The sequence below is a fragment of the Pinus tabuliformis genome, chromosome 8 (genome assembly GCF_031772625.1).
Source record: "Pinus tabuliformis cultivar Carrire ecotype Pingquan chromosome 8, CPIR1, whole genome shotgun sequence".
Classification (NCBI taxonomy): Eukaryota; Viridiplantae; Streptophyta; class Pinopsida; order Pinales; family Pinaceae; genus Pinus; species Pinus tabuliformis.
The window spans coordinates 1274889731-1275033909 of NC_142294.1; the positions used below are offsets into that span (position 1 = coordinate 1274889731).

A 144179-nucleotide genomic window follows, 5' to 3' on the forward strand; every position below is an offset into this window, starting at 1 on the left:
TGACAACTTAGGTAAGCTAACAGAAATATTTGGGAAAGAATAAACACATGTAACATCATCATGATGCTCTGTGACGAGTTGCACTTTGTATCATCAAGTGCACTTGCTCATGCAAATAACTAGTTGAGTCAAAACAGTAGTCAAATTATGCAAGACTGAAATAACATGGAAGTGTAACCTAAAACATCTCAACTCAATTTTGCATCTAATAATATGTTGAGCCATAAATAAAACAAAGATGTCTGGATAAGGTATTTGCAAAAAAACCTGAAATACTTGCAAACAGAAAGAAGCATCAAATAGTTGCAGATTGCACTTGCCTTATGTGAGCAGGGAAGAACACAATTTCAATATAAGATAAAGCTGCTGAAAGGTGTTTTATCGTATGCAATGCTATTGCTGGTTACAGAATTGTATCTGCAATCAAATTTCAGATTCACGCTAACTTGAGCCTCCTTTTACCCTGATTGAAGCTGTTTTTCTTCTGATGCACCACCAAGTAAAACAGAACGTCAACAATGCAGCAGAAGATTCAAACTAATATAAAAGTGGTTTCCAACATTAATGCAATTGATATATCTAGCCATTTAGCTAACCAACGTATGCAAAAGGTATCACCCCATAAACCTCGTTTAGACTCCTTTATATTTGTAGATGCAGAATAACGCATTTTATGAAGATATGTACCAATATCATTAACACGATGTAACTCGTATAGGAACTCAGGTGCTAGTTCATATTGATATGACTGTATTGCTTCAACGTCATTGTTCTTTAAGCAAAAAAGAAAGTGGTCTATTAACGCATTTCACAATTCATTTGAAGTATAACGAAAATGTAGAAGCATTTCGAACGAGTCAAATAGACAATCTCCTACAGTATATGAAAATGCATTTAGTCTAAAAAGACCATTTCTTTTTAATACAATATCAATGTTCTCAGGCAAAATGCATTGCAATCTGAATTTGTAATTGTCAACATTTATTATTTCTTTCATTATTTGCAATTGCTTACCAGAGTTGGCTTTTGCAATTGTCTTGTACAGCTTTGCAAAAAATATTAATGAAGTTAGCAAAAACTGAACATGACTGTCATCGATAGGCCACCAAACCCCCCTGAAGCTTCTCAACGCCAAAGTGTTTCCCAAAGAACAATGACCCTTTTTCAACAAAACTACCAATGCAAACATTCGCAGTTTCGTTGAAAAAGGGAGATCGTTCTTTGGGAAAGACTTTGGCGTTGAGAAGCTTCAGGGGGGTTTGGTGGCCTGATTTGACATATATACATTTAAATATAGATATGTAAAAAGAGGAGATATATATAGTAAACATTAATATTTTAAATAGCAAATAGCATATTTGTATAGTTGCCATACATACCTTTTCAAAGCAAGTGGTTGCTTTGCCTTTCCTAATTGAGTTATGTGGTCTATTTCTTCAGTTGTTTGTTTTCCTTTTTCAGGATTTATGCTATGTTATAGAATAGGAACATATATTTAGTTCAATTTCAAAGAGCATATAGAAGTAAACAGTTAACAAGGAACATTAAAACCATAGAACCATACATATGTAAAGATAGAATGGATATATACTAAACATTAACATTCTAAATACAAATTGGCATATTTGTATAGTTGTCATAGACATACCTTGCTGAACATTATTATTCTAAATACAAATCAGCATATTTGTATAGTTGTCATAGACATACCTTTGCAAAACAAGTGGTTGGCTTGCCCTTTCTAACTGCGTTATGGATTCTATTTCTTCAATTGTTTCGTTTCGTCTCTGAAGATTTAGGCTATGTTTTAGAATAGTAACATATATTTAGTGCAAACTAGAAGTAAAAACTGAACAAGAACATTAAAACCATAAAACCATACATATGTAAAAATAAAAATAGAATGCATATATAGTAGACATTAATATTCTAAATACAAATTACCATTTTTGTGTAGTTCTCATAGACATACCTTTGCAAAACAAGTGGTTTGTTTGCGCTTTCTAATTGGCTTATGCATTCTATTTCTTCAATTGTTTCATTTCCTTTTTCAAGTTTTATGCTATGTTATAGAATACGAAGACATATTTAGTACAAGTCAAAAGAACATATGAAAGTAAAACTTGAACAAGAAGACAAGATCCATAGAAAAGGAAAGGCAAAAAGAATATACTGTGTTTGTTTATGTTGCATGTTGTTGTTCTTTTTTCTTGGTTGTTCTGTTCAATTGAAAAGGGTTTTACTAGCAGAATCTGCATGCATAAATAGATGGGGTCATATCTGCAAATTTATGATAGGATAGTTCTGTTGATTAATTGAAAAAGCTGTCTCTGGCATAAGTTGCATTGATCAATATAGAACGCCATATATGTAAATGTAGAATAGAATGCATAGTATGTATGTTGTTATCACTTCGTTTACCACAAAAAGATATTGTAGTATGCTTTAGTAAAATAGATATGGTAAAAGCAATGAGATATTGCAAAAATGTCAAAATTTGGAATTTTGTAAACTGTTTCATGTGTATATCATAGGTCAAGGACAAGAGATATTATATCATGGTCAGACCAATATGCATCCAATACGAAAATTCTATAGTTTATATTGCCTAGATTTGCCCAAACATGGTCATTCAATGATTTGTGCATGCTATTAGTTTTGTCAACTAGGAAATGAAGATTGTAGTTTTGCATGTAGGTTTCTAGCTGCTTTGTTTTTTGATTGCAATGCACCATATCAATATTCAAGTCCCCTAGTATAACTATGATATTGTTTAGATCTAACTGGTATAAGGATTTTGCAATGACGTTGAGGATATTGTTTAGGTTTGCATGTGGCAATGCATATATATTGAGTATTGCAATTTCTAATGTGTCAACTTTTATTTTTGCAAACAATGCTTCTACAAAGCAGTCTTCAAAATGGGTATGTTCAAGGATAATGATATTTTCCTTTATCAATATCATTACTTCATGCTTAATGCAACTTGAGATGCAATTGAAATTTTTGAAGTCTTCATTTAAGTCGAACTAAGGTTTACGGGGCAGAAAGGGTTGGGGGTCTTATTACGCGCTTTGCATGGTTCGAGGCGAATGGCACGTGGCGCACGTGAGGGGCATGTGGTTGCATGCGGTCTGGTGGTCTGATCGGCGGCCAGGTGTTCGTCCTCGAGATGCTGGAATGTTCAGCTTGTGTTTTACTGTCTTCGCAGCATTTGGGTTGGTATTGTTACTTGCTTATTTAGCTCTACAGTCTGTGCGATGTTTGGTTTGCGGTAGAGTTCCTGTGGTAAATGTCTGCGTGAAGCTATGATTCTTAGTTGTATTGTTTAGAGGTTAAGTTCGGCTACTGCATTATAAGTTAATGGCATTTGGATATGGTTATACTATATGGATCTAAACAGAATTCAAGGATCAAGGAACCCAAACAAGGCATTGAGAACCATATACGAGTAGTGCATAAGCATAATTCCATAACGCTTCTCAAGAAGATCCATCATTATGGGACACTGCAGGTATGATCCATATAAATGATGAACATGTAATATATCCAAAGGGCAGGTTTGGCAAACACAACAACAATCTGCCTAAGCAAATTGTCCCAAGACTATTGGCAATTGTCGCATGTGAAAGAAGATGCCCAAAAATTACAGATCTTTGATGATTCACAAATTGTGGTGAATTCGATGAATGGAACAAATTGATTGGATAATTATAAACTTCAACCTATATTTCAAGAGATTCGACTTCGTTAAACAGAGTATTTAACACATTATGTTTGAACATGTTTACAAAGACAGGAACATGGAAACTGATGGACTGTCAAAAGCAAGACTACACTTGGTAGCATGAGCTTGGCTCATTCAACAGAGAGTGGAAGGAGAGCTGATGGAATGTCTTTTAAATGCCAATATCTATGTATAATTTTTTATGCCACTGTTTATGAACATATCTAGGACCTGATTCTTCATGAGACAAAACTGGTTTCAAATCTCTGATGTATGTCAGAATGACCATGACAGGGCTGTCATATTGACATTTTTGAAAACTGGTTATGAAGCAACATATCTTCTCAGCCATACTTTTATCACTTCCTATGCTTAATCATATCTCTATATCTATATTTTTTTATGGGACTGTTTATGGACATATCTAGCAGCTAATTTCTTATGAGATAAAACTCGCTTCAAAGCTCCGATATATGTTAGAATGACTATGATAGGGCTGTCATATTGACATTTTTGGAAACCATTTATGAAACAAGATATGTTCCCAGCAATACTTTTATCACTTCCTATGCTTAAGCATATCTGTGAAATGCAGGAACATATATAATAAATGTAATTTTGTTTTCATAATAAAATAATTTTTTTCTGTCTGAGCAGAATAAGGTATTTGAACATCATATGAGAACCAATCTGGTTATAACTAGCTAACATGACATTTTAATCTAAGGTTTAAATAGACAAAATGTCTTGATTCATCATTATACGGAGCTAGTTGCATGCATTACTCAACTTCTACTTGTTGGGATCATCTCAAATAATATTGTTGTTATGATTATAACAATTGATAATATTAATATTAATATTAATGTAAACACAGAATAAACAATGACAATTTCAGATTTGAATTCCAATATAATTGAATGACAGAAAAGATATAAATGACTGAATACAGCTTAAATATCTATGTTTTTTAAAACAATCACAGAGTAACTCGACTATAAATCTAGAGTAACTGAACCATAAACCTACACAATGCAAAAATTAAAAGCCTAACAAATTTACAAAAAGCAATTAATAGAAAAATTGACAAAAAGCAATTAGTCAAATAACAGCGTACCTGGAACAAAGCCGACTATTCAAATTGCTTCTCGTCTAGACCATATTCATGCACAACAGAGCCTGTACCAAGAACCACAGCTTCACCTAGGCCATCTCGGCCCAAATGACAAGGAAGTCACATGGTGCTCGAAGCTGACATTTACGGGAATTTCCATAAAACCCATGTAGGTAAGAGAAACCCTCAGTATCACAGAAAAGCTTATAATTTTCGCAAACAAAACATTTCATCCAATATATAAGCAACAACAAATGAACAACATCTAGTACCAATATAGCAAACCTTCAATTCAGCAATTCTTAACAAAGCAAATGAACTTAACACTAACTAAATGAACTTAACAAAGTTGTTAACAAAGCAACCTTCCGTTCTAGGAGTAATATCAGAGTCGAATATTCATACATCCATAACAGAATTACAAACTTGAACAAACATTATGGACCAAAGTAAACATATACATAAATTATACGAGCGAAAAACGTTGAATACACGCCTAAGATAGGAAACCGTGCAGTTACAAAACAGACTGCAATCTTCAATATTTTAACATTTCAAACAGTTCAAAATCCCCAATTTATTTAGATCTTCATGTGCAAAAACAGTTCAAACTACAAAAGACTGCGACTCAATCTGTACCAAGAACCATAGCTTCGCCCAGGTCCACTCGGCTCAAATGATAACGAAGTCACATCGTGGCTGAAACCCACATTTACAGAATTTTACATAAAACCTATGCAGCTAACAGAAACCCAGAGTATCACGGCAGCCAGCAACCGCATCGGTCAACCCAAAGTCAGCGATCTATCAATCGCATATAGTCCCCAGTAGGGATCACGGAGTAACTGGACTATAAACCTAGAGTAACTGGACTATAAACCTAGAGTAACTGGACCATAAACCTACACAATGCAAAAATTAAAACACTAACAAATTGACAAAAAGCAAGTAATACAAAAATTGACAAAAAGCAATTAGTAGAATAACACCGTACCTGTAACGAAGCCGAGCGTTCGAATTCCTTCTCGTCTAGACCATATGCATGCACAACGCAGCCTATGCCAGTACCATGAGAAAATGTGCAAATGACGAAATTGGTTAACGAAGTCTGCACACAAAACCCTCAGTATCCAACCAGAATGCCATTAACTTATAATGCTCAAATAACCATGGACTGTTGCATGCAGGTAACAGAAACCCTCAGTATTTAACCAGAATGCCATTAACTTATAATGCAGTAGCCGAACTTAACCTCTAAACAATACAACCAAGAATCACAGCTTCACGCAGACATTTAGCCAAATTTCCATAAAACCCATGCAACTAAGACAAACCCTCAGTATTCAACCAGAATGCCATTAACTTATAATGCTGAAATAACCATGGACTCTTGCATCCAAGTAACAGAAACCCTCAGTATTTAACCAGAATGCCATTAACTTATAATGCAGTAGCTGAACTTACCAAAGCGACAGCACACAGTCGAGCGATAGAAGCTGCACCTGGAACAACACAACCGCAACCAAACGTTTGCGATAGAGTTAACCGAGCAGCCAGGAACCGCATTGTGTTTTCACCGCAGACAATACAACAAATACAAAGGAAAAATCGCAGAGACCGCAGAGCTAAACAACCAAGCAACAATAATAATCCAAATGCCATTAACTTATAATGCAGTAGCCGAATTTAACCTGTAAACAATACAACTAAGAATCACAGCTTCACGCAGACATTTACCGAAATTTCCATAAAACCCATGCAGCTAAGACAAGCCCTCAATATTCAACCAGAATGCCATTAACTTATAATGCTCAAATAACCATGGACTCTTGCATGCAGGTAACAACAATCCTCAGAGCAGGCAGGAACCGCATTGTCTTTTCAGCGCAGACAATACAACAAATAGAAAACAAAAATCGCACAGGCCGCAGAGCTAAAGAACCAAGTAACAATAACAACCCAAAGGCCGCGAACAGGGTAAAAGCCAAATAACCATGAACTCTTGCATGCACGTAACAGAAATCCTCAGTATTTAACCAGAATGCCATATAGTAGCCGAACTTACGAAAGCCACACCCAGCAGGCAGGAACCCCAGCGCAGACGAAAAATCGCACAGACTGCAGAGCTAAACAACCAAGGAACAATACCCGAGCAGGCAGGAACTCCAGCAGACGAAAAATCGCACAGAGTGCAAAGCTAAACAAGCAACTAACAATACCAATCCAAAGGCCGCGAAGACACTAAAACCTAAGCCGAACTTTCCAGCATGTCGAGGAGCAACAGCTGGCCGCCGACGAGACCACCACAGCGCATGCCGACCACAGCTAAGACAAACCCTCAGTATTCAACCAGAATACCATTAACTTATAATGCTCAAATAACCATGGACACTTGCATGCACGTAAGACAAAACCTCAGTATTCAACCAGAAGACAAACCCTCAGTATTCACAATAATAATCCAAATGCCATTAACTTATAATGCAGTAGCCAAACTTAACCTCTAAACAATACAACTAAGAATCATAGCTTCACGCAGACATTTACCGCAGGAACTCTACCGCAAACCAAACATCGCACAGACTGCAGAGCTAAACAAGCAAGTAACAATACCAACCCGAATGTCGCGAAGACAGTAAAACACAAGCCGAACATTCCAGCATCTCGAGGACGGACACCTGGCCGCCGATCAGACCACTAGACCGCATGCAACCACGTGACCCTCGCGCGCCACGTGCCATTCGCCTCGAACCATGCGAAGCGCGTAATAAGACCCCCAACCCTTTCCGCCCTGTAAACCTTAGTTCGACTTATGAAATATGCCAAATATTTGCAAAAATCGCGTCCGTCAACCCATGGACAAACCCTCAGTATTCAACCAGAATGCCATTAACTTATAATGCTCAAATAACCATGGACACTTGCATGCACGTAAGACAAAACCTCAGTATTCACAATAATAATCCAAATGCCATTAACTTATAATGCAGTAGCCGAACTTAACCTCTAAACAATACAACTAAGAATCATAGCTTCACGCAGACATTTACCCAAATTTGCATAAAACCCATGCAGCTAAGACAAACCCTCAGTATTCAACCAGAATTCCATTAACTTATAATGCTCAAATAACCATGGACTCTTGCATGCAGCTAACACAACAGGCAGGAACCGCATTGTGTTTTCACCGTAGACAATAGAACAAATAGAAAGGAAAAATCGCACAGACCGCGCAGCTAAACAACCAAGTAATCATAATAACTCAAAGGTCGCGAACAGGGTAAAACCCAAATAGCAATGGACTCTTGCATGCAGGTAACAGAAACCCTGAGTATTTAACCAGAATGCCATACAGTAGCCGAACTTACCAAAGTCACACCGAGCAGACAGGAACCCCACCGCAGACGAAAAATCACACAGACTGCAGAGCTAAACAAGCAACTAACAATACCCGAGCAGGCAGGAACTTCACCGCAGACGAAAAATCGCACAGACTGCAGAGCTAAACAAGCAAGTAACAATACCAACCCAAAGGCCGCGAAGACATTAAAACCCAAAGGCCGCGAAGACATTAAAACCCAAAGGCCGCGAAGACAGTAAAACCCAAGCCGAACTTTCCAGCATGTCGAGCAGGAACAGCTGGCCGCTGATCAGACCACCATAGCGCATGCCAACCACAGCTAAGACAAACCCTCAGTATTCAACCAGAATGCCATTAACTTATAATGTTCAACTAACCATGGACTCTTGCATGCACGTAAGAGAAACCCTCAGTATCTAACCAGAAGACAAACCCTCAGTATTCAACCAGAATGCCATCGACTCTTGCATGCAGGCCACACAGTAGCCGAACTCACCAAAGCCACACCGAGCAGGCAGGAACTCCACCGCAGACGAAAAATCGCACAGACTGCAAGCAACAATACCCGGGCAGGCAGGAACTCTACCGCAGACCAAACATCGCACAAACTGCAGAGCTACACAAGCAAGTAACAATACCAACCCAAATGTCGCGAAGACAGTAAAACACACCCCGAACGTTCCAGCATCTCGAGAACGGACACCTGGCCGCCGATCACACCACCAGACCGCATGCAACCACGTGCCCCTCACGCGCGCCACGTGCCATTCGCCTCGAACCATGCGAAGCGCGTAATAAGACCCCCAACCCTTTCCGCCCCGTAAACCTTAATTCGACTTAGGAAAAACGCCAAATATTTCCAAATATTGTCGCGGTCAACCCAAAGTCAGCGATCTATCGATCGCTTATAGTCCCCGGTAGGGACTAATAAGAATATGAAGTTTTATTATAAGTGTTGTGGTATGGTATTAAGTATTTAATTTTGTTCTTTATTTTTACGGTTTATTAGTCTGTTTTTGACCAAAAATTTATGTCATCTATTTATAAGTTAAATAAATTTATTTTTTGTTATTATTTAAATTTATTTGTTTGTAAAGTGATTGGTTAAGCCTTTATTATGGGTTGTTTGATAACTTCTATTTTTATTAGTTACTAATTTTTTGTTTTTAATTTTATTTCCTTTTTATTTAACTTTTTTATTTTTATTTTTCCTTTTTTTTTTATTATTTCCATTTTCATGAATTCTAGTTTTTGAAATTTTTTAAAGAAGAAAAAGTAAATTCAAACAAAACAAAACAAAACCTTTTTACCATAATTTTTTTTTAGTTTTATTACTTTTTAATTTGACTTTTGTTTTGTCTTTTTCTATTGTTTTTTTAAGATAACAAATTTTAAAGAGAAAAATTAATATTTTTTTTAAGTTTTATTACTTTTTAATTTGACTTATATATATATATATATATTTTTGTCTTTTTTTTTTTCAATTCCAATTACATTAATCATAATATTTTTTCTTGTTTACACTTATCTTTTATAATTAATAATTATTATGATAATTAATTATTAGTTTTTAGAATTTGTGAGAATTTTTTTCCTAAGAAAATTTAGAAAATTTTATTGATGTATAGTTACTACTTTTTAGGATTCATTTTTTTCCTAACTTTGTTGAATTTGTTTTATTTAAGCATAGTTTTGATCATTTTTCACCCCAAGTATATCAAAAATTCAAGAAATTGATCTTATAACAAGAAATTAAATTCAAGAGTTCAAGAAATTAGTCTTCTTGAATTCAAGAAGGTTTTTTTTTTTTTCATGTGTCTGTGATTAATGTATGATGTTCTCACAGGTTAAATGATTTGAAACTCCGGCTCGGGTATTATCAAGATCTTTCTTTGAAGTTTCATATTTTGTTTCAAGTAGCTAGAGATTGCTCTGCATTTATTGGGAGGTTAGCCTTCAATTTTTCATCTGTTTCAATTGGTTTTTTAAAGTTGTTTTAACTTCTTTCCTAAAACCAAACAAAGAAGATTGCTCTCAGTTACCATGCAGAAAGTTAATGTGTGAATTTTGTTAAAGTGGGTTAATGTATTGCAACTTTATTCCTAGTTTGATTCAAAGTAGCTATGTCAAATTCAACCAATTTAATACTAAATCACAAATCATAGATAAACCTATCATATTTAGAATTTTTTTTAAAAGGGCTAATAATATATTTTATTTATTTTAATATTTAAAAAAAAAATTAATGATTTTTGTTTTTGTTTTCATGAGACTAATGTTTTAGGAACTAAGTATTTTGATTAGAAACTAATTGTTTTGATAACCATCTATAGTTACTAGTGATTTAATGTATATAGTTGTGCTAGTTATAATTTAGTTGTTAAATTTATAGTAAAACAATTGTTATTATGTATTATTCATAAATATATTTTTTTTGTCGGTCAACAAGCTTTCATTACATTATCAAAAAAAGACTGAGTACAAAAGTCATCTCCAGAGGCTCATCTTTCTCATGTAGATTAGACTTGGGGAAGATAAGACCTGGAGGAAGATAGTGAAAACTCGTGCCAACAGTTATTTTCGAGTGGCCTATTAGCCATGACATACATCGCCAAAAAAGAGCAAAACTCCAAACAATAAACATCCTCATTAGGGGGGCGGATTAGGCAGGGAGACATGAGGGGCGACGATAAGGCCAACGTGCTCATGCATGTGGAAATCGATATGCTCCACCCTCACCTCTAAGGTGTGAAGGTGGTCGTTTGTGCATCGGTGTTGTCGCCAAAGACTTTTCACCATGTCCAGGATCTCGTTTTGGATGTGTTGGATGTCGTTGATGTAAGCGACTAATTCGTTATGGTCCTCATAACATTGGTCCCTCAGGGTTTCAATGTTTAGTTGGATATTTTGCAGCTGGCCTGCAATTGAGTCCAAAGTGGCGGGAGTTTCGACTTGGCCCGGTGAACAGGCAGGAGATAGCGTCACTCCCTCTTTCATGTCCTGACTATCTGAATGGTCAGAGGACAAATGACTACCTTCACCCTGTTGTTGATGCCCTTCGTGGCGAGGAGCGACTCTCCCCTGCCTTGAACAACCCCGCTGCCGTGACATAATGACCAGATGAAACCGAGTGGGTATGACTGAGGATGCGAAGCAGTCAGAACCGAGGTGAGAGGTGAGGCGACGCTTTTGCGTAAGGACTCTAACACTCTCCCACTGAACTCCTTCTCTAGTATTACCACTATCGTCGTAGATAATAGAGATCGCAAAGTAGCTAGAGGAGCACGAAAACCTCGACACCACACCGGCCTTGCCACCCCTCCAAGTGTTTGATGGAGCCAATTCGTCGTTCTCCCCCACTCCAAAGTCTGATCGCTAACACAGAGGACAACCATGCAACCAACAGAGATCGTCCCAAGTCGATGAGGCCTAGTAAAGGAAGATAACCTTGGCCTCTGAGATTGACTATGGAAGCTCAACAGACCATACCAGAAAACCCAACGTGGATTGCAAAACTGAAGCCTCCTTCGTGGTACCCGGATCCCACGAGCGCTCCCAGGCCAGACACTCTCCACGTCACAGACTAATACATAACCTACATTCCCCCTTCGCCCAGATCGAGAAGACCTCCGTTCAGACCCACATTTCTCAAGAGTATCCCTCCTCATCACACAACACACCAGAATGAAGTTCTTCACTCGTCATAACATGCATATAACCTTGTCGCGAGTGGGTAGTCAACCAACATGCATAGCCTTAATTATGGTCGTAGCCATGTCAAAAAAATTAAGGGGCGCGTGGAAGCGAGGTGGGATCTGTATGTCACCCTGTTGCTGCACATAGCACCAAATCCTCACCCCCATCGGGGATAATTATTCATAAATATTAATTAACTTGTCTTTACAATTTAATTTAAAAATTAATTTAGTACTAAATCACAAATTAAAGATCATATCCGCTCAATTTCACTCTTCAAAAGAAAGAGACGCCATTTGAGAGATAACAATAAAACTTTTGTTTCATATTCCCATGCCTTTATTGCCATGAGAACAATTGCATTCAACTCTATATCATTCATGTTCAATTCCCATGAACTTTGTAGGATACAATTGGTTGTGCAAAACAAGTTTCTTGGAATCAACATCTCATTGAGTTGAAACTAAGTTTCTCCATATCAATTTGAACCGAACACTCCCAAAAAAATAAAGTTATAAAGCTTCATTACGACCAATGAGGTAGGGCGCTCATCAAAAAGCAACATTTTAACACAACAATTTCACTTTCATTTCTATCTTTTTATGAAGGCTTTAATTGATCATCTAACACCCGATCATACTCCAATTAGCTATGTTTAAACTAAGCGATAGGTACTAGCTACTACGTAGCACTTGTTAATATATGTTTTAAAGTCATAATAATATTATTACTAATAAACCTAGATCTATTTTAATTGGGGAGCTATTAAAAATAACTTAGATTCATTTTAATTTGGGATCTATTAAAAGCCAAGAGGGATCAAATCTCTTTTCAAAAAAGAATGTTCCACCTCAAAGATTTTATTCCTCTTAGGGCTTGATAAAACTGGAGTTAAGATGGATCTAGAATAGTTTAATTAATAATTATAACTAATAATTACAACTTTTTTTTTTTGTAATTAGTCTGAGTCAAAATGTTTAACAAGATAGAACATTACAACTCCTCTTCCACACTTGATTGAAGAGCACCTCTGGATATAATAAAAATTTAATATATCATTTACAAATTAAATTTGTATTAAAAAAATAATAATCATTCTTTCTAAATATCCATATCAAATTTACTATAATGATAATTATATATATATATATTAAAATATTAATTTTAATATTTTTATTTTAAAATATATTATTAAAATAAATATAAATTTATTATTAGCCGATAATGGCTTAGACATTCGGCACCGGAGGACTGAGAAATTCGGTGAAGGGTACACCTGCAACCGAAGTAACGGCATGATAGGACTCACAGGGAGAAGGCTTAACCGGCGGCGGCAAGCCAGCCAAACAAGCGATCATTACAGATCGCGCCACAAAACTCAAGGCATCAGGAGAATAAATACCAGGACACTTGGACGAAAGCCGTATCAAAAGACATCAGTGACATTTATGTTCACGGTGTATAAGGCAGGGTGGATCAAGGCTCAGAGCATGGAGAATCGGAAGGAGGGCAAACAGGATCTGTCCGACTCCATTCGCATCCATAACAACCGCTCAGACGTACGGCACACTTGGCAAATTGATAAATGGCTCATAAGCAACCACACTCATTCTAAGTCGACCGGCATCAGCCTCGCGTGTGTGGACCTCAACCGCATTGATTGCAAGAGTACTCCTAACTACAGCAGGTTCAAGACCGAATTCAGGAGGATCACCATCCAAAAAAGCTATAAAGCAACGGGCACTTTCTTTGTTTTCACCACTGTGTCTTTTTATAGTGAAGAATTAGCTTCAGTGAGCGAGAGGAAATTTGGCTGGAAGAATCATAGAGAGTTCAGGATGGAAGCGAGTGGTTGTCGCTGTGATGCAGCAAATCAGGACCTGCTCGAGGCGAAGCAGGGGTATGAAACCCATGCTGCCGCTAGGAACAAGCGTAAGGTAGCGGAGCTGGAGGCTAAGGTCAAGCAAGCGGAGGACGGGCGCACGGAGGAGGAGATTGCAGCGGAGGTTAATTGGCTGAGGGACCCGGGAACACCTTCGAAAAGGGCCACTCAATTCGTCAGGACAAAGGCCGAAAGCTGGCGCACCAAAATGCTCATAGCCAAAGCCTTGGAAACAGTGGAGAATGAGAAGCAGCACATGGTAACTGAAGTGAACCTCACGGAGGAGCAGATGGCTAAGATCATCAACTATAACAACTCTCTGGAAGGGAGGATCAACACAGTTCATGAAGCTGTTCAAATTGTCAACAGGAAGCTCACCCTCCTCATCCAGATTCTGAGAGACACGGTCAATACTGCTCCCGGTGCTTCGCAGCCTGCCAAGACAGATGTACAGGATAATGAATCCATCGAAGCAATGAAAGCCAGGATGGATACTCATATGCGGCAGATGGGTCTGTATACCATAAGCCAGATGGGAAAATTCATCTAGCTTTGCTCCCGGTGTGGTTCTCTTCGGCTTTATATATGTCTCTGTTTCAGTTTGTCTATGTAAATGTCATGTTATGTACTGTCTTAGTTGTGTCGGATGATAGGAACAAGCTCAGGTCAAGCCACCCTGCGAGGTGCGCTGTTTACAGTCTTGTTTTGGTGAATTTTCTGAGCAGGTGTTTAGAAATGGTTCACTGTGATTCCCTGCTTTCGATCCGCCATAGCGGATTTTTTGTACTATATCTTGTTATATAATATAATCTCCTGACTTACACAAAAAAAATATATATATATATAAAATTATTATTATTTAATTTTAGTTGTTCCTATATGACCTTCCGTTTGATTAAAATATTAAAAAGTATAATAATAAAATTAATTTAATTCTTTATTTACAGCGATTTGTCCATCGTTACTAAAAATAATTGTTTATTGATAAATAATAATTCTTTAGTCAAAACTAGTTGTTATATTATAACGGCTAGAAAACATCGATCTACATGTATTTAATTTGATGGCAAGATTTGGTTCTTCATCTTGTCCTAAAGATGAACCAAACTTGATGGTTTGAAATGTGTCGACAATTTTTTTTCTCTTATGTGATTTTCACCGAAAGATTTCTTAGCATACAAGTTATGGATCACAGAAGCCTTAATTCAGAAAATAAAATTATTTGATATTCTATTTTCTAATTATAAAATAAAAAATAAAAAAGATGTTTTTTTTGTGAGGTAAACTAGACATGAAGATCCCTTTAAAAAAATTAAAAAAGAGTTTACATAGCTTTTCTGTTTTAGGTGAGTGAAAAAAAACATATATGCCAAGGCATAGTCTAACTTATAGATGAAATGACTTTTCTTACTATATTTTTTCTAGTTAATTTTAATCAAAATCCGCCAGAAATTTTTAAAACTTGAGTTAAAGTTATAAGTGATTGGAAGCTTCCACAATTATTCATATTGTTGGAGGTTTCCAGAAGGACCAAAGAGTTGCTTGAGTTTAAGTTGTTTAATTTGTATAATTCCATTGTCCTAGGGGTTTTTCAGGGTGTTGAATTAATTTATGCATTCAAAAATGTATTTTAAACAACAAAAAATTACATTCTTGATTGAAATTGTATCATCGAATTCCGGTGAAAAAAACTATTTTGTCGATAAGTTAGACTACACCTATATGAAAATATGATAATATTGTGGTTAATAAAATTTATGTAACACCCTCCTCCCACATCTACCTGAGTAACCGATAAATCGGGGTAAACATGTGACAAGAAGTTACTATGATATGATTCGACCTCCTAAATCATGTTAAGGAAGTGGAACCGACGAACACACACCATACATACCTTCAACATCAACAATAATACCCCTAGGAACCATCCCAACCTTTCTGCTAACCAGCCCTGGGGTCCCACTAAGATTTTAGACCACTTAACCCCTGGATGCTCCCATGATATGGGCATGATAGCATCCAGAAGGCTTTGGACGCTCTCATGCCATGGCATGCCAGCGTCTAGGGACTATTTTTCTCAGTGTTGTGCCAGTTTCCTCGAGATTTTAACCACTTTTTTAGGCCCAAAGCCCAAGACATTGCCCAGAATTGAATGACACCTTCAAAACAGAAAGATAACAATGATGCAATTGCAAATACTTGAACAAGCCCTTGACTAGACCCCTACTAGCCATGGCAGGCATTTCGTCAAACATATCATGAACATGTAACCTACATGTTTAAGTAACAGATCTAAGCATAGGGGTCTCATACTCCTCTGAGAATCGCTAAGAAGCATTGATTCCTTAACACATTAGCTATCATTTCAGCCATTAGGTCATAGATACATTGTTCATTCATTTACAAGTGAAACCATGACAGGAGCCACACATAGCCATTGTCATAATACATATAACCAACATAATAGGGACAAAAATACCAAGGAAACAATAACCATCTAATCCACATATAAACCATTACAATACTCATAAAATAAAAGGGACAAATAACCTCTTATTAATGATGAAAATGCCAACCAGTTGTGGGACTTCCACGAACCACCCGACCGTAGACATGGCTGAGCCAAAACTCTCTTCAGCCAATCACCTCCATGCCATATTCCAAGCATAAATGTGGGATATCATAAAACACATCAATCCAAAACCATCTAGGGCTTCTAGAGGCCAACCACCTCAACCCATCAAACAGTGATTCCACCTCGCGGTGGACATCACCAAAATCATCATCAGATTGGTCTCTACCCAAGCCTTCCAGGGTTCCAAAGTGTTTGTTCCAACCAAGGCTTCTAGGACTAGTAACTCAACCCACAACTTATTTCAGGCTTCTAGAGCGTTTTTCCACCCAAGGCTTCTAAGATTAGTAACTCAACCCACCTAGGGCTTCTAGAGTGTTTGTCCAACCAAGACTTCCAAGACTAGTAACTCAACCCAAGATGTTACAGGGCTTCTAGAGCGTTTGTACACGAGGAATTCGAGGAACTAGTAACTCAACCCAAGCTAAAGGAAACATGAGAACCAACCAAAAAAACAAAAAAATGAACCCACAACACCATGTTTATCCAGGAAGTGGCAATGCTAGGCAAATCCATTGTCAATCTAGGCAATCCTCCATGCCAGTGACAGACCACAACCAAGAAACCACATGCATGTGCCATGCATGCCAAAACTAGTGAGGAAAACATACATTCAACTTAGTACCTGCAAGCAAAACCCGTTGTAGCTTCTCATCCAGATGTCCTCTTGTGCTTTCCTGCTCTTCCTTTGCCTTCTTGCTCCAAAACTCCATGTATGCCACACTTCTCCAAGAGTGCTCCAAGAAAATCTAAGTGTCCAAGAGTATGAGAGAGAGAGAATAGTGAGAGAGCTCCAAAACTGAACTAACTAAGCTTGCCCACTAATTCTCAGAAGACTTTTTATTAATGAGGCCTCTTTTTTCTTCATTTTCCATTATTTTCCTTCATTTTCCTCCTCACATGCAACCTGTGACCTTTCACCTTCATTTTCTCCTAATTTCCATTATTTTCACAAAGAAATGTGCCAAATAATGCCTCGTTCCTTTCCAAAGCCTTAGCCACTGCCTTTTCCAATTTCCTTAGCCATAATAAATCGAATGAACACCCACTAGGATGTTTTTCCCACCATTTAACTTGGAATGTGTGTCCCATCAACTGTGGTATTATATATTTTTACACGAATTTTTAACCGGGGTTGTTATAGAACCCTCCCCCTTGGGGGAACACCGTCCTCGGTGTTCAATGACACCTATAACCAACAAGACCACTAAAAACAAAACATACTACCCATGGAGCTTTATAACATAGCTCGTTTCAGTATTTACAATGAATATATGCTAAAACATGACAAGCATACCATTTAATGGAGCTTCATAACACAACTCATTATGATATCTACAATAATAACCACATATACACACGTACACATTTGCTTCACCCAACAAATAATGATACTGCCTATGGAGCTTTATAAATCCAACTCGATACAATATTTACAATAATATACACATATACAGATATGCACATTTTCTCAACCAACAAATAAAAGTATATGATGTTTGCATTCACAACAAGGGAATCCAGAGGCTCACACTTCCACCCTCAAAGTAATATCAGGATTCACCTCCTTCCAAGGAAGTCCATAATCCACTGCAAGGTCAAATCTGCATCCAATGTCTAGTGTTATAATCCTGCACCACTTGTCCTCTCAGTGAAAATTTATTGGCTCATTGTTCCAGGGCACACTCCCAATGTACATTTGATTCCATATGGCAATGATAATGACCAAAACAAATCCATCCCCAACCTTCCCTTCTCTGCTACACAGTCCCTCGGGCAATCCGATCACCCCCTTCCGTGCAGTCACACACCTTCCAAGTTTTGTTGGCACCCCCACCCCAGGCAGTCCATCCCTTGGCAAGGCTTCCTCACATTGAAAGATACAAAAACCAAGGCATATCCCTGCCTTAAACCCATCATATCGACCATATCATGCTCATGGAAATCAATGGACATTATTGGGTACCAGTGTCCCATAATGGCCCTGCTCTTGAATGATTTACCATCATATTGATGCATGTTCCAATTCCTTTTTTTGTTGTTGCTAATTCTTGTAGTAAGTTTCAACTACCCAACCAGGCATTTCCATGCTTCTTGTACCAAGCACATAACTTCCATTAGATTTAAAATAAATTGAAATAAATTCACATCATACCTCATTGGTAGCTCGTCAACAAGGTACACTTGCAATCTTGTTTACTTCCTATCACAACAAGTCAAACTAGTTGTTTGATCAAATAATCATGTATAAACATATCACATCAGGTTAGCTCAAAATACAACCATCATAGATCAAAATCATAAATCACATGTAACCATCATAAAGCAGAATCATGGATCACATGTAATCATCATAAACCAAAATCATAAAGCACATCATAATAAAAATGAAATAAAATACTGATACTTATCCTTTAATCAATTCTTAGCTTATACCATTGTCCTTATCCTGTACACACACATGATCGGTTGCCACACCTGACAAACATCTAGTGCCTTCTCCTCAACCATGTACACATACACATAGTGTACATCCCACACATACAATCACACACGACATACAACACCATGCAATACATGCACCTACATCTGACATACAACACATACACCTACATCAAATGTACAACACAACACAATACATACGCCTACATCTGGTGTACACCACCACACAATACATACTCTTACACCCAATGTACAACACAATACATATACGTACACAATGTACAACACAACAAATACACATGTCATGATGCCATGACTACACAATGCACATACATAGTACTGCATGTAAACAACACAACATGTATGACAGGCACATAATATCACATGTACACAGTACCACCTATACACAACACCACCTGCACAACGTGTACACAACACCACATGTACATGATACCACCTGCACAACACTGCATGCTCATCGTGCCACCTGTACAACATGTACACAACTCCAGACGTACACAACACCACATACATGACACCACATGTACACAACACCACCTGCATACAGAACCACCTACATACAGAACCACCTACATACAACACCATATGTACAACATGTACATGGCAACACATGCTCACATCACCACTTGTACAATCATGCACACAACACCATATGTACATAGAACTGCATATACAACATGTACATATAATTGCATATCTAACATGCGCAAAACACCATATGCACACAACACCGCATATCCATCATGCGCACAATACAATATGTACACAGCACTGCATATCCCACATGTACACAACACCATCTATGCCCAACACTGCATATGCAACATTTGCACAACACTATTTGTACCACCCTGTACATAACATTGCATAAACAACATGTACACACACTATATATGCACAACACCGCATGTGCACAACACCACAGATGCAACATGTACAATATATGCACAACAATAGTACCACACATCCACAACCACATTGTCTCTACCAAGCAACCTTGCTTTCAGTGTCTCGCCGCCATCCATGCTTATCCTAGCATCTCACAAAGCACATTGTTTTCATTTTGTTGATCCATCCTACAACGTTACATGTCATAACATGAACATAGGCATAATACAAGCATACAATATCAATTCATATCCAAATTGATACTGGCCTCACATATTTGTCATGACTACTCTTCCACTTGATTCCTTATAAGACCAGGAACCTCATCATGCCATTCACCTACATATACAATCATTCCTCCACAAAAATGATCCCTGACAACCTTGTTGGACAGTGACATAGATACATAGATACATATACATAAACATTAGCATAAAACAATCACGGTCCTGTTAGACAACAACATACACACAAACACACACATATATACATATAAACATTAGCCTTAAACAACCATGATCCATGACGACCCTATCAGACATGACATACATACATACATACATGTATACATATATAAGCATAAACATAATCATGATCATAACGTAATTACCAGATCGCACAAGTTCAAGGTTAAGAAAACTTCCTTTATCTCTGTATAACATGTACAACATTGAGAATAACAATTCCCAACATAGCTAGTGCATCTGACGCCTCAGATCCATTTACTTCACATTTCTTGTTAGCTTTCTCATGACTAGCCTGTCATCATCCATTTACACCAATGGACCCAACCAGTCCAATTGGCTATCATACTCTTGCCTTCAACTTCCCTTATACATGCACCGAGCGTCATTCAGGCCTTACCTTATATGTCAGGTACCACACAGCTCTCCCTGAGCTCCATGAACTTTCCTCCTTTGCCAACCAATTCCCAAGACTCTCAAAACAATAAAAGGCAATACCGAGAAGCAAGCAAGAAGAAAACCATGGAAAACCAACAACAATACGACACCAAAAACAAAGTGGCATGATCATGCACTAGACACAAACAAAACCACAATCAAGCACAACAAATCACAAAGACCAAAATCACAAGACTAGCAACAAACGCCATGACTCAATCCCCATGGTTCCCAGCGCTTCCAAGGGGAACTCAACCTGAGCCTTCTTCAAGATTCCATGGCAACCTCTCTTGCCATGCAACTCCCTGCATCACCCTACCATAAACACATAACTGTCAATGCTTAAATAAACACAACAATACACCAATTACCTTATCTTGTTGTGCCAAGCACACTGCTTTGCAACTAAACACATCCATGCCATCTCTCAAGGGACTCCAATTCCCTTGACAAGTCCACCTGTAACTAGAGACTAACTAATATACCTGTCAAATACATGTTCATGAATATAGCATATATCTCCATAATGTCAGACAAATTCAAGGTTAAGAAAACTTCCTGCATGTAAAGCACTCATTCGTTTGGAATCAGGGTTTCCAAACATAGCGAAATGAATTCTTGCCCAATTCCTTTCTTTTACATTTTTACCTTATTGCAATCGAGGCTTACTATATACTATCACATCTCCCAACTATTAGTTATATAAACACATCATTTGTTACCTTGTCACACTAATACTAAGCATATTTACTGCAACTATTTACACATGTCAACCACATGTTCCAAATATCAAGACAATCATATCTATCAGTTTAAAATCAACCTTTACCAAGACTAACGATAATGTCATAATCCATAATCAACTCATAGTCATTACGCATAATGCTACAACTGTCGCCTACTACACTCAAATACATATCAATTGTCTTAACACATATGTGTTAGTACAATAATATTAAAACAAGTTCATTTGAACACATACTCATATTATGCATGTTATGAAACCAGCTCAAGAAAAGATAGAAAAGAAAGATCAACGCCTTAGAATTCAGCCTCTTCGAGGGGGCAACCTCCTTTACATTACATAAATGAACAATTCTTGGATGATACAAATGACAAAACCTCCTTTCTATATATAGGAGTCTAAGGAGTCACAATATAATCCAGCCGACCTAACAATAATAATATAAAGCCACAAAAATAACAATAGAGGGATTCTATGGGGCACAGAAATAACAATATGGGGGTAATAGGGGCACAACAATATAAATAAGGGGTATAACTACAATAGTAATGGGGTAATCACTAGTATTATAGGGACCCAACATGCCCCTCTCCTTCAAAAAAGTGTTGTCCTCAACGCTTGAGCAGTTCTGGATACTTCTGCATAAAATTCTCATCCTCCCATGTGGAATCTTCAGCGGATAAGTTCTTCCACTTGATAAGATACTCTGAAATTGATCGATTTCGTAGCTGTCGAGTTCTTGTTTCTGTGACTGCTTCCGGTTCCAATATAATTTTTCCTTCCTCGTCAAGTTCTGGCAATATTGTTTGAACTGGGAGCTTGTCGCCTATAACCTTCTTTAAACATGAAACATGGAAAACTGGGTGCAATCGAGAAGCTGCAGGAAGCTCCAATTTGTATGCCATAGTACCAATCTTTTCCAACACCTTGTACGGACCATAATACTTTGGTGATAATTTATTATCCTTCTTAGCTTGCTTTAGGGACATTTGCTTATATGGTTGTAGCCGTAGGAATACCCAATCACCTACATCAAAACTTCTTTCACTGCGATGTTGATCTGCCTGTTGTTTCATTCTATTTTGTGCCAACACGAGGTTATCCTTTAAGAGTTGGAGGACTTGTTGTTGATGTTCGATGTGATGTTCCACTGCCTGAACCTTAGAATTTTCTCTTAAATATGATGTGATTGATGGTGGTTGATACCCATAAAGTGCCATAAATGGGGTCATTTTTGTTGCTGTATGGAAGGAAGTGTTATACCACCATTCAGCCAGAGGCAACCATTTGACCCATTGTGTCTGTTTATCAGATACAAAGCAACGAAGATATCCTTCCAAACATTTGTTTACTATCTCAGTTTGCCCATCAGATTGAGGATGATAAGATGAGCTATGAGCTAACTGAGTACCAAGACAAGAAAATAATTCTGTCCAAAAATTTCCAGTGAAAATGGGATCTCTGTCACTTACAATAATCTTTGGGTTTCCATGTAGCTTTTGAACTGTTTCCATAAATGCAGTAGAAACTGTACTGGCTTTAAATGGATGTGATAATGCACAAAAGTGTGCATACTTGGTAAGTCTGTCAACTACCACCATGATGACACTCTTTCCCTCAGACTTGGGTAAACCTGTGATAAAATCCATTGAAACCTCCTCCCAACGTTGGCTTGGAATGGATAAAGGTTGTAATAGACCCGGTGTCTTAATTGTTTCAACTTTATTTTGTTGGCAAACCAAACATTCCGCCACAAACTTTTGAATATCTGATTTAAGGCCATCCCAAAAAAATTCCTTCTTAACCCTGTGGTAAGTTTTTAAAAATCCTGAGTGCCCTCCTAAGGGAGAAGTGTGCAATTCCATAAGAATCTTTTGTTTTAGCTGGGAATTCTTACAGAGGTATAAGCGATCTTTGTACCATAACGAATCATTTTGCCAGCTAAATGTATCAGAAGTACTGGAATCTTGTTGTAGCTTTCGAATAAGTGCCCACACTTCTTCGTCATTCTTCCATTCCTCCTTTGCTTCGTTTATCCAATCTGGTTGGATAATAGAAATGGCACACAACAATGCTTCCACATCCTCATCCTTTCTTGAGAGTGCATCTGCCACCACATTTTGCTTCCCTTTTTTGTAGATGATTTCAAAGTCATAACCCAACATCTTTGTGACCCACTTTTGTTGCTCTTCAGAGGATAATCTTTGTTCTAAAAAGTATTTAAGGCTATCATGATCCGTTTTTACCTTGAAGTGTCTTCCCATTAGGTAGGGTCGCCATTTCTTAAGTGCATGGAGTATTGCCAACATTTCCTTCTCATAAATAGCTTTGCTTAAAAACTTTCCCTTGATTGGACGACTTTCAAAAGCAATGGGTCTTTCATCTTGCATTAGAACAGCACCAATTCCATTTCCTGAAGCATCACATTCCACAATAAAGGTTTTTGTGAAGTCCGGTGTAGCTAAGACCGGTGCTTGGCACATTGCCTCTTTAAGATGTTTAAAGGCCTTTGTTGCTTCCTGAGTCCATGAAAATGAATCTTTCTTCAATAATGTTGTTAGAGGTGCTGCTATTCTCCCATAATTCTTAACAAACTTGCGATAATACCCTGTCAACCCAAGAAATCCTCGCAGATGCTTTATGGATGTGGGGATTTTCCATTCCTTAATGGCTTTAATTTTGCTAGGGTCTACCTTAACTCCTTCATGAGATACAATATGACCCAAATATTCCACCTCCTGGACTCCAAAGAAACATTTGGATCTTTTTGCATATAATTGTTTCTCCTCCAATAGTTGTAGCACCTTGTCAACATGTTCAACATGATCCTTCCAAGACTTGCTGTAGATTAGTATATCATCAAAAAATACTAACACAAATTTTCTAAGGAATGGTTTGAAAATTGAATTCATCAAACCTTGAAATGTTGAAGGTGCATTGGTAAGGCCAAAAGGCATGACCAAAAATTCATAATGACCCTCATGAGTTCTAAATGCCGTTTTCGGAATGTCTTCAATCTTCATTCTGATTTGATGATATCCCGAACGAAGATCCAACTTGGTGAAGTAAATTGATCCATGCAATTCATCCAGTAATTCATCAATGACAGGAATGGGGAACTTATCTTTAATAGTGAGCTTGTTGAGCTCCCTATAATCTGGACACATGCGCCATGATCCATCCTTCTTGTGCACCAATACTACTGGAGCTGAGAAAGAACTTTGACTTGGTTGAATTATACCAGCCTCTAGCATTTCTGCAACCATACGTTCAATTTCACTTTTTTGGACATATGGATATCTGTACGGCCTGATGTTTGGAGGAACACTTCCTGGAATCAGATGAATAGCATGATCATGATCACGCATAGGTGGGAGACCTTTGGGAGTCTCAAATACCTTGGAATGATTGTCCAGGACTTTTTGGAGATCTGGAGAAATAGATGATTCCAATGTGGAAACATCTAGCGAACATAATTGTGCAATTACACCTCTTTGCTCCTTTTTTAGAAGCTTTGTCATGCCATTAGAGCTGATTATCTTTCCTGGTTTCCCTGCAATACCCCTTAATTCAACTTCCTTTCCTTCCACAAAAATTTCATGAAAAGTTCTTGAAAATTAAAAGCTATTGTACCCAAGGATTGTAGCCATTGGACTCCTAGTACAACATCAGCACCTCCCATTGGAATGGAAAGCATTGGGCTAGTCAATACATATTCTCCCATGGATAGCTTGATATTATGGCACTTTCCAGAACAATTTATTGTTCCTCCATTTGCAATCATCACTTGACACTCTGGTGCTGGATATAGGAAGCAATTCAATTCTTTTGCTACCCTACAATGAATAAAATTGTGGGTGCTTCCTGAATCAATCAACACTATTACCTTTTTCTTCTTGATTTGTCCTTCTATCTTGATGGTTTGAGGAGTGGTAATTCCCGCCAATGCATTACAAGATATGGTCGGATTTATTTGTTCTTCATCTAGGCTTTGTTCCTGGAATATATCCTCTTCTTTTGACCTTTCTTGCTCCTTTTCTTCTTCCTCTTCACAATCTATGTAGAATAATTTCTTCTCAGCACACTTATGACCTTTTGTGTATTTGCTATCACAATTGTAACAAAGCCCTTTTGCTCTTTTTTCTTCCAATTGTTGTGGTGTCAACCTTGTAGGTTGTGGAAGACTATGGGCAACAACACTTCCGTCTTTATAGTTGTGAATGGTATGCTTCCTAGTTGCCATAATTTTGCTTTCCATTTTTCTTGCTAACCTGAATGCCTTCTCTAATGAATCAGGTTCCCAAAGGCGCACATCATGTTGGATATTATCCTTTAAAGACCCTATGAACACATCAATCCTATGCTCCTCTGGAATATCTTTTACCCTTATGTTCAATTTTTGGAACTCCTCAATGTGCTCCATTATTGAACCCTTTTGTTTGAGACTTATCAATTGGCTAAAAAAAGTGTTGCTTTTTGTATCCTCATAATGTGCTATCAATTCTTCCGTAAAAATTGCCCAAGTGATAAATTGTTTACGAGAACAAAGCCATTGATACCATACAAACTGATTTGGTTCCAAATATAAAGTTGCCATACGTACCTTTTGTGTGTTTTGCACATTATTGAGATCGAAGAATTGCTCCATCTGTAATATCCATGTGGCGGGATCCTTGCCATCAAACTTCCTCATATCGATTTTTGGAACATGGTGAGTCTTCGATCCAACATTAGAGTCTATGGAATCATGATTAACATTTCTTTTGTTCTCATCATGAGTTTCCTTTAGTACTCTTTCACCTTAGTGACCATTTCTTGTAGCAACTTATTCATATTTATCTTCAATTCGTCCATGTCTGTCTTCTAATCTATCTTCAAATCATCCATCTTAGCTTCCACGTCAATCATCTTAGCTTCTACGCCTTTCTTTAAACAGTCCATCTTAGCTTCTACAACTTTCTTTAAACCATCCATCTTAGCTTCTACATCTTTCTTTAAACCATCCATCTTAGATTCTATTCCTTTTTGTGCAAGGGACATTTGTTGCACTTGGTCTTGTAATTTTGATATATCATGTTGCATTTCTTCCTCTTCTTCATGAGTCATGCTAGAGCTTTCAGGTTCCTTACTAGGTGTTTGCATTTTCTTTCCTCGGGGCATCAGTTACCGATAATAATTCTCTACTATGCCCTTTGAATTCCTTCAAAATAAATTTTCAAACCAAGCTTAAGCAAAAATTTAAGAAAATCTACACACCTTTTTTCACTTTGTAGGAGCTCGATATTGCCTCTGATGTATCTCTGTACTTTCCAATCATCTACTTCTGAATTTGTGAGCTGTAGTAGCCCTCTGTGTCCTCTTTCCAATGCCACAAGTCTGACCCAAATTGGATTCTCCAAGGAAGAGTTATGTGAAATCTCCCACAGTGACTTGCTTATAGACTAGTTCAGTAGAGCGAACTTGTACGACGTGCCACGAGTCACTGTTTCGACCTTTGAATCTGAAACACACATACAAGAAACTACAGTCCGTTCTCTTTCTGTACCTTTTTACGAAATTTCAATCCAATCCTCAGAGAGAAAGTTATGACGATTTTCCCCAGGTCACCTGTTTTGAATGTAATTCAGGAGTCTGCAAAAAGACCAACTTCCTCAGATCATATCTCCGAAAATATCGCGGAAAAAGCTCTGAAATTCGGACCCAAGGTTCAGCGCCAATTCTTCTCAAATGGGTTTTTTTTGCGACTTCTGAAACATCACAGAAAAAAAGTTATAGCGAAAATGCCACGATGACCTGTTTGGAGCAGCGAAACCCTAGAATCCAAAGCTCTGATACCAAATGTTATGAAACCAGCTCAAGAAAAGATAGAAAAGAAAGATCAACGCCTTAGAATTCAGCCTCTTCGAGGGGGCAACCTCCTTTACATTACATAAATGAACAATTCTTGGATGATACAAATGACAAAACCTCCTTTCTATATATAGGAGTCTAAGGAGTCACAATATAATCCAGCCGACCTAACAATAATAATATAAAGCCACAAAAATAACAATAGAGGGATTCTATGGGGCACATAAATAACAATATGGGGGTAATAGGGGCACAACAATATAAATAAGGGGTATAACTACAATAGTAATGGGGTAATCACTAGTATTATAGGGACCCAACAATGCAATTTATCAAACATTCAACAACAAATAGACAACATAATAGACATCAATACTCAAACACCAATTAAACGACATAATCAAACATTCAAGCACAAAGTAGATGGCATAAGCAAGCTCATATTTTAATGTATCTTAGGGGAGGATATCTTGTCTACACAGTCAATCTAGTTAGCACGATATAACTTCTCAACGCATAAGCTCAAACACAAATAAGATCATGATATCCATAACAGTAACTAACTAACATGTTCGCGTCATAAGCTCATAAACAATTATCATTCATGCATAATAGTCACATATGCAAAGGCAGTCTAGATTAGTACAACACAATATCACAAATATGTTGACTCATACCTAAATGTCAAAACCCTAACCATCTGCATAGGCCAATCCAATTACTAATCACAAGTTTAACTAACATACAACAACAATAGGTTAACCTATAGCATGCCTGTCAACAACATATAACCTAATCATCAAGCTAACTATCATATAACAACAACACGTTAACCTATAACATACTCATTAACAGCATGTAACATAGTCATCAAGTTATCTAAAATAGAATAACAATAGCAATCCATACAACCACATGTTGCTATCATTCATGACTATCTAACACATGTGCATATGACTACACTAATCAACTAGCATCTATCATGTATGTAACCATAACATCAATAAAATGAAAGGCATACACCTAACCATAATGAATATAACAATCCTTAACCTACATACCTGCATGCCCAACATACAAACCTGTATGATGACATGCTCTTACCTCGAGGTCTAATGCTGCAACTTCACTTTGATGATCTACAACTCCTGCTCTATCTCAGCCAACACATTAGCATAATAACATACCAATATCATCATGATGACCTAATTGCATACAATGACCTCACAATGCATGTTTGACCTACTATACATGCATAACTATAATAATGACAATGCATGCATATAGACATCGACATGCATAACAATGCACATATAACCATACACTCATGACGACACACCCATGACGACACCATCAACCTTCACATGACAACATCACTACAACCATGATCAACACAATGCAAATGTAACAAGCACAAGGACTACAAGCATAAGCAACACATATGCAACCAACACGAATGCATGAACAACACACCACCCATCCAGTTCGAGGGGTGAACAATGCTCTGATACTATTATGTAACACCCTCCTCCCACATGTAGCCAAGTAACCGACCAACTGGGGTAAACATGTGACGAGAAGTTAGTATGATATGATTCGACCTCCTAAGTCACGTTAAGGAAGTGGAACCAGCGGACACAGACCATACAAACCTTCAACATCAGCAATAGGACCCTTAGGAACCATCCCAACCTTTATGCTGACCAACCCCTGAGTCCCACTGAGATTTTATACCACTTAACCCCTGGACGCTCCCATGATATGGGCATGACAACATTTAGAAGGCTCTGGACGCTCACATGACATGGCATGCCAACATCCAGGGACTATTTTTCTCAGTGTTGTGCTAGCGTCCTCGAGATTTGAGCCACCTTTTTTAGGCCCATAGCCCAAGTCACTACCCATAATTGAATGGCACCTTCAAAACAAAAATATAACAATGAAATAATGATGCAATTGCAAATACTTGAACAAGCCCTTGACTGGACCCCTACTAGCCATGACAAGCATTTCGTCAAACATATCATGAATATGTAATCTACATGTGTAAATAACATATCTAAGCATAGGGGTCTCATACTCATATGAGAATCACTAAGAAGCATTGATGCCTCAACACATTAGCTGTCATTTCATCCATTAGGTCATAGATACATTTTTCATTCATTTACAAGTGAAAACATGATGAGATCCATACATAGCCATTGTCATAATACATATTCATAACCAACATAATAGGGACAAAAATACCAAGGAAACAACAACCATCTAATCCACATATAAACCAATACAATACTCATAAAATAGCAATGAAAAATAACCTCTTATTAATGATGCAAAGGCCAATCAGTTGCGGGACTTCCCTGAACCACCCAACCGTAGACATGGCTGAGCCAAATCTCTCTTCATCCAATCACCCCCATTCCATATTCCAAGCATGAATGTGGGATCTCATAAAACACATCAATCCAAAACCATCCAAGGCTTCTAGATGTCAACCACCTCAACCCATCAAACAACAATTCCACCTCACAGCCAGACATCACCAAAAACATCATCAAATTGGTCTCTACCCAAGCCTTCCAGGGCTCTAGAGCGTTTGTTCCAACCAAGGCTTCCAGGACTAGTAACTCAACCCACAGCTTATTCCGGGCTTCCAGAGCATTTGTCTAACCAGGGCTTCCCGGACTAGTAACTCAGCCCACCTATGGCTTCTAGAGTGTTTGTCCAAGCAAGGCTTCCATGACTAGTAACTCAACCCAAGCTATTACATGGCTTTCAGGAACTAGTAACTCAACCCAAGGTAAGTAAACATGAAAATCAACCAGAAAAACAAAGAAATAAACCCACCATACCATGGCTATCCAGGAAATGGCAAGGCTAGGGAAATCCACTGTCAATCCAGGCAATCCTCCATGCCAGTGACAGATCATAACCAAGAAACCACATGCATGTGTCATGCATCCCAAAACTAGTGAGGAAAACATACATGCAACTCAGTAACTGCAGACAAAACCCGCTATAGATGCTGACACTGATGTCCTCTTGCGCTTTCCTGCTCTTCCTTTACCTTCCTGCTAAAAAACTCCAAGTATGCCACACTCTTCCAAGAGTGCCCCAAGAAACTCTAAGTTTCCAAGAGGATGAGAAAGAGAGAATAAAGAGGGATCTCTAAAACTAAATTGAACAAGTTTACCCACTGATCCTCATAAGCCTTTTTATTAATGAGGCCTCCATTTTCTTCATTTTCCATTATTTTCCTTCATTTTCCTCCTCACATGCAACTTGTGACCTTTCACCTTCATTTTCTCCTAATTTCCATTGTTTTCATAAATAAATGTGCCAAATAATGCCTCATTCCTTTTCAAAGTTATAGCCATTGCCTTTACCAATTTCCTTAGCCATAATAAACGGAATGAACACCCATTAGGATGTTTTTCCCACCATTCAACTTGGAATATGTGTGCGATCAACCGTGGTCTTATATATATTTTACATGATTTTTTAACGAGGGAGGTTACACTTTATTTTTTAAAAATTACTTAAATAAATAAATGGAATAGTTAGAGTGTAATATTAAATTATTATAGTTATTTTTTTTTAGTTTTTGGAATATAAATTAAAATAATATAATATTAAATTATTATAGTTGATATTTTAATGCTTCAACGTAAACATGGTGTAATGTTAAAGCACTCTTTGTGTAAACTTCATCATTTCAAATCCCAATTCACATGTGCGATAAGAACAATTATCGACCCCTAAATTAAGAGCCAGACCTAGTTGCCTATTCAATTATTCCTCATATATATATATATATATATATATATATCCTTCAAACAAACAAAACAAATTTAATTTGTACTAAACAAAATAAAAAATAATGATAATAATAATAATAATAAAATTAATTTAAACCCACAAAAATATTCTAATTTAAATTAAATTTACATTTATATTTATACACTTTTTATTACCTAAACTATTACTAACCCCACACTCCAAAAATGGGTGATTGGTTCTCAACATACTTGAAATTAACCACATTGCATACCACTGGTAGTCTTCGAGGGGCTAGAGAAAACATTAAAATCGACCTTTTATTGTCTAAACTATTACTAACTCCACACTTCCAAAATGGGTTACTGCTTTCAACATACTTGAGATTTACCAAATTGCAAATTGCATGATCACTATTAGTCTTTTGAGGATTGGAGAAAACATTGAAACCAACTTTTTATTACCCAAACTATTACTAACCCCACACTCTAGAAATGAGTTATTGCTTTTCAACATACTTGAGAAACCACATTGCATACTCCCTAGTGGTCTTTCAAGGACCGGGGTCCATAACAAACACTAAAATTGACTTTTTATTACCCAACCGAAAATGGGTTATTGTTTTTCAACATACTTGAGGTTAAGCAGATTGCACACTCATTGGTAGTCTTTCGAGGATCAGAGAAAATATTAAGACGGTGAACCATGCGTTAATGTTAATTTCAACAAAGTTGAGATTAACCAAACTACATAGTCATTGGCAATATTTCGAGACTACAACAAATATTAAAACCATAAACCACTCGTTACTGTTAATATTTTTTTAGAAACATAAAAACCAACTAAAATTGCATCTAAATTTCAAGATAAATGACACGTCAACATATATTTCGAAAATATTTGTAACAGATAAGCATGTGTGAAATGAAACTAGCCTAGATCCATCTTAACTCCGGATCTATCAAGCGTCGAGAGGGATCAAATATCTCGAGGTGCAAATCTACTTTTTGAGTGCAAAACTTGAGGAAAGGTTTGCACCTCGAAAGATTTGATCCCTCTCAACGCTTGATAGATCCGGAGTTAAGATGGATCTAGATTGGTTTCAGTGGTGTGCAGCGAAAGAAAATCGAACGAAAATATGATTAATTTGATAAAAAATATGTAAAACCATCTGATATTAATATAATCATTTTAAATATGCTAAATATGTATGAGATTAATTTGATCATTTTAATTTTAAATTTTCTTAGTTACCTCACTTTGTTGAGTGATAAATACTGTGAATAACATTAATTATGAAAAATGATGAAATACAAATTTTGAATGTAAAGTGACAATGTAATAGTGTTGAATGATAGAAAATGTGAATAATAAGGATATTGTAAATTACAAATAGTCTTCATTATGATTAATCTCAAACTATTTTCTTCTACTATTCTTATTGTCGCCCTTGTTACTTTTGTCGTCTTTTCAAATCGATTATATGAAAAGGAGTTAAATCGTAAACCATTCAAATCTTTAGCTTGAGATATTGTACTAAACAACATACATTGTCTCTCTTTCTCTCCAATTTTAATAGGTTGAATTACTATAACACAAAAATCAATGTACATTGTCAATAAATTTTTATGCTTACACTGAAACCAATGCACAATATTACTCCAATCACTTTAAAATTAATGCACTATCATACATCCAATTACATCAAATCAAAATTTAACATCTACACCGAAATCAATGCATCTAATGCAAGCAATCAAATATGATTAGAAATAAACATTTACACTCAACTAAATGCATCTAGTGCAAGTAAGCAAATAGGTTTATAAACCAACATCTACACTGAAATCAGTGCATCTAGTGCAAGTAAGCAAATAGGATTATAAACCAACATCTACACTGAAATCAATGCATTTAGTGAAAGCAATCAAATATGATTAGAAATCACCATCTACACTAAAATCAATGCATTTAATGCAAGCAATAAAATATGATTAGAAATCATCTAAATTGAAATCAATGCATCTAGTGCAGGCAATCAAATATTATTAGAAATCAACATCTACATTGAAATCAATGCATCTAGTGCAAGCAATCAAATAGGATTAGAAACCACCATCTACATTGAAATCAATGCATTTACTGAAAACAATCAAATAGGATTAGAAATCATCTACATTGAAATCAATGCATCTAGTGCAAGCAATCAAATATCATTAGAAATCAACATCTACACTAAAATCAATGCATCTAGTGCAAACAATGAAATAGGATTAGAAATCACCATCTAAACTGAAATCAATGCATCTAGTGTAATAAATCTTTCCCTCTCCCCCCCCCCCCCAACCTCCATCTATATCTATATCTCCCTCCATCTCTCCTTCTTTGTCTCTCTATCTCAACCCCCAAACACACATGCTCTCTCACTCCATATCTATCAATCTCTCTGTCCCTCCCTCTCTCTCTCCATCTCTCCCTTATTCCCTCTCTTCACTTTCCAGCTATATCTCTATCTCCTTTTGTATTTCTATATCACCCCCAAAACATACACTCTCTTTCTACAATATATCTATATATCCCTCCCTCCCTCCTCCTCCTCTCTCTCTCTCTCTCTTCTCCTTCTCTCCCTCCCCCGCTTCTATCTCTCTTCCCTCTTGTTGTCCTTTCTCCCTCTCTCTCCATCTTCCTTATCACTCCCTCTCTCTCTCTCCACCTCTCTCTCTCTATTTCTTTCTTCTTAGCTCCCTCTCTCCCCCTCCAACTCTATCTCTCTTTCCCTCCCTCCCTCTCTCTCTCTCTCTCTTCACCCTCCAACTCTGTTACTATATCCTCCCCTCTCTCCTCTCTCCTTCTCTCCCCATTCTCTCCATCTCTCCTTCTTTGTCTCTTTATCTCACCCCCAAACATACACACTCTCTCCATCTCTCCCTTGTCACTCCCTCTCTCTCTCTCCACTTCTCATTCTCTATGTATTTATTCTTCCCTCCCTCTCTCCTCCTGTCTCCCTCCTTCTCTCCTCCTCTCTCTCAAGTTCGCTCTTTCTCCCTTTCTCTCCTACCTCCCTCTCTCTTCCGCCATCTCTCTTTCTCTCTCCCTTCTAATCCTCTCTCTTCCCCATCACTCTCCTCCTCTCTCCTCCCCTCTCTTCATTCCTCCTCTTTCTTATCCTTAAGTTTATCTCCATTTCTCCCTTTTCACTCCCACTATCTCTCCACCTTCATCACTCTGTCTTTGTTCTTCCCTCCCATATATATCTAGAGTTTATATATATCATGATATAATAATATATATTATAATATAACAAATTTAATATTGTATTAATCCAAAGTTATTAGATTTAATAATATTAATATTATAATATATTAATATGAATATTAGATTTAATAATAGTAATAATCTTTGGTTGAATTGAGGCTTCTCTGATCCATATCAAGTTTATGAGAAAATATTTTCGGCGTAAATCACATGATAGAACATTTGTCGACGCGTTTCGAACCAACGAGTGTGGTTCATCGTCAGGACAAGTTGAAGAACTAGATCTTGACTGCAAATTTAAATAGGGATAGCAGATCCTCCAACGACTATGTTTGACTAAAAAACGGCTATATTAGGTCCGACTAGATAAATGGCTAATATTGACCAAGAACGGCTAGATTTGACTATTCAATCTTAATTTTATACTAGCATTTGCATCAAAAAATGTTGCAAAGGAAACACCGTAAGGGATAAATTGAGGAGCAAAGGCAACATAGAAATAGGCAAATCTAAATAAGATAGAGAAATGTAACAATCAACATATGTCCTCCTTTAATAAAAGCTCTGTCAAGATGGTGCACATGCAAGCCTATACAACTTGTACCAAATTTTAGTTCAAGATTGCGTTGACAACTAAGAGCCACCTGGAAAAAATCTTTGTTTTTGTTCGAGTTAAAAATGTTTTCATGGCATACACCCAGTTTGGATACCAGCTGTCTAGAAGAGCACATTTCATTGTTTTTTCCTTCATTTCCGGTATAACCAGAATCACCACTGGAATTCAGATGGAAAAGGAATTCAATCTCTATCAACTCCATTAAATGCAATACACATATTAGATATAGATGCACAGTCTCTATCATCTCATGTTGGCAGAGGCAGTAAAAATGACTTCAATTATTGAGAAGTAAATCACTCATCTAATCCAATCTAGCAAAAAATTAGCACCCATGGCATCCATCAACATTATGGATTGGTTAAATTTGTAGGTATGGATCCTCCTATATTCTGCTATTTCATGACCCTTCACAGTTTAACAAATTGATAGCTTTTGTAAGTTGTAATCTTAGCAGCCAATCAAATTTGAAATGAATTAATAAAATCAAACAAAATATGTAGCCCACGTTCTCTCCAAATACAATTTCAGGCTCTGGATTCATAACCCAAAGAAATTTGCAGGTCCAAAGGAGGTTCTTTGAAAATGCTTTGATTGACTTTGTAAGTGTCGATATTCATTTGTTATTGTATTAAAAATGGCTGATTCGAACATGTCAATCCTCACTTTGGGTGTCATCATGTCTCTTACATATGAAAATGGCAACTGATCCCGAGGATTGAAGATTTCTAATTCATTGAATAACAGGCAAGAAAATAGCTTCGTTGGAAGGGTGTGCTTTCTCAATATTAGTGCAGTATTAGGCACATTTGTAATGCCAACAACAACTCACAAAATCAAAAAATCAGTTAAAGAGAGAACCAAACTCAAAACAAATCTTAGATGCTATCACACTAAAACTTCACCATAATTGAGCAAAGTTGAGTTCTCATACCACTGTTGTAGGGAAGGACTGAAATTGGCAAATTGGCAACATAAACCATTACACAATAAGAGTAGACAAGCAAAATTGTTGTCTAGAATTATTTCACTTTGCAGATTATAGTTGGAGCCTTTATTACATCAACTATATTCTTGAAGACTAAAATGCATCATAAGTCCCGAAACGATGCAAATATATACCTTGGAGCACTTATTTTCAGCCTCCTTGCCAACATGTTCAATGGATTTGCAGAATTGGCCATGACAATTGTCAGGCTTCCCATGTTCTTCAAGCAACGAGATTTACTGTTCTATCCTGCATGGGCCTTCACTATTCCTACCTTTTTACTCAGAATTCCAATGTCAGTGGTGGAGGCTGGAGTTTGGGTGCTGATAACTTACTATACCATTGGGTTTGCCCCTGAAGCTAGCAGGTAGTATCTGCAAATCAATCATTTATCAAAACTGTCTCCTTTAGTTATGGAAGCTTAATATTTTCATTGCATTTTCTCCTTTTAAAAGACATCCATCTTTCTACCCTAGCAGGTTCTTTCGACAATTTCTTGTTATCTTCCTAGTTCATCAGATGGCATCGTCCCTGTTCCATCTTATGGCAGGAATTTTCAGGACAATGAGGCTTTATAGCTCTTCTACTTATATTCATGCTTGGAGGATTTATTCTCCCTAGAGGTTAGCATTTTTATTTATTTCAAATTCACGGGCATTTAATCTCTCCAAGAAATATTTAAGACTGGAATCTAGAAAATCTTGTTAAACAAGACAGGCTTTACTTGTCACTATAACCATATGCTAGGCTTCTAGTTTTAAACAGTGAAGTATAAGTTTACAGTAAGATTGACAATTGATTTCTGTGCTAGAGAACATCCCGAAATGGTGGATATGGGGCTACTGGTGTTCCCCTTTGATGTATGCAGAAAATGCAATTTCAGTGAATGAGATGCTTGCTCCTAGATGGATGATAGTAAGGCTTTAACCTTTTAATGCTTTAAGAATTCCATGAAAGATTGTGGAAAAGATGGAAATAATCTAACTTGAGTTTCCTTGAAGAATATTTTTAACTATGAAGAGTATTTCAAATCCTTTCATGAAAGTGACTAGTGTCATGGAACCGTGTTGGCCTCTCAGAGTGCAGAGAATACCACAAATTTGGGTGTTTCTGCCCTGAAGAGTCGTAACATCTTTCCACAAGCATATTGGTACTGGCTAGGAGTTGCTCCTCTATTGGGATTTTCAATCCTCTTCAATGTGATTTTTACTTTGGCAAAATGTGAGTTGCTTCTCTAGAACAATATATGTTGTTCTCTCTGTGTTCATCCTTTTTTAACCAAATTCTTTCATATATGAAATAATGTGGAATTTGTTTGTGCATAGCTCTTGGGAAACCTCAAGCTGTCATATCCGAAGAAGAACTTGGAAAAATGCAAGCCCAAGAGAATGGTACCAAGCAAGGACATAATAGAAAGTCATCGAGATCAAGGAGAGGATCTTCTGCAGATGACAATAATGCCTGTAAGACAACTGTTAACCTAGTCTGGTTCAGAGTTTCATGAACAGATTAAGGGGAATAGATGGAGCATGAACTCCATGATTTTGAGTTTTTTTTTTTTTTTTTTTTTTTTTTTTTTTTTTTTTTTTTTTTTTTTTTTTTTTTTTTCGAAGAAAAAGCGAACTTTTTATTAAGAGAATAAAAAGTTACATTGCATATGCTGAGCATTTCCGAAATTGCTGCTTGCTAGACCAAGCAATCAAAACAAAAAATCTCCTTTCTGTCTTTTTGATCACAGAGTTCAGAGCAGTTTTTGCTGTAGTAATCAGCTGTGGCAATACAGCCAAGACCATAATATGACCTCGTCTGAAGAGACAGATAAAAAAAAACATTAAAACAGCATACATTCAAGTCTATGGGTCTCCTCAACAGAGAGGAAAACAACCCACAAAAATATATAAAAATATGTATCAGAGTTTAGTATAAAGAGAAGTCTGTGTGAAATAGTCTAAGCATATAGATAAGAGATAAAAAACAAAGACAAAAACAGCAGCTGAAGAATTATATATAAGGCGGCACATCTGATGATACGATCTGTCCTTGACAGTCTTCCACTATTTTCCACCCTCCCAAAGCTTGCTGCAAACCTTCCTTAGAAAGCTTGTCCGCGGCATCATTGTTGTCCCTATAGATATGGCATATGGAGAAAGAGTTAAAAGATGACTTTAATACCTGAAGTTCTTCCAGCATGGGTTTCAAAAATTGGTTTTTGCAAGTACTTTTTCCGTTAACCCAGTTTACAACATTGAGGGAGTCTCCAAAGATCTGAATAGTGAAGGTGTTTCTTTGAATAAGCCAACATAGGAGCAGTCTCAGGGCTGACAATTCTGCAAAATTATTTGTTCCTGACCCCAATCCGACTGAGGCTTTGAGGGAGTGATGTGCATTAATATGAATGACGATTCCTGCACCTGCTATGTTGTTTTGGGATGCTCCGTCAAAAAACGCCCAAGGAATACCATCTTTGATGCTTTTGAGTTATATAACAAGTACAAAAATTTGAAAACTGATACAATATCTGAGGAAGGACTGGAGTTCAAAAATGCACCTATGAAATCAATGATCCCCTTCAGGGAAAACATCATTGTTATTTTCCATGAGTATTGGTTTTAAATTTCTCACTATATTAGAGTTGAGCTTTGGACATTTTAAATGTTTTCTCCTTGAGAAGATCCCTAACAATCCTTTCTTTTTGGTCTCTTTAGGGTTGAAGTTTTGAGCTAGGTTGATGTACTAAGCTATATTGTTAATGGATGCTACAAGGGGACCTTGGTAGTCCCCATATCTTATGATTTGTCTTTAGTTATCTATATGCTAATTATTATACACAACCATAATTTTTGAAGATCAGACTTCTTGATCTTTGATCTTTTGGGCTCGAGTTAATAAGAATTGATTAAAATACCAATCATAATATTCTATTCATATAATTTTCTTACCTCTAATAGGAATATTCAATCTTTTTTTTAGAAATAAATCATGAATCAATAACATAATTGATTTTTAATTTCAATATAATAGGAGTGGATTAAAATACCAATCACAATATTCTATTTTGAGGAGGAAAATCACATGATGATCAAACTATACCTTTGCCTATTGTGTCCTTGGTCAAATGGAATTTGGGGTAGCTTTGCTTAGGAATTAGGGTAATTTAGTTGATTGAAAATCTAGTTTCTAAAATGGGTTTGTGTTTTTTTGTTTGCAGGAGGATTGGCCACTAGGAAATGGCAGCATATATTAGATGCTATAGTTTTTTGTTTCTTCCCTGATTCAACTAAAATTTCTGAGTCTGTTTTGGTAAATGTCTCCACAACCTTTCACTAGTGGATATTTTTTTGAACATGGGACCTTCAAATATATTTGAGAAGGTACATTAATTAGCATTAGAAGACAACAATCCTAGATCTGGAAAGGTTGATTGATCTTGTTATGTACACCATCATCGTGATTCAGTATAGCCGTAAATAATCGTCTAATGGCAAACAAATATGGATTGCACAGCTAGAAAATGATTGCAACATCCAAATATGATGCACAGGTACGGCTTTGGTTGGTAACAGAAATTCTTGTGGCTTATTGGAAGGTCGAAATCTTTGGATTGGAAGATGAATTTTTCATCACTTCCAAAACTATTTTGAGGGAAAATTTATGTGTTGAAGGACCGAATTCATCAAAGCTGGTAGCCATTTTCTGAAGGGGTCGAGTTTGCATTCTTGGAGATCAAATCCTTAGTTTGAGTTATTTGTATCTGTACTTGGGCAACCACCAATAACAAACATCATACACATAGTTCTATATTTAACCTTTTACATTTTTAGTCTCAGAACTAATTGTGACGAGTGACCCACTCATTACAACAAACTGTTTGTGTTTGAAAGGCAATATCAATGTGTTCGGAATGAATGTCCACTATTCCTGAGTGACTGGGATAGAACAGGATATGAAAAAAATGACAAGATCTTATATAGTTGTGTCATAGTTCTCTCCTTCACATTTTTCAAGCTTTGGACCAGCAATGTAAACTAACTTTAAACTACTCATAAACATGACAAACAACAAAATAATATAACAACCCATGTATCATTAACATATCATCATCAAGGGCATCCCTTGAACATGTACAACTGCACATTTTTCATCCATATAGTATATTCCCAAGTTATTGCGATAGAACAGGATATGAAAAAAATGACAAGATCTTATATAGTTGTGTCATAGTTCTCTCCTTCACATTTTTCAAGCTTCGGACCAGCAATGTAAACTGACTTTAAACTGCTCATAAACATGAGTATTAAACATGACAAACAACAAAATAATATAGCAACCCATGTATGATTAACATATCACCATCAAGGGCATCCCTTGAACATGTACAACTACACATTTTTCATCCATACAGTAACCAATCCAACATTAACTAGGTCGTCTAATCAAGTCATAAGTTCTGTCAATATGTGCTTTACAAACCATCACAATGCTCATAGGGATAGAGGACAACCATTAATATGAATGCTTTGAAAAACTATAGTTGTTAGTATTAACCAAAACTCTTGCATTGCCTCAGATCAACTACAGGTACCATGTCAATGTTGAAATTTTTCTCCAGAGTTTTATGCAAATAGGCTTTGTAATTAAGAGCATGTGCCCTAAAGTTTGATGCCCACAATCTTGAACTTCAATGGTACACAGTTGAACAAAGCAAATGCAACAAACCTCAGATTCACTAGCCTGCATATTGGCACAAACAAAGACAACGAAACAGTTGCAATGATAGTCGCTTGAAATTTGAAGAAAACAGATAACTGACTTTAAACTACTCATAAACATGACACACAACAAAATAATATAGAAACCCATGTATCATTAACATATCATCATCAAGGGCATCCCTTGAACATGTACAACTACACATTTTTCATCCATACAGTGACCAATCCAACATTCATGTCATGCATATAATCCTTCACCACATAGATCTCATTCAGGTAGCTCAAATCAACCAATGCATGGTGAGCAAGACAAGCTCACTCACATGCTGAAATGTATCCATGCACACAACTAGGCTGTCTAATCAAGTCATAAGTTCTGCCAATATGTGCTTTACACACATAATGCTCATACCTGGGGATCTACTACAAGAAAGAAACTACAATGGCCTTGCTTGATGTATCTTATGTGAAGCAAATTAAGAAACAAACAATCACCTCATCTTCTCCAGCCCCTTCACAATGCTGGTACGGAAAGAATCTGAAGGTCTTATTGGCCTGAAGTATAAATTCCCTTGGCATTCTTCTCTGGAGCCTCATAAGGGATTTCACCTTAGGAAGGAGTTCGATGACTAGTTTTTTCTTCCAAAATCATTTCCTCAGATTCAACCCTAGAACCAATCAATATTCAAATAACCATGGTGAACTCATATCTGTCAAATTGGTTTAATCATTACTCTTGAAAAAGGAACTACTGGAATCCAAGTTCTCTACGATTCCTTAGTGATCCAATGGATGAAAGGGGATTTTGTGCTAAGAAATTTCATGCTTCAATAATTATTCCATGACATTGAGCACCTACAATCATATTTGTCTCACACTTTTGCCCATGTATACAAATAAAAATACTTTAAAACTGATACAATCCAACATTAACTAGGTCGTCTAATCAAGTCATAAGTTCTACCAATATGTGCTTTACAAACCATCATAATGCTCATAGGGATAGAGGACAACCATTAATATGAATACTTTGCAAAACTCTAGTTGTTAGTATTAACCAAAACTCTTGCATTGCCTCAGATCAACTACAGGTACCATGTCAATGTTGAAATTTTTCTCCAGAGTTTTATGCAAATAGGTTTTGTAATTAAGAGCATGTGCCCTAAAGTTTGATGCCCACAATCCTGAACTTCAATGGTACACAGTTGAACAAGGCAAATGCAACAAACCTCAGATTCACTAGCCTGCATATTGGCACAAACAAAGACAGCCAATCAGTTGCAATGATAGTCGTTTGAAATTTGAAGAAAACAGATAAGTGACTTTAAACTACTAATAAACATGACACACTATAGAAACCCATGTATCATTAACATATCATAATCAAGGGCATCCCTTGACCATGTACAACTGCACATTTTTCATCCATACAGTAACCAATCCAACATTCATGTCATGCATATAATCCTTCACCACATAGATCTCATTCAGGTAGCTCAAATCAACCAATGCATGGTGAGCAAGACAAGCTCACTCACATGCTGAAATGTATCCATGCACACAACTAGGCTGTCTAATCAAGTCATAAGTTCTGCCAATATGTGTTTTACAAACCATCATAATGCTTATACTTGGGGATCTACTACAAGAAAGAAGCTACAATGGCCTTGCTTGATGTAGCTTATGTGAAGCAAATTAAGAAAGAAACAATCACCTCATCCTCTCCAACCCCTTCATAATGCTGGTACTGAAAGAATCTGAAGGTCTTATTGGCCTGAAGTATAAATGACAAGGGGATACAGTTAAAACAACTTTAAGAAATTGGTACAAAGATAAGGATACAAAATCCTACAAAGCCCTACATTTAACCTTGTCTTGGGGGATTTCATTAGCAAGAAGTGAAAAAACATTCAAGGGTAAGGACACCATGCTTTATGAATCTTCTTCCCAAAGTATCAATATGTTAAGTAATTTTCCTCCATCCCTCATCATGCTTGAAACTCTAATTTTAATATTGACATTTAAATTCCCTTGGCATTCTTCTATGGAGCCTCATAAGGGATTTCACCTTAGGAAGGAGTTTGGTGACTAGTTTTTTTCTTCCAAAATCATTTCCTCAAATTCAACCCTAGAACCAATCAATCTGCAAATAACGATGGTTAACTCATATCCGTCAAATTGGTTTTAATCGTTGCTCTCGAAAAAGGAACTACTAGAATCCAAGTTCTCTACGAATCCTTAGTGATCTAATGGATGAAAGGGGATTTTGTGCTAAGAAATTTCATGCTTCAATAATTATTCCATGACATCGAGCACCTACAATCGTATTTGTCTCGCACATTTTCCCATGTATACAAGTACAAATACTTTAAAACTGATACAATATCTGAGGAAGGACTGGAGTTGAAAAAAGCACCTAAGAGATCAACCAAGTACCAACCAATCAATAGAGATTTGAGACTAGAAGCAAGAACGCACAACATAAATATTATCTTCAATGTTATCTTCTTGATCAGTGGAAGAAGACACTAAAGAGGCAGCTCCAAATAGAATGTTTTTCTCCCTTGCTTGATTGGCCTCCATAAGCGCCTTTTCCAACAAGAGCTTAGCCTTTGGATTGAGTTGACTTTTGAATTTCCAGTGTAGGCCAAACCAATTGTTCTGCAGAACTGGGATTCAGTAAGGCTCAACAGGCAGAGTGTTTGTACTTAAGGGTTACCCCATATGGGATGCGTCTGCCAAGCAAAACACATTAATCAGAAGTCTACGAAAATCTCTTTGTAAATTCTCTCTTTTTATCTCCTATTACAGTAGTCCTATTTGTAACAAACTAAACATATAATAAAGTTTGAGTAAACAGGACGAATGAAATTATGCCTTTAGAGAGAGTTAATGGAGTTCTCACCCAGACGCATCTCGCTGAATGCGATCAACACCCCAAGCCAACAATTCTCGCACAGAATCCAAGCAGCCTACTCGAGCAGCAAGGTGCAGAGACACATTCCCTTGTCGTCTGTAATGGAAAAAACATACAAACAAGGGTGGTTTTGATTAAATCTTGAGTTGGAAGAAGCCTTGCCTATTCAGTCACAAACAACAAAAATACAAAGTTGATAGAATTTCCTTTCAAGTTCTGATAGAGCACATGTTGTTCAGGAAAGAAAGATCCATTTGGCACAAATTTTCAAGAAAAAACCCAATTTTCACAAAAGAAGCATACATGTTATTAAAATGAAGAGCAATATTTTAGATGTAACAATTATATTTTCGAGGATACAAAGAAACTAATTACAAAACTAGGTGTCTCTATCTCTTACTCGTGGCTCTATCTCTTACCCATGAGCTCCAGTGGTTGCACAAACAAAAGCCCCATTTCTCAATAGCGATTGAACAACCCCTACATGTTTCATTTGGGCTGCAAGGTGTAATGAAGTGGCTCCAACCCCATCTCTTGCATTTACAAACCGGGAAAATCCCCAAGAGTCTGCAACGGGAGTAGACTAGGCAGCTAAGAGAATGGCTTCCAAGCGATTAGTGTGGAAAAACAAGGGCGGATTTGCTTAAATCTTGAGTTCTTTCTTATTCAGTCACAAACAACAAAAATACAAAGTTAACAGAATTTCCTTTCAAGAAAGCAACCTCTGCCCTTTGCAAATCCCCTTATTAGACGACAGAGAAAAAGGCATTTTCATTGGAGACACTGCAGGTCAGAGCCTGACCCATTTATTACCAAATCTTGCCTGTTGAATCCCCAATACCTTCAGCCCCTTATCAACACCTCTCAGACATTTGAATCCTGAAAAATCTAACTCTAGAGTCTCAAATAACTTACCAGACAACCCTTATAAAAGTTTCGTTTTGCCTTGCTGGTAGAATCTTGGTCCGTGGAATACCTTCAAGGTGTAGAATGTCGGTCTGTCGAATACCATGGTGGAGGCGTTGATTCCTCAAATGAGACATTTCGAGTAGACCAAACCATCTCATGTCGCCATGTCTCATTCCTGCAGACCAAACCCTCTCATGCCGCCATAAGTAAAAGAATTTGTGTAAGGGAAAAAACATACAAACAAGGGTTGATTTGTTTAAATCTAGGCGGTGTGAATCTGACCTATTTAGTCACAAACAACAAAAATACAAAGTTAACAAAATTTCCTTTAAAGAGAGTAGCCTCCGCCCTTTGCACATCCCCTTGCTGGACGATAGAGAAAAAGGCATTTTCATTGGATACACTGCAGCTCAGAGCCTGACCCATTTATTACCAAATATTTCCCTATTGAATCCCCAATGCCTTGAGCCCCTTATCAACACCTCTCAAACATTTGAATCCTGAAAAATCTAACTCTAGAGTCTCATATAACTTACCAAACAACCCTGATAAAATTTTTGTTTCACGTTGCCGGTAGAATCTCAGTCTGTGGAATACCAAGGTGTAGAATGTCGGTCCGTCTAATACCATGGTGGAGGTGTCGATTCCTTGAATGAGACATTTCGAGCACACCAAACCCTGTCATGCGGCCATGTCTCATTCCCGCACACCAAACCCTCTCATGCTACCATAAACAAAAGAAAAAGATTAAGTTTCGATGGTTATTGTTTCAGCGATAACGAGGTCATAAACATTTTAATCATCTAACATTATATCAGACGGATTATAATAAGACACGTAACACAAAAGGGGAGTTGATTTCAAAGGGGAACGCCTTACGATGTAAATATTCTTAAAATATTATTTTTAATATTTATCATATGTAATTTAAGTGAAAAGATAACCAAGTTTGAGTTAATTTATATTCAAATGATAGAAATAATAACTAATAATAATTAATATTATATTATTAAAGATATAGTCTAATCTTATTATTAACGACTTGTGTAACTAATCCATATATATTTAATAGATCTATGGATATTAGTAAATGTAAGGAAAATAATCTTAGTTATCGTTACATTATAAATACTAGATCCCTTTGGATTAGTCATGAAAAAGGGGGGGAATATATATATTAATAGTAAAATATATTAATAATAAACTTTTAATATTAATATTAGCGTTAATATTGTTTATTTTTGCATGGTATTAATATTAATTTGGCCCATAGGCTTCACCTAAATAAAAACTCTCTTTTTTGAGTGTTAGTAAGTATAAAGAGGTTTATGGAGTAAATATAAAAAGAGGTTTTATTTATTTATTATACATGTGGTTTATTTATATTTATATTTATTTATCATATCTCTTTTATTTAACATGGTATTTGTTCCATAGGCTTGGTATATAATTAGATGTTGATTTCTAATCCTATTTGATAAATTTGTATTTATTTATCATACATCTTTATACCTCTTTTATATTTATTTATTTACCATACCTCTTTTATAAATATGGTATTTGGCCTATGGTATTATTAATTATTTGTCCCATGGTATTTTACCCATAGGCTTCACCTAAATAAATCATATTTTTTGAGATTTCGTAAATATATAGAGATTTATGGAATAAATATAAAATGAGGTTTTATTTATTTACCATACCTCTAGTTTATTTATATTTTTATATATTTACCATGCCTCTCCAGTAAATATATAAAAAAAGTTTTATTTATTTACTATACCTCTAGTTTATTTACATTTATATTTATTTACCATATATCTTTTTTTTGAATGTTCTTAAACCTCTTTATATTTTAGATTTATATTATGTTTATACATATTAATAATTAGATTAGAAATGTTAAATGTTAAGCATTACATTTACACATTTACTTTTTTATGTAAGATCTACCCCAATATTGGGTTGTTTACATTTACGTTTACATGTTTACGTGTTGTTTACATTTACGTTTTTATGTGAGATCTACCCCCATACTGGGTTGTAGAGCGCCTCTAGGCGGAATGAAATTATTTTAACGTTCACGAGCCTAAAAATAGCCCGCTGGGACAGATTACTTCTCCATTTGGTTCTGACCTTTTTCCCATGAAATCTCACAATAAACACTCTCAGCTTCTCGACAAACCCCTCGTTGAATAGATTATCCTAAGAGCTAGCTGCCAGAACATCTGCATAACTTTCCCTATGGTCCTTGAAGGCCTCACATCCTAAAATGAAATGTATTTCTGCTTTCACTTTTCCTGAAGAGCCAAAAATGCATACTCTTTCCTCCCACATTTCTTTTGGCTTTTATGAGAATTAGTCCTTAATTGATCAATAATATTTTTGGCTCTCCAAGAAATATTGGCCCCTATGTACGTTTTTTGTTGATGATTATGAGTGGGACACATGTTTAAACAAATACCCCATTTACTAAATCATTTGTTTTTGTAAATAAGATAATATATTACTTGATAAGTTGATAGATTACAAAAAAGGGTTGTGTGTGAAATAACCCAACACAAAACCTGCCAAAAAGCTAGTATTGGCCGAAGCGCAGGCCATATTAACAGTCGAACCAGACAAAAGAGGAGCCTAGAGGTGCTCTCATTACAACAACTCAAAATTGAAAAATTAGTTGCGGAGGAGGGAGTAGAACGCCTTGTGGCAGCTGACCTTGTAGAAATTGTGAACCTTCGTGACAGATAATCTTTCATAGAGGCAAAGGAACATACACTTGGGAAGATGAACCGGAAGGCAATCGACTGCATCACTCCTGGTTGGTGGTGACCTGATCCTCATCCAGGTGAATGGGAGTCTCCTGTGAGCTTCCCTCCTACTACGCAGTGATGACCCAATGACTCATGGAGGGGCCCTCTTTCTTTATGCTCGGGGTTCCTTCAGCAGCTGAATGAACTTTCACAGTAGACTTCTTCTTAAGGACAGTGTAGTTCGGAGCGTCCCGAGTGATAAATTTGCAATGATGGATGGCTTTAACATACACTACAAACTTTTCCGTGAGCCGATCAATCTTGGTTCCCAAAGTTTTGGAACGCTCCTCTTGTTCCTGCATAGCAAGCCCCATGATGGTCTTCATTTGCCACCAAGTTTCTATTGTACGTGCAGAGGTTTTCCTGCGCCCTAGTGAGAGCAGGGTCAAGAATCCAGGCAAACTCTACATCGACCTTCTTCGTGGTAACCTCTCTGTGGAGAGTATTGGCCTGGGCCTATAAGTTTGAAATTCGCTGCCGAGTCTCTGAATTAACCGCCGCTAAGTAGCACATGGCAGCGTGTCTAGCAGCGGTCTCCACGCGAGTGGTAGGGATAGGTCCCAACAACTGTCAACGGGAGGCTGCGCGCACCTCCCCTGCTAGGACCAAAGGTGGAGCTAGTCCTAGGAGCCATGAGATAAACAGAGGGGCTGGAATGCAGGGGGAACCATTTACTAAATCATTTGTTATTTTGCCACATCCAAGTCTTTTTTTTTTGCACAATATGTCATTAAACACAATCTTAGGTCATCTACGCTTTTTCATTTGTTCAATTTTTTTTAAATATCATCACATGATACAATCACATAATAACTATAGCTTAATAAATAGTGAAATTAGAAGTTAAAAAATAAATAGTTTTAGGGATTAGAGTTAAGATTAATTTCAACAAAGTTGAGTTTAACCAAAGTGAAAATTAACTAGTAATCTTTTAAAACCAGAACGAACATTAAAATGGAGTCGTCTACCGAGGTGGAACAATTTGCTCGGATGGCCAAAAGTAGTTGGAATTCGGACAAAAAAATTTCATTTTTTTTGAATCATGTTTTTGATGGTGGAAATAGATTCCACCATCAAAAACCTCTAGGGCACCCAAAATCTTGAAGTTTGACAGCAACAACCTAGATTTACAAAAATCCCTACCGGATTTTATCAAGATATTCCTAAATTTCCATGATTTTTAGGGCAAAAAAGCAGTATGGTTAGACTGCGACCATTAAAATGATAAATCACATGGTGTTATTGTTAGCGTTTAAAAAAAGAAAAACAACCAAAACTAAAATTGCATCCACGCATCAACACATATATAGAAAATTGGGCCTGGAGTATGCCCTAAAATTGCTTCTGCTTAGCTAAGAGCTCGTCTTCCTCAGATGTAAGGAAACAGGGCTCAAGACCCAGAGGTATATGGCAAGAGTGAAAGCCTGCGCCCTTACAGACCATCCACAGGTTATTCCAAGTGGTGTGGTTTTCCTTGATTAATGGTGATGAGTCAACCTGCACTCATGGTTAGCAACTAGAGATAGGTGTCCTCACTACTGGTTTGACCACTGAGTTATGATAGGTTTTCCCACCTGTAAAAAAAACACATATATAGAAAATATAAAAGAAGAATAAACTATTTTACCGTCCACGAGGCTAAATATAGCCTATGCTGTTTGATGTATTCGACCATTCTTATATGAAGCTTTATAAAAAATGCTCCCAACTTTTCATCAAACTCCTTGCTAAATAGATTATCCTAAGAGCTAGCTGCTAGCATATCTGCATAACTTTCCCTTTTGTCATTGAAGGCCTCACATTCTAAAATGAAATGCTTTTCTCTTTCCATTTTTCCGGAAGAACAAAAAATGCATACTCTTTCCTCCCACACTTCTTTTGGCCTTTTCCATCACCCTGTTTTACAAGAGAGTTGATGAGAATAAGCCCCTAACTAAGCTATAAGAATTTTAACTCTCCAAAAAATATTGGATTGTATGATTCTGGTTAATAACCGATTAAACACTTTACCCTCATATTTAAAACAATTTATAATAACTACGTATAATATAGGGGGTAAGTAGTGAGACCTCGAGAAATACGTAAAATGTGTCCGAACGCACAAAGCAATCCAACCGCCCTACGTGTCAAAGCAATCCAACCGTCCTACGTGTCAGCAGTAATTCTTTGAAAATGGGGGCGCAATTATAAATGGTTTTATGGGCTGGGTTTAACAACGGGGAGGGGTCGTAGCGTAGGAAGGCGATTTAGCATCCTCGATCAATAATTTTATGTGCTGTACGCAGTGGGGTTTGTATTTTTATATGTATATCGCTTCTGATGGCCACAGACCCCATGGAGACACCTCTGCTCCCTCCCTTGGGCCGAGCAAAGTAGTACTCATTTCCTGCACAGGGAGGGAGGAAGAGGGGCAGACCTTCAATTTCTTCCAAGGTACGTTAAATTTTGGTCAGATTTCGGTCTAATTGGGTTTAGTTTTTCAGTAAGCCAATTCTTGCAAGGTTAGGGTCTGAGATTGAACACAAGGTGGAAAGTTTTTAGTGGGTTGAGGCAATTCCATTCATCGCGCTGAGGGTTTGGTCCCAATTGCATGAAATAACTGTTGCTTCAATTTTTTTTCCTTTTATTTATTGTTATCATGATATTAAACTTTATGGGTTTGAGGTGGAATTTGGGGTTTGAATTGTGGGGTTTCAGAAACTGTTAATTTTAACTGGTTTATAATCAGTATTAGTTTTACAGAACCTGGTACAGAGGCTAACTTACTGGAATCGAGTCATGGGAGTTCGCAATTATAGAATTTGAAAATTTCATAATAAGAATATAATGCGAATTTTGGGGGTTGATTTTAGAGGAAACCGATCATATAATAAGTTAGGTGAATTGAATTGAGTGAGCAATTCAAAATTTTAATGTCTTTTAATAAAATAACATGCAATTTTGGGATGTTCGCATTTCAACTAATGGGCTCTGTTTTGGCTGCTAGGAATTGAAATTCGAAACTAAGTCAGGTTCTAGTATTTATCTGAGATAAGCATGGAAACTGTTCCTCCATCAAACGAGGAACGATCTATGCAGATCTCTTCTTCTTTGGAATCTGCAGCAGCTCGCTTGGCAAGGACTACTATAGGAGTAGACGGTAAGGCAGAGGATAGAGGGGCTGAGTGGGGAGAGTTCATGAGACTGCCATCAGCCCAGCTGAGATGTGCATTGACTAAGCGGAAATTTGAGGAGGTAGAATGCAGTGTTGCAGAGTCTAATGGTTTAATGGTAGTAAGACCGAGGAGGGAACTTCGAGAGGGTAACCTCCAAGAGACAGTTGTTTTGAGGTCCAGCGGAAGTCAGACAATTAGTCCGGTGGATCAGTTTAATTGTGGATTAGACGCCGAGATTATCGTGGAGAGTAGTGCATGTGATGTGAATGATGGCTTGGAGAATAATTTCAACAAGGCTGCATTACAGGTGCCTCACGAGGCAGATTTAACGACATCTGACAAGCTTCACTCAGGAGCTGAGGTTATGAGGATGAATACTGATAATTCCGACGGGGAAGTACAGAAAATGACAACAGCTGATGTTCGTAAAGCTCATTATTCAACTAACAAAGAGGAGACTAAAGACACAATAATTAACAAAGAGGAGACTAAAGACACAATAATTGATGAGAAACAGGGAGAATTTCTCATGGATTGGTCTTCTCCAACCAGTGTTGACAATGTTTCTGATTTTCCGGTGTGCCCTAGTTCTACCTCGACAACTGAAAAGCTAGAGGAATCGGAGTCGATGGTGTCAGTTATTGATGGGAATGTTCTCCAACCGTCTGAAGATGAAGAGCACGAAGTGCAATATGTAGACACAGGTGAAATTGGATACAATGGTTGCTATATCGATACACTTGAAAAGGACAAAGAGAGGGAGGAGGGGTTTGCCAATTCCTTGAGCAAATGTTTAACTGAAGCCACAGATGATTCTAATATGTGTGTAAGTGCAGATTCATATGCTGAAATTCCAAGTTTCTGCAATGCACAGGACCAGTCTATCCTCAATGAATCCTTAAGCAGAGATGCTTCAGTTGAGGAGATCAATAAAGATGATACTCCCTCCGAGTCAAGGCGGCAGTTCTTTGTTAGGACGATTTTAGATGCGCCCACAATCGTCCTTCATGCTGATTTGGGTGACACAGTTGAGTCCGTTCACAGGCAGATTCAAATGAGAACAGGATTGCCTTCTTATGAACAACGTCTCATCTACTGTGGAAAGCAACTGCAACGGGAGCAGACTTTGGCAGTCTACAATGTTACAAACGATGCAACACTTCAGTTGGTTGGTCGCATGCGAAGCACTGCTCTTCCACATTCATGGCAGCTTGTCAGTGATTTAGTAGCTACCATTCGGTTGCTCTGTGCCACAAATGGTACACAAAAAACATTACAAGATAAAGTCTGTTCCCAAGTAAAAGAGTTTTTGAAGATGGCTGCAAAGACAATACCTTCTTCAGAGCATATGCAGGTCTTTCAGCTTGCAGGAGCAGGGGCGACTCTAGCTTTGGTTATGTTAATGCTTTCTCCTGTGGAAAGCAATCACAAGTGTGCAGAAGAAGCCATTAAACTCTTTACCTCAGCTAACGAGGAATATTTACCAAATCATATTCACTGCTACTGTGCTCCTATTCTTTTGGAGTTTTGTAAGTTGTTTGCTAAGAGTGCTCCTAATCATAACTTATACACAGTTTGCCGTAGCTCTTTAGCTTCTCTGCTAGACACAGTTGGTTTTGCCCATGGGAGTCCATATTTTCATGATGCAAAGGCATCGACCATTGTTCAAGAATTTTCTCCCTTTGTGAGTGAGCTATCCATTAGATTGTCATCGAATTTAAGATGGACAACAAGGGCATGTGCTCTTAAGGATAGGGCAGTAGACATACAGCACGTCAAAGAGGGGCAGGATTTTACAGCTTTTGTGATACCTCTCTGCAAAGCCATGGAAGCTTGCAAAGTTGAATCCAATGTACCAACAAATGGAGTTCATGTAGAAGACAAAAGTAAAGGTTTTCAAGAAGATTTATGTGAGAAACAGACACTTATTACCAACTGTTCGGTTTCCTTAAAGGAAGAGATTGGATCCCACAAATGGCTTAGAACAGTTTTCAAGAAGCTACTGCTTGAGATTGACAGTTGCCTTCAAGCTGTTGAAGATGTTGTGGTTGCTCCAGGGACATCATCAGTTGATGATCATCCCTTCAGCTGGGCTCCATTCCTTGTTGTTCTCAAAGGTTTGCATGCCATTGCTAAGTTATATGATGATGCAATGGAAGAATTGTTATTGAAACTGCAATTGCGTCGCTCAGCTTTAAACATTCTTATTAAACAGTTGCGGTGGCATGATGACCATTTTTGGCTACTTGACTATGGCTTTCTTCTTGATTTTGAGTCTAAGAAGCGACTTGTTATGGCAATGCTGCCTGAACCACAGGATGACCATGATGAACGACAGGAGGTTATTATTCAGAGATCTCAGCTGCTGACAGAATCATTTGAATTACTGGCTTATGCAGAATCTGAAGTTTTGCAGGGAGGGATTTCTGTGGAGTTTATAAATGAGGAGGCAACTGGCCCAGGTGTCTTGCGGGAATGGTTTTCTCTGATATGCCGTGAAATTTTTAATCCTCAGAATGCACTTTTTTTATCATGCCCAAAAGATCGTCGAAGGTTCTTTCCCAATCCTGGTAAGTTGTTGCTATACTTCTGATGTTGGATGGGTTTTGTGGTATTTTCCTGGACAACAAACTGCTATGACGTTGACCTTTGAGGCCTTACCATTCAGCAAAGGGCACTTTGTATCTTATCATTTGGCAATTAAATGACAGTGAAATATGTTTTCTAGTGAACACTTGTTCATATATTTGTGGCAATGCAAAATGTGCCACAGCCCACGCCTGGTTTTTGTGGAAAATGTATTATCGCCAGATACTGTATGTGTGCATAAAAGCATGCCAATGGTTAAATATGAATGGCCATCTTTTAATTAACAAGTATTTTGGCAATTACTGGAGAAAATGCCCATTTAAGTAATTATGCTTTAGAAGCCTTTTATTGGAATGCTTACTGATTTGGTTTTACAACTTATAGTTGCTGTAGTATTGTTGAATGTGAGCAATATGTTAAGTTATTAGAAGTTGGTTGGTGCTTAATTCTGAATATTTCCTTGTGCTGCAGCATCTGGCGTGAATCCTGGGCATCTTACCTATTTCAAGTTTTGTGGTCGAGTGATAGCTTTGGCTCTAATGCACAAGGTCCAAGTTGATATAGTTTTTGCTCGCATATTCTTCATGCAATTGACAGGACAACCTGTCTCTTGGGAAGATGTTCAGGATGCAGACCCAGATTTGTATTCTAGTTGCAAGAAGATTTTGGACATGGATGCAGCTTTTCTTGACTCAGATGCTCTAGGGCTCACCTTTGTGACTGAAGTTGAAGAACTGGGGTCCCGGAAGGTAGTGGAGCTTTGCCCAGGTGGTAGGGACCTGGTTGTAGGCAGCAAGAATAGGCATAAGTATGTGAAGCTTCTCATTCAGCGCCGCTATGTGACATCAATTACAGAGCAAGTTAAATGCTTTGCTCAGGGATTTTCAGATCTTCTTGTCAATTCCACACATCAACAGTTCCTGCGTGCATTAGAACCTGAAGATATGGACCTCATGTTATATGGATATGATCGAGATATTTGTGTGGATGATTGGAAGGTCCACACAGAGTATCATGATTACTCTGAATCTGATAACACCATAATTTGGTTTTGGCAGGTATTGTAGTTTCCAATTTACATTTAACCATGCTTAGGAACAGAGAAATTAGAAATTCGTTATGGTAAATCTGATTCCCCCCCTGAATCTGGTCTTTTTCCGTGCATTTATAATGTGATGTGTTCAGAAACGCTAGTTTTGTTCCTAACTGTGCATTTGGGTTGGCCCTCTTAGGTTTTGTGTTAACAGCTGTGAAAGTTACCAATGCTAGGCTTGAATTGATTTAGTCTAGTAAAGTTACCAATGCTAGGCTTGAGCTGATTTTGTCTAGTAAAGTTACCAATGCGCTAGGCTTGGGTTGATTTAGTATGGGAAAGTTTCAAATGCAGTTAACTCAGCAAAGAGATGTTATCAATAAACATGGAGCTCCAAGGAGAAGACATCTTGTACTTATCATAGCTGATAGTTTATTTAGGGGCTTGTGAAGTTTGAACATGTAACATTTCCTCTTCTATGGTATCAATTTTTTGTGTTTGAACTTTGAATCATTTTTGTTTCTAATTGCTGTTTCTTTTTCGTTTTGATTTTGTACAAACACGATTGAAGTGGGAATTCTGTTATTCTAACAACACCTTCATTATCTGAGGTATTGGTTGACACATGCTTGTTATGTTGAAATTGAGAATGCTACGTTGTTATGGTCTGACTAGAATAGGTTAGATTTTCCCGGGCTCCATTTGATTTAGTTCAGCTATTTTCATTAGAATTTTCTTCTTCCTTTCTTAGTCTGGAATATGCCACTAGAGTTTAGTACTTGTTTTGAATATTATATAACATTTGTTTATATTTTTCACTAATGCACTTTCTTCCTTCCCTAGAACTTGAAAACCTTCAGGTTAACACATGTAGACTTCTTCCTCCATATCTCCATTTAGGAAGGCATTCTTCATGTCCATCTAATGAAGCTTCCACTGAAACTGCCATGGCTAGAATTAATTGAATTGTGCTCATTGTAGGAACAAATATCTTCTGGTATGCAATGCTCTATGGCTAAGTAAACCCTTTTACAACTAATTGTGCCTTGTACTTGTCGAGTGGGTCAGCTACCTTTTATTTGATCTCATATACCCATGTTGTAGCCAATAAGTCTCTTCCCTAGTGGAAGAACTGTGAGATCCAAACTATTTTTTCATTAGACTCTTAAGTTCGGTTGCCATGGGAGAAAAGTTCGATTGCCATGGCCTTCTCCCATTCCATTTTCCCTATTGTCTCATCAAACACATGTAGTTCAGAAAGTCTTTCATCATTGTCCACTAGAGCAAGTTCATTTTTTTTGGTTTTTGTTTGCTATTGCCTCTCAATGATCGTCCCTCAATCATTTATCGTACCCAAACATCTCCAATGGCGTCATGCCACCATTTTGGCATCTTGTTGTGATCCTCCTCATCCAAGTCAATATTGTCATAGTGAATTGGGCTACCTATACTTGGGTCATCCAAAAGTAAATTTAGGCTATCCACATCCAAGTCTAAAAACATTACCGACTTGGAAGATTCCTCAATCGTAGAATCTCCTGCAACTTTCAAGTGGAGCTACTTGAAGCTTGACAACTAAGCTTTTAGCCACAACTATTTGCTCTACAATAATGGTCATCTCTAAAAATGTTTGAAAGATCCAACTTTTCATCAACCACAACATCTTTGCTAAAGCTCAACTAATCGGTGTCAACATCAACGAACCTATAAGCTTTATGATAGTCATTGTACCCTAAATAGGCATTAATAAAGTTATTTTGGCTTTAGGTTACTTTATGCTTTTAGTCAATTAGGTTTATCTTAGGTGGTTGGGAGGAATGCTATCCTTCCCACGTTGTTCAATTTTTCCCACAAGTGACATGTTGAGCTCATATTGGGTATATTGTTGTAATGGCTTCGAGCCTTCTTGTTGATTGACATTGTGCCTTAAAGAGTCTACATTTTACCCTAGATACCATCCTAGAAATGAGGGGACGTACTTAAGGGTTTTCCCCGGGCTTTGTAATGGAGGAAAAAAGTTGTTTTATGCTTTATTTCACTTTTAGTGTATTTCTTGGTCTATCCCACATTCCTAAAGTGGATTGGCTCAACTAGATTTTAATCATTTATGAGGCATTCACTCCTTGTTTTACCAATGCAATATAGAGAACTCCCTCAAGTTCATCTCGGTTTTCTTTGTGTTTGATATTGGGAGAGTCGATGTTGGGAGATTTGATGTGAGATATATTGAAGCCAAAGAACACAAACTGTCCAAATGAAGCAATGAAGGAACTCCAATGCCAAATGGAAGAGAAGTTACCAACTTCAGTAGCATCCAAGTTGGTGGAGGGTTGAAGGAGACAACCAAGCCAAATAAGTCCTAGAGCATGGGAGGTTTAAAATGAGAAGTAGATCACAAGAGAGCTATTAATTTGATAGAGTTTTAGTATAAGACCCTTAACAAAGAACAAGGGAGTGACTTAAATAGAGGAGACATTCCACTGATGTTTCTAGAGATTTCATTGAACATTGAGGTGAGTGGCTTTTATAGGAGAATCATGTTGCAAGTTCATGGCCCCTTGTACTATACACAATTGGGTCAAACCATGGGAATTCTTAGTAAACACCCACATTGTGCCACGTGATCAACGAATTGCAACAAATAAGTATTATATGATTAAATAAAGTAATGATTTGAGACATGGACCAAATCTACCTAAGGTAATTTAAATTTTGACTAAGCACCTTAAAGAGTGTGTCCTAATGGATTAACATCATTTGGGGACCAAGGAACGCTTCATAACTAACAAAATATCTGTTAAATTTGGGCCAAACATCACTTTGGACAACGCTTAAGAGGCAACTGATATTTTTCTTGGATTCCTCTTTTTGAGAGGTGTAAGATTGATCTAAAGATCCATCCCATTCTGACATGTACAAATGAAGTTATGAATTTATTTTGACTATGGACAAATTGTCAAGGTCGGCCAACCATCAAATTAGCCTCCTCCAGCCTTAAACATTGCATATAAATATAAGGTGCCTCCTCCTCATTTTGGCATCACTCTCATTCGTCTCTCTCTCTCATCTTGATTGGGTACAAATTTTTGGGCTTCTCTCTTTCTCCACACGTGCGAAGGAAGGTTTGATTTTCTAGCTGTTGCGTTGACCAAATTTGACCGAAATTTCAGGAAGCTAACTTTGACCAGCGTTGACTTCAGCTTTGTGAGGGAGACTTCCTTTGGGGCAGGCTGCAGTTTTGGGCACAAAAATCGAGGTAGTTTGACCCCTGTGTTGACCAACGTTGATTGCTCTAGTTCTAGTTGTTGCGTTGAATTTAGTTGACTAGGTTTGACTAGTTAATTTCAAATTATTTGGGGTTGCATTATCTTGCTGTTGGAGGCAGAGTTGACCAAGGTTGACCGAGTTGTCTTGGAGGTTTGTTTCAGCCTTGTTGACTAGCATTGACTCTTTGGTTAGGGCTTTTTGTTTCTGCTGTTTTGACTGATCATATTGGGCAAGTGAATATTGTAAATTGTACTCTCTCTGTTGAACTTTTGAAGAATTATAAGAAGAATTGATCAAGGGTTTCCCCACATTGGGGTTTGTCCCTGGCTGGTGCCATATCTGGTGTCCTCTTGTGTTGGCTTGTCTTCTACTATTATTGTTTATGTTCTATCCGCATTTTACTATCATGTTGATGTGATTGCTAATCTGGATATAATATTGGGCTAATAAAGAATTTGAAGTAAAATTGCTCTAAGCATAGAACATACCATTGTTATCCTAAAATTAACATGGTATCAGAGCTGAGGTGAAGACAAAGCCCAAGCAAGAGTGAGAAGAGCAATCACCAAGAGGAGCAATCATTGATCAAAGACAAGATTCAATGGCTTCCACATCCTACTTCAAGTCTGATGATAAGCTTCATGATAAGTCTGATTATCATGCATGGAAGATGTCTCTTGATTTGACATTAGAAGAACAAGATGTGATGGATTATGTGCAGGGAAAGATTTCAGAGCCTCCTAATGCACCGACTGCTGCTAAAACCAAATACAAGAAGGGTGAAGTCAAAGCTAAGAACTTCATCAGGGATTCTATTCATAAGCATTTAGTTGTTTACATTTTCAATTTGAACACATCAAAGGAGATATATGATAGGTTGGTTGGCATGTTCAAATCTAGTAATGCAAATCAAATTCTTTTCCTCAAGAACAAGTTGAAGGATATAAAGAAAGGAAGAAATGAAGATATTCAATCCTACTTCATGAGGATTACAGAGATAAAAAATGATATTCTTTCGATTGGAGAAGCTATTTCTGATAGGGAGCTTACCCTCATTGCCCTTGGAGGACTTCCTTGAGAATGACACGTGTTCAACACTACTATTCTTAATAATGACATGATTCTAGGTTTTGAAGAATTGCTGACTAGATGCTCTCAAGAAGAAACAAGGATGATGGAACTAAGTATGCCTTCAAATAGGAATGATCCTACTGCATTCTTTGCTCATGATAAAAAGAAGAACAATGCAGGTTCAAAGAAGCAATGGTCGGGTTTCAAAAATGGAAGGAAGGGAAGATGCTTCATTTGCAACAAGTTTGGTCACTATGCTAGGGAGTGTCCCAATAGAAGGGATACACCTCATGATGATGACAATCATAACAACAACAATTTCAGGGGCAACAACAATCAAAGGAATGGCAAATTCAACAACCAAGGAAAAAAGAATGCTCACACTTTTAATCAAGGAAATGGTCGCCCTTCCAAGAGATCAAGAAACACCAGCTATGATGAATCTAATGTTGTTGATAACAAGCAAAAAGAATTCTATCTTATATCTGCCCCTTCTACTGCATCTCCTCTGGACACTTTGGGAAATTGGTTTATTGATAGTGGTGCTTCAAAGCACTTCACTGGGTATAAGGAAGCTCTTTCAAATATGATTGAAGGGGATACAAATTTAGAAATTATCCTTGGAGACAATGCAACCTATCCCGTAAAGGGAGTTGGGAATGTTACTCTTCAATTGAATCAGGGTAACACCATTCATCTACAAGAAGTACTATATGTACTCGATCTAAAGAAGAACTTGGTATCTATCTCGGTAATGGAAGACAAAGGATTCAAGGTGACATTCATCGATGGAAAGGTACATGTGTGGAATAAAAATTTCAAAGATACATTTACACTTGGTTTCAGGGTTGATAGACTATATCAAGTTGGAGGAAGCCCATTGGGAGCTATGTCTTGCGACACATCACTTCAATCTGAATTATGGCACCGAGGTTTGCTCATCTACATTATAAGGCTCTACCAGATACAAGGAAGATGGTGACAGGTTTGCCCAAATTTAAATTTGAACATGAAGGTGTTTGTCGTTGAAGAAAAGCATACAAGGGGACCATTCCCCTCAAGTGATAGCAAGACTACTGACATATTGCAATTGATTCATTGTGATCTATTTGGTGCAATGCCCGTGAACTCATTGGGAGGATAATTATATTATGCAACCTTTATAGATGATTTCTCTCGCAAGACTGGAAGATATTTCTTGAAGAAGAAGGACGAAGTATTCTCATGGTTCCGTTCTTTCAAAGTTTTATTTGAAAATCAAACCGGGAAGAAATCAAAATTCTGAGGACCAATAATGGAACTAAATGCGAATCAAATGAGTTCAAAGATTATTGTAGAGAAGCTGGCACTAAGAGGGAGACTACTACCTCATATACTCCTTAGCAAAATGGTGTTGCTGAAAGGAAGAATTGTTCTATCGTAAAAGCCACTCGTGCCATGCTTCATGATTAAAGCCTTCCGAAAGTCTTATGGGCCGAAGCTAAAAACACCGCTGTGTATGTTCAAAATAGATGCCCTCATCAAGCGTTGGAATCCAAGACTCTCCTAAAGAAGTTTTCACCGGTAAGAAACCTGACATTTCTCACTGTAGAATTTTTGGTAGCCTCGTATATTTTCATGTATCGAAAGAAAAGAGAAGAAAATCAGATGCTTCCTGGAAGAAAGGAGCATTTGTGGGCTACAATGAAACTTCTAAGGCATATAGAATCTATGTGCCTGGTCAAAGAGAAGTGGAGATAAGTCATGATATCACTTTCGATGAGGATGCTGCCCTTGGCAAGATTAGTAACCTTCCTCTTCCAAGGAAGGACAAAAAAGCCGATTTCAGAAAGCAAGGAGAATTGCAGGATGAGCAGATGCCCGATGCTGAAGGACCAATGGATCCCATTGATCCACCCCCTCATGAGCCCTCCTCCTCGAAAAGGAGACCCTCATGGCTTAGGGAGACTCTCGAAGATGCCGAGAGACATGTTGCACCTAGGGGGACATTTCGTGAAAGCAAGAAGCCGAATAGGTACCAAGGGTACTTAACTGCTATGAGCACCATTGTTCAATCTGTGCCTTGCACATTCGATGAAGTTGCCAAACACCGGGTTTGGAAGGATGCAATGAACGAAGAATGATGTCTGGGATGTGGTCCCTAGACCCAAGGACAGATTTGTTGTCACCTCAAAATGGCTCTTCAATATCAAGCATGGAGCTAATAGAAGTGCTGAAAAATTCAAGGCGAAATTTGTTGCTTGCGGCTTCTCTCAAAAGGAAGGTGTAGATTATGATGAGTTGCCCGTTACACCACCATCCGTTCGATTATAGCCCTTGTTGCCTTGCAAGGATGGAATCTTCATCAGATGGATGTCAAGACTGCCTTTTTGCATGGTTCACTTAAGGAGGAAGTCTATGTAGAACAACCCGAGGGGTTCGAAAGTCAAGATCGTCAGTCACATGTATGCAGGTTGAAGAAAGCCCGCTATGGGTTGAAGCAAGCACCCTAGGCTTGGTATGAGAGGATCAATATCTATCGAATGAAGCTGGGATTTATGAGAAGTGAAGCTGATCCAAAACTTTATTTTAAGGTTGAGAGTGATAGATCTCTCATCTTGGTACTCTATGTGGAAGATCTCTTTCTGACAGGTGCAGACCTTCTTATTCATCAATGTAAGAGGGAGTTGGCTTCCGAATTCGAGATGAAGGACCTAGGACTGATGCATTACTTCCTAGGGTTGGAGGTCTGGCAAAAGGCAGGTGAGATTTTCCTTTTTTCAAGGAAAATATATTGTGAATATTCTTGAAAGATTTGGGATGGTGGATTGCAAGTCCGTGACTACTTCAATGGAACTTAACTTCAAGAAGTTACGCAGAAGTGTTGCTGGGCCCGATTTGGGAAATCTTTTTGAGTATCATCAACTCGTGGGGGCCCTGATGTTCTTGGTGAACTCCCGTCTGGACATATGTTTTGAAGTGAATACATTGAGCCAGTTTATGGTCAAGCCTCATCACATACATTGGATTGCTGCCAAGAATCTCTTGAGATATCTTCGAGGCACAGTCACTTGTGGATTGAGATACACTGTCGGGAATGTGAGGCTCCATGGTTACTCTGATGCAGATTGGGCTGGCAGTGTGGTGGATCATAAAAGCACATCTGGATGTTGCTTCTCTCTAGGTTCTGCTTCAATATCATGGATGAGCAGGAAGCAGAAGTTGATTGCCTTGAGCACCACTGAGGTTGAATATATTGCTGCTAGTTTGGCTTGCTGTGAAGCTGTTTGGTTGAGGATGCTCTTTAGTGAGTTGTTTGGACATGTGCTAGATACCATCGTGATCTTCTGCGACAATCAGAGTGGGATTCGTCTTTTGGAGAATCCTATGTTTCATGATCGCTCCAAGCATATTGATATCAGGTACCACTTTATCTGGGATATGGTACAACGAGGAGCAATAAGGCTCCAACACATTGGCACTAATGATCAGGTCTCCTATATTCTTACGAAGCCCCTGGGAAAGGTCAAATTCTTGACCTTTCGTGAATGACTTGGAGTCGTGGAGAGACCCTCTTATGAGGGTCTCATACGAGATGGATGTTGAGCTCTGGGAGCTCGGGGGGGCTTGGGGTACTTCTTGGAACGATGAGCGACCATAGGGTGACTCACCCTCCCCTAGTGGTGCGCTATGTATAGGTGAATGGTTCAACCTTCCCTTGTGATACCTCATGGTGGCATATGCATAGGCTGAGTGGCTCACCCTCCCCTATGGCATATGAGTGGGATGAATGCTTCACCTTCTCTTGCCGGCACATCCTACCGATGCAATCTGGGACTCATGGGAAGTACCTCTCATATGGCCAATGAGTAGGGAAATGAGGATAGGGACCATAGTACTACCAATGGATGCATCGTGTACTATCGTACTCCCTATGCTATGATGTTGATATTGATCTAGGATCAATGGAAACTGACTTCAGGTCGGTTAAGAGTGGTACGACAGACTCTCTATTATTGGAGACTGACTTTGGGTTAGTGGATAATTGTATGATACATTCTCGATCATTTCTTCTTTCTTCATGGTTCAATAGAGCATAGCAGAGCAGTGACAGGGATGGCACAGATTGCTAGACAATTTGGTAGGTGATGTTCTCCCTAGTTGAGAGGGAGTGTTAAATTTGGCAACTAGGGCCAAACATCACATTAGACAACTCTTATGAGGCAGCTGATATTTTTCTTGGATTCCTCTTTCTAAGAGGTGTAGGATTGATCTAAAGATCATCCCATTTTGACATGTACAAATGAAGTTATTTCCATTATTTTGATTATGGACAAATTGTCAAGGTCGGCTAGCCATCAAATTAGCCTCCTCCAGCCTTCAACGTTGCATATAAATACAAGGTGTCTCCTCCTCATTTTGGCATCACTCTCATTCATCTTTCTCTCTCTCATCTTGATTGGGTACAAATTTATGGGCTTCTCTCTTGCTCCACACGTGCGAAGGAAGGTTTGATTTTCTAGCTAATGCGTTGACAAGATTTGACCGAAATTTCAAGAGGTGAGAATTTTAGGAGGTTGACTTTGACCAGCTTTGACTTTAGTTATGTGAGGGAGACTTCTGTTTGGGCAGTTTGTGGCTTTGGGCACAAAAATCGAGGCAGTTTGACTCTTGCATTCACTGCCCTAGTTTTGGTTGCTGATTGACTTTAGTTGACCATGTTTGATTGCTTAATTTCAGACTGTTCTAGGTTGCATTATCTTGCTATTGGGGGCCGAGTTGACCAAGGTTGACCGAGCTGTTTTGGAGGTTTGTTTCAACCCTGTTGACCAACATTGACTTTCTGGTTAGGGCTTTCTATTTCTGCTATTTTGACTAATTAGATTGGGTAAGTGAATATTGTAAATTGTACTCTCTCTCTCTGCTGAACTTTTGAAGAATTGATCAAGGGTTTCCCCACATTGGGGTTTGTCCCTGGTTGGTGCCATATCTTATGTCCTCTTGTGTTGGCTTGTCTTCTATTGTTATTGTTTATTTTCTATCTGCATTTTACTATCATGTTGATGTGATTGCTAAACTGGATATGATATTGGGCTAATAAAGAATTTGAAGTAAAATTGCTCTAAGCATAGAACATACCATTGTTATCCTAAAATTAACAAGATCCCAATCAGTGCATGAAGTGCAAGAAAGAATCTAGATTAGCAGAGAAGGACCCAAACGAGTCAACCAAAACACCTATTATAACAAGGAGGATAAAGATGGAAGGAGAACAACCCACAATGGAACTAGACATCATACTAGAAGACCACAAGCATTCATTTAGACCAAGGCAAAGGACTCTAAGGGAGAGACTTCATCAGACTATGAGCCATTGCTTTGATGGATAGGACCTTGGTGTCATCTGTGGGTGGGTCAAGGATGGTTGATGCACTATAAATTACCCCGCACATCAATGTTCAAAGAGATATGTGCATGGTCAGTACAAAGTGTAGAAACCATCCACAATAGCCATAAAACATGACATCAAAGTTGTTGGTGATGTTAGTATTGTAACATCCTCTATCACATCAAATATTTGTATTGTAGCAAGGGAGAACGCTATCATATCAAGAAGGGAACTTGCACCCCAAACCCAATTTTTGTATTGGAAAAGCTTTTGTTTAGGCAATGCCTCATAAACCACATTTTCCTACCAATTGTTATCCATGTGGTAACGCAACACACACATAACAAGAGTAAGAGTAAGTATATCATTGTGGGAAAGAAACCCATATTAGAGATATGTTGTTGTAGTGAAAACTTGCAATTATGGGCATGACATAGATAACAACCACAAGCCAAAGAGATACACTGTTGTAGTGAAAACTTGCAATTATGGGCATCACATAGATAACAACCACAAGCCAAAGAGGGCTTACAAGGCATGTCAAGAAAACTATTATTGATGTTAGTATTGGAGTGAGGGACACTGCTATGACATCAACTTGGGGACTTGCACACCAAAGCCAACATCTAGATCATAAAAGCTTTTGATGTGGATAATGCCTCATAAAACACCTATAGAATGCTTGCAAAGAGAAGAGAGCTTTGATATTATAATTTATTCAATGTGTGTAAAAGTCATTAGATAGAAATGTCTCATGAAAGATGTGTAAGTTAGGAAACTACATATGTAATAATAAAGTGACATGTAACTGAGCATTCATGTCACTTTATTAAGTCGCAACTTTATTAACTATTCATAACTTAGTCGTAAGTTATGCAATGCATGATATTGTAGAAATTTCTGTTTTCCCACCCCGGTTTTCAGTTTCTCCTTATTTCTCCCATATAGTTAAATGCCCTTTCCCATAACCATACATTTAACAAGCTGAAAAAAATAAATTTGCTGAAAACACAAATTCTGGAAATTTTACAGAATGCTGGAAATTGTAGAAATAAAAATCAGCAGTAATAAACAGCCATTAAAACACACCGAGATTTTTGGTCAATGTGATCTGGAAAAACCCCCTACAACTCTTGGGGAAAACCAGTTTGAGAGTTCTTCTTTATTTCTGAAAATTGCCTTTTACAGTGAGAAATTTTCAGCAAAAAATCAGCAAGCAAATTTACAACTTATCTCTTTTCCCATGCTTCACAGCAAACTGGAAATTATAGCAAACAGGACAGCAATAAATGTTGTACGGTCTCCTCGATTTTCGTGCCCACTTTCAGCATTAAATGCTGCTGTATGGCCCTCCTTTTGCGTGCAGAAAAACCAGCAAACTGCTCCTTGATTTTTGTGCAAACCTCTCCTCGAAAATCGTGCCAAAATCTGCCTTTCACTGTGTGCTGAATCAACTGTACAAATCTGCTCATCTGCTGCCTTGGAATGTGTGCCAAGCTGCTGTCTCCTTCTCCTCCTTGCTTAGAAATCTCTCTTGCTCTCTTGCTCTCCTTCTCCCAATCTGCTCATGAAAGAATTGAATCGAATGTGATCTTTTCCTCCTTTTGCTCCCTTAATATAACTCCAAATGACTTTTGGGTGACCTAAGTGACTTTTGGGTGATCTCTAAATCCAGTGGCTGAAATAGATTTAGATCAATGGCTGAGATTAAATGCTCATTTAAATCTCACTTTTTATTTTTTAATTCACCCTACTTTAATAAAGACCCACTTAGTCATTTATTTCCAAAGTCACTTTTCCTTTCTAATTTTTCATTGACTTTATAAAAGTCACTTTAAAATTAGACTTAGTAACTTTATCACTTAAAGTCACTTTTAAATTAGATTTAACTTTATAAAATTATAAAGTCACTTTAGGAGAAAAATTAAATTCTTTTGGACACTTTTCCCTAGGCCAAAGATCAAAGCCTAAGGGAACCACCTATCCTCCGGTACCAAATTTCAACACTCCCTCTTACCGAGGAAGGTGTTCCTCACCACACCCATCTTGTCTCTGAAGTAGACATGCTTGCCCCGTGATGGCTTTGGTAAGGATATCTGCAACCTGCTCATCAGTGGAAATATACTCAAGCTTCACAACTCCCTTCTGAACATAGTCTCTGATGAAATGATATCTGATCCCGATATGCTTTGACCTGTCATAAAATACTGGATTCTCCGTGAGTTTAATGCAATTCTGATTATCACAGTAAATCACTGAAGGTCTCAACGACTGACCAAATAAGCCAAACAACATCTTGTGAAGCCAGATAGCCTCACAACTAGCTAGACTGGCTGCCATATACTCTGCTTCCGCTGAACTCAGTGCTACTGACTGCTGCTTCCGGCTGAACCATGACACTACTGCTGAACCCAACCCAAAACAGCAACCTGAAGTGCTCTTCTTATCAGAAGCACAACCTGCCCAATCAGAATCAGTGTATCCTGCCAATCTCACTCCATCTCCCTCCCTGTAGTCCAGACCATAATCCACTGTCCCCTGCAAGTATCGCAAAATGTGTTTTGCAGCCACCCAGTGAACCTTCCTAGGCTCACACATAAACTGTCTCATAAACAGATATCTGGTCTAGTGTTGACCAAATACATCAAGGAACCAATCAGCTGCCTGTATAATGTGGGATCCACCAACTCGGAATCCGAAGCATGAAGCTTCTTCCAGTTGGTGATCATTGGTGTCGACATGGGTCTACAATCCTCCATGTGGAATCTGCTAAGGATGTCCACAATATACTTCCCCTGCCCCAGGAAGAAATGCCCCTCCTCTTGCCACACCTCCAAACCCAAAAAGTAATGCATCAAGACGATGTCCTTCATCTCAAACTCCGTCGCAAGATCTCTCTTGCAGTGCTCTATGAGTCTCTCTGCACCTGTAATGATCAAGTCATCCACATACAGCACCAGAATGAGAGGCTCCTCACCAATCACAATAAAGTAAAGGTTCGGATCTGCCTCACTCTTTGTGAAACCCATCCCCTGCAAATATGTATCTATCCTGGAGTACCAAGCTCTGGGAGCTTGCTTTAGGCCATAAAGGGCCTTCTTCAGTCTGCACACATGGGACTCCTTCCCATGCACCTCAAAGCCCTGTGGCTGCTCAATGTACACCTCCTCTTGTATGAAGCCATTGAGAAATGCGGTCTTCACATCCATCTGGTGGATCTTCCAACCCATCTCTGCTGCTATCGATATAATGGAGCGGATCGAAGTATATCGAGCCACGGGAGCGAAGGTCTCCTCATAATCAACTCCCTCTACCTGGGAGAACCCTCTAGCCACAAACCTCGCTTTGAATTTCTCAATGCTGCCATCTGCATCATGCTTTACCTTGTAAAGCCATCTGGAAGTAACCACGGATTTTCCCTCAGGCCTCTGCACCACCTCCCAAACATCATTCTTCATGATAGAAGAATACTCCTCCTGCATGGCCTCTCTCCAGACCTGCTGGCTAGCTGCCTCCTCATAGCTAGAAGGCTCAGAGTCAAGGATGCTGGTAACCATCGCCATATAGCTACAAAACCTCTCAGGTGGTCTACTCTCTCTGACCGGCCTCTTCGGCTCAGCAACAGATGTGGCATCTTTCAAGGTGTCCTGAAGCCACTTGGGCTTCCTCTTCCCTGAGCGCACTTCTCCCACCGGAGAATGAAACTCCTCCTCATCATCATCAGTAGCCTGAACTCCTGACTGTCTGTCTGCTGTCCTCTTGCCTGCACCTGAACCTGTAGAAGCTGAGGTACCGTGTGAACTGTCCATCAATGGACTCCCTAGTGAACTGCTCTGTGAACTGCCCTCTGACTCAGCGAGCCACTGCTCACTGACGGACCTGACATCCTCATAGATGTACCTCCGGATCCTCCTGATCCCTGCCCACTGGATCCCTGCGACTGACTCAACTGCTGCTGAGGGTCTGGCTGATCCAGATACTCTAACTCCCGTGACCTCCTAAAGGCCCTGTCCTCCTCGAACTTCACATCCCGTCTGACAACAACTCTCCTCTGTGCAGGAATGTAAATCCGAAAGGCCTTTGAGGTCTCACTGTAGCCCACAAAGATACCCTTCTCTGCGGTGGGCTCTAGTTTGGTCCTCTTCTCCTTGGGTATATAGGAGTATGTAATGCATCCAAAGATATGAAGATGACCAATATCAGGCTTCTTCCCAGAGAAAGCCTCCTCCGGAGTCATGTTCCCCAAGGCACGATGCGGACTCTTGTTCTGCAAGTAAACAGCTGTGTTACAGGCCTCTGCCCACAAGAACAATGGCAACCCCTGATCATGTAACATGGCTTTGGCAGCCCCTATGATGGATCTGTTCTTCCTCTCCACAACCCCGTTCTGCTGGGGGTTGTAAGGAATAGTGAACTCCCTCCTAATGCCTGCCTCCGCACAATAGTCAACAAACTCTCCAAGGGTGTACTCTCCTCCATTGTCCGACCTCAAGGACTTGATCTTTCGACCTGTCTCAGTCTCCACAAGAGCTCTGAACTCCTGAAACCGCTTGAAGACCTCACTCTTGGTCTTCAAAAAATAAATCCAGGTCCTCCTGGAGTGATCATCAATGAATAAAACATAGTACTCATATCGACTCAAGGAAACATGAGACATCCGACCGCTCACATTGGAATGAATCAAATCAAGTATCCCCGTCGCTCTGCTGTCACTGCTGGGAAAAGGGGATTTGGCAAATTTGCCCATCGCACAACTTCTGCAAGTATCAAAGTGATCAGTATTGAAATCTGGCACACCTGTAGTGATCTCCCGCAATGTCCTCAAGGCTCCATGATACATATGTCCCATCCTGCGGTGCCAAATCTCACACAGCTCAGAACTGCTAGCTCTGCTGCCGGTACTACTGCTCAATGCCAAAAGGGGTTGGAATGCAAACTTGTACACCTTTGCATGGCGTACACCTATCACTCTAGCTGAATCAGCTGGAGTGCCCCTGGGATACATCTACACCTGTCCTCCCCTGAACAGTACCTCATATCCTCTGTCCTCCAAAGCTGAGACGGATATGAGGTTCTTCCTCATCCTTGGCACATAAAGAACCTCTGACACCTTCAAGGGAGGTTTGAACTCCCTCTGAAATGTCACTGTCCCCACCCCGACTGCTCTAACAACTCTGTCATCACCGAGTACTACCTCAATATTAGTGCCATTTTCTGAAAGCTCTGAGAAGTACTCATGGACTCCTGTCATATGACGTGAAGCCCCACTGTCCACATACCAGATACCTGAAGATGCTCCGCTAATCGAGGGAAAAGCATGCTCCCTCTGAACCTGTGTGGCAGGTGATCCTGCACTAGAGGACTCACACGTAGTGAACGCAAACTCTCGGTCAAAACGACCAGCAAAGTCCTCAATCTCTGCTGAAGCTGCCACGTCCTGGTTCTTCCCCTTCTTTTTTTTCTTCGGACACACAACTGCATAGTGTCCCATCTTTTGACAATTCCAACACTTCACCTTGGAATAGTCCTTCTGTGTGTTCCCCTGTTTACCTTTACCTTTTCCTTTGCCCCCACCACTGCTTGTGGAAGCCTGCTTTTTCCCTTTGCCTTTCTTGCCTCCTGCCACCAGTGCTACATCCTCATCCTGCTCAACTGGCTTGGCTGCCCCAAGCTGACCTTTCCTGATCTCTGTCTGAATGCAATCATCACAAAACCTCTCCCATGTGGGAAGGGTCTCACATGCACAAACCATGAAGAATGATGTTTGGTGACTGAAACCTTGGTGGATGGTCAAATATTATGTCACCTCACAAATGTCAAAGATGTCAAATTATTTCTCACAACAGGCTTGAGTTATACCTTTGTTTGCTTCTTATGATATTGATTGTAGCAGGAGTCCTTGTTTTTCAAAGAAAAGTTCACGGCATTCAAAAGCATATACATAAGTTGGTAACGGTCCATATATTTTGGAAAAGTCGATGCACGATAAGCTTTCATATGAAGAAAGGAAATTTGAAAAATTCGCTGAGACAAGATTGAATGATATAGAAACCATTGATCTATTTAAAACCTGGGGGCTATGTCTAGGTTTAGAGTATAAGTTATCTGTTTAACTGTAAAGAATGCTGGCTCTCTTGTAGCGAGATATCTAATTCAACAGTTCAAACAATATCAAGGGTGTTTCAGTTTCTTATTTGTTCATTTTTTTGAGAGTACAAAGTGATCCTTCTGTTGACCACTTTTTGTGGCAACGATCCCATAGCAGTACACCTCTTTTTTCACAAAATGGATCTATCATGTTGAAGTGTTGGCATCATTAAGATTTCGTCATCATTCGACAATTTGTTAAAAATGTAAACCCATTCTGCATGATTATAATATAAATGATCTTAGTAAGGTCATCATGTATGTAACAACCTAGGTAAACATAGTATTTTGGTGACGATTTCTATCCTAAGAGGTTTTTGGTCTCACTGATTCATCTGTGTCTCAGACACAAATGATCGAATTTTTTCTTTCCCTCCAACCTCATCGAAAGCTAGGGTGGATTTTGTCGTCAAGATATTAAGTGAGTCCTAGTGTTTTTTATCGAGTCCTTGTAAAAGTAATTTGGGAATAATCCTAACTAATTGGCTAGATTATTTTATTACAAATTACTTGGTCTACTAGATCATATTTCAAGTTGTAGAATTGGGTAGATTTTCGAGGGTCTATAACGAACGAGTGTTCCCCCTTCATATATTAAATTGTAATATCTTGATGTAAAAAATATCTAGTGCATGGTCCCTCATAATTTTAGACACCATGGTTAAATATTAGAGTTGGAAAAATTATTAATCCCCTCACAAGTCTATTAATTAAATTTCTTGGCAAAATTAAATTAAAATCCTAAGCCAAAAATTTAATTAATTTTGTGTCCTAGGTAAAATTATATTCTACGAAGATAAAATTCGTGGGTTTTAAAGAAATTAATTTTTGGAGGTCCCTTAGCCAAAGGAATTTTGAAGAAGTCAAGAAATTTTGGACCCTTGGGCCTTGGTGGTTAAGTCAAAGTCAATTTTTTGAAGAAATTAACTCAAATAAATTAAATTTGAGTTAATTAAAAATCAATTAAATGAAAAATTCGATTTTTCTTCAAAAAATAAATAATTTCGACGTTGATAATTAAAGGTTAATTAAACCTTTATGATCGATCGAGATTAATTCGACAGGGATCAAGCCAACTAGTTGTTGGAGAATTTATCTATAAATTAGAAGTTGGTGTCAGTATATTCCATCCAATCTTGGAATCGTGTACTATGCTCTCAAGCTCTTTTGTATATTTTTTCGAATTAATGCAAAAATCTTTGGTGTTTCAACTTGCGGTGGTGTTTCTCTTCATGAATCTATGGTAACGTCGTTTCAATTTATGCAAATATTATTTGAAAATCGTAAATCAATAGCTCTCTTAGAATAATTTGAATACAGGTATCTTATTCAATTTGTTGGATCAAGGGTAACATTTTTAAATTTGATTGAATTAATAGGTATCTCTATTTCTTCGAAATTTTATTGTTATTCTATTTCTCTACTTGGTAAGAAGATTGATTTAGTGTTTCAATAAGATCTCCAAGGTTCTCATTGAGTGTTTGGGGATAGTACTCGGTTGGACCAGTCAACTTTCAACATATATTTTTTGAAGAGCCTACCTCATACTGACTTCAATATTTATCTAAAGATTAAATTTTTATGAATGAATTTTGTGGCTAGTACCTCTCTAAAAAACAAAAATCTTTTAAATATTGTGTGGAAAAATTGATAGATCTGGCTAGTAAGAACCTTAGATATTCAGATTTGGGAGTGAAGTTGGACTCATACTTCTCAGATATGATAGATCCACAACTCTTGTGCATAGATTTGTAGATATTTTGTATAGATGTGAAGATTTTTTAACTTGAGTTTTTGGGGTTTTGTTTAGTTTTTGTATATATTGGGATCTGGGTATTTTTGTTTTCTATTTTGTAGGTGCGAATATGAAGGAAAAATTTAATTTGGAGCCAGATCTAGACCCTGGAGGGCAAGATCTGGCCTCAACAAAAAATAGCAAGGAAGATTATTCAGAGTTTTTTTTTTTTTGTTTTTTTTGTTTAAGGGGTTTCAAATTTAGATCGGAGGATTTCATAAGTTTTTCTGAGAACAAATTTGAAGCAGAAGTATATCAGTCTAAAATATAAAATTCTGGGTAATTTTTTAAGGTTCTTGGGCTACTATTCGCTACCTTGAAACCCTTTAAACTTCGTTGTTAAGCCCTTGCGTTTTTCCTTTCTTCTGCTCGAAATTGCTCCTCTTTTCTGTTGCATTTTTGCTCTCCCTTCTTCCCTGCGTTTTTTTTCTTTCTTTCCCTCTTTGTGATTTTCTTTTCCTCAGATAGCAGTTCCCTCTTACCGGCGACTCTTCCTTGACTTGCATTCTTCCTCCTCCTGCGTCCTCGTCTCCCTTTTTCCCTCACATTTCCGCAACTTCCTCCTTCTATTTTTCCTTGTCGTATTTTCCTTGAGCTCTCTTTGCTCGCGGCCCTCAGCCGTCCCATCTCTTCTACGTTCCTTTTCTTTTCTTTCCTTAACCATTCTTTTCCCCTTCGCGCTGCCTCGTAGCTCATCCTCACTGCTTGTCCGCGTCCTCTTCCTCCCTATGTCGCAACTCCTTTCCTTGTCGCAGCCCTAGCGTGTCCCTTTTCCTTGCTTCCATCTGCAGGATTCGACTCTCCCTCTCCACATTTGCATATCCCTTCGATCCCCGCAGTTCTTCCTTGCTGCCTCTCCCATCACATCTTTTCTAACCCTAAGTTGTTTCCTCTTCCTATACACTTTTCCTTGGCCCACCTAACAATTCATTTAATTTTTAAGGTAGGCTTTTGGCCCTTCAAAACTTAAATTTTTCCTCAAGCTATTTTGAAAATAAAACGTTTTTGATTTAATTTTTTAAAAGTGGCCTTTGGCCCTTGTAAAAAATTAAATTCAAACATTATCACATTTAACTTTAAAAAATAAATTATTAAGTGTGAGACGAATTTTAATTCAAGTTTCTTTTTTTGAGTTTTGTGATAATGGTTTTGGGGCCTTAGGTCTTTGAAATATTTTTGTGGGGTTAAAAGATTTAGATTTTTTTTATAGTGAAAGCTACATTTTTTTTTTAATCTCTGTAAGGTTTGACTATAGGAGAAAATTTTCTGGGTTTGGGTTACTTAAGAAAATCATTTTAATTCCGGAATTGCTTAAAGTGCTTAAGTCTTTTGCATGCTAAGTTTCATAATCATTGACATTGGGTTTTGAATATTTTTATGCTTGACATCTATTGAGATTTCTCGTCGTTTAATTAACTCTAAGCGTGGTTTATTTACTTGAATTATTGAATATTTATTGCATATTAAATTTTGAGAATTTTTCAAGTAATTGTTAAGTACTCTTTCATGGAATTGTGGTAAATTGCATATCTTTTGTTTCCTAAATTGAGTATTTGAGCATCTATATAATTGGCATTTATTTTGAAGATGATATTGAAGAATTGTGAAGAAATTTTTGTTCTCTTTGAGCTATAATTGCATCGGAAAGAATTTAGATAAATTGAAGTGATAAGCTTATGATTTAATTGGGCATTATGTTGTGATATTTTAAGCATATTGCTGAGAAGTTTATCTTTTAGTTTAGTGAAGTGAATATTCATTTTGGCGATTAAGGGCTTTGACATATAACTCAAAAATAGATCGTGGCATAAGCGCTTTCAATCCTTGATTTAGCTTCATTTTGCTTTTAATCATCTCGTGCATTTGCATATTAAGTTAGTCTTGCATAATTAAATTTACTTCCAAGCATAAACTTGGTCGATAGAAAGATAGGTACCCATTCATCTTTGCTTGAGAAGCCTGGTTTTAATAGTACTTAAAACAGTGACTTTGCAGTGGTCAGAGCCACAACTCTCTGCAGTGCCGGAGGCATCGGGTATGTTAGATTTTCAGGAGAGGTATCGTTAATCACACCTTAGTGTGCTTCACCTTATCTTTTCTTTGCCACTTACTACGAAATCATGCTCAATATAGAAATGATCGAAGGGTTAAAACTTAGATAGACATTTAACTAAAATTAACCAAAATTTCTGCATTCCACTCTAATTTTAGGATCTGCATTTCATATAAGATAGTTATTCATCCAAGCAGCAGTTGTTCATCAATTACTTGGTTCTAAATTTCATAGCAAAATAGTTGACTCCATAAGGCATTGGTATCAATCATTTAAATATAATCGAATCCTATAAGTCTTGCTAAATCTAAAACAAGTACTTGGTCACTTGATTGTGTCTTTAGAACTGGTTGGTTCCGAACTAGTTCTTTTTCATTACATTTAAGTAGGGTCTACTCCCCTTAGCCTGTTGTTGGGAGACAACTTAAACGGAGTGATTGGGGATCAGGGTGACAGCCCCCGATCTGAGCCGTAGTTGTGGTCCCTAGATATTCTGTGCGACAACACCTTCATAATCTAAAATTTAAATAATCTAGGTGAATGCATGTGATCAACTCAGAAATTTTAACAGTGTAAAATTTTAGTTATGTTTATGTTGGTGCTTTAGAAGGTGTATATTTACTTTGTGAGCCAAAGAGAGTGTGGGTGGGTGGAGCTACATGCCCAGAGTCTGGTTCAGAACAAAACCAAATTAAATTAGGTTAAAGTTTCTTCGTATAAAATATGTAAATCAACTTTGAAGTATTGTTCATGTAATGATCCAGTATATTGAATTGTAGGACAGGTTTCTGAAATTCTGGTTTACTGAATTCTAGACAGCAATCTGTATTTCAGCTAAGTAATTAGGCATTTTGTCAAAATGAAACACAATAGTTGTAGTAGCTAGCAGCAGTGTTTAGTTCACTCAGCAATCAGTCAGTTAGAATAAATTAAAGCCTGTGATTTGTGGGCTGTTACTGATTAATCCAGTTCAATCCCCACTTTTGAATGGGAAAAGGTATCCTTGAGTCAAAATTGGTTCATTAGAATCTGTTAAGTGCCCACTTCAGTTGACAAAGAAGTCAAGAAGTATTATTGTAAAATAAAAGGGTAATACCCTACGTGAGGAGGGGGATGGAGTTGGGTGAAGGGAGCAATTTTCTGAGTTAGGATATTTAAACACAATAGTTGTAGTAACTAACAGTAGTGTATAATTTGCCCCAGGGATGTAGATCAGTTGGCGACAGAGTGATTGTTAAAGCACTCTTTGCGGGTGTGTCTGCAATGCACCTAGAGGTTTTTTGTGGTAACAGTCAAAATTGACCCCATGTCACGTGAGTACAAGCCCAGCCTAGTTGTCGATTCATCCAGATACCAAAAAAGAACAGTAGTGTTTAGTATACTCAGCAATTAGTTAGTTGGAATAAATTAAATCCTGTTATTTGTGGGCTGTTAGTGATTAGTCCAGTTCAATCTCCCCTTTTGCAGGGAAATATATTTTTGAATTGAAATTAGTTTGTCAGAATCTGTTGAGGGCCCACTTCAGTTGACAACGAAGGATTTCCTTAAAATAAAAGGGTGATACCCCAAGTGAGTTGGGATGGGCAGTGATGGAGTAATCTTATGAATTGTTGGGCCGAACCTGGTAGCTTGCTGCTGCAGAACAGTTATGTGGATTGTAGCTTTGCAAAAAGCTTCCCTTTTTGTGGATTGAAGTTCTAATTTCTTGTACCAATCACCATTTTTGAGACTATTTTTAGGTATTTTAGAATATGGAATGGTGCATGTGCCAAATTCACGAGCTCTGCATTCATCCTCCTTGAGAATTTTATATAATAATAGTAGTCTGCATTACTGAAGAGAAAAAGTGAGTGGGCAATAGCCCAAGTGACTTGGGGGAATGGAGAAATTTTGTGAATTGTTGGGCTAAGCATGGTAGCTTGCTGCTGTAGAACAGATTTGTGGCTTGCAGCTTGCAAAAAGCTTCCCTGATTGTGGATAGAAGTTCGGATTTTACTGTACCAATCACCATTTTCCAGTCTATTTTCAGGTACTATTTAGTTTTATAATATTTAGTATTTATTGTCAAAGTTTGGAATGGTTTTTGTATAAATTTCTGGAGCTTTGCATTCATACTTGAGAATTTTATATTCTAATGGTACTCTACATTACCGAGAACAGGGAAATTTGTAGTAGTTCTCACAGTTCATATCTGATAAAATATTTGCAAATATGGTTGTTGAGTTATCATGGGTGGGCTGGAGATTTGACAACACCAGTATGTATCATTTCAAATTGCAAATCAAGGAAAGTTTCTATGGTAAATGCAGATTCTGAAACCCATTCTTTTGCACTAAGGTGTGACCAAAGGGCTGAAGGATACTTATTGTTACCCTTTATGTCAAAGGAAAATTTAGCTAGTTGTTTTCAAGGCAGTTGTCTTTTAGATGCCCTGCTGATTTTTGTGATGGCATGTAGTTGATGGTGAACCTAAGCAAGACTAAAGGTCATGAATCATGATCTACAATGCACATAAAAATTGCCATATCAGACTTTCATGTTTTTTCTGGAGGGAATGAGATGGAGATCACCTTGGCTTCCACTTACTTGGGGTCCAATTCAATGGTCCCAGATTTAGTTTCAGGCTTGCTACAAACCTTACTCATCGAGGGTATGGGTCTCTTTCCACATTAATGCGCCTATGAATCACTACACACTTTCAGGTCATCTTAGGTAAGATGCATCCTTTCAATTTTTTCTTCAAATAGACTGTTTCCTATGGGACCATCGCTTACTTCTTGTTGATCAGGCTTGTATTCAGTGGGTACAACCCCTTGTGTTGTGGATTATTCAATGCAAGTATATGGTATTGCAGGCCATTGTGCAGGGTGAACTTGGCATTTGTTACCTCCTAAACCTACACTTAAAGTGTTACAAAGCCCCTTAACCAATTGCACCCTTAGGGGAACATAGGAAGGCTGTGCATTGCTACCACAACTCTTCCTCTCACATTAGGCTGGTTATTTTCTAGCTCAAGGGGGGAACTCTAGAAAACATTGTTTTATGATTTTCTTTAGAATAAAAAGGGATGGTGGATATTAACAAGACCAATTTCTATCCCATTGGATGATGGAATCAAGATGAAACAGCGAAAAGATTTGAATAGGATAGAGAAGATGCAATTAAGCCATCATTGATGTGAAATAATTAGTCCAAAACAAATTTTCGGATTATACAAGAATAAGTGAGAGCCCTTAAGGCTTAGATAAGATGCACCATCACAACCGAGTGATAATGTGCAACCATGAACAAGATGGAAACAGCCATAATATGAAACCCTAGATGAAGTGGACAAAGTAGTACAGCCTTCTCATTGAATGAACAACCAACAATACATCATATATTCAATTCTAATTTCACAATGAGATCAAGAGGACTGAATAGGTCGCACGTAATCTTCTTAGCTAAGACAGTCCTCAAAATAGAGTGAAAATAACCCTGACCAGAAAATTACATCCACAAAATACTTCAAAAATTCAAAGTTACTTTAAGAAATAGGGAGGGTTTAACAACTGCAACCCTAATCTCTTGTTTTATAACAAACTGGCCCATCTACAAAGATTATATCTTCCGCAAAGCCATGAGAATTACTGGAAAAAAGACATAATCATTCATGAAAAGAGTACAGAGATGAAAAAGCCTCACATTGAACTTGTCCTTCCATTATTTAAAAAAATTCAATTAAGTGCTCCAAAGGAAACTCCTAATCTTCCAACCATGCCTTCAGAAAATGAATCCTCTCCTCTTTTTATATCTTTCAAATCAGACCCTATTTCATAAAATATTAATTATTTTTTGAAGGCCCTGGAGTTATCCTTGAGTGGAGCACTCCCTTTTGCATATATATATAGGGTTCTAGAGATCTCCAAAAAATATCATTAAAACCTAATCACTAAAAAAATTAAATTTTAATTACTTAAAACTTAATTTTAGTGGGTCCCAGGCCAAAAGTAGGCCACATATATTTCAAATCAGACACTATTTCATAAAATAATAAATATTTTTTGAAGGCCCTGGAGTTTTCCTTGAGTGGAGCACTCCTTTTTGCCATATATATATATATATATATATATAGGGTTCTAGAGATCTCCAAAAAAATATTATTAAAACCTAATCACTAAAAAAATTAAATTTTAATTACTTAAAAATTTAAGTTTAGTGGGTCCCAGGTCCAAAGTAGGCCACACACATGCACCATATGAATGCTGATACACGTTGTATGGATGCTGAAATGCGGTGTATGGTGCTGATTGCTGAAAGGCATTTCAGGCGTGTTTCAGCAACATTTTGGAGTTTTTGTACTGAACTGTGGCTGGTACCTGTGGGGGGGGGGGTTGCAGTCCACGTTTTGTGTAACATAGGTTGCTGCCTTCATCCATGTGATCCTAGGCCCTAATTTAAACCTAGGAACAATGCTCTCCATAAATGATGCAACAAAGGTAATGTAAGCAATATTACCATTTTGATGTGTGTTAAGTGTGCCAAGTGGAACCTGATGGTGAAATATAACTCAGGAAAAGCCTCCATCAAATGATCAATCCTCCTCCACTCCTTTGTCCTTGCTTCAAATGATAAATGGTGTTCAGGAAAGATCCTTTTGATAGATCTTCATGAGGTGTTGTACGGTATTCAAGAACTTCATCACACTTCACCACCATTTTCCTCATCTAGATCTGAAATCTCATGTACAAGTGGTTCATGTGATGAAAGAGAAAGGTGGTCATCCAAATGATCCTCAAGAAACCTGTCTCCAAGCTTCACTTGGTTGGGCTCGCCATAGTTTTTGTTGATATACTCAACCAAGGACATCTGCCTCATATTTGTCATTGATTTCATTCAAAAGAGCATCTAAGGGGTTACTTTGACATGCAAATGTGAGGTATCTCACATTCTCTATATTGGCAAGCATCATCTAGATCTTCAACATGTTCTTTGTTGTAACTACGATCCAACTGCTTGTGAAATGCTTTAATTAAACCTACAAATGAAGATATTTCTCCCAGACGATAATGATCAAACCATTCTTCTGTGCCATTTTGCAATGTACATACAAGCTTTTTTATGATGACACATCCTTACGGACAAAAACAAATTTGAAATGATTTTCATGAAAGATGGAATATATAGTGTAGTTGAATCAGATGTCCACGAAACTTTGCAATGCGCTCATCCCAATACGGTTTTGGGAGCTCATTTGTACATCCCATAATATTTGAGAAATCAAATAGAGCCATACCATTTGGCCTCCCATTGGAATAATGCCATGTTTCTTCACTTCAAATCTTCAAAATTAAACGTTGATATGTAATTTTAAAGCACTTCACCAGCTTTCCTCATTTCTATATCAATGGAGTTGCCAAGTGACTCTTCAAATGATTTCAAATTTCGTTGGATGTACCACCTCTACAAAAAAACATGTTAATTCAAATCTTCTATAACATGGCTTCATTTTTTTATGGAGTTGCCAAATGAGAAATGATATTCAAAGAAATGTCCTCATCAAATCACTATAGCCAATTTATTGAATCTTGGTGTCATGTCCCTTCTCAAACACATTTGTAACATGGCGTTGTTACACAATTTTGCACAATTTTGGCTAAGGAAGAGAACCCATAATTTTCAACTTAGGGACTTAGGAGGCAATTTGACTTTATTTGGTTGCTAGTGGAATGTGGGGGCCACCCACATGGGAGTTCGAATTGGCCCATTTGAATAGCTTGGAGGGAAATTCGAATAGGTGGATGGAGGGGCCCACATGAGGCTAGGAGGCCCAAAGAGTTATAAGGAGGGAGCAACTCCCATTTTGGATTCATTCTTGACTGTGTTGAGTGAACCGACTGTTTAGCCACAAATCTCTCAAGCGGGAGATTCATCCTCTACTTTGGGGTACCATCCGTGCCTGCCCTAGAGAGGCAGTTCCATAAGTATTTCAGGGGTTCCGGAAGTGTGTTACAACACTACCATTCAACCATAATAGGGAGTGCGTATTTCTGGGTAGCTGGAGAATATGCAAGGGGAGTTTGGAGCTATCAGTGATCAAGCATTTGGCTGGAGAGTTAGAGGATTGGGAGAGTAGCAAAGGGCAAGCCTCTCTTGCGAGTTGGAGCCAGTAGAGCCAACATTCCAGCAGTCCGATTTATAGTTACTTGGGCCTGCACAGAGAACCATCACTAGGCTCACGTGGGAGTTGGAGGAAGGAATTGTAGCGTTGAAGCTGGTTGGGAGGAGTAGGAGATCACATGGAGGGCCATTTGAAGAGGATTGCTGGAGTTGGGAGAGTAAAGATTGACAGGATCAGTCACAACAACAAAATTCGAAATTGGAGGGCCAAGCTGTGAAGGGTCAATTTTTGAAGGTTGGAACCAAGGGAAACCCTTTCTGGGTTTTTAGGGTTTTGGGCAAGGATCAGACTCCTAAATTTATAGAATTTTCTGGGCAGATCTAAGGGGTCAAACAGGGGTCCCAACTCATCTAGCAACTATAGGAGCTAAGGGGAATTTGGGCCAAAATTCCGAGGTCAACATTTGGCCAATTCCTTAGTGAGTTTTTTCTGGGTTTAGGCCAAGGAGCAAAGAGCTAAAATCTCATAATTTTTTGAGCACGGGAAGCAGTGATTCCAACCCTTCGAAGTCAACAGACAGAGCAGTTTTCTGGGGCAGCGCAGTTTAGTTTGGTGCAGTAGTTGTAGCAGCCTTCAGTTCAACATTTTCTCACCTGGGTTTTGTCATGCTAGTCCATTGAGGCAAGCCCAGGTGCACCATTCTATTTTACTATTGTATTGCTCCTGAAGAAGTAATAAAATGGTTCAACAGTTCTCTATTTCTAGTGTTTCCATGAGTGCTTAATGTATATTTTGTTTTTCTGATTACTGGATCGTTTGCATGCTTTGTATATCACTTACATTCCTGTTTAGGAACATTACAGTGGTATCAGAGCCATAATCTTGTCTCAGCCTATGGGAAAGATTAGAATCAAACAACATGGCGGTCACCTGGAATGAGGTGGTGAGGATACAACAAATGATGACTGATGTGTGGAAGAAGTTGATTCATTCCTCAGCTGGGAATCCAGATGTGATTGCAACTGATGTGGAGTTATTGGGGGAAAATTGGAGGGCATACCAATCATTGGGTCATGGCATTCAGAGGTCCCTCTCTTTTCGGGAATTTTGTGAGCTAAGGGGTATGCACAAACCAATGGAGATTCAGTGGGATTTTGCAGGGATGATGAGAAGTATTAAGAAAAAAGATGAGAGTAGTTGAAGGGGCCATGATTGGCAAAGAGATAGTTGAGCATACACCCATTGATGAGGCGTCATCCATTGATGAGGTATTCGGAGTTGTGACTGAGTTCTCAGGTGATAACAATGCACCACAGGTTGGTCAGGTTTCGGAAGACATCGCCACTTTTGTTGCGGAGCCGATAAGTACAGAAGCCTCCAGATCTATGACAGAGTTGCCAGACGACAGTCGCCTACAACTGACTAGTGAGCATATTGTGCATATTGGGTTGTCTATGGAGGAGCAGTCGAAGGCTCATGTCGAGCCCATGATGGAGGAGGATGTGCAACCATCCCTTGGGCTAGCCATTGATGAGGGGCAACATAGAGGTCACGCGTTGGGTTTTCAGCACAGTTCACTTTAGAGGCCCATTCTCGGGGGCAGACAGATTTCATGAGTTGTCTTGGCGTATTGACGGTGCGTGGAGTCACATTGTGACTAGCTTTACTTTAGCAGGAGCTAGTAGAAGGATGTGGCATCGACAGTTTATCAGACAGGGCATTGTATGGAGAGAGTGCTCTCTTACTAGCATATGGGATGCATGGACTATGGAGGATAGGCACAATAGTGTCATTTCCATTAGCATGTGGGGAGTCGGGTTGCTCAGGTCTTTCAAAGAAGATGGGGGGATGTAGCCCACATCATGGAGGGCGTACTAGCAGAGAGGTCGATATTTTGGCCCATGCAGTATTGTATGTTACAGGATGGTACGACAGTGGGCAGTGGTACACAGGACTACACAGAGTTATGTCATAGCATCTAGTGTTATGTAGAACGTTAGGCCATAGCATCTAGTGGTGTGCGGGGCTATGGAGCGAGGAGCAGGGGCCTGCAGAGTAGCATGGAGATGCAAGGTGGTGTGTCATAGTATGTTGGATTGCGCTGTGGAGTGGGAGTGCCTCACATCACATTGAGTACATGTGGGGAGTGACAGGTACAGTGACACATGCAAGACCTAGGCCAGTACAGGATGGCATAGTCGTAGCCGAGGGTATCTAGCGGTGTATAGGGGTAGGCCATGGTGTACAATGGCATGTCTAGGAGTATTGGGATGATCGGTGGCATGCAGGGGTGTATAGTGCTGCACAACGAGGTCATGGAGTGTTGCCTCCAAGGAGACCCTTGGACGGAAACACCGGGCATACCTTTGGGCGTAGTTCACCCAAGATCGATGGGGACACAGATGAGCGATACTTGATGGTATCCGCGGGGACTCACACGCCTGACCCTCTTCTACATCCCTCACGGGCACAATCGATTTTGCTGTCGACTTTTTGCACTTTGGGCATGAGCCACGGGGGACAAGGAGCTCACCCGAGATATTTAGGTGAGACTCAACGCACTAGGGGGGATACTTTTCAGTAGTGGCATTGGGTTGGTGCATCAGTTGCTAGCCACAGGTTGGGGGATGAGGTGATCATTTGCAGGGGTGGCATATTGTTCATCACCGAGCCTACTTCTAGGGATCTAGTCCCGAGGGAGACATGTGTCACTCTTTTCTCAGGGCATGTCGAGATCGAGCATGAATAGAGGATAGTTGTTACGATTGAGGTAGTTTCCCAATATGTGTTCGGGCTCTAGACCTTCTATTGGCACATTATCGAGAGGGCGGATGGCAGACCCAGGGGAGATGGTTGGCAGGGACAAGAGGGATCCATATACCCTGAGTCGATTATGAGTATTAGATACCGATCTTTTGGTTGCATTCAGGGGGTAGCGCTTTGGCACACGTGGCTTCCAACGATCATTGGTACTACACAGTGGCATGCACAGGGCAGATTAGCATGCATTAGGTTAGCCCACGATATATGGAGCCTATATAGTGATCACATGTAGGGATTAGAGACGAGGGCCAGAGGGATTCCATCGATTGACAGGGCTATGTCGCAACAGGTTTGGCTATGGGATGCAGGGATTCAGTTGATTGATAGATCACTCGTGATGAGTGGAGTCGTGGTAGGGAGTGATATAGTTCGCTCTTGGGATGACACGTGGGGGTTCACAGAGGGTTTCATCATATTGGGAGGCAAACATTCTCTGTTGCTGCACAGGTTCAAAGTTAAATTTGGATGGGTAGGCCTGGGTACCAAGGAGATGCCCAGGCAAGATGTGTCTCTCCTCTTTCAGTATTCCACCATCGAGTTCTAGGAGAGGAGGATACTGATTGTGCATGATGGGGAGTATGACATAGTCAGAGTAGCACAAAGTCAGCGTGGTGTCACCACTCTAGGACTAACAACGAACTGGGGCATCACAACTCTTCACAGCTCAATAACCTTTAGGGATGCGTCGACTACTGCAGTGGGAGATCATACATATCTTCCATTGGGCTTTAGCGAGTCACTGATGGAGCAGGGGACTTCTGGTACTTTCACTGGGCATGATAGTGAGTGGAGCGAGGGGAGCTTCATGTTGGACAGATTGCCTGGGATTCTGGTATTGAAGGATTCTTCCATATCAAGACAGTGCAAAGTTCAAGCATGATCCAGTGGCACATTTGGGACCTTGGCACATTTTGCAGTGACAGTGGGGAGCAACAGATAAAGAGGTTGCTTGCTCAGGCATTGCTCGCGAACAAGCGATTTTTGGTGCATTAGAAGAGCTTGCCGGATGAGGATGCCACCTGGGAGGGTGAGCACATTTTGGAGCACCCAGCTGTGAGGTTGCTTGAGGGCAAGCAACATTTGGGAGGGGAGGACTGTCATGTCCCTTCTCAAACACATTTGTAACAGGGTGTTGCTACACAATTTTGCACAATTTTGGCTAAGGAAGAGAACCCATAATTTTCAACTTAGGGACTTAGGAGGCAATTTGACTTTATTTGGTTGCTAGTGGAATGTGGGGGCCACCCACATGGGAGTTCGAATTGGCCCATTCGAATAGCTTGGAGGGAAAGTCGAATAGGTGGATGGAGGGGCCCACATGAGGCTAGGGAGGCCCAAGGAGTTATAAGGAGGGAGCAACTCTCATTTTGGATTCATTCTTACACCTTGCAATCAAAATTACTTGATTGTTCACTCTGCTGTTTAGCTGAGTCAACCAGCTGTTTAGCCACGAATCTCTCAAGCGGGAGATTCAACCTCTACTTCGGGGGACTATTCTGCCCACCCTAGAGAGGCAGTTCCATAAGTATTTCAGGAGTTATGGGAGTGTGCTACATCACTACCATTCAGCCACAACTAGGAGTGTGCATTTCTGGCTAGCTGGAGAATATGCAAGGGGAGTTTGGAGCTATTAGTGATCAAGCATTTGGCGGGAGAGTTAGAGGATTGGGAGAGCAACAAAGGGCCAGCCTGTCTTGCGAGTTTGGAGCCAGCAGAGCCAGCATCCTAGCAGTCCGATTTACAGTTACCTGGGCCTGCGCAGAGAGTTATCACTAGACTCATGTGGGAGTTGGAGGAAGGAATTGTAGAGCTAGAGCTGGCCGGGAGAAGTAGGAGATCACTTGGAGGGCCATTTGAGGAGGATTGCCGGAGTTGGGAGAGCAGATATTGACAGGATCAGTCACAGCAACAAAATTCGAAATTAGAGGAGGGCCAAGCTGTGAAGGGTCAATTTTTGAAGGTTAGAACCAAGGGAAACCCTTTCTGGGTTATCGGGATTTTGGGCAAGGATCACACTCCTAAATTTATAGAATTTTCTAGGCAGATCTAAGGGGTCAAACATGGGTCCCAACTTAGCCAACTATAGGAGCTAAGGGGAATTTGGGCCAAAATTCCGAGGTCAACATCTGGCCAATTCCTTCGTGGGTTTTTCTAGGTTTAGGCCAAGGAGCTGAAATCTTGTAATTTTCTGAGCACAGGAAGCAGTGATTCTAGCCCTTTGAAGTCAGCTGAGAAAGCAGTTTTCTGGGGCAGGGCAGTTCAGTTTGGTGCAACAGTTGTAGCAGCCTTCAGTTCAACATTTTCTCTCGTGGGTTTTGTCATGCTTGTCCATTGAGGCAAGCCTAGGTGCACCATTCTATTTTACTATTGTATTTGGTCCTGAAGAAGTAATAAAATGGCTCAACAGTTCTCTATTTCCAGTGTTTCCATGGGTGCCTAATGTATATTTCATTTTTCTGATTGCTGGATTGTTTGCATGCTTTGTATATCACTTATATTCCTGTTTAGGAACATTACACTTGGAAACGAAAGCATGCCCACAAAAACAACACCCCTTTCAATTCTGTTACTTCCCAAAGATGTACTCTAGATGTTACACCGTCTTTTAAGTTTTAACCAAGTGCAACCCTAGGGTAAACTTAAGAAGGTTGCCCATTGTCCCCACATCAACTCTTCTCTCACTTTAGGTCAATTCTGTTTTGACTCAAAGGGGGAAACCTTAGAAAATATTGTTTTATGATTTTCATAAGAATAGGAGGGATGGTGAATTTTAGCAACACTGGGTATGGACTCTAGAGTCAAGGTCAAAGAGAAAGAGGGTCTGAATATTATGGGAAGGCACAATTAAGCCATCACTGAAGTGTCGTAATTAGTCCAAAATAGATTTTTAGATTATGTAAGAATAAGTGAAAGCTTCGAGACAAGATGCACCACCACAGTCGTGAAATTGCAACCAGGTAATAATGTGCAACCTTGAACAAGATAGGAACAACTAGAATATGAAATTGTAGATAAAGTAGACGAAGTAGGATACCCTTCTTATTCAATGAACAACCAATAATACATCTTTTCAAATCTAATTTCCCAACAAGATCAAGAGAATTGAATAGGTCACACCTAATCATCCTCCTTAGCTAAGAAAACCCTCAAAAATTAAATTAGAGATAAAACATACCTAACCAGAAAATTACAGTACCGAAATCCTTCAATATTGAAGGTTACATCAAGGACTAGTTATGGTTTAACAATTTCAACTCAAATCTCTTCTTTTGTGACAAACTTGCCCCTGTACAAAGTTTATCCAGCAGCAAACCTTATGCAATTCTTGCAAAAAACCCAATCATCCATGAAAAGAATAAAGAGTGTTAATGTAAATATTAGTTTATAATGGTCAATTAGATATTAGACTTGAGCATTAATAAAGTCAGTTTGACTTTAGGTTACTTTATGCTTTTATACTTTTATATTTTATTTCATTTTATTGTGTTTCTTGATCCTTCCCACATCCATAAAGTGGATTTACTCTACTTGCTTGTAATTCTATATAAGAAAACTTTCACTTTCCAATTATGCAATACAATACAGAGAACTCTTTTGAGTTATCTTAGCGTCTTTATGTGCTCGATTTCATAGTATGGTATTAGAGTTCATCTAGAGCCACAAAGTCTAGGAGAGTGTGAACTTTGAAGACCTAGGAACCACTGTGGGCAAACATGGATCGAGGGATCATTGGTGTAGTACATTGAAGAGCTAAAAGGGTTTCATTGAAACCAGGTATTTTTTCATTTTTTTTCGAAGCAAGGTCAAGTTTTTTAAACTTATCAGCCACCTTACAACAATTTTCAGTCATTGTTTTCAGCTGTCATATGGAACAATATTACAATTGTATGGAATCCATACAATGATATGGAATCATATGGAATCGCTTAAAAAAGTGAAGTAAAAATCGATTTATGGCCCAAATTATCTTATTTTTTGGTTTTCTTGGCAGTGTATACGACTTGGAAGTAGATTGAAGTTGTTTGTTTTCCAAAATTGGTGCCCAGATGATCTGGAAGTTTTGGCTGGTGATTTGTTATTTTTCAGCAGATCCAAGGAGAAATTGATTTTTTTGGGTGCTATTTATGAATATATTTTTGTGATTTTGAGCTGGTGGTGAGCAACTTTGCCTAGATCTGTGTGTTCTTTGGCTGTTTGTAGGCAGATTTATTTAGCTCTGCAAGTTATTCATCATCTCACTTTGTTCTTGGGTTATTTTTAATCTTCACTGATGGCATCTTTAACCAACATCATGTACAGAGGTAGTTGGAGGTTCCTAGACAGCCTACAACACATGGAAGCAGTGTATGCTAACTATTTTGTAGTACAGGTGCCTAGTAAATATTGTTTTTTGTAAAGTTACCCCACCTACAATTGTTGGTAAAGACCAAGATAAGTTTGATGGGAAAGATAAATAAGTTGTGATGCTGATTAAGTTGTTCGTGATAGATGAGATACTTCTAATGTCCAAACAGGTAAGACTTTGTTAGAGATTTGGAAACATTTGAAAGATTTGCATGAAACACTGAACAAGGATCAAGCCTTTTTCTTGAAGAACATACTGTTTTCAATAATGCTGGATGAACATGCATCCTTTTAAGAGCATTTGCTCAAGATCAAATATATTTGAGAGCAATTGATGGCCATTGGTCAAAAGATAGAGGAGGGAGATATGGTGATAATCACACTAAAAAGTTTACCACATGCTTACGAGCACTTTATTGAGATCTAAACATCACTTCTATTAATGATGGCCTAAATTTTGACGAGCTTTGTAATAAGCTCTTACACCAAGATGATGGAAGAAATAGTTATGTAGTAGCAACGAGACAGAGAGTTTCAAGCTAGCCTTTGATGCCAAATTAAAGGGCAAAGTAAAATGGGCCAAGAAGAGAGCATAGAGCAACGATGAGGATGTCACCAAGGATGAAAAGACCATCAAATGCCATTATTTTGGCAAGGTGGGACATGTGAAGAGGCACTATAAAAAGAGGTTGGTTGACTAGAAAACCAACGAGGAAGGGCATCTACAGTGAGTTCTTGTCAAAGAGCATATAGAGGAGGGGGAGTCAACCTTCTATGCCTTTATGGCCACGACACAAGCAAATCAACCAAGGTCATCTACTTGGTTCATTGATTTTGGAGCATCATGTCATTTCACCAATAAGCAAGACTAGTTCACAGAGTACATGCCTTCTTCTTCTCGGGATTTCGTGATCTTTGATGGTGGGGAGAAGTAAGTTGTTGGCAAACGAAATGTGCAGATTTCCTTTGGAGGAAAAATGCTAATCTTCCTCAATGTATACTACATGCCAAGTATGGAGCTTAATCTACTTTCAATTAGTCAAATTATGTGGTATTGCCACCAGCTAACTGTCAATTTTAGCAATCACAAGTGTTACATAGTTGATAAGGAGACTAAGAAGACTGTTGCTCTTGGTGTTGAGGACCACAAATTGTTTCGATTGGTGGATATTGGATAGGTCAAGAGCATGGGGTAGCAGCCAAGAGTGCATCAAATATCGATACACTAGGGCATTTGACGTTTGGGCATCTCAACGTGACCTGCCTCTCTTAGTTGGTAGGAGAGAATTTGGTAGATGAACTTCCAAAGATTTAGTAGTAGATGTAGGGAGTTTGCAGAGCTTGCAATGCAGGGAAGCGACATGGGGTGCCACTGGATGAAGGACAAGCATGGAGAGAATAGAGATTCCTTCAACTAGTTCATGTGGACATTTCTGTACCAATGAACATGACATCAATCACTAGTGCCAAACATTTCTTTTTGTTTGTTGATGATTACAGTAGGAAAATGTGGTTGTATTTTTTTGAAACTGAAATTTGACGTTTTTAATGAATTTAAGATTTCAAAGCCTTAGTAGAAAAATAGTTAGGTTGTCACATTACCGCTCTTAGGTTTGATAATGGTCGCGATTTCTATTCCAAAGAATTTGATAATTTTTGTGCTAAACATGGGCTCAAAAGATAATTCAATACACCTTACACTCCATAGCAAAATGGAGTGATTGACAGGAGGAACTACACTATTATAGGGATGGCTAGGTGAATGTTGTAGAACGAGTGTGTTTCAAACATGTTTTGGGATAAGGTAGTGTTCACGATAATGTACTTGTTGAATGGATCTCCAATGATGGCGGTGAAGCACAAGACTCCAGGAGAAGCATGGTCTAGAAGAAAGCCCAAAGTCAACCCTCTTTTAAGTCTTTGGTTTTACTGCCTACACTTGGTTTTCAGATGAAAGGAGAACCAAGTTAGAACAAAAGAGCAAAATGATTGATCACAAGGTACAATGATAATCATAAGGCCTATAGGTTGGTTGATATTGACACCAACAAGGTGAGATTCAGTAGAGATGTTGTTGTTGATGAGGTAGTTGAACCTTTCTACACTTCTCCCTAGTTACAAATTATTGAGTAGCTAGTGGTGGATAAGGATTTAGACGTCAAGCTCCAAGTTGCTTTGCTTGAAAGGGGTGAGTATTCTGTGCATGGAGAGTAGTCTTATATGTCAGTAATTTCTTATGTAAATAACTTGAATTAGAATTTAGATGACACTGATATAGGTGGGGATAAGGAGAATCCCAAGAAGAGACCAAATTGGTGGCACAACACCATTGAAGATGTTTGGATGGGTGAAATGATTGAGGGGTGATCATCGAGAGGAAAGAGCAAACAGAATCAAACGTGTTTGAATTTTCTCTGATGGCCAATGTTCAAGAAATCTATGAGCCACAATTGTTTGAGGTGAAAGGGAGACTTGAATGGGAAAAGGCTGTGGCAACCAAACATTAGAGTTTGATGAAAAATTAGACTTGGGACCTCACAACTCTTCCAGGAGGGAAGAAACCCATTGGGTGCAAATGAGTCTACAAGGTCAAGTACAAGGCAGATGATACACTTGACAAGTACAAAGCATAATTGGTTGCAAAAGGGTTCTCTTAGTGAGAGGGCATTAACTATGTGGAGACCTTTGCTCCTATAGAAAATATGAGCACCATTGGACTTATTCTAGCCATGGCAGTACAATTTGGTTGGAAAGTCCATCAAATGGACGTGAAGAGTGCCTTCCTTAATGGATATTTGTAGGTTGAGGTTTACATGTATCAACCATATGGATTTCAAGGTTCAGGGAGGGAGCATCTGGTTTGCAAATTGAAGAAAGCTCTATATTGTTTGAAGCAAACACGCAAGGCATGTTACGTTAAGATTGATAAATACTTGGATGAACAGGGGTTCTAGTGGAGTCTTCAAATTCCCATATGTATGTCAAAAGAGTTGGTACTTATATCATCCTTATATTCATCTATGTAGACGATATCATATTATAGGCAGTGAGGAAAGTGCTATAGAAAAGACCAAATTCAATATGAGCAAACCTAAAATATGACTGATCTAGGCCTCGTACACTATTGTCTCAGAAACAAAATTTGCTAGGGGTTTGCTTGACAAGTTCATAATGACAAATTGTAAAATCTCATCTACACCCATGGAGAATGGTTTAAAATTTTCAACCATCACTAACTATAAGGCAATTAATGAGTTAATATACAAGCAACTAGTGGGTAGCTTGATATATCTTACAACCACTAGACCTGATTTGAATTTCAGTGTGTAATTCATTTACAGATCCATGATAGCGCAAACATAGGGCATTGGATTGCAACAAAGCAAGTGTTGAGATATGTGAAAGGGACATTTGACTTTAGCATTCTATACAATAGATGCAAAGACCCTCAACTATGTGGTTATATAGATTCAAATTGGTTAGGTTCTATTGATGATATAAAATCCATTTTTGGATATGCTTTTAGCCTTGGCACGAGTGCAGTCACGTGGAGCAATAGGAAGCAACATGCAATAACCCTTTTATTGACAGAAGCAAAATATGAAGGAACAATGAAAGGAGCATGTGAGGCAATTTGGCTCAGGGGATACTTTCAAATATGCAGACACAACAAACAGAGCTAACACCTTTGTTATGTGACAATCAAGCGATGATCAAACTTGCCAAGAATCTAGTCTTCCATGAGTGTACCAAACATGTTGAGGCATGTTGTCACTTCATCAAACAACTTGTAGAGGATGGATCTATCAAGTTGTAGTAATGTGAAAGAACCAAATTGCAGACATTCTCACCAAGACTTTGGGTCGTGACTGAAAAGCATCACATTGAACCTTCCCTTCTTCCAATCCTCCCAATATTCAACTAAGTGCTTGAAGGGGAACTCTCAATCTTCAACCACGCCTTTAGCAAATGAATTCTCCCTTCTATTTATATTTTTCAAATCAAACCCTAATTCATAAAATATTATTTCTTTTTGGAAGGCCTTAGAATTCTCCCCGGGTTGAGTGTGCCCCTTTTTCCTTTCGAGTGAATAAAATAGGTCCACAACGCCATTGGTCATCTCCATAAACAAATCATTTTTTCTTTGAGGATTTGATCATGTCAACGATGTTAGAGGGCATATTCTCATGTTAAGAGCTTCCTCTAAATATGTAAAAGAGACCTTGAACAATGTGTCCTTGACCCTAGGCACTTTAAACACTGAAATATGCCTCCAATAATGTTTAATGCTCCCAAGGGTATTAACTTTTGAGGTTGCTTTTAAAGTGTTCACACCATGCTTGGGGGTGCTTCACGTGATGTGGAGTGCGTGGTGTATGGATGACCCATAGTCACTTGGTTCATGTTTATGTTCAAATTCTTCAACATGAAGTTTGAGAAAAAAATGGCTCTCCAAAAACTCAAATAAAATTCAGCATTAAGTTTTGCAATCGCACACACATAACACACACATATATAAATATATCTTAAATATATTTTTAAATTATATAATTCTACGTATGTATCCATATAAACTATAAAAATAACACACAAATTAATTTATACTCATTTATAGCCTAACCATATTACTAATTGATATTAATTTATAACCTAAGCCAATTGTATAAGTTAGTATTATAAAAAATATAATCTAAACAAGATTTATTCATATCCTATACCTATATGAAATCTATTATATATTAATACAATACACATTGGGTGGTAGATATATATAACTTGTGCACTGGGTGCATGAATAGGCTATTACCTCCATGTGAATGGGCGATTCAAGGTAGGGTTTGGCCAACAAATACAAAGGGATTCTATCAATTGTATGAATTTAGAATGCATTATTTCCAACTACCCTTCTAGTTGGCCAGTCGTACCCGTGAACATTTCAATGGCATCCATTTCAATTTCAAAGAACCTTTGAGCCTCGTAAGGTAAAAATAAATTTGAATTCTACACAATGCATTCATTAAATTCTAGAAATAAACGAATCTCAATAAATTCTTCTTAAAAACAATGAATTTACGTACGAATTTAACTAAATATTAATGCAAGTGAGATTCTTTCCATTTCGCCCAATTTAATGGACAAATTGAACAAACTTGTTTGTCATTGTTTGAAATTTAGCCAATTTCAAATTTTATGGTGGAAAGTAGTCAAACATGGTGTCTATTATTGCAAAATCTAGCACCTTAGTGCAAAGCCTCACTAAGCAACCTAGATTGGTAGCAACGATGGGAAAATTACCATTGTCAACTTAGCAACTACTTTCCTTGATTCTGTGGATGGATACAATCCACCTAGTAGATCTTAGGAATCAAGTAACCCAAATAAAAGTAGGCTAAAAGCCCCTTAAGGGTTCTACAACGAGATTCACCCAAGGACAAGTATGCAACATTTAGGGTTTTGGGTGATTTAAGATATAATTTCAAGGGAGCGATTTTAAAGGCCCCTATGGCTGAATCTAAAGGGTTTAGGTTGACTAATAGAGACTTAAATAGGTTACCATACACATGCAGTCAAGAAATTACGCTTTGTTGTTATAAACTAGTGTTTCAATCAACAATTTACAACATGCAAATATATTATAACAACAATAAGAAAAAGGCCCAAAATCAATAACAAACAAATGAGAAATTAGGGCTAGTTAATAAGTAAACAAAAGAGTAAATTAAAACACTTTTCTGTAGTGAAAAATTCGAGATGTCATCACTAATTTATGGTTGAAAAATGCATGTAACATGATATTTTTTTACTTTTCCAAATGCGTGCATACAAATTTTAAGCCTAGGACAATAATGTCTAAAGCAAATAATGGTGAAAATGAATGATTTTGCTGTAACCTAACCCTAATTTACCCTAGAAAGCAAAAAATAAAAATATTTAGGATTTTTAAAGGGATTCACATAAGAGATAAAACTAGAACTAGTGCCTTTCTCAATCAAGGGCTATTGGAGTTTAGGAGTAAAAATCTATGGAAGAAAAGAGATGGACGTGGATTCAAAGAAATTGAGGAAAACAAATTTGTGTTCCTCATCTCTTTAACCCTAGTGTCCTCCTATCTTCTTTGGAGATTGAAAGGGAGAGAGCTAAACGTAGGTCACCTTGAGAGAAACTTGACAAAAGTCATGTGCAAGGAGATAACATCAACAAATCCTTGGTGAAAATTTCATTAAATCCTAATTCATTAACAAGTACACAATGGAAGAAGATGATGTTGAAAAGTAGCAAGTGAAGGTCTTCTTTGACTTGTGCCTTAGTCAAAGAGACCTCAATGAGTTCTTCTTTAGCATGCTCAAGTTCCCTAAAAATTAGGAGAATTTATGAAGCAGTTCGATTGATATGTTGGAGTGGGAGGCTCAGTGTATTGTCTCCTAGTGCGAGTTAGTTTTGGAAATTGACACGCGTGAGTATCAAGTTATATATTTGGGCAGGATGAGATACATGAGTCAGTTAGACTCAGTTAACTCATCAATCACTAGTTCGATTTCCAAAAATAAAACTTGCCGAATTTTTTTCCAAGGAAAACACTGTAATTTCATTCATATTTCCAAACAAAATTACATTTAGAAGATACACTATGGAATAAAACTTGCCAGATTTAGCCTATTTGATTTGCTTATAAGGAGGACCAAGGCACGAGTTGTATCATTATTCTTGAGCATGAGTTTGTGTGTGGAGCTTGTGAGAGAGAGACAAGCCAAGGAGAGGCTTGTGCGAGCTTGATAGAAGGAGATTTTTCCTTGTGGAATGCGCTAGAGTTTAGGAGGAAATTCCTAAGAAATAGGAGCTCCTCATGCGCTAGGAAATAGGAGCTAATTCCTCAACCAGCGCAAGGAATTCAGAGCTCAGCCAAGCAAGGAAAGAAGGGAGCAGAGATCAGAATTCTTGCAAGGGTTTCAAGCTTAGAACAAGCAGGGAAGACGAGTGTTTTCTATTGAAACAAGATTGTATTTGTAAGAGATCTATTGCTCAAAATTTCTATCAATAAAATTCTCAATCAAGCAGAGGGTTTTCCCAGTTGGGTTCCCTAGAAAAATATTGTGTTTTGTTATCGTGTGACTGTGTTTTATTTCTGTTCTATTCCACTGCAAATAAGTAGAGAAATTTTGTGTCTTTATGAATAGAAACTAGTTTTCAGAATTGTTCATTGAAGCAGTTGCAGACTTTCAAAGAAATTCTACATATGGCTTATATTAAATTAGCACATATCATCAAAGAATTATCAATAATCGTCCAAGAGAGAGAACCGTCCAACAAACATTCTCTAAGAGAATTCACTGTACTAGTGCTCCATGCTGCACAAGGGAGAAGAGACAAGTAGCTAGTATGAGTTGATTTGCAAGTGTGGGAGTGAATAAAGAGAGATTCACTTCCCTCTATTTATATGAGGGAAACCAAGTTGATTTTCTCTTATTTTAGCATACCCTGCAAGGGTGATGTCATTCTCCAAAAGGTGTGTGTCTCCATCAAAAGTGCAAAAGACAGCTCCAAGGGGTGGATCTCATTCCAAAGGTTATATCTCCTCATCAATAGGATGCCCAATCATCAAGCAAGGCTCCCTCAACCAAACATCATCTACAAATGTGCGTGCATCATCAATGAAAGCACCACGAAGGGGACATCATAGTGCTAGGGCATGACATCATCATTGAGAAAAACATACCATCTCTTGTAGAGGTGTCCCTTTTCATCATTATCATCAAATATCCTCAAAAACAGGGCCACACCCATCAAGTAGGTGTAATGCTAGCATGGGGGTGTCCTATCATCTCTACGGTACATTTCTAAGTTCCACGAAACATAGAAATGTCTAGAAGTTTCCGAAATGGGTATGGTTGGAAATGTGATCCGTGGAAAATGAAAATGTTGGTCGAAACGTCCTCTCTCTCTCTCTCTCTCTATATATATATATATATATATAAGTTAATAACACGTTTTCTTGCAAGAAAAGAAAGAATGGGACACATAAATGAAATTTTAGAAGGAAAACCATGTCTGTATTAACTCATAGATGATTACATGATGCAAAAATCCAAAGTTAGCCTTTATAGACGAGGTTGTACATCGAAGGTTCCAAAATCAACCTTTGTACATGAGTTATATGTGCTAAAATTGAAATAAACATGAGCTAAAGACAATTATTGGCTACATTTCATTAATCATAACAATCCTCATCCTTATCAACAAAAATAGAACAAGACGCTTCTTCAGCGAAAGAGGCAACACTACTAGTGCTTGCACTTGCAGTTCCACTTGCATTACCACTGGAAATAATATCAAGAGCATCAAGAGAGGACTCTAAGTCTGGACATTTTGCTTCCACATCGCAATCTTAATGAGTTCCACTTGTATATTCTTCACCCCTACGAGACAAAAGACGTAGGTTTGAATGAACATATACAAGATCCTCAACCTTCTGCGATCCCAACCTGTTAGGCTTCACATAGTGAATGAAACTATAAGTTCTCCAATTACGTTATGTTGATGAAAAGCTTACCACCTGTGATAAAATATGAGTGGCAAGACTTTGCAAATAAACACCATTTTCCCCATGAAAAGTCCACCACTTAATTGGGTTCAAGGTCCTCCTCTCATTCAGGTTGATATATCTGCAAAATTCTCTAATCCATTAGCAATACAGGCAAATTCCTCCTTTACATCAGTTTGTAAAGAAGCTAGAAACAATCTCTGAAAGGGTTTTTTCACTCCATTGGCCAACTCCTTGTCCTTATTTGGTGCCTTCCTCTTCCCATTGCCTTGAGAAATGAATTCTTCTTCAGAAAACTTTGGATTTAGAGCATATGCCAAAGTGTGCAATGGAGTGTTGAAGCCATTCTACCAGGTAACAATGATGGACATCACTTGCTCAACAAAATCAAAATCAACAAAAGGAAGAATGGGAGCCTCTTGTGTAATAATTTCCATGTTTTTCACAACCATGGTATCCATGCCATCATAAACCTCTCCCAGTAAAGGTTTCTCTATGTCTGCATCTCAAAGAAGATCAATTGCAAGTAATGTGAACTTGAGCAAGAAATCAAACTTGCTCCACCAATCTTCATCAATCAACACCCTCCTCACCATACTTTTCTTCAATGAATCTACGCGTCTCCATTCAACTCAAGTTGCACCCACCACCATACTCATTAATTTAGTTTTAACTTAACAAGGAGACACAACATGATGAAGTTTGAGGCATACCTTGTCTCAACAACTTTGAGCAACTCCAATTTGGAGTATTCTCGATATATTGCTTGAGATTGGTGGGGTTTGGTGATGAATTTTATAATCTTCCTAGCCTGCCCTATGACCTTCTTAATCCATTTTGTTTTGCCTCAATTTCTTCTAAAATCAATTTCATATTTTGGACAATGCAAGGAGTCCAAAATATGTGAGTGTTTAGCCTTGTAGCGTTTTGTGTTGGATGTGCATGCCTCGAAGCTTGAAATGCATCACGTAGAGTTGGAGCAGTCCACATGTGCACTTATCTTGTGTAGAGTTAGGTTGCTTGTAGTGGACTAGGTCGACTTTGTATTGTAGGCCTCCCTCACTTCTTATATAAATAGAGGGAGGAGAGAGTCATTTGATTATACTTGTACTTATTCACTCATATACTCATATGCTTGAATTGGAGATGTGAGACAATAGACTAGGGTGAACTTGTCTTCTTGTGTATTTTCTCTCTGTCTTTTAGGTGCTAGGGGTATTGGGAGGAATTTCAAGGGAAGGGCAGGGTTAGGGTTTCACCCCCAAGGAAACAAACATGGCTAGGGTTTGTGATAAACTCTATAGGGGAAAATATTACATTTTATTTGTAGCTCTTGTGATAGAAGAGTATGGTTTTGTGGTGGTTGACCACTCCATGTCAACTACCCTATAACAGTGCATATTTTTTGCAAAAGGATTCCACCATGTCCGAGTAGTCAGATATCTTGGATTCATCATCATCAATCGTCAGTTTATCAGAGTTGTAAACCCAAATTCTACAATTATATTGTAAATGATGCTAGTACGACCATTTTATTATGTAACAACCTAGGTAAGCCTATGATTTTGGCGATGAATTTCATCCTAGGAGGTTTTTCGTCTCATTGATTTATTTGTGTTTCTAAACACAGATGAACACAGATGATCGACAGAGTTTTTCCCTCCAACCTCGCCCCAAAGCTAGGGTGGAATTTATTGTCAAGGTCTTAGGTGAGTCCTAGTGTTTTAGTAGAGTCTTTTATAAAAATGATTTGGGAATAATTTAAGCTAATTGGTTAAATTATTTTATTACAAATCACTTGGTCTACTAGATCATATTGAGTCGCAAAATTGGGTAATAACTTGAGGGTCTATAATGAATGGGTGTTTCCCTTTTGAGGGTTGAAATGTAATTATTTTATGTAAAAAATATTTTAATGCAAGGTCCCTCATACTTAGACACTATGGCTAAAATATTAAAGGGTGGAAAAATTATTAATTCCCTCAAGTGTCAATTAATTAATTTTTCTGGCAAAAGTAAATTAAAATCCTAAGCCAGAAAATTAATTAATTATAGTAAAAATTAGAAGTCCCAGAGAAATTAAAGTCTCCAAGTGGAAAAATTCGTGGGTAGCAAAGAAGTTAAATTTTGGAGGTCTCCCCACCAAGGGAATATTGGAAATTTCAAGAAAAATTGGACCCTTGGGCCTTGGTGGTTAAGTCAAAGTCAATTTTTTTGAGGAAATTAGCCCAAAATATTTATTTTTGAGCTAATAAAAAATGTGTTAAATGAAAAATTCGAAAATTCCTCAAAAATAAAGATTTTCGACAGTGAACATTAAAAGATGATGAAACATTTATCAACGGTCGAGATTATTTTGACAGGGATCAAGCCAACTAGCCGTTATTTTCCACTTGGAGCATTTATCTATAAAATTAAAAACCATTCGCTTCTCAAGGCACAAATTTTCTTTTGAAAATAAGCTTTGAGTTAAGCTTTGCTGGTTGTAATACTTTTTTGATCAATAAAGCAAAAGACTTTGGGGTTTACTCTTGATGGTGTTCCTCTTTAATTTTCTTATGGTAACATTTTCTGGATCATGTGCTTAATACTCTACTGAAAGAATTTTACAAATTATTATTTCTTTAGCCATTTGTTGGATCAACTATTTACACAGGTATCTTGTATTAGTTGATGGTTTTTAGAGAAACATTTTAATTTGATTTATCTTGTAGGTATCTCTAAATTTTGAAAGTTATTTTGTTGTCTATGTCTCTATTGATCTTTTAATTTGATTTTAAGTATGTAGAGACTTCACGTATTCAGATCTTGGGTGTGAGGGGAAGTCTTCGGCTAAACCAAACCACTCTCAAGTCAAAAAAACTCAAGAGCCCATCCCATTAAATTCGATGGCTTTTCTAATGATTTAATCTGCAAGGACTTTGGCTATTGCTCACCATAAACATTACTTCTCCTATTTACTTGAATTTATTTGTGCATAAACAAATAGATATGCTTATAAGAGCCATAAATCATTGTGAATATTGTAAAATAAAATTTTGTAAATAATTTTATTTTCTAATCCTTGTTTGTAGTTGGGGTTTTAGAATTTATTTTCAAATTTTTGTATATATTGGGGTTTTGGGCTCTTGTAATTTTATTTGTGCAGGTAAACTTCAAGCTAGATCTGAAGATTTTCGAGGGTTTCAGGCCTTGGAAATTTTTGAGAGGGTTTCTAGAGGTGGATCTAGGCTTAGGACGGAAAGATCCACCATGTATTTCCTCTCCAAGCTCAATGCTCAAGCCCAAGGACAAGCCGTCAACCTTCAAGAGGATTTTAGTTGCATTTTTTGGGCAAACTTTGGAAATCTTAAGCAAAATTTGAATTTTTGCAGGAGTTTGAAAAATTTGTTGGCCCTCCTGGCCTAGATGTCTGACCTATCCCTTTCCCTTGGCTAGCCGCTGGCTCTCAGGGCCCTTTTTCTACCCTAGCCATGAGTCTCTAGCCTTCCGCTTTCCATCCTATCCTCTCCGTCCAGCCTCATTTCTCCTTGCTGAGGTTCTTTCAAACCTTGTCTCCCTTCCCTATGGCCTTATCTTCCCCTTAACCCTTGCCGTGGCTCCTCAGCCATCCACTGCTTTGGACGCAGGCCTATTCAGGCTCTGCCAACCCTTTGTGAGCGTCCTCTGCTGAGCATTGGCCCTTACAGGCCTCCCTCCTTACCCGACAGCCCTGTTAGCCCTTTGCCGAGATCCCTGTGGGTCTGCTCCTCTGCCCGTTGGCCTGTAGAGGCCTCCTTTGCCTTGCGGCAGGCCTATTCAGGCCCTCTTTCATCTGCGGCAGACCTGCTAGGATTATCCTCTTCAAACACAGGCCTAATTGTCTCATCTTCCCCCCTGTGAGGCCCATCTTGGCTCTCCTCCCATCCTTGTAGCCCTTTCTTTATCAATGTCTGATTACCAAATTAACTCTTGGTGTTTTTTGCAGAATATTTGGGTTGATGATTAGTGGATTTCAAGACAATTTTCTAAGCATCCTCGTTAGGCATCTCCAAGCCCAAGGGGCTCTCTGGTTTGCGTCTCTAACCCTGCTGTCTCACATTTATAACATCCATACATTACATAGCAGTGGTTATACTGCTTGTAGAATTGACTAGCAACACATCTAACATATGAATGGATCATATTTTACTTTGTGGGCATTCATTATCTTGCCAAATTTTACATTTTTCTCATGACTGTCATCTCTATATGGGTTACATGCTGAAGTTTGATCCATGGCAATAGCATTTGTGTCTTTAGAAGGCATAGATTGTTCATGAATTTGGTCTTGACAAAGTTAGTTTGGTAGTTGACTGTTTCACTTACCTTGGCTCTCTCTTTCTTGCATCCGAATTGCTCTAAACATAAGTAATTAACTGCTGTCACAAAGTAGCTTAATGCCGTCCTTGTCACTCATTTATGTCATTTGAAATCTGAACATAACAGTGGCATAATTGTCTCTTCATCTGCATTTCAAATTGCTTTTAAAGAAATTGAATAATTTGGGCTTGTTTAAGGCATTTGACATAGAGGTAGCTCACTGTTGGTATTCCACATCAAGAGAAATTGAAACTTAAAGAACTGTTTTGGCATTTGGTATTAATTAGCTCACTTGGCATCATAAGTAGTCTCTGCTGTCCTAATTATCATAAGAGATTCACTGTTGTAATAAGTTAGCTCACTGCTGTCTAAAAGGCTCTAATAGTTGCACACATTGTTTATGCTAAGATAAAGTATTTCATCTGCCAGGAGGAAACTAACATGTGATTGTCTTGCGAAGAATTACAGATTTGCATATAGAGGCTCACTCCCTAATCTAAATCTTGGTTGCTTAGATTGAAATTAATCTCTGAAGTTTTCATAATTGGCACAAGAAGCTTGATGCAATTGTCTATTTTACTCAATGTCTAAGATCTATTTATGAATAATAATTCTACGTTGGCATTTATATTCCAAGTGTTCTTTACTTGAATATTGCTAATCTAATTGAATATCTTTGAATAAAGGTCTAATTGTGAAATTGGCATATTTTGGGATCCTTAAAAGAGTATTAATAGTCATGTGGTATCGTTGTCTAATAATCATTGGCTAAGTGTTATAAATAGATAAGTGCTCTACTCGTTACCTTGGGTTTATTTATTCTTGCTATCTTGAGCATATTGATAAATCATTTATTTTTTTGGTCACATCTTGATATCATATTGGCACTTGTCTTATGGTTAAGATTGTCTTTTGTCTATCATTGTCAAGTACTTGCTTCCTTAACTCAAGCTTTAATCTTAAATAAGTACCCAAAACATCGAACAATCTTAACTAAGAGCTCACTCAATCCACTTTGTATTGCATCCTAAGTTTAGTTGTATTAATAACTTACCTCCAAGCATAAACATGGTTGATAGATTTCTAGGGCCAACCCTTCTTATCTAGCTTGAGGGGCTTAGCAACTCTTTGGTGGTTAAGACGGTGACCTTGCAGTTGTCAGAGCCACAGTCTCTGCAGTGCCGAAGGCATCGGGTGATAGGAGCCTAACAGAAGGTATCATTAATCAAGCCCTTGCTTGCTTCTTGTTGGCCTCCTTCCCACAACCTACCTTGGAGCCTAGCTTCAAAACAGTTAAGGGAAGGTCATACTTAGATTAGGCATTTAACTAAAAGTAACCAAGATCTTATCATCACACCTAGGTCTTAGGATTTGCATAGCATATAAGTTAGCAAGGCATCTAAGCAACAATTGTATGTCCGGTTACTTGGTCTTAATTCAATAAACAAGAGTTCTGACTCCATAAGGCACTGGTCTCAAATATAAATTTAATCTAATCATTAAAATCTTGCTAAATTTAACTAGGTAGCTAGTCCACTCAACTGTGCCTCCTGGACTCAGGGGTTCCCAACTTGTCCTTCATCATCTCATTTCCATAGGGTCTCCTCTCCATATCCTGCTGTTGGGAGACAACTAGAACGAAGAGGTTGGGGATCAGGGTGACAACCCCCGACTTGAGCCGTTGTCGCAGTGCCTGTACAATCTGAGTGACAATAGTGGCATTTGGAAATCCTAGACTCTAGTGCTATTTGTTATGCTTGTTGTGGAGAAGAGGAGACATCTTGTACATTGGTGATATGCAAGTGTAGGTGCTAAGGAGGAACTGTCAATGGTGATGTTAGTTTGTTGAGGATCTTTGGTGGAGTGATCGACTTTGGTTAAGAGTGATTCCATAGATAGGAGGAGTTGGTGGCTAGAGTTTTGTTATGGTTTAGCTAGCTATGGTTTAGAGAGCTTGACTTGTAACAATATCGTGATAAAGTTGTGTCAAGTAGTTGTTTTTCATTTTTTCAGTTGTCCAAATGTTGTGTACTTGGAGATTCAATTTTTAGCTTATGTTACCTTCTTGATCGAATAGATCTTTAGCAATTATTGTTCATACTAATTTGACATTACATATAATTGAATTGGTTAGTGATTTAACACATCTTGAAGATAAAGGAGCAAGGTTATTATTATTAGAGTTTGTTGTAATAAGAAAATTCAAATTTAAATGTTTGGAAAAGTGTGCCCTAAGGGTTGTAGCATTGTGGTATTGGAATACACTTGTATGGTATTTATTATTTTGGGTTGCCATGTGAAATCGGGCTGAAGAGAAGTGAAATATGACTAAAGCTGAAAGTTCATAAAGAATAGATTCAAGAGACCTCAAGATTGAGGTGAACACTGAAATTTCTGAAAGTGGCATATCCTGTAATTTCTACATAAGGGACCTCTTTGAGCCATACAAATGCTTCTAGCACCACATGGAACCATTCCAAGTGAGTCATTCATCCTTTCGCTTCTTTCCTCAATACTTGTTATGCTTTGAGCCTCCTCTATGGTAGGTCATTTGCTCCTTGTGTTGTGTTTTATAGTTGACCTTTACCTCGTCTTCAATCATGTCTTGGACACCTCTTGAAGCGATCCATCATCTAGGGTTTGCATCCTTCATCCATGTGACATTTGTAGAAAATTAATAATTTGCACCCTTACCCTAGTTTACAAGTTTGCATTTGTTTATTTGGCCCAACCTACATGTTTTGTCGCGCTGATATAAATTTCAGAATGCATTAATTGTAAACAACATTCAAAGAGTAATTATACTATTTTTCACTTTTCCTATCAGCTGAAATCAATACAAAATTTAAGCAAGCATTCAAACATGTGAGACACTTATTTTTGGTCAAGGTGACCCCCGAAAAACCCCGCAACCTCTTGGGGGAAACCAGTCTTCAAAGGAGGATTTTATTGCTTGAGAAATTAGTCCAAGTACATAAAATTAAACACAGTACTTATCTCCCTTTAGCTAAAGCATTAAATGCAAATCTGGAAATTTGTACCCATTGATAATTTTCAGATTTCACAAATTTTTCATGCCCAAAATTTTCTGCACTTTCCCATAGCTCAGCTCCTCGATTTTGTGCCCATAAATCTGCCTCGAAATTTGTGCTGAAGTAGCTTAGATTATTGTGCCAAAACAATATTGATTTTTGTGCCAAATCTGCCTCGAAATTCATGCTGAAGCAGCCTCAAAATTTTGCGCTGGAAGTGACTAGAAAAATCTCAAAATTCGTGCCAGGTGACAGCAGATCCCCTCCTCGAAAATCATGCTGAACAGTCCCTCTAAATACGTGCTACAGCACTCAAAATTCGTGCTCCCTTGCCTCAATTTCTGTGCTGCTATTTTCCTCGATTTTTGTGCTGACTGTCTCCCTGGTTTTTGTGCTCCTCTCCTTGGAATTCGTGCCTCCTATGACTGCCTCCCTCTTAGAAAACCAAACCCTCCTTCTCTAGCTGCAAACTCTCTTTAAGTTCTCCTCTCCTCTTCTCCCCATGCTCTCTCAAGTGTGAAGTGAAGAATGAGCCTCATTTTTTTCCTTTTGTCTATTAGGAAAGATTGAATCCCTAAACCTAGGATCCAATGAATGAGATTTAATCTCCAAATCTCAAGATGTGTGGTTGAGATAAACTCTCTCAATTTACCCCCCTCACACATTGGCCCCATTAATTAAAAGCCTCATAGTACCTTTTTCAATTTGTGTACTTTTTTCTATTTTTCTCATAAAGTGATTTTTAACTCACTTTAATATTAGAAAAGTACACCTACTACTTTACACACAAAGTCACTTTATAAAGTACAAGTGACTTTAATATTAGAAAAGTACATCATACAACACTTCTAAGTACCTTTTCCACCCATGACATTAATATAACTCATAAATGTCACCAAGACAAAAGTAATTAATGTGTCTACTAGGCTAAAAGGGATAAATGCCTAGTAACACCTCTCCCTGGTACTATTTCCAACACTCCCTCTTATCAAGGAAGGTGTTGTTTACCACTCCCATCCTATCTCTAAAGAAAACATGCTTGCCTCTTGGCAAAGACTCGATGAAAATGTCTGCTACCTGCTCAACTGTGGATATAAATTCAAGCTTCACTGCCCCTCGCTGAACCCAGTCTTTGATGGAGTGGTATCTGATCTCTATATGCTTTGACCGATCGTGAAATATTGGATTTTCTGAGTTTAATGCAACTCTAATTTTCACAGTAAATCATAGTTAGTCTCAACATCTGACGAAATAGATCATGAAGCATCTTGCGAAGCCATAATGCCTCGCTCCCTGCCTGACTAGCTGCCATATGCTCTGCCTCTGCGTTGCTCAATGCCACTGACTTCTGTTTCCTGTTGGACCATGACACAACTGCCGAGCCCAATGAGAAACAACATCCAGAAGTGCTCTTCCGGTCACTGACACTACCAGCCCAATCTGAGTCTGTGCAACCATTCAATCTGACCCCATCACATTTGACATAGTCTAACCCATAATCCACTGTGCCTTGTGCCTTGTAAGTATCTCAACACATGTTTTGCAACCAACCATTGTACTCTTCCGGGCTCCACCATAAATTGACTCAATGAGTTGATTGCAAAACAAATATCCGGTCTAGTGTTGACAAGATACATCAATGAACCGATCAACTGACGATACAAGGTGCGATCCACCAACGCAGAATCAACATCATGAAGCTTCTTCTAGTTGGTGATCATAGGAGTAGCCATAGCCCTGCAACCATCCATACGAAATCTCTTTAAGATATCTCCCGCATACCTGACCTGGTCCACAAAGATGTGCCCATCATCTTGCCAAATCTCCAACCCCAAAAAGTAATGCATCAACCCCATATAAGTCATATCAAACTCTGAAGCAAGATCTCTCTTGCAGTGATGTATGAGACTGCCCCCCCTTGTAATAAGCAAGTCATCCACATATAGTACCAAAATGAGTGGATCGTCACCTACCAGGATAAAGTATAGGTTTGGATCCTCGTCACTCATTTGGAAACCCATCTGCTGCAAGTAGGCATCTATCCTCTTGTACCATGCCCTCGGTCCATGCTTTAGTCCATACAAGGCTTTCTTCAGCCTACATACATTAGACTCCCTCCCATGCAACTCAAAGCCCTGAGGCTGCTCAATGTACACCTCCTCCTGCATAACACCATTGAGAAAGGTGATCTTCACATCCATCCCGGTGAATCCTCCAGCGCATCTCAGCTGCTATAGATATCACTGCTCTAATGGAAGTATAACAAGCAATCGGTGAAAAGGTATCCTCATAGTCATCTCCCTCTACCTGTGAGAACCCTCGCGCCATAAACCGAGCTTTGAACTTCTCAATGCTGCCATCCGTAGCATGTTTGACCTTGTAGAGCCACCTGGAAGTCACAACTAACTTCCCATCAGGATGTGGCACTACCTCCCAGACATCATTCTTCATGATAGAGGCATACTCCACCGTGGCATCCCTCCAGATCTGTTGTCTAGTGACCTCCTCAAAACTAGTTGGCTTTGTCTCCACAACATCTGCCACAAATCCACCCAACCGCTCTGGCAGTTTATTCTCCCTCACTGATCACTTGGGTCTCCCCACTGCCTCCTGAGCCTCCTTCAGGGTCTCCCGAAGCCATCTTGGCTTCCTCTTCTTTGTAGTAGCCTCCTGTGGTGGTATGGGAAAATCCTCAACTGGTGCCTCTCCTCCTGGCGAGGAAGGCTCTGAAATAACCAAAGGAGATCCTGAACTCTGAGATACTGTGCCTGATGAACTTACACCAGGTGAGCCTGTGCCAGGCGAAACTGTACCTTATGAACCTGTCACCCCAGAAGAAGGGGAACCTCTTGATCTTGATGTACTACTTGATGCTTTTGGAATTTGTAATGTGCTCCCTTGCCGAGGATCCTGTTTCTCTCCCTGATCAACCTCCCAAAACCTCCTCAAAGCCCTCTCCTCCTCAAATGTCACATCCCTCCTCACGACTATCTTTCTTTGTGCAGGAAGACATATGCAGTAGGCTCCATTGGTCTCACTGTAACCCACTAGGATACCCCTCTCTGTTGTGGGTTCCAACTTCATCCTGTTCTCCTTAGGGACGTGTGAATATGTAAGGCACCCAAATATCCTGATGTGCCCAACTTCCAGCTTCTTTCTAGTATATATCTCCTCAGGAGTCTTGCTCCCCAAGACTCTGTGTGGGTTCCTGTTCTGCAAATAAACAACAGTGTTACACGCCTTGACGCACAAGAAGAAGGGTAAACTCTGATCATGCAACATCGCTTTAGCTGCACCCATAATGGTCCTGTTCTTCCTCTCTGCCACCCCATTCTGCTGAGGGTTGTAAGGCACAATGAGCTCCACCTTGATCCTAACACTCCCACACAAATCTCTAATCTTTGTTGAAGTGTACTCACCCCCATTGTTTGATCTCAACAACCTGATCTTCCTCCTTGTTTGGTTCTCCACAAGAGCCTTAAACTCTTGGAATTGCCAGAAGACCTCATCCTTGGTCTTCAGGAAGTAAATCTAGGTCCTCCTGGAGTGGTCATCAATGTTTGTCACATAGTACTCATATCCACTCAATGAGACATGGGATATAGGACCACATACATCATAATGAATCAAATCAAGGATACTTGCAATGCTGCTGTCCTTGCTCTGGAAAGGTTTCTTGGTGTACTTTCCCAAAGCACACCCCCTGCACCGCACACATCATGATGCTCAGTGCTGAAATCTAGCAACTCGGTAACCATCTCCCTCATCATCTTGAAAGATCCACGGTGCAAGTGGGCCATTTTCCTGTGCCACAACTCACATAAATCACTGTCACTGGTTTGCGCTACCCTAGCTCGAAGAGGCTGAAACATGAGTCTGTATAGTCTCCCATTGCAAGCTCCGATCACACGAGTAGACTCGATACTAGATCCTCTAGGATATATCAACCCTTGCCCCTTTCGAAACAATACCTCATACAACCTTGTCCTCCAAGTTGGAAACTGATATCAAACTCTTCTTCAACGCTGGAACATAAAGAACATTTGTCACCTTCAGAGGTGATGACTGCGTCTGAAATGGAATTGTCGCCATACCTGCCGCCTTGACTTTGGAGTTGTCGCCAAGCACAACCTCCAAGTCAATGTCATCCTTTAAAAGGCTCGTGAAGTGCTCTTTAACTCTGGTCATATGGTCGGATGCTTCACTGTCTATGAACCATGCACGGGAAGAAGTGACATGAGTGGCTAAACTCACCACCAAAGCACACTCTGAGTCAAACATAGCTGCAAAATCATCCACATCTGCTGAAGTTGCAACTCCTTGATTCTTCTTACTCTTCTTATTGGGACACTGAACAACATAGTGACCCATCTTCCCACAAGCAAAGCATTTCACTTTGCTCATCTCGTTTCACGAGAAGATCCCTTCTTGATCTTCTTGCTCTTCTTGCCCTTTGCCACAAGAGCAACATTCTCCTCTTCACCTCCCCCTCCACTCTTGTTGCCACCTCTCATGTGAACCCCTCTAATAAAGCAATTCGAACCAACTGCTCCTTTGGAACAATATCTCCAATAGCAACTAACCCATCCTTCACCTGTGAGACTCTGGTGAGGAAAGATGTCACACTATCGGTCTTGGTCATCTTGGTGTTGCATAGTTTTTGTCTCAACACCATCTTCTTGTTCTCATTATAACTCTAGTGCAAAGATACCAAGGAATCGCACATCTGATATGCATATCTCATCCCTGTAACATGAGGGAATAAATGGCCCTTCATGGCATCTAGAAGGATCCTCTTTGCCTTCACATTCTTCTTGTTGAACTCTACCAATTGAGCTGGATGAGTGGGTGCTTGCACAACTGCTTCAACAACATTCCACACTTCCACCACTTCCAGTAAAATCCTAATCCTCCCCTTCCATGGGCCAAAGTTTTCAGCCCCATCAATCTGTCCTCTACTCTCAACCCTGTAGCCATGACCCCACAACCAACCAATTGAAGCAAATCTGGAAGCTAGAACCTCTCTCCCTCTGAACTGCTGAAGTCTTTGGGTTTTTGGCAAAGTTTCAAATGTATGGTTCACCGTCTAAAGACTTTGGTAGCTTGCTGCCCTCTTTATCAGCTGACTGAAAATGAAGATTTTAACCTCAACTTGGCTCTGATACCATGTAGAAAATTAATGATCTGCACCCTTACCCCAGTTTACAAGTTTGCATGTGTTTAGTTGGCCCAACCCACATGTTTTGTCACATTGATTTCAGAATGCAATAATTGTAAACATTCAAAGAATATTTTTACTATTTTTCACTTTTCTTATCAGCTGAAATTAATACAAAATTTAGGTAAGCATTCAAGCATGTGAGACACTTATTTTTTGGTCAAGGTGACCCCACAACCTCTTGGGGGAAACTGGTCTTCAAAGGAGGATTTCATTGCTTGAGAAATTAGTCTAAGTACACAAAATTAAACACAATACTTATCTCCCTTCAGCTGAAGCATTAAATGCAAATCTGGAAATTTGTGCCCACTAATAATTTTCAGATTTCACAAATTTTTCATGCCCAGAATTTTCTGCACTTTCCCACAGCTCAGTGCCTCAATTTTTGTGCTCAAAAAGTGGCCTCGAAATATGTGCCCAAAAAGCTGCCTTGAAATCTGTGCTGAAGTAACCTCGGTTTATGTGCCAAAACAACCTCGATTTCTGTGCCAAATATGCCTTGGAATTCGTGTTGAAGTAGCCTTGAAATTCTATGCTGGAAGTGATTGGAAAAACCTCGAAATTCATGCCAGGTGACAACATAACCCCTCCTCGAAAATCACGTTGAGCAGTCCCTCGACATGTGTCCCACAACCCTCGAAATTCGTGCTCCCTTGCCTCTATTTCTGTGTTGCTATTTGCCTCAATTTTCGCGTTGACTGTCTCCTTGATTTTCGTGCTCCTCTCTTTGGAATTCGTGCCTCCTATGGCTGCCTCTCTCCTAGCAAATTGAATTCTCCTCTAGCTGCAAACTCTCCTTGAAGTTCTCTCCTCTTCTCCTCATGCTCTCTCAAGTGTGAAGTGAAGAATGAGCCTCCCTTTTCTCCTTTTGTCTCTTAGAAAAAATTGAATCCCTAAACCTAGGATCCAATGGATGAGATTTAATCTCCAAATCTCAAGATGTGTGGTTGAGATTAACTCTCTCAATTGACCCCCCTCACACATTGGTCCCATTACTTAAAAGCCTCCTAGTACCTTTTTCTATTTTTCTCACAAAGTGATTTTTCAACTCACTTTAATATTAGAAAATTACACTTACTACTTTACACATAAAGTCACTTTATACAGTTCAAGTGATTTTAATATTAGAAAAGTACATGACACAACACTTTTAAGTACCTTTTCCACCCATGACATTAATATAACTCATAAATGTCACAAAGACAAAAGTAGTTAATGTGTCTAATAGGCTAAAAGGGATAAATGCCTAGTAACACCCAATGTCACAGGGTTCGGTGAACCTGAAGCTTCAGGTTCGAAATTCGGCGAACCTGTAAAAAAATTTGAAGTTCGTTCAGGTTCGCCGAACTTGAAAGTCGAACTTGAAGGCGAACCTCAACGAACCCGAACCCAGTCGAACCTAAATGAACTTAAACGAACCTGAATAAAAAATCGAATCTGAACGGATTTAACGCGAATTTCAAGGGTTTTTTTTAGGTTCGATGGTTTTTTTTGGCGGTTTTAGTTGCCTGTTTGACAACGAGTTAATTGGTCGAAAGGTGTGTTGCTCGCCCACATCATTTTATCGCATCAACACCTGTCACCGAGCGATCCCAAACGTAAACATAAAATACGTAGTTAGAAAGAACCGCTGACCTCCGCAATGCTGTTCCCACTTATGTTCTCCCACATGCACATACATATAAATAGTTAGTTTAGAAGGACACCCATCTTTCGTATTTTGTTTACAGACTGCACAACAATGGCGGGCAAGAGACGTCGCGATGACAGAGAGAACCCTAAAAAAGAAGGCACTCCCCTTACTTCTACGACATTGAATCCTAACTGGGCACAACTCAAAGCGGTAAGTTTCATATTACCCTAAATTCGTTTCAAACATAAAATCGTCTGCGAATCGATGTTTATGCCCAAAACTGAAACAAGATAACGATACCGCAAACATGGTGTTCTGATTCTGATTCTTAAATTTGCAGAAACTGAATTCTTATACTGACAAACGTAAACACTTCAAGCCGAAGGCCAAAATAACACAATTTCGGGCCTCAGGAGGGAAAAGTTCAGGTATAATGATGAGTTTCAGCTTATTCGAAGGGTTTACAGGGTTCGGTCGAGTTCTTTTTCGTTTATCTGTAATTGTTCTGTCCACAACAACAAACTTTAAAATAAAAAACGTGATATAAGCGTCGAATACTCTGAATTTATTAAACAGTTAACAATCTATAACAAAGAACATTTCTAAAAAAATGACTTGTTGTTATGATCCTATATAGCAAAAAAAGCACTACTACTGCAAAAGACTAAGATGGTCCGAATAGTAGCGGAACTATAACAGAACTAAAACCCCAATTGAATAGAAGTAATTCAAAAATAGCAAATTATTACGGCCTAAGAGCCATTAACTCTGGATAATTGTTTTGAGTCTTTGTCTAGTGATACCTTCATTGAACCCTATTATTTACCGTGAGAAATAAAACAATCTCAGTACTGCTTTTATACCGAGAGTCTTGGCTTGAACCATCCAAACGCCCCATGCCTGCTATTTGTTAATATTCAAATGCTGTATCTACCTTACCTTTTTCTGTACGACCGGAATTTTATTTTGTCACACATATATATATATATATATATATTGAAAAATATGTATAGTCGAACCTAATGCCGAGCCTCATTCGAATCTGATCGGAAAATTCGAACCTGAATCAAACCTAATCGTTGTCGAACTCGAATTCGAACTCGAACCGTGTGACATAGGTAACACCTCTCCTTGGTACTATTTTCAACAATATCGAGTCTCGACTTCAACCTAGGAGCAAGGCTTTCAGTTAATGATGCAACAAAGGTAATGTTAGCTAGGTAACTGTGCCTCAAATTTGTCTAGTGGAACCTCATGGTGAAATGTCTCCAAAAAGGTCTCCATCAACCCATCAATACTCGATATCTTTGCTATTGCCCCAAATGATGTGGTGTTTGTTCAAGATAGAACAAGGTGCATAACCTAAGTTTTTTGGCAACCTATAATTGCCTCTACTCTCCAAGGTAAGATAAGGTAATTATAGCAATGTTTGACGAATGACAACAAGAGTAGGTCAATGGGATTTTAAGAGTACAACCAATTTGAATACAATGTGGGAGTGCAAGCACAACTCCTAGAGACACCGAAATAATATAAAGAAAGAAACCTACATAAGTATGATATTAGAACATAGGGTATAAAACCGTGACGAAGGTATGATGTTAGAAAACATTGAGTTTGTACAACTCAAGAACCTGTGGAGAGAGAGAGAATGAAGGAGAGAAATCAGATGATGAGGCATATAATGCCAAGGTTCGTTGAGTTTGGTGGCTAGGGGCGAGGGGGTTGAACAAGGCACTAGCTCGATGTCGAAGTCCTTTGGAACAATTGGTGGTTTTGATTGTATTATTTAGGGGGGGGGGAATGTATGAGTGAGGGATACTCCTAGCATCCAAGGTTGAGAGAACGAAACTCCAAATGGATATGTTTCAGAGGTATTCTGATGGGCGAGAGGTGTTCTACTCTGAATTTGTTTGGCGTTGATCTCTCTAGTGCTCTAAGAATGTGTGGCTTGATTTATGGACCAATACTATCGAGCCAAACTCAATAATATTGATTGGCCTCCCAAAGGGAGAGGCTAAGGAGAAACCTGTGCTCTCACCATTCTACCATCTAGTGCACTCTCGAACTTTGCATTTCGTTTGTTGCCTAGATTTGACAAATCACAGTGAAGTACGAGGTGATTGGTCTAGTCATCCAAAGCGGGGCATGGCTTGTAGGAGTTGGGATAGGTGGTAGTGTATCTCTCTAATGAAGAGGGGCTAAGCATCTCTTGTTTTGTTACTAGAAGAAAGTATAGAGGGAACCCTTCAAGTCCAACATAGGCAATGACAGTGTCCTCTGATCTCATAGTATAGGGGCACTAAAAAATAAGGTGCATCTCCATCTTTGGCTCCTGAAAGGTGGTACACCTAGCAAATCCTATTAGATCGTGGTATATGGCGATGTGTCTTTATCCAGAGTCAATGGGAGTCGACTCGATGCTATCCCAAAGCGATCTTGAGCGAGTGCATCTATTGCTTGCACGGATAAGGGGGTGGACGATGATGCCATCTTGCAATTCCAAAAAGTGCTTTAGGTAGAAGGACATCTTTAAGCCCAGTCTTGTTAGGGGTAGGTCTAGGTAACCTGAATGTACAATTTGTATATATCCTCTCTTATAGCTTGATTCAGTACCCATCTAGTTAGCAAGAGATGACTCATCGTATCAAGGGAGAATCCAAGTGAGGGAAGGAACTCTAGGGAGAGAGTGATCAAATGGAGAAATTGAGACACCTCTAAGAACCAACCTCTTGCTCAGCCTGAGGGAGAATCTGAAGTGAGAGCCTTCGAGGAGCACAATGCAAGCTAGGGATTCCTCTCCCTCAATGGCAGAGTCTTCGAGAGATCGTACTTAATGAAGGAAAGAAACCAAATAGAAAATGACTTTGAGGGGGAAAGGGTGTATGTCGAACATTGGTTGGATGATGGGTTGCAAAACCATTCACTTACAACTGGTGATGTGCCTCATAAGCAAGGTTTGTACTCTCTCCAACCTAGTGCAGTTTGTTTGTAACAAGCTTGGTCCCTAGATCTTGGAACCATTAAGAATTGTGGGTCTAATCATTTGCCTCCATGAGGTAGAGTTTAGTTAAGATATCTTGAAATTTCCCTTGGAAGCACTTCTGTTAGTGACAGCTAAGGAACCATACCTTTTATTGAGTTGAGGTTGGAGGACTTGCCAAACCAAAGTGGTGGTCCCTGTACCCAAGGTATGCATAAGTCGTGATCCTAGATTTTGTCCCTTGATGGTAGAAATGTAAGTCTATAAGAGAGCTCTTTGATGCATTGAAGATCAAAACCTTGGGTTTACCCAGGTTGACACGTCGATTGTTAAAGGTCGCAAAAACTAGATAGTGCATCAATTTGTTTGTGTAAGCCCCCGAGAGTAGAGGTGAACAAGACCAAGTCATCAACGAATAGGAGCAAGGAGATCAACACCTGATGTGGAAGACAACTACCCCCCTCTTGGATATGCTCATGGAGAAAAGCCTAACTCATCAATATAGATCCCAATGAGGATCGGTGAGAGGGGGACACCCCTATTTTTACCCTAATGGTACTTTGGATGAAGTTAGAAAGGTCGTGTGCCATCTTGAGGTGTTTCACAAGACTAACTCATAGTCTCACAATAGATGCCAGCGGGGTCTCAAATATGCCAGTGTCACCAAGTCTTTGGAATAATGCCTCCCACGATACTATGCCAAACACTTTTCAGAAGTCTACAAAGCAACTGTAAACCTTCGATGAGTGATGGCGTGTCCTCTTAATAATGGCTTAAAGTATGAAGATGTGATGAATTGTCTAGTAGTTGGGGCTGAAATTGTAAGTTTTAATCCTGTACAATTAATTGTTGCAAACATAATCTCAATGAAACAAAAAATACACAATTGCACACACACACACACATTAACATAGAGATTTGACCTTGAAAACCCAAATCAGGAAAACCAAAAATATTTTTTTTTTTCAGTATATATCTTCTTTACAGTGTTACAATCCAATATTTATATCTTGTGGCATCCATAAATCACCAATCCATTTAACCAGGATTAGAATACAACCATAGTTCCTTAATCGGAATTACAAAACCATGGGTTGAACCATTATGTGCCACAAAACTACTAAAAGCAAAAGCCTTGTGTACAAAATGGATGCAAAAAGAACTTCAATTTTTTTAGCGGTGTTGCATGCCCCTATGTAGGGGGGCTTCCACCCCACTCTATGACCCCCTTGTTGTGCCCGACACAACGTATAACTCATGTAGGTAATCATGCAAAGAATATAAGACATACCCCAATAACACTGCTTTTCTTCTAGCCCTGAGATAATAGCGTTTGAACTCCTTAGAAAGTCATTGGTGTGGTATCATGACATAAAAAGCTTGGAGAATGTATGACCCACCATGATAGTCTAATAGTTGTTTGGATCAAAACTACTCCTTGATTTGTGGACTAGATGAACAATGTGTTTAGTCAAAGAGGGCGGTAAACCTCAACATACCACTAGATTAAATAAATCAACGATATGTGAGATCGTGGATTGGACGTTATGTTTAAGGAATTTGGCTTGGAGCCCTTCTTAGTTAGTTGCTCTGTTGATCCACATAGCTTTGGTTGCTCTCCACAAGGTGGCAAGTGGTGGAGGATGGGGGGTGGATGCAAGTGGGAGGTTGCCCAGGAAGATAAAAAAAGGAGGTGGTGTGGGAGAACATGGTCTAGGGGTCAAGGTGATAAAAAATAAGCCAAGCATTTCCAGGGGGTGACAACGCCCATCCCATGCACTTGAGAGCATTTTCATATTGATTTCTTTCTTCATAGAGTTTGCACCATGGTAGAATTAGTGACAAGGGAGATACCCTCACTTGGCCCTTTGTTGTTTGATAGAGATTTGTTTCTAACTTTCTACCCCCTTAGGATGGAGATAAGTTTGGTAATTGTTGGACCTCCTCATGGTTTTAGTGTATTGGCGCATCTATCAAGCACTTCCCTCCCTTTTCATTGTTCACTAGATGCTCTGGGCCACTTTATCCTCTCGATCAAGGTATTAGTAGGGGAGTTAGGGAGGACGTCTATGGACAATACATACAGGTTATTTTGATTTCTCCTCTCCTAGGCTTTTGGCCCTAAGATGGTTTTCTATTTGGACCATTTTTTTCTAGTGAGGGATGCTCTTCTTGTTCCCTTTGAGTATGCTTCACATGATTGATCTCATGGGCTCATCTTGGATAGTCTAAGGTATTCTCTCATCACACGTTGAATTGAGTTTGGTCACTATGTCTCATGACGAAGGAGGATATGCTAGCAATGCCGTTTGCAAGAGGTGGAGTTGGAGGAACATTTCATTTTTGAGCATGCCATCTGTTATGAGATTTGAGGGAGATATTGCTGCTTGTTCCATGACTCAAGGGCGGACACCCCTCTGCACTTCCATCTTTTAGGGGGGTATGCCCCTCACCACTTCCATTTTTTAAGGAAGGAGGCCCCACTTTCAGCTACCTCAATTCTTACTGGCACTAAGCAACATGCAAATCATCTAATTCATGGCACAAGGAGTATCAAAATGGTAGGATGATGGCCAGCTTTTGCTTTGGGGCCATTCGAGTGATCCCCATGAGAAACAAAGGAGTAACCATTCTCAAACTGGACCATTTCAACGACCCAATCGAAGCTAGGCTTATATAAGGATGTTTTCGGGCCTTGAGTATTTGGTGAGTCTTTGCTTGTGGAACCTATGTTCCTCCCGGGGCTACCTAGATGAGCCCTCTCAACAATAGGCAGTCTCCATATGACATCATTAGATGATGTGCCCAACGCAGCTGCAAATGTTTCCTCTTCATCCTCTCTCTCCTTATTGTCTCATGGACATCTAGAAGATCTTTCTTCTACTTTTTTAATTGCTTTATTCCTTTGTTGTTTTACCTTTTTCATCTATTTCGTCTTTATGCATTTAGAGTACCTTAGGGAACTCCTACAGTTAAAGTATCACTGATTGTTCTTCCTAGTCCCATTGACCTAGCCTTTTAGGTCATTTGGTAGTATGAAATAAGTGTTTTTAGAAAGCTTCTATAGGAGCATAAGTTATGTTTTCGGGCCTTGAGTATTTGGTGAGTCTTTGCTTGTGGAACCTATGTTCCTCCCGGGGCTACCTAGATGAGCCCTCTCAACAATAGGCAGTCTCCATATGACATCATTAGATGATGTGCCCAACGCAGCTGCAAATGTTTCCTCTTCATCCTCTCTCCTTATTGTCTCATGGACATCTAGAAGATCTTTCTTCTACTTTTTTAATTGCTTTATTCCTTTGTTGTTTTACCTTTTTCATCTATTTCGTCTTTATGCATTCAGAGTACCTTAGGGAACTCCTACAGTTAAAGTATCACTGCTTGTTCTTCCTAGTCCCATTGACCTAGCCTTTTAGGTCATTTGGTAGTATGAAATAAGTGTTTTTAGAAAGCTTCTATAGGAGCATAAGTTATGTTTTCGGGCCTTGAGTATTTGGTGAGTCTTTGCTTGTGGAACCTATGTTCCTTCCGGGGCTACCTAGATGAGCCCTCTCAACAATAGGCAGTCTCCATATGACATCATTAGATGATGTGCCCAACACAGCTGCAAATGTTTCTTCTTCATCCTCTCTCTCCTTATTGTCTCATGGACATCTAGAAGATCTTTCTTCTACTTTTTTAATTGCTTTATTCCTTTGTTGTTTTACCTTTTTCATCTATTTCGTCTTTATGCATTCAGAGTACCTTAGGGAACTCCTACAGTTAAAGTATCACTGATTGTTCTTCCTAGTCCCATTGACCTAGCCTTTTAGGTCATTTGGTAGTATGAAATAAGTGTTTTTAGAAAGCTTCTATAGGAGCATAAGTTATGTTGGATTTTTCTGAGCCAATATAGCCTCAGAAAAATTCATTTCAAGGACGACATGCACAGGGAAACTATAAGATTCAGAGCTATAGTGATGTTTGCGCTTGAGGCAACCTGGCTAGATGATGTGAACCGACAGTGTGGGAATTTTGACAGAAAGGGGCTGTGGATAAAATAACTTTCAATTGTTATGGCAAAGCTCTGCAGCATGGGATGTGGTAATTGGACAATAGTGCTATGAAGAGAGAAAGAGAGAGAGACTCATATTCATATAAGCTCGTGCTGAAAACAAAGATTAAAACTAGAAGTACAAAACATAAAGTGGAATTTACAACTGAGAGCTGGGGTCTAGTTCCTGTGATGATTAACAATATCCTGGCATTTTCTGTTTTCTGTGTTTTTGCAAACCAAATAATGTCATATGATTTAGCTTTTTCTGAAATGGTGTCTTTTATTTTCTAAATGGGGTTGTACCTGCTGAATCGTGATATATATTATTTTGTATTCAACATCAAAAACAGGGTGGTGTTTTAGCTTAACATAAATATTGACTTAATTTTCTTTTTTCCTTATCGAATTCTCTGTTTTGACCTGTGACATGCTTGATGCAGGTAGTTGAGGGTATGACAATGGAGCAACGGAGGAAGCTTCTCTTCTTCTCAACATCTGTTACCCACCTGCCTGCGGAAGGATTTTCTGGGCTTTCTTCCAAGTTTCACATACACAGAGCCTATACAGACTTGAGTTGGCTGCCCACTGCACATACTTGTTTTTATCAGCTTGTTCTTCCACCCTACCCTTGCTTTGAGGTGATGTATGCTCGTCTTCATGCTATTACTGAAGGACACATTGCAGAAGGTTTTGGATTTGCATAGAGGAAAATCTCTCATACATTTCAGAATCGATATGGATTAAACAGCTGTATAGCTACGTAGGCAATTTTTGTCCAACTTTTGTTATCCCTGGGTAAATGCAAAAAATTATTCATTGTAGCCTTAATGCTAATGTGGGATGTTTGTGTAAGATATTTAGGCAAAATGATTTGGTTATATCCTAATCACTGTGACTGAAATTTATGAAGGTACAAGGTGAGGGTATATAATTGCAATGATGATGTCTAGTAAGCTTTGAAGCTTAAGTGAAACATCAGAGCTCTGATTGGATAACCATGCTGTATCCATGGAGTTGTAAAAGCAAAGGTGTATGTAAATTTTTCCAGTGCAAGATAGGATAAGTGGCAAGAACATATCAAGTATCTGATGGGAATTTGGAAGGTTCAGATTGCTAATATGTCCTTTTTGAAATGCTTGAATTTCGTTGAAATCACTAAAATCAAGTACCAAATTTAGAAATGTATTGCATCGTTTGTTGCTTTTTTACCTTTATTGTGAAGTACAGCATGCTTCTTTAGTAAGTTAGTGATTTACTCGCCCTTTGGAGACACAGCTGTTAGTTGAGCAATGTAATTGAATGAAGTTCGTTTTGTTTCTGGCTTCAGAGTAAGGGGCTTAAGTTGCTTAAGTTGTTGGAGAGTAGGATATCTTTGGTTCTTTTGCATCTTTCTTAGGTTAGTCCGAATATGTTTTCTTTGATGATGTGGTTTTGATTTATTGGCAAAGATCAACAGGTGCAACCTACATAGTTGACCAGGATCTTTCTCCTCACCCCTTCAATGTTGGCCACACAGTCTCTGACGTGCTCATATATATAGATACACACACACATATCTTCTTGGCTTTGTGTTTTGATGTCAAAACTGCACCTCCCATTCCCTGCACCTTCTTAGTGTTTTGTCTGTGTGGAATTCTCCACCTCCTAAGTGGATAAAGAGAAACAGGTTTATCACGACATAATTAAATTCAGAATTACTTTTTATTTTGGTTGTGGAACAAAATTGCTTCACAGATGGAAGCTTCCTTTATCTGACGGTACAACTTTTTTTTATGTTACCAGTTTCTCTGATTTGTGTGGTAATGTTATTTATGCAAGGGTGATTTTTTTCGTAGCAGCAGGTTACTTTCAGTTCACATAGGAAGCAAATATCGATTTCTTTCTAAATTTTACAAAAACCAGCATACCGTTTATAACTATTTATAAACAACCGAAAAGTAATAATACTAAAATTACAAGTTACCAATGCCTCGTGCTCATAACTGCCCAGAGCTCTTATATTGGTTCATTATTTTATGGATAGATTTCAAACTTTTTAGAAATCTTCTGTCAGCCATAAAAGCCATAAAAAATCAGTTGAAATAACTGAACTACTGCATAATTGTGTCTATTTTTTGTTTGTTTGAATTATAATATCAATATCAACCTGTCTTGCTTTGGTGTGCAACCAGTGGAAGATTATGTTAAAAATGACTGATTCTGGCTGGGTATCATTCCATTGTTGGGAAATGCCGTCAGCAATTCTTGGAATCCTCAATTACTGGAACGTAACTGGAGGTTGTCACCAATTAACTTTAGGGTCGATATAGCTGTGTTGTAGTTGCACCCTCTTTAGTCCGCAGTTCATAAGTTCTTTTGCCAACCATCCTTACTGCTAGTCATAAATTTCTTGATATATTTAGCTTGTTGCTAACATGGACGTCCCACATCAACATCATCTATCTTGGGAATGCTCAGTGAATGTGTTTCTAAATCATATTACGTGCTGCAAGATAAGATACCATCGAGGAGACTGAGTTCTTTCTAGTAAATCTCCCAGCTGCCAACCATTCAAATCTAGATGATAACATCATATTTTGATTGTGAAAGGTTCCAATATTCCATCGCGGACCATAGGTAAGAAACATCATACAATAGGATAGGATATTCTTTATGTTTGATAATTGCGGATACAGTATCGGAAGATTTATGTATTGACATTCTAGGGTTTCAAATCATTTGGAAAATACCTGTTTGTTTTTATAATGGTATTATTGCAGACCATTATTGCTTGTTAATCATTGATGGACTGTTTGATAATCTGAAACTTTTCGTCATTTGAGGTTGTTATTTAGAGTAAATTTTAAATTCGTCAATGCACAGGGTTGGATTAACAACTCATAACAAGATCATATATAGCTGATCAATAATTAGTTCAATGAGAGCAAACATGCATTTCAAACTAGGTAAGGAGGATACCAACTTTTCTTCAGAACTACTGAATTTAGAGTCGGCTGATATTTTAATTTGAACATTCCCAAGAATGTAAATCAAATTTATTGAAACCGTTTAGAGTGGGAAGGGGCCTTTAATTGGCTAATATTGTCTCGCTGTTGAAAGTTACTTTACCTTAACAAATTAATAAGGAGCATATCAAAATCTTATTTGATCGTGACCAGTAATAAGCACATCAATAATCTTATTTGACTGCGAAGTGAAAGACAAATTGATGAGAAAGTTATCAAAAACATTTAATAGCAATTTTCCATGGGGCTATATTAATAAGTTTATATATATATTATGATGGACTGTTTCAGATCACAACCTCAGGGAGCTGTAGCGCAAATACTGGTGGATTTGGATATGCGAGGGGGTTTTACAAGTCCATCGGTGTGCCCACTGTCATATGATTGGCCACTTAATGGTAGAACAACTGTGGTGTTCCAGTATTGAAATAATAGTGGGTCCCCAAGATTTCAAAGGTTATGATTTTTGAGACTAAAGAGGCTGTCGAAGTTGCATCTGTAGTGCTGCTATTTTGGGCTCATGGGAGGAAAAGTTATCATCAGATGAAGGATTGGGTGATGAGTGCAAGGATGTTCTGGCTACAAAGATTTTTGAAGTTTCGGACCGGCAAGGTACGGGCAAAGATGGCGTGGTGCCATATGGCAATGCCCATTCTTTCGGTTTGGTGGGGTGGGAAGAAAGTCGAAGCTCAAACATGCACAAGAAAAAGCTTCTCGGGAAGCAAAGCAGGGGTGCCAAGCCCTGATTATAGGGGTTGTTAGAGCACCAAAAACCCAGTGCTTGTTCCTAAAGAAGATTCATTCACTAAACGCGCGAGGGTTCGGGAGGTAGGCCAAGAAATTGGCTTTCAAACTTCTGATAGAGAAAATGAGTCTGGATGTAGTTTTAGCTCAAGAAACGATGGGAAAGGGAGATTTGGTTTGTGATGCTTTGAACTGTGTAGTAGTAAAAGGTTGGAGTTTGATGGCAATAGACTGAATTGGAAACTTCGGAGTTCTTACCACATGGAATGACAAAATTAGACTCATTAATACCTTTTTTATTTCCTCTGGTTTGTTCACTGAAGTCGAAAGTCTACAATTGGGAAATAATTCTTGCATTCTCAACATATATGGACCATATGATGGTAAAGTACTGGGAAACATATTCAATTTATCTATTATAATTGTGCCCAACCTAATATCGGAGGGGACTTGAGCTTCACTTTGCACCGAGATGAAATCTGGGGACTTGGTGCCAGATTGGATCCATCACTCTCTTTCTTTTAAAATTCAATGGAAGAGGCTAAGCTGCTAGGCATTGCCCTGGTGGAAATTAATCCAACGTGGGTGAACAACCATTCTCGAGAAGTGGTAGTGTCTAAATGATTGGATAGATTCCTTTGGCATGAGGTTCTGTATGAAAAACTTAGCAGATTCAGTTCTTGGGTTGAAAGGATTTGGTTCCCTGATAATTGTCCAATCATTTTTAGAGTTGGTTGGGGTGGAGGAAAAGCCAAAGGCCCCTTTTAAATTCAATCCAGCATGGCTTGAGGATGATGAAAAACTTAGCAGATTCAGTTCTTGGGTTGAAAGGATTTGGTTCCCTGATAATTGTCCAATCATTTTAGAGTTGGTTGGGGTGGAGGAACAGCCCAAGGCCCCTTTTAAATTCAATCCAGCATGGCTTGAGGACGATGAATTCCAAAATCTGTTCAAGTTACATTGGAAACATTTTGACCCCACATTGACTTTTGTCGACATGCTAGTAATTTGTTGACTAGTCTATTAAGGAGGTGGTAGTGGATTGGTTGGCTGCCAAACACAGGATGCGATGTTGCTGAAAAGCAAAAGAGACGTTGCTGCTTGAGGAAGAGCGAAGAGCAAAATTGGAGGATTAAAAGCCATGTTACTTGGATTGCCTCTAGGGATCAACACCAATTTTTTCCACAGTTCTGCAAATTATAGGAGAACTAAAAACACTATCTATGAACTTCATGATGAGGAATGTCATGTGGTCATAAAATTTAAGGATCTAACAGATTTAAGTGCTTCTCAACTTGGGAAAATCTTCTAGGAAGTTGAACGATGCCCTCTTGGAGAGAATGAATCCAATAAGAAAATGCCCTCCACTGGTGGAGGAACATGAGAATAAGAATCTTTACAGGGAAGTTGCCAAGGATGAGCTCTTAAAGTAATGAGTTCTTTTGGAAGGATTGTAGCCTATGACTAGACAGGGGGACGATTAAATTCTATATTGCATTCTTTGATTGATTGGAGAAGACTTGATCCTATTAATTGAAGAGGTATGATATGAAGGCAGAGTGCTTGGTAATGTAAATGAAACTTTTCTAGCCCTAATCTTGAAGGTGGACCATCATGAAAATTTCAATGACTTTTGGCTAATATCCTTGTGCAATATGGTCTACAAGGTAAGTGATCACTGAAAGGATCAAGTGAATTCAATTTCAAGTTATCTCGACTTGAGTAATTTGGGTTTTTAGAAGGACGAAGCATACACAACGCTGTTGGGGTAGTGCCAAAGGCTTTACATAGTATTAAGACACAACTCATCCCATCCTTAATACTAAAGATGGACTATCAAACACTTATGATAGGGGATAGGGTATTGTGTACCTTTTTGCATCTTATGCGTCTTCGTATTGGATTCTCACTATAGATGGTTAAATGGATAAAGCCCTGTGTGACTACACCACAAATGGTTGTTTTAATAAATGGTCCATCTACTCCTTTCTTCAAACCTTCAAGAGGGTTGCACTAAAGTTGCCCTCTATCTCCCTACCTATTTCTTCTTCAAACCTTCAAGAGGGTTGCACTAAAGTTGCCCTCTATCTCCCTACCTATTTCTTCTTGAGGGGATATGGATGCCAAGCCTAGAAGGGTTTTAAGGGGTGTACAAATTGGTGGAAGGATCTATCTAATGCATCTACTTTTTGTAGATAAACTTTTGCTCTTTCATTATGGCAGTGATTGGGAGATCATGAAGATGTTTGACATTTTGTCCCTTTATTGTTTGGGAACAAGGATGGAGATTAACATGATGAAATCAATGGTATATAACAATGCTTTGGAGGCTCATGTTATAGGACGATGGGGAGATATGATTCCCTATCAATGGGGAAACTTAGAGGAAGTCCTTAAAGTATGTCGGGTTCATGATAAAGCTGAACAATTAAAAGAAGATTAGCAATGGTTGATGGGGGAGGTAGAAAAAAGAATCAATTTTTGGTGTAACAAGTTGTTGTTTAGAGTTGGGAGACTAATATTAGTTAACCGAGTTTGGAAGCAATCCTTTTTTATTGACAATTGTTGGCTTTCATTCCTAAGGGCTCTTTAGAATTTATTTGAAAGTTGTGCTTCAATTACCTTTGGAGAGGGAGTGGGGAATCCAAAGGTTTGCACTCGAAAAATTGGAAATCAGTTGCACTTCCCCAAAAATGGTAGGGATGGGGCTTAGAAGATATCAACCTTTTTGGAAAATCTTTCATCGAAAGCAACTGCTGCATCAACGACTTACTCAGCTACTGGATCTACTGGTACTGGATCTACAGGCTCTGCCTTTTGCTACCTCTGCTACTGTTGGTGCTACTTTCACTGCTGGTGTTGGTGGATCGACTGGAGGATCTGGAACTGTTCCTGCATGTGTCTTTACTACCTATGCTGCTGGTGGGGGTTATGCTTCAATGGGTTCGGATCTCTTAGGAACTTTATAAATAAAGCTAGTCTTTGGAGGGTTATTCTACTAGACAAATATGTAAATCAAGGCTTACATCCTTCACTGGGTCAAAAAGGAGCACATGAGTATTCGAGGAGTATCCAATCAGTGGAAGGCTGTGTCACTTTCTTTTCCAATCATTGGGAAATATCTAGCATGGAAGGGAGGTAAAGGTGATGATGTTATCATGTGTTGCATTGAGGAAAATTTTCTTCTTAAGGAAATGGTTGAAGCCCTACAACAACATGATAGATCCACTTTATCTAGGATATTTGACCAAGATTCTATGACCATCTAGAAATAGGGGTGGGCCATTTGAGCGTTTGGGTGTCCCTGAGGTTTAGATATTCATTGGGAAAGATATATTCTAGACATGTCAAATGCTCGCATCCAGATTATAGACAATAAGGAAGAGTTGGTATGGATTTATAATAGTTCGGAGGGGTGGGGGGGACTTATAGTGTGAATATTGGATACCGGACTCTTGTTAAGGGAAGAATCCAAGAGCTCGTATGGTGGTGGAAACCTTTATGGAAATTAAAGGATTCACCTACAAGTATGGTTGTGTTGTAGCTCATACCTAGAGATAAAGTTCTAACCTTGGAAGCTTTGCAATGAAGAAATTTTTATGGTTCAAGGTTGTGTTACTTATGTAAAGGAAATGATTAAAACTAGTAGCACCACTTTATTAAATGCAATTTCACAAAGGTAGTATGGCATGAGGTAAACAAAGCTCACAAAATCCATGGTGTTTTGAACAATGAAATAGTTGATTTGTGTCTTTAGGATTGGTTTAATCGAAATTATTTGTAATCTTACCAATTTCTTCCCTTATTTGTGTGGAGTATATGGACTTCTCATAATACAATAAGATTTGAAGGGAAACCTTCACTTTTCTACTTCTTGAACTTTGCCATCGCAAAAAAAAAGTAGTTTTCTACTTCTTGAACTTTGCCATCGCAAAAAAAAATCTACTTGGACAAGTGATGGGTGTCTCTTCTTTGGTGGTCAAATGGATGAGCTTCAAATTCTCAACATAAACCTCCAAGCAGTGGCAGAACAGATAAATGATATTTCATCTTGCAAGTTCAATATGTCCATGTTTATAGACAATTCAATGAGAAGGATAACTCGTGAAAGGAAGGATTGGACCCTCCAATTGGAAATCATTAGATCCTTTCACATGAAGATGTAACCATCTTCCAAGATCACATAGAGCACCTGCTAACGAACTTAGTATATTTTAGATAGAAATGAGCCTTTGCTAGGAATGAATGATGATTATTTGTAATGTATGACAATCTATGCCCTTTTTTGAATGTTGTATGGTTGTTCATGTATTTGAAGATATTCAAAGATGTGGCTCTTGGCTTTTTGTTGTGTGTTATAGTCTGAAGTTGTCTAAGCTTCCTTGTTAGTTTTCTCAAGAGATTGATAGTAGGGACAATGCTTCAAGCGCCTTGAGAATGTACTTTGATTTTTATCTTGAATAATAAAGTAGGTTTTTTTTCTTAGGAAAACAAATCTACTATCATGGAATTAAGGGTGGATAACATTTTTTGATAAATCTATATCAAAAAGTTTGTGAACATGTATACATACATATTATGATGGAGTCAACGATTTCATTTACAATTTATATTTAATTGTTTTATTTAGAACCATAGATCCATCCTAAGTAAAGTTATATTAAGCATTGAGAGGGATAAAAAAATGAGTTGCAAATCTCTTTGTACTTTAAAGATATCTCTTTAAAAGAGATTTACACCAGTGTGCTTATATTTTATATGCGATACAACAAAAAATGATTTAGATTCATATTTTTCTAATAGGATGATTATTATTTATTCAACATTAAATTTATTTCACTTTATTTTTAGTTTGAATAAAATATTATATTTTGTTTGCATTTTATGACTTCAACGTGATAGAGAGACAAATGAGATGAATATTACACTCTTTTCAATATTGGGTTGTTGAATGCACATCATTTCTCTTAGTGCAACATTTTTATAATTAGTGCATGGGTGCACACATACACAATTTTTTTAATATATTAAGAATGTAAAATATGACAACATACAAAATGCTTGAGAAGGATCATAAAATCATTATGAAGATGAAAAGCTAAAGCGTATAGAGACATTTAAATAAGATATAAAGAAATCACTAGAGATTGTACCAACATTAGCATGTTGGGCATGTGCTATTTCTTTCTTGTAGGGTTAGCCCCATTTTTGACATGTATGCATTGGGTGTAGTGAGGGGAGGGGGATGACAACCCCCCTTGTTTGAGGGTTTAAGGGTGGAAACCTTGGAAAAAATTTGTAGTTTTTTATCCATGTTTTTTTGTAAATTTTTGGTCTAGGGTTTCCTAATTCTTATCAAGGATTTGAGGTTTTTATTTAATTTAGGTCAATTGATAAGGTTTTTGGAGGTGTTGGGATCATATGTATTGTGTTGTAAATGGGGAAATTAATATAATGCAAGTTAGAGGTATGGTTGTGAACATTTTGTTGGTTTTCATGTTAAGGGTTTTAGGGTAAAATGTAATTTCCATTTATTTTTTTGTTTATAAAGAATTTATGTTCATTGTTTTACTATAAATATTTAAAAATTACATTTGGTATCACATTGACTATACATTTCAAAGGGTTGTCTTTGTTGCTAAGGGTTTGATTATCTTAGGTTTGTAACAAACCTAGTTTCAGTAGGAGATCTATAGTGAGGATTCTTGTGTTGGGAAAAGAATGGCGAGAAGTTCAAAATTCAAGATTGAGAAATTTAATGGGTAAAGCATTGAGCAATGGAAACTCAAGATGGAAGACCTTTTAGTATATAGAGAGTGGTGGGTTGTAATGGATCTTGGCATTGCACCATGTATGCCAACAAAATATTGGATATGAAGATAAAAAATACAATCTAGTTGCATGTTTTGGATTTAATGTTAATATCTCGAGAAAAACTATAGTGAAGGCATCATGAAATAGTTTAGGGCTTTGTATCAATCCAAGTCTCTAGTAGATAAACTTTTCCCTTGAAAGAATCTGACCTTCTAACGATGAACAATGAAGACTTTGTGGTAGAGCAGAAATGTCTTCAATGTTGTGATAAGTTAGTTGTTTTTTTCATATCAAAATTTCAAATGAACATAAGTGCATTAGTTTATTGTGTTGTTCGATTTTTGGAATAGTATGGTTGTGGATATTGGTAGTAATGCAACCAGATTAAAGTTTGATGATGTCGTTTAATCCCTGTTATTGGAAGAAATGTGGAGGAAAACACTGATAGTTAGAGCACAAATATATTCTTTATAAGAAGATGTTCCCTATATAGAAATACAAAATTTCCTTGTGTGGGTGATCTAAATTTAGAGATAGATCTAAATCTCCAGGAAAATCCTTAAGGAAATATTGGAAATGTAGTAAACTCAGTCATTAAAAGAAGGATTGTAAATAAAAAAGTGCAAATAAAGGGAAAGAATTTGATGATGCTCCTTCCATAGAAGGAAAGGCCTCTTCAAAGGGAGGGGATGTATTACTGGCTTCTTCAAGCGCACACAAATCATAATGTATGATTGATTGGATTAGGTGCTTCTTTCCATATGACTCCCCATATGAAGTGGCTTTGTAAACATGAGCAGTATGATGGAAGTGGTATTTTTCTAGGATATGACTTGATATTTAGAATCATGGGACAAGGACAGGTGAAGCTAGTGCTCAAGTATGGAAGGATTAAAGGTATCCCTAGGTTTCTACACATTCTAGAGCTTTCTAGAAACTTCATATATGTAAGCAAGATGAGTGATGTAGGTGTAAACACTATGTTTGAAAATGAAACTTGTTGGACGGTTTGAGGAGCAATGACATTGCTAAGGGGAGTTAAATCTCGAATTTTGTACTAGCTATTGGGAAGCACCATTATTTATGGGTATAAAAGTTCTATTCATGAGGGTGGAAATGAAAAATAAAACCCCTAATGCATCTGGGAAAAGATAATGTTGTGGCATAAAAAACTAGGACATATTGGATATTACAACCTTTGATCATTACCTTCAACTGTACATTAAATGTTGTTTCTTGTGAACATTGCGTATATGGTAAACATGATTTGGTAGTATTTTCATATGTTGTTGCAAGAACTAATGAAATCTTAGAGTTAGTACACAATGATTTGCTTGGACTTGTGCATGTTCCATCACTGAGTAAATTTGTGCACTATGTTTTATTCAAAGATGATTTTCATTTGGTGTTGCAAGAGCAAAGAAAATCTTAGAATTAGTACATAATGATTTGTTTGTACTCACATTAGAGGAAATTTTAGCCTAAAAGTGCCCATGAAAATTTTATGTCATTTCCATGTCATAATATGTAAACCAATCAAAATCTAAAAATTTAAAAAGAGGCACATGTAAATATTTTAGAGGTAAAAGAAAACTATTTTTTTTAATTGTATTTTTGGTTATCTCTTTATATGTTTACTCAAATTTCAAGTGTAGACACTCATTCGATGTGAAATTAATTTACACATCCAACGAGTACCTATTATGTATACTTTTGAGAAAACCTACATTGATAAAAATTGAAGATAAATTAAAAAAAAAAAAAAACGTATTCAATTTGAGTAAACCTATAATGAGATAAACCAAAAGACAACTAAAAAAAAGGTAGTTTTCTTCTTTTCTTTCCAAAATTCATAGCTCTTATTTTATCATTTTATTATTTTTCCTTAGGAGGCTACTTTTTGACTTAATTTCCTCTAATGTGCATGTTCTATTGTTAAGTAAATTTGTGTACATTGTTTTATTCATAGATGATTTTTCAAGAAACACGTGGATTTATTTTCTTTGAAATAAATCTAATATATTTTGATAGATTTAAAGAGTTTAAGGCTCCTTTGGAGAATTAAGCAGAGAAGCAAATTAAGATGTTGAAGATGTAACAATGGTAGAGAGTTTACTGAGAATGAATTGAAGAATTTCGTAGAAGCATAGCAAACTAGAAAACTACTTCATACACATTTCAATAGAATGGGGTTGTAGAAAGGATGAACAAAATGTATGATGGAAAAAACATGAAATCTGCATAGTGTTTTCAGATGATGATTGAAATTCTTGGTAGAGGCAGTGGATACCACATGTTATCTTGTAAATTGATCACCCTCATAAGTATTGGTTGACAAGATTCCGCTCAAGGCATGAATTAGTAAAATAACCTTTCTTAACATCTTAGAATTTTTGGTTGTGATGCTTATGTACATGTTCTAAAGGAAAACAAGAGTAAGGATAAGGCTTGGGGTTTAATTGAGTTTTCGATTAGAAGAAAGCTTACTCGTAGCAAATGGGTGTTTAAGAAAAAAAAAATGAATGCAAAAGGAAAACTGGAGAAGTATAGAGCTCAATCAGTAGCAAAGGGATATTCCCAAGTAGAAGGAATTGATTTTGACGTTTTTTTCTTCTTTTCCTATTGCTAAATTAACCTCTAGTAGATTTATTTTATTTGCCATCACTACTTTTGATCTTAGAGTGGAGTATATGGATGTCACATATGACATTTTTACATAGATATCTTGAAGAAGAAATCTACGTGAAACAATTGGAAGGTTTTGTAATGAAGGGAAAGAAAGATTTGGTTTACAAGCAAAAAATGGTCTATGTATGGATTAAAACAATCTTTAATGATATGGTATCAAAAAGTTTGATACTATATTGAAACATGGTTTTAGAAGGAACAACATTAATCAATGTGTGTATTTTAAATTGATGATCATTTTATTTTTTTGGTCTTGTATGCGAATGAATGTTATTAATAGGAAACAAGGAAATCATGAAGCCTTGTCAAAGCTTAAGTGTCCTCTAAATTTGACATGATAGATCTTGGTGGTACGAATTTTATTTTGGGCATGGAAATTAAAAGAGAATGGGAAAATATGGAACTTTGGTTGAATTAGAGAATATATATTGAGAAAATATTGCAAAGGTTTAACATGGAGGAATGTAAACTAGTTAAGGTCCCTATTCCTATAGATGTAAAGTTATATGCAAATCAATGTTCCAAGATGCAGAAAGAGGAAGAGAACATGTCGCATATCCCCTATGCTAGTGTTGTTGGCACTTTGATGCATGCAATGCTATGTAGTAAATCAAGCGTTGCACAAGTAGTGGAAGTTTTGAGTGGGTATATGTCAAAACTAGGGAAGGAGCATTAGATAGTTGTAAAGAGGGTTTTCAATTATTTGTGTGACACTACATATTATACAATTCACTACCAAGGAAGGCTTGGAGTAGACAAAGTGTTGGACATACATAACTTTGTTGATGATAATTGGGTTGGAGATCTGGATTATGGAAGATCTACAAATAGTTATGTGTTAACCTATTTGGAGGACAAAGAGACAATTTATAGTTGTATTCTCAACTACATAAGCTAAATACATGGTAACCACTTGTGCACAAAAGGAAGTTGTATGATTACATAGATTGTGTTCAGGTATTGGATTTGTACATCAAGTTGTAAGATTAGATTGTGACAAGCATAGTGCAAGAATAATTCAACTTATCACTATAAGACAACTTATTAATGTTCATTATCACTTTGTGAGAGACATGGTCGAGGACAAAAAAGTCTTGCTAGTGACAGTGGACACTTTGAAGAATGTTGTAGATTCTTTCACAAAGTTTTTTAAAAATGAGAAGTTTTTTTTGTTGTAGAGAAACAATGAGCATTACCACCTTAGATTATTGATCATGTATTCAATCCTAGGGCCCCATTGTATGCAAAGAAAACAACGAGTGGGAGAATGTTGGGTATGTGTCATATCCTTTGCGCAATTAACCTCACATGTGACAGGTATATGTTGAGCACAACAAAAGGGTCACAAGGGGGTTGGAAACATTCAAACAAAAATTGAGGGTTTTTTGTGTGTCCATTTTTTACGTTTTTCAACACCATTTTATTGAAAATGGTTTTCTAATTCCAGTTAAGGAATTAAGGTTGTAATTCAATTTAAGACAATGGATTAGGGTTTTGGATATCATTGAATCCTATATATTGTATTATAAATGGTGAATATAATACAATGAGAGTTAGAGGTGTGGCTCTAAACATTTTGTTGGTTTTCCCAATTAAAAGTTTCCACGGTAAATCTTAAAGTATTATCTATGATTGTTATTGTTTTCTTTTTTGTTTATAAAGAATCTATGTTCACTTTGCTTTACTTTAAATATTTAAAACTTGTATAGCATCATTATCATAAAATCAAGCTTGTCATATTAAACTATAATACTAGGTAGCATATAGAAGGGAAGTACACAATTGCCTTATTGCTCTGTTGTCTTGCATTTGTTTTTTTATTTTCCTCCATTGTCATGCAACCATTAACTTAGGAGACCTTTGACCTAAGTGAGCTCCTTTTTCATCTTAGAGAGCTCTTTGTAAAGGGTGAGAGTCATCCACAAGTAAGATAAAAGCTTTGTCATTTGCTCTGGGAACTTTTTCTCTACATCCCAACTAGATTCCACAAAAGATTAGGCATGTCACATCATGTCCAAAGTGATCTTAAAGAGGGTTCCCTTTCCATGGTGTTCATAGGATCATCTAGAGGTAAATCGTCTTTCAACCAAGCCTCCTCATTTAAAATAACCACCTCCATATAAGCTTCCTTCAAGTGAGTACGCTTGAAAGGAAAATGCATATACTTACTAAGCAATATGAAGTAGGAAAAAATACTTTTCCCAAGTATCACCACCTTAGTGTCATTTTCACTTTCATCGTCTTTATTAAAGATTAATGAAAAGCCTTAATTTCCAAGGCCATCCCATAAAGTCATGATTATCATAGCTTTGATCCTAGAAAATGTAGCCAAAAACCCCCTTTCCACCCCCTCAAGTTCTAGGCTTTCCCAAATGAAAATGAAAATGCGCCTCTCAATCTAAAATTTTATTATTATCAATTATTTTTTTCTCCCCTCAAGTTTCTATTTCCAGATGAAAATAGGAACGTGACTATGTATTCAGTGAAATGATCCATACCACATTGTATGCTTAAGTATTTAATTATAGTAATCGAATATCGAGTGACTTTGTTGAGTTTAGTATTATTATACATGTCACAATCATGGTATTGCATATTCGGTATTTTGTTTGACTCCCTATTAGTTTGTTTTGACCAAAAAAGTTTGCATCCTTCTTCCCAAATTAACATTACAAATTAAATTTTGTTATTTTTGAATAATATTTTAATCTATTTATTTTCAATATGATAAGATGCACTCCTATTGTGTGATGATTACATGTGTACCCTCAAATCTTAATGAAATTTTTGGTTATGTACCATGAAATCTTCAATATATTATTACTTTAATTGAATGCGTCCTATAATTATAGCAAACACGTAATCCCCTTGCATTCATAAATCATAACTTTTTTAATTTTCCAAGCATAGGTTGTTATTTCTCGCTAATTAATACAAATTTCCCATTGAGTAACACCAACTCATCCATGGTTGTCTCTAGGTTGAATTTTCTGGTGGAAAACTAAAAATGTGCTTGCCATCGAACCTGCATCTGTGTCAAAAGACGTTGGTCTTCAAATCCCAATGTGAAAAATCACAGAGTCAGAGTGATCACATTTTATTTAAATTGAAATTATTGTGAGTACATTTATTGATTTTTAAAACTATATTTCATTTGTATTCATGCCTGTTAGTATTTCCAAATGAAGGAAAAAGATTATATTAAAATTTGGATATATATAGTTGAAGATGACTCATCCATTCTTCATTAAAAATTGGTGCCACACTCTCACCACACTATAATTGGGTTCCTTCAATCCGATGGAAATTTTATTTAAAATGTTTAAGTTTAGAGTATATGGGTATTAATTTATTTTATTTATTTATTTTTAATTTAAAACCATTTATACTTGTTATTAAAAATGATAATTTTCTTTAAAATATTTTAAAGAGAAACAATACAAACCATGTTTATTTTATGCCATGTCGATTCACGTAATAATTGTGAATTAAACATTATATATTTAGTAATTTGGCGAACCAATTTTTTACTATTCATTTTGTTATGAAATCATCTCATAAAAAGATAGAAAAGATAGATCAACACCTTAGAAATAAGCCTCTTCGAGGGGGTAACCTCTTTTACATTACACAAATGAACAATTATTAGATGATTCAAATGAAAAAACCTCCTTTCTATATATAGGAGTCTAAGGGGTCACAATATAACCAAAGCCGACCTAACAATAATAATATAAAGGCACAAAATAACAATAGTGGGATTCTATGGGGCACAATAATAACAATATGGGGACAATAGGGGCACAACAATAACAATAAGGGATACAACGACAATAGTAATGGGGGAATCACTAGTATTATAGGGACCTAACATGCCCATCTCCTTCAAAAAAGTGTTTTCCTCAACACTTGAGTAGTTCTAGATACTTCTGTATAAAATTCTCGTCCTCCCATGTGGAATATTCAATGGGTAAGTTCTTCCACTTGATGAGATACTCTGAAATTGATTGATTTCGCAGCTGTCGAGTTCTTGTTTCTTTGACTGCTTCAAATTCCAATATGATTTTTCCTTTCTCATCAAGTTCTGGCAATATTGTTTGAATTGGAAGCTTCTCACCTATAACCTTCTTTAAGCATGAAACATGGAAAACTGGGTGCACTCGGGAAGCTGTAGGAAGCTCCAATTTGTATTCCATAGTACCTATCTTTTGCAACACCTTGTACAAACCATAATACTTTGGTGATAATTTATTATCCTTCTTAGCTTCCTTGAGGGACATTTGTTTATATGGTTGTAGCCATAGGAATACCCAATCACCTACATCAAAACTTCTTTCGCTGCGATGTTGATCTTCCTGCTGTTTCATTCTATTCTGTGCTAAGGTGAGGTTATCCTTTAAGAGTTGGAGAACTTGTTGCTGATGCTCGATGTGATCTTCCACTGCTTGAACCTTAGAATTTTCACTTAAATATGATGTGATGGATGGTGGATGATATCCATAAAGTGCCATAAATGGGGTCATTTTTGTTGCAGTATGGATGGAAGTGTTATACCACCATTCAGCTAGAGGCAACCATTTGACCCATTATGTCTATTTATCAGATACAAAGCAACGAAGATATCCTTCCAAACATTTGTTTACTATCTCATTTTGCCCATCAGATTGAGGATGATAAGATGAGCTATGAGCTAACTGAGTACCAAGACAAGAAAATAGTTATGTTCAAAAATTTCCTGTGAAAATGGGATCTCTGTCGCTTACAATAATCTTTGGGTTTTCATGTAGATTTTGAATTGTTTCCATAAATTCAGTAGAAACTGTACTTGCTTTAAATGGATGAGATAATGCACAAAAGTGTGCATACTTGGTAAGTTTGTCAATTACCACCATGATAACACTCTTTCCTTCGGACTTGGGTAAACCTGTGATAAAATCCATTGAAACCTCCTCCCAATGTTGGCTTGGAATGGATAAAGGTTGTAATAGTCTTGGGGCCTTAATTGTTTCAACTTTATTTTGTTGACAAACTAAACATTCTGCCATAAAATTTTGAATATCTGATTTAAGGCCATCCCAAAAGAAATCCTTCTTAACCCTTTGGTAGGTTTTTAGAAATCCTAAGTGCCATCCTAAGGGAGAGGTGTGAAATTCCCTAAGAATCTTTTGTTTGAGTTGGGAATTATTACATAGGTATAACTGATCCTTGTACCATAACGAATCATTTTTCCAGCTAAATGTATCAGATGTATTGGGATCTTGTTGTATCTTTTGAATGAGTGCCCACACTTCCTTGTCATTCTTCCATTCATCCCTTGCTTCGTTTATCTAATCTGATTGGATAATAGAAATGGCGCAAAGAAATGCTTCCACATCCTCATCCTTTCTTGAGAGTGCATCTGCCACAACATTTTGCTTCCCTTTTTTGTAGATGATTTCAAAGTCATAACCCAACATCTTTGTGGCTCATTTTTGCTGCTCTTCTGAAGATAATCTTTGTTCAAAAAATTATTTAAGACTATCATGATCAGTTTTTATCTTGAAGTGTCTTCCCATTAGGTAGGGTTGCCATTTATTAAGTACATGTAGTATTGTCAACATTTCCTTCTCATAAATGGCTTTGTGTAAATACTTTCCTTTGATTGGACGACTTTTGAAAGCAATGGGTCTTTCTTCTTGATTAAAACAACACCAATTCCATTTCATGAGGCATCACATTCCACAATAAAGGTTTTTGTGAAGTCCGGTGTAACTAAGACTGGTGCTTGGCACATTACCTCTTTAAGATGTTCAAAGGCCTTCGTCGCTTCTGGAGTCCATGAAAATGCATCTTTCTTCAATAATGTTGTTAGAGGTGCTGCTATTCTCCTATAATTCTTAACAAACTTGTGATAATACCCTGTCAACCCGAGAAATCTTCGTAGATGCTTTATGGATGTGGGGATTTTCCATTCCTTAATGGTTTTAGTTTTTCTAGGGTCTACCTTAACACCTTCATGAGATACAATATGACCCAAATATTCCAGTTCTTGTACTCCAAAGAAACATTTTGAGATTTTTGCATATAATTGTTTCTCCTCCAATAGCTTGAGCACCATGTCAACATGTTGGACATGATCCTTCCAAGACTTGTTGTATATTAGTATATCATCAAAAAATACTAACACAAATTTTCTAAGGAAGAGTTTGAAAATGGAATTCATCAAACCTTGAAATGTAGAAGGTGCATTAGTAAGGCCAAAAGGCATGAACAAAAATTCATAATGACCCTCATGAGTTCTAAATGTTGTTTTTGGAATGTCTTCAGTCTTCATTCTGATTTGATCATATCCTGAACAAAGATCCAACTTGGTGAAGTAAATTGATCCATGCAATTCATCCAATAATTCATTAATGACATGAATGATAAATTTATCTTTAATAGTGAGTTTGTTGAGCTCCATATAATCTGGACACATGCGCCATGATTGTTAAATTATGGTATGTTCTATGCTTATAACAGTTTACTTCTTTTTCTTATTATATTCCACAGATTAACAATCACATGTACATAAAGTAAAGTGCAGATAGAACATTAAACGATCGACAGAAAACAAGCCAAGACAAGAGACACAAGATGTGGCGGCTAGCCAGGGACAAACCCCACAATGTGTGGGGAAACCCTTTGATCAAATCTTCTTTTATCTTCAATAATTCAGCAGAGAGAAATAATACAATAAATCTGATTCATATCAGCAGTAGCAAACCCTAGATCAGTAGCATCAGCATTAGCGGCTTCATTATCAAACTAGGGCAGACCATATCTCACAAACCGACAGTCGGATTGACTTCATTCCACCACCAAAAGTTTCGGCTTCTAGAGGAGGTTCATATGAACCTACAACGCAGTTCAGATGAGGAGATCTTCTAGGCCACGCAAGTCAATCTTTACTTCTGCAGTTGCAGCTTCAGTTTCAACAACTTCCGGCTTCACATGTGTGAGAGAGAGAGACCCATTTCAGCGCAGTAGTGAAGAGACTCATATCTGCGCAGTAGAGAGAGAGAGATGTGATGAGATGAGTGAGTCCAAATGAGGAAAAGTCCTCTTATATTTATACACAACGTTGGTGGGTGAATAGATGCGACTGTTGGGCTTCTGAGCCTACATGAGTTGTAGGTCGGCTTGATAATAATTCCATAATCAAAATAAATTCATATCTCCATGAATACTTATCGGAATTGGATGATCTTTATATCAATCCTACACCTCTCGACGAGAGGAATCTAATAAAAATATTATTAGCCATGAATATTATTAGTGAATAATCCTGTGGTCATATGCTGCTCCAAGAAGCACCCCACACCCCCCTGGAGCTCTCAGAGCTCAATGCATCATACATGACCCTCATTGGAGGGTCTTTGAACAACTCCAAGTTGTTCACGAAAAGTCAGAAATTTTACTTTCCCAAGGGGTTTTGTCAGAATGTCGGCGACCTGTTCATCTGTACCGATATGATGGAGCCTTATAGCTCCCCGTTGCACCATATCTCGAATATAATGGTATCTGATATCAATATGCTTGGAGCGATCATGGAATACGAGATTCTCTGACAAACGAATCCCACTTTGGTTGTCACAAATGATCACAGTGGTATCCAATGTGAATCCAAACAACTCACTGAAGAGCTTTCGCAACCAAACTGCCTCACAAGAAGCCATGCTAGCAGCAATATACTCTGCTTCGGCGGTGCTCAAAGCCACCGACTTTTGTTTCCTGCTCATCCAGGATATCGAAGCAGATCCCAAGGAGAAACAACACCCGGAAGTGCTCTTACGGTCCTACACATTTCCTGCCCAGTCAGCATCTGTGTATCCAAATAGTCTCACATCTCTAGCAATGTATCTTAACCCATAAGTGATAGTGCCACGAAGATATCTCAATAGATTCTTGGCACCAATCCAGTGTATGAGGTGGGGTTCAACCATATGCTGGCTTAGCGTGTTGACTGCAAAGCATATATCTGGACGGGAGTTCACTAATAACATTAATGCTCCGACGAGTTGCCGATACTCGGTAGCATTTCGTAAAACAGGTCCAACAACACTACTGCTTAACTTCTTGAAGTCAAGCTCCATCAGAGTAGTTACAGGCTTGCAGTCCACCATTCTGAATCTTTCCAATATCTTCACCACATATTTTCCTTGAGATAGGAAAATTTCTCCTGGCTTTTGCCACACTTCAAGTCCTAGGAAGTAGTGCATCAGTCCTAGGTCTTTCATTTCAAATTCAGAGGCCAGCTCCATCTTACATTTGTGAATGAGAGGGTCTGCACCTGTTAGAAAGAGGTCATCCACATACAACACCAGTATGAGAGGCTTGTCATCTTCAACCTTAAAGTAAAGGTTAGGATCGACTTCACTCCTAGTGAATCCAAGCTTCATCAAGTAGCTATCGATCCTCTCATACCATGCTCGGGGTGCTTGCTTCAGCCCATAGAGAGCTTTCTTCAACCTGCATACATGAGATTTTCGATCATAAATCTCAAATCCTTCGGGTTGCTCCACGTAGACCTCTTCTTTGATCGAGCCATGCAAGAACGCAGTCTTGACATCCATCTGATGTAGGTTCCATCCTTGTGAAGCGGCAAGGGCTATGATCGAGCGGATGGTTGTATATCTGGCAACAGGTGCAAATATCTCATCATAGTCTATACCTTCCTTTGGGAGAAACCTCGAGCAACAAAACGAGCCTTATACTTTTCCGTGCTTCCATCTGCTGCATGCTTTATCTTGTAAAGCCATTTGGAAGTAACAACAGTCTTGTCCTGGGGTCTGGGAACTACTTCCCAAACATCATTCTTTATGATAGACTCATATTCTTCGGTCATAGCATCCTTCCATACTTGATGCTTGACGGCATCTGAGAATGACGAAGGCTCATTTTGTATGATCGTGCTCATGATGGTCAGGTATCCTCGATACCTATTAGGTTTCTTACTTTCACGAAAGGTTCCTCGGGGTGCAGCATGTCCTTCAGCATCATTAAGTAACCCCTTAAGCCATGAAGGCCTCTTCCTAGAAGAGAAAGGCTCATATGGAGGAGGATCAATCGGATCCATGGGTTTTTCTACATCAGGCATTGATTCATCATCCTTTTCTTTCGGTTCCCTGGTGTCGGCTTCTTGAGAGCTCCTCAAAGTCGGAAGATTGATCACCTTGCTGAGAGCCATATCTTCGTCAAAGGTGACATCATGACTAATTATGACTTCCCTTTGACCGGCTACATAGATTCTATAGCCTTTAGTATTTTCAACATAGCCCACGAAAATTCCCTTCTTTCCAGATGCTCCCAATTTATTTCTTTTCTCTTTCGGAACATGAAAGTATACAGGGCTTCCAAAAATTTTAAAATGAGAAACATCAGGTTTCTTACTGGTGAATTTTCCTTCAGGAGTCTTGGAACCCAATGCTTGATGAGGGCATCGATTTTGTACATATACGGCAGTGTTTGCAGCTTCAGCCCATAGAAACTTAGGAAGACTTTGATCATGTAGCATGGTCCGGACAGCTTCCATAATTGTGCGGTTCTTCCTTTCTGCCACACCATTTTGTTCAGGAGTATATGGTGTAGTAGTCTCCCTCTTGATGCCAACCTCTTTACAAAAATCATGGAACTCATTAGATTCATATTCAGTCCCATTGTCAGTTCTTAAGATCTTGATCTTCTTTTCGGTTTGATTCTCGGTTAGGGCTTTGAAGTGTCGGAACCAAGGGAACACTTCATCCTTCTTTTTCAAGAAGTATATCCAGGTCTTTCGAGAATGGTCATCTGTAAAAGTGAGATAATATGAGTATCCTCCCAAGGAGTTCACAGGCATCATACCTGATATGTCTGAGTGAACTAGTTGTAATATATCGGAGGTCTTGCTTTGACTTGAAGGGAATGGTCCCCTTTTGAGCTTTCCTTCGGCACATCCCGGACATACACCTTCTTTCTCTACTTGGAATTCAGGCATCCCTGTTACCATCTGTCTTACATCGAGTAGAGCTTTGTAATGAAGGTGGGAAAACCTCCGATGCCAAAGTTCGGACTGAAGCGTTGTGTCACAAGACATGACACCTAGCGGACTTCCACCGACTTGATATAAAGAATCAACTCGAAACCCAAGAGTGAAAGCATCTTTAACATTATTTTTCCATATGCGTACCTTACCATCACCGAAGGTTGCCTTATAGCCTTTGTCTTCCATTGCCGAGATGGATACCAGGTTCTTTTTGAGATCAGGTACATATAATACATCTTGTAAGTGAATCGTATTACCTTGATTCAGTTTAAGAGAAACATTGCCTACACCTTTCACTGGGTATTTCATGTCATCTCCAAGGACAATTTCCAGGTTAGTTTCTTTCTCTACCAGATTATAGAGTACTTCTTTGTAACCAGTGAAGTGTCTTGAGGCACCACTATCAATAAGCCAAATTCCCATTGAGTCCGAAGGAGCGGAGGTAGATAGAGCAACTGGTAGATAATATTCAGCCTGCTTATCGTCAACAGTGTTAGATTCATACTTGGAATTTCTAGCCTTCTTGAATGGTTGCCCTCTTCCTTGATTTCCCGCATTCCTTTTTCCTTTGTTGTTGAATTTTCCATTCCTTTGATTACCACGAGAGGGATTTTGATCATCGTCACGGTGAGAGTCCTTTCTATCAGGGCATTCCCTTGCATAGTGACCTGCTTTATTGCAAATGAAACATCGTCCTTTTCTTCCACCCTTAAATCCAGCCTTTCTTTTCGATTTAGACCCATAATTATTTCTTTTCTTAGCATGAGAAGAAAAAGCAGCAGTAGGACCTTTAGGCAAGGGCATTTCCTGCTCTTCTACCCTTGTTTGTTCTTGAATGCATCTAGCCATTAATTCCTCGAAACTAGGAATTACATTATTGTTCAGAAGAGTAGTCCTGAACACATACCATTCAGATGGTAATCCTCCGAGAGTTGTGAGTGCCATTTCTCTGTCAGTAATGGTTTTCCCAATAGATAGGAGATCGTTCTTGATCTCGGTGATTCTTAAGAAGTATGCTTGCATACTTTCATCTTTACCCTTCTTGATTTCCCTCAACTTATTTCTAAGAAACAAAACTTGATTTGCATCATTAACTTTAAATCAACTCACCAGTCTGTCATAGATTTCCTTGGAGGTGTCTAGATCAGAGATGTAGGCCACCAAGCGCTTGTCGATAGAGTCCCGGATGATCTTCTTTGTTTTGACTTCTCCATTTTTCCATTTTTTCCAGGCAACAACAAATGCATTTGATGAAGGCTCAACAATATTGCCTCTTACATGGTCCAACACTCCTTGATCTTCAAGGGTTAGATCGATAGACATATTCCATCCGTGATAGTCAACTTTCTCACGGAGCTTGTCTTCGGCAGGAAAGAGTGTTGAGGACCCCATAGTTCTTTTAGGATAGCCTTGCCAATCTTCTCTTCAATGATTGCTCTTGCTCTTGCTCGGGCTTTGTCTTCACCTCAGCTTTGATACCATGTTAAATTATGGTATGTTCTATGCTTATAATAGTTTACTTCTTTTTCTTATTATATTCCACCAATTAGCAATCACATGTACATAAAGTAAAGTGCAGATAGAACATTAAACGATCAACAGAAAACAAGCCAAGACAAGAGACACAAGATGTGGCGGCTAGCCAGGGACAAACCCCACAATGTGTGGGGAAACCCTTTGATCAAATATTCTTTTATCTTCAATAATTCAATAGAGAGAAATAGTACAATAAATCTGATTCATATCAGCAGTAGCAAACCCTAGATCAGTAGCATCAGCATTAGCGACTTCATTATCAAACTAAGGCAGACCATATCTAACAAACTGACAGTCGGATTGACTTCATTCCACCACCAAAAGTTTCGGCTTCCAGAGGAGGTTTAGATGAACCTACAACGCAGTTCAGATGAGGAGATCTTCTAGGCCACGCAAGTCAATCTTTACTTCTGCAGTTGCAGCTTCAGTTTCAACAGCTTCCAGCTTCACATGTGTGAGAGATAGAGACCCATTTCAGCACAGTAGAGAAGAGACTCATATCTGCGCAGTAGAGAGAGAGAGATGTGATGAGATGAGTGAGTCCAAATGAGGAAAAGTCCTCTTATATTTATACACAACGTTGGTGGGTGAATACATGCAACTGTTGGGCTTCTGAGCCTACATGAGTTGTAGGTCGGCTTGATAATAATTCCATAATCAAAATAAATTCATATCTCCATGAATACTTATCGGAATTGGATGATCTTTATATCAATCCTACACCTCTCGACGAGAGGAATCTAATAAAAATATTATTAGACATGAATAAGATGACCCACATGAAGTTTTTCCCTGGTTGCCAATTTTAACAATGATCCATCCTTCTTGTGAACCAATAGTATTGGAGCAGAGAAATAACTTTCATTAGGTTGAATTATACCACCCTCTAGCATTTCTGCAACCATATGTTCAATTTCACTCTTTTGGACATAGTGATATCTGTAAGGCCTGATGTTTGGAGGAACACTTCTTGGAATCAAATTAATAGCATGATCATGATCACGAATAGGTGGGAGGCCTTTGGGAGTCTCAAATAGCTTGGAATGATTGTTCAAGACTTTTTGTAGATATGGAGAAATGGATGATTTCGATGTGGGAACCTCTAGTGAACATAATTGTGCAATTATGCCCTGTTATTATTTCTTTAGAAGCCTTGTCATTACGTTACCCCTTGCGATACCCCTTAATTCAACTTCCTTTCCTTCTGAAGAGAATTTCATGAAAAGTTCTTGAAAATTAAAAGCTATTGTACCCAAGGATTGTAGCCATTGGAATCCTAGTACAACATCAGCACCACCCATTGGAATGGAAAGCATTGGGCTATTCAATACATATCTCCCATGGATAGCTTGATATTATGGCACTTTCCTGAGCAATTTATGGTTCCTCCACTTGCAACCATCATTTGAAAATCTGGTGTTGGATATAGGAAGCAATTCAATTCCTTGGATATCTTACAATGAATAAAATTATGGGTACTTCCTGAATCAATCAACACTATTACCTTTTTCTTCTTGATATGCCCTTCTATCTTGATAGTTTGAGGACTAGTAATTCCAACCAATGCATTACAATATATGGTCGGATTCATTTCTTATTTTTATAGGGTTTGTTCATGGTGTATATTCTCATCTTTTGACATTTCTTGTTCCTTTTCTTCCTCCTATTCACAATCTATGTAAAATAATTTCTTCTCGACACACTTATGACCTTTAGTGTATTTGCTATCACAATTGTAACAAAGCCCTTTTGCTCTTTTTTCTTCCAATTGTTGTGGTGTCAACCTTGTAGGTTGTGGATGGCTAGGGGCAGCAACACTTCCATCTTTATGATTGTGAGTGGTAGGCTTCTTTGTTGCCATAATTTTGCTTTCCATTTTTCTTTCCAACCTGAATGCCTTCTCCAATGAATCTGGTTCCCAAAGGTGAACGTCATGTTGGATGTTATCTTTTAAAGTCCCTATGAACACATCAATCCTATGCTCCTCTGGAATATCTTTTATCCTTATATTCAATTTTTGGAAGTCCTCAATGTGCTCCATCATTGAACCCTTTTGTTTGAGATTTATCAATTGGCTAAAAAAAGTGTTTCTTTCTGTATCCTCATAATGTGCTATCATTTCATCCGTAAAAATAGCCAAGTGACAATTTGTTTATGAGAACAAAGCCATCGATACCATACAAACTGATTTGGTTCAAAATATAAAGTTTTAATGCGTACCTTTTGTGTGTTTTGCACATTATGGAGATTGAAAAATTGCTCCATCTGTAGTATCCATGTTCCGAGATTCTTGCCATCAAACTTCCTCGTATCGATCTTTGTAACATGTGGTTCTTCGATCCAACATTAGAGTCTATGAAATCATGATTAACATTTTTTTTGTTCTCATCATGAGTTCCCTTTACTACCCTTTCACCATTAGTAAGCATTTCTTGTAGAAATTTTGTCAAATTTGTCTTCAAATCTTCCATGCATTTCTTTAAATAATCCATCTTAGCTTCCACGCCGTCCATCTTAGCTTCCACGTCATTCATCTTAGCTTCTATACCTTTCTTTAAACCATCCATCTTAACTTCCATGCCATACATCTTAGCTTCTACATCTTTCTTTAAAGCATCCATCTTAGCTTTTGTTACTTTTTGTGCGAGTGAAATTTGTTGCACTTGGTCTCGTAATTTTGATATATCATGTTGCATTTCTTCCTCTTTTTCATGAGTCATGCTAGAGCTTTCAGGTTGCTTACTAGGTGTTTCCATTTTATTTCTTCGGGGCATAAATTACCGATAATAATGCTTCACTACGCCCTTTGAATTCCTTTAAACTAATTTTTCAAACCAAGCTTATACAAAAATTTAAAAAATACTACACACCTTTTTTCATTTTGTAGGAGCTCAATATTGAATCTGATGTATCTCTGTAATTTTGGATATCCAAGGTCTGAAATTTCTTCCTACGGTAACCCTCTGAGTAATATTTCTAACCCTGCAAGTCCGATCAAGATTGGATTCTCCAATGAAGAGTTATGCCAAATCTCCCACGATGACCTGAGTATAAACTAGTTCAGTAGAGCGAACTTGTACGAGGTGCCGCGGGTCACTGTTTCAACCTTAGGTTCTGAAAATTTTAACCAAAAAACTACAGTCCATCCACTTTCTGTAACTTCTCACAGAAATTCAATCTGATATTTAGAGAGGAATTTATGACAATTTTCCCAAGGTCACATGTTTGGAATGTAATTCGGGGGTCTTCAAAAACCCTAACTTCCTCAGATTATATCTCCGAAAATATAGAGAGACAAGATCTGAAATTAGGGCCCGAGATTCAGACCGATTCTGTCTCAAATGGGTTCTTTTTTTAGTTTATGAAACTTTGTAGTGAAAATTCCACGATGACCTGTTTGGAGCAGCGAAACCCTAGAATCCAAAGCTCTAATACCAAATGTTATGAAACCATCTCACAAAAAGATATAAAAGATAGATCAATGCCTTAGAAATAAGCCTCTTCAAGGGGACAACCTCCTTTACATTACACAAATGAACAATTCTTAGATGATTCAAATGAAAAAAGCTCCTTTCT

The 144179-nt window shown here is 38.2% G+C and overlaps 1 protein-coding gene and 1 long non-coding RNA gene across 2 annotated transcripts; one reads left to right on the top strand and one right to left on the bottom strand.

Annotated features, from left to right (window-relative positions):
* Positions 1 to 41500: 41500 nt before the first annotated feature.
* On the bottom strand, positions 41501 to 44978 carry LOC149240043 (uncharacterized). The gene is made up of 3 exons (XR_016245493.1): positions 43517 to 44978; positions 43090 to 43346; positions 41501 to 41855 (listed from the first exon to the last, which is right to left on the bottom strand). It is a non-coding gene; the product is annotated as an uncharacterized LOC149240043 (long non-coding RNA).
* Positions 44979 to 49449: 4471 nt separating this feature from the next.
* Positions 49450 to 117893, top strand: LOC149240044 (E3 ubiquitin-protein ligase UPL5-like). The gene is made up of 4 exons (XM_089373619.1): positions 49450 to 49680; positions 50234 to 52972; positions 53463 to 54049; positions 117215 to 117893. Exons 2-4 carry the CDS (start codon positions 50284 to 50286, stop codon positions 117476 to 117478), a joined length of 3540 nt encoding a protein of 1179 aa, XP_089229745.1. The 5' UTR covers positions 49450 to 49680; positions 50234 to 50283; the 3' UTR covers positions 117479 to 117893.
* The last annotated feature ends 26286 nt before the right edge of the window (positions 117894 to 144179 follow it).

Coding starts and splice junctions, on each gene's coding strand:
- LOC149240044 (XM_089373619.1), top strand. CDS start 50,284: ATGGAAACTGTTCCTCCATCAAACGAGGAACGATCTATGCAGATCTCT. Junction 52,973..53,462: donor AAGGTTCTTTCCCAATCCTG/GTAAGTTGTTGC, acceptor CTTGTGCTGCAG/CATCTGGCGTGAATCCTGGG. Junction 54,050..117,214: donor CCATAATTTGGTTTTGGCAG/GTATTGTAGTTT, acceptor TGCTTGATGCAG/GTAGTTGAGGGTATGACAAT.